This window comes from Pinus tabuliformis, chromosome X, assembly GCF_031772625.1.
Source record: "Pinus tabuliformis cultivar Carrire ecotype Pingquan chromosome X, CPIR1, whole genome shotgun sequence".
Taxonomy (NCBI): Eukaryota; Viridiplantae; Streptophyta; class Pinopsida; order Pinales; family Pinaceae; genus Pinus; species Pinus tabuliformis.
In genome coordinates this window covers 286,751,428-286,883,906 of record NC_142308.1, presented here as the reverse complement: position 1 = coordinate 286,883,906, position 132,479 = coordinate 286,751,428, and the positions used below count along the sequence as shown (strand labels likewise).

General features: G+C 35.7%; 1 protein-coding gene and 1 pseudogene across 1 annotated transcript; both read left to right on the top strand.

Annotated features, from left to right (window-relative positions):
• Positions 1-58,336: 58,336 nt before the first annotated feature.
• On the top strand, positions 58,337-62,656 carry LOC149139522 (glutamate receptor 2.7-like). Its single transcript, XM_089447874.1, has 6 exons — positions 58,337-58,747; positions 59,148-60,493; positions 60,576-60,856; positions 61,233-61,264; positions 61,366-61,772; positions 61,866-62,656. The coding sequence occupies exons 1-6, from the start codon at positions 58,456-58,458 to the stop codon at positions 62,412-62,414; spliced, it is 2,907 nt and encodes a 968-aa protein (XP_089304000.1). The 5' UTR covers positions 58,337-58,455; the 3' UTR covers positions 62,415-62,656.
• Positions 62,657-69,588: 6,932 nt separating this feature from the next.
• On the top strand, positions 69,589-114,478 carry LOC149139521 (chaperonin 60 subunit beta 1, chloroplastic-like; annotated as a pseudogene).
• Positions 114,479-132,479: the final 18,001 nt, after the last annotated feature.

Sequence of the window (132,479 nt, the reverse complement as noted above, 5' to 3'; positions counted from 1 at the left end):
ACTGAAAGAGACAGTTGTGGGGGTCCAAGTGGGATAGGTGGGTGGCCACCAACATCCACCTGGATCACATATAGTCACTTATCTTACCCTTTTTTCCATTCTTTCTTTGAACTTGTTGCCAATCCCTAATTTTGGTCTTCACTGGAACCGAAACCATATCATTAACATATGTCTCTGGGATAAGCTCTTTGTCTGAAATAGAGCTATATGATATGTGGACATGCTTTGTTTCCATTGTGCCATCCTCTTTGTGTACCAAATTTATTTGTTGATCTGTCTCTTGATTTTATTCTCAACCTGTCCCACTTTGTTGTACAATAGTTTTATCATTATTCTCCTATGTACCCCCTTTGTTCACATGATTCTTCACATTTCCTTCGTCTTCTACATCAATTAAAAGTGTATCTGAGAACTGCTATCTCTTTGGCTTGTGCACATTTTTCTTTTTAGTGTTTTTTAGCCTATGGGCAAGAGTTTTGAAGGTGTCTAGTTTGATAACAAAATCGACATCTAAATGTCGTATTCTCATAGTCTAAAGATTGAGACCATTGAAAATTTTGATGTTTCAATATTGTGTGATCCATTAAGCCTTTTCTCAAGTCAATCTATACACATGTTCTAGCGAGGATAAAAATACCTTTCTTTGTTCTTTCCATGTCGCTCTTTTTGAACTTGCCCAAAGTATTCCCAATGCCCTCTAAAACCTTGTGGCGCCATAAAGGAAGAGGGAGGTTTGGGAGTCTTACCCAAACCGGTAGAGTTGTTACAACCATATTTGTTGCATTAAAATTCCCAAAACCATGGAGTAACAAAGAGCCCTGCTCTACCCCAAAACCATGGCCCTCCATTTAATGCAAAATCCACATCCTCCTACGTGATAAATTGTACAAAAATCCCTTTGAGCATAAAAATATGTCATAATTGGGTGTCCAGGTGGAGTAAACCCACTTATGCAAGTATTGTGTCTTGGGCCAAAAGTCATTAAATCTACAAATAATCACCTTTGAATGAAGAACTGAGAATAAAGATTTTTCTTCTGGAATATTTACTTCTAAGGACAAGGTTTCCTCCATTTGGTCAACAATATAGGGACTTGGTATGTTTTGTGTTTGATTTGTTGGGGAAGGAAGCTTCCCCTTCATAGTCTCTTTGAAAAAGGGATATGTTTGTGTTCTTTTCCTAGAGCCTAAAGCTCCATATCCAAAGGTCCCTCCTCTTAGTTGTGTGTTTATGATTACTGTTGAGTTTATGCTAGTATTGTAATATTGGATTTGGTAATATTCATTGCGAACCTTCCCCTCATATAGTATAACTTGGGGATGAATATGAATGCCCCATTTCTTTTCTATCTATTTAAAAAAAATAAAATGGAATCCTGACTTTTGGTCCATACTGAGTATGTTATTCCTTTCAATTTTTTTATGAAAATATGGAAATTTATTACTCCAAATTAGCCCTTTGATGAGGTAGTGTAAACCCTAGGGAGCGTGTCAAGACATGTTGTGGTAAATTATGAAAACCTTTCTCCTAGAATGTAACACCCTTCTCCCCACTTACCCAAGCTTACCGGTCCACTAGGATAAATATGTGATGAAGAGTTACTTGTTGGCATTATGATACATATGTTGTACTTGATGGCAACCCACTCATCTCAGATGATAAATTATAGTGCAGAAAAGTTCACGCACTTTTATGCAGAGAAAATGTTTCACGCACTTTTATGCAGAAAAAGTTTAGAGAAAAGTTCACGCACTTTTATGCAGAGAAAAGTTTATTTCATGTAGATAAAAGTTCACGCACTTTCATGAAGAGAAAAGTTCACGAACTTTCATGGTTGGCTCATGGTATTAGTCCGACAGTTTTTGATGCTATGGTTTTGGTCCGTGGTATTGCATCCAAAAGTGTTGATCTCACGCACTTTCATGGTTGGTTCATGGTATTAGTCCGATAGTTTTTGATCCTATGGTTTTGGTTCGTGGTATTGCATCCAAAAGTGTTGATCTCACGCACTTTCATGGTTGGTTCATGGTATTAGTCCAACAGTTTTTTGATCCTATGGTTTTGGATCGTGGTATTGTGGAAGGCCTAAGACTATATAAGAGGAAGAAGATCATTTGGCAAAGAATCATCGAATGAATTGAATATCTAATAAGTGTTAGATCTGAAATATTTGTGATTGGGTTATGGTGCAGATCTGGATCTGAATGAAGGAGGAACCTTAGCGCATAAAGAAGGATAAGTTCTATTGATGGGTCATAATCTTTATGCTTGAATAATAGTATCTTTGTATGATTTTGATCTGTTATATGAGGCGCATGCTTGATCTATAAATCTGACAATCTGGGTTAATTAGTGTCTGAATATTTGAAAGAAGGAATTATTCTTTATAGATCTGCACGCAGGTTTCAGGTTGTTGAAGTAGCGTATATCTTTAAATTATGATCTAGTTGCCTCTGTCTATTGCTGTAGTATTCTGGGTTCAGAATTTGGTGTGTGGTTACTGTTACTGTGTTCTGGGTACAACTGTCAGAGAAGTGTTTACTTGATTCAGTGCTAATTGGGAAAAGGAGATTGTTTGATGCAGATATACTTGATGATTGATTGATGTTCATGGATCCAGTCTGAAAATTTATGAAAAGTGGTCCTTGAAAGAAAAGAAGTAGGGGGTTGTAACTCCCTTCCAGGAGAGAGAGTTGTAGCTCTCTGCAGGTTGCAGCCTGCGTACTGGTAAAGGACTGCACCAGTACAAAATCATTGTAAAAGAAGTTTCTAATTGAAAGAAGATAGAGACATATTGCAGCAGGTGGTTTTCACCCACATTGGGTTTCCACCTTATATCTGGTGTTCTTTGGTGTGACTATCTGTTTTTCTTGTTCATGCTCATTATTTTATGGTACTGACATACAATAATTCAAAGTATAAATATATTGAAAAAGAATTAGATAATACTGATTCACCCCCCCTCTTAGTATTATTTCCAACAATTGGTATCAGAGCAGGTCCTTCTGAAGGAGCTTGATCGCTTGAAGGAAGACTATCATCATGAGCAACTACGAGAGGGAAGCATCAATCAGGCCACCGATTTTTGATGGGACAAACTTCGTGTATTGGAAGGTAAGAGTTATTGCCTATCTTCAATCTTTGGGTACAGAAGTCTGGGACATCGTAGAAACAGGTATACTTTTCCATCAGCTACTCCTACAGATCCAGCTGAGAAGAAGAAATATGAAACAAATGCAAAGGCAGTCAATACTCTTCTAGGATGTCTATCTCAATCAGAATTTGTGAAAGTTATGCAGTATAAATCCGCAAAAGAAATATGGGACAAGATTGTTCTGAGCTATGAAGGAGATGATCAGGTAAAACGTGCAAAACTTCAAACCCTCAGGATTCAATATGAAAATCTCAAGATGTATAATGATGAAAGTGTGGCTAACTATTTTCTTCGTGTGGATGAGATTGTTAATTGTATGAAAAATTTGGGTGAAGAAATAAAAGAGGCTGTTGTGGTTGAAAAAGTTCTAAGATCTTTGTCACCTAGGTTTGAATCTAAAGTTTCTGCTATAGAAGAAAAGGAGAATCTACAACATCTTAAAATGTCACAACTACATGGAATTCTAACTGCTTATGAAATGAGAAAAGGAGGTCCATCTGACAGGAAAGAAGCTGCCTTCAAGGCTTCAGGTAAAGGAGAGTACTATGAATCAGGACATGGGTCAGAAGAAGAAGAAGAATCAAATTTTGTCAGAAATCTTCAACATGGTGCTGGACGGTTCAGAGGTAAGTTACCCTTCAAATGCTTTGCTTGTGGAAGAGTAGGTCACTATGCTGCCAAATGTCCTCATAAGGATAAGATCGACAAGGGAAAGGAACCTATTAGATGGAACAAGAAACAGAATGCAAATAAGAAAAGCTACTACACTCATGAAGACAGTGATGGTCTATCAAATAGTGATGAAGATGAACGAGGTAATGACTATAAACTTTTAATGGCCTTTGAAGATGATGATTACATGGATGCTATAGATGTGGATAGTTTTTATGAAGAGATTTCTAGACTCAAGACATGTATAGAAGAAAAGAATGTGATCATTGATACTCTACAATTTCAAATTGATGAAAAAGAAAAATTTCTTGAAAAGTTAGAATGTGAAATTGTTGGCCTTAGAAAAGAAATTGAGAAAACAAAGACTATTAATCTTAAGTTTGTCAAAGGATCTGAAACTCTGGATGAGATCATCAATGTACAGCGTTCTCCGCTAAACAAGACAGGTCTGGGGTATAATGGAGAAACATCTCAAGCATCCACCTCAAAGAGTTATCTTGATGCAGCAAGAAGGAATGAGCAAAAGCACAATGGAGATCACCAGGTAAAGCAGGGACGAATTACATCAAGAACTAACAAAGACTACCAGGTAAACCAGGGGCAATCTGTCTTAAGGGTGAACAAAAGCTACAACCAGCCACAGGTAAAATCTTCTCAATTTGCTTCAAGAATGGATGACAATAAGAATTACAATCATTTGGGTGGTAGATTTGATAACCGCAGAAGTTTCTTCAATGGCCAATGTTTCTCTTGCCATAACTTTGGTCACAAAGCAGTTCAATGTGTTGCATATAAAACAATCATGACTAGAGAAGCTCAAAAACAAAGAAGTATGATTGGGATTACAAAAAAGGACCTATAACAACTTTTCGGCTCTTGAAAATGAAATTGAATGTTCTATTTGTAATAACTTCGGTCATGAAGATTCTGAATGCAGGAGCAGATTTCAGCAGACAAAGGAACAAGCCTCAAGCACCAGAACATGGAGAATAAAGGAACCACAAACAGAAAGATGTGGGATAGCCTTTTATGCAGAGGGACAGGAAAATCTATGGTACATCGACAGTGGATGTTCGAAGCATATGACAGGTGATAAAGAAAAACTTGAATCATATTCTGCTTTAGAAAAGGGAAAGAAAGTTTCTTTTGGAAATGATACTCCAGCAGCTATAAAAGGAAAAGGCACAGCTCAGTTAAAAGAAAAGGTCAAAGCTGGAAATGTTTTGTATGTTGATGGCTTGAAGCATAACCTTCTGAGTGTCAGTCAGATGTGCGATCAAGGAACCGAGGTAATATTTCGATCAAATGGATGTAGCGTTCGTGATCTTGATACAGGGAAAACAATGATCAAAGGTAGAAGAACTCCAAATAATCTATACATATTTGAAGAAGGACAACAACAATGCTATTTGAGCAAGGATTATGAACATTGGTTATGGCACCGGAGGTTGGGGCATCTAAGCTTTTCACAAATAAGGAAGGCATGCAAATATCAGGCAGTTCGTGGTCTTCCAGATATCAAAATTCCAGACAACACTATATGCAAATCATGTCAGTTTGGTAAGCAAACCAGAACCAACTTCCCGGAGAAGGAAGGATCAGCCAGCAGGCCTCTTGAACTAGTCCATACAGATGTATGTGGTCCTTTCAGGACGAGGTCACCTCGAGGAGAAGAATACTTGATATTATTCATTGACGATTTCTCCAGGTTTGTTTGGTTAGGACTTTTGAAGCACAAAGACGAAGCATTCGAAAAATTCAAATCCTTCAAAGCCTTGGTTGAAAATGAATCAGGTTACAAAATTAAGTGCCTCAGGTCCGACAGAGGTGGGGAGTTTACCTCAAATGAATTTTTCGATTTCTGTGAAGAACATGGGATAAGAAGGGAATTCTCTACAGCTAGAACTCCTCAGCAAAATGGAGTGGTGGAAAGGATGAACAGAACAGTCCAACAAATGGCCCGTGCTATGCTTGATGAGTCCGGAACTCCCGCAACTTTCTGGGGTGAAGCTGCATATGTTGCGGTTGTTATTCTCAATAAAACAAATGTCCGAGTGAATAGCACTCAAACTCCTCATGAACTCTGGTATGGTGAGACTCCTTCGGTAAAACACTTCAAAATCTTTGGGAGCAAATGCTATATTAAGAATACTGATGAGCAACTTGGCAAACTTGAACCTAGAGCAGATGAAGGCATTCTTCTTGGTTATTCTCCACATAGCAAAGCATATAAGTGCTACAATAAAAGACTTGGAAGAATTGTTGACAGCATTGATGTAGTGGTTGATGAAAAAGGATACATTCCTAGGCAAGTAAATCATGAAAATATCAAAGAAGATGAAGACTACCCTCAAAGACAGAATGATGAAGAAGAAGAACCTCAAGAAGCACCAGAGGAACAGATAAGGGTAGAAGAGAAGACTCCATCCAGGTACGTTCAGAAGAATCATCCAGAATCTCAGATTTTGGGGCAAAAAGAAGCAGGTGTACAAACAAGAAGAACAATTGCAGAAGCTTCAAGCTATTTGGCATTACTCTCATCCACTGAACCACAAAATGTAAAAGAGGCATGCAAAGATGAATGTTGGGTCAAAGCAATGGATGAAGAACTTGAGCAGATCGAAAAGAACAACACTTGGGAGCTGGTTCCTAGACCAAAGGATAAGAATGTTATAGGGACAAAATGGGTCTTCAAAAATAAGTTGAATGAAAATGGGGAAGTAATTAGAAACAAGGCCATACTTGTTTGTAAAGGGTATGCGCAGCAAGAAGGAATAGATTTTGAAGAAACTTTTGCTCCTGTTGCAAGACTTGAGGCCATCCGAATGTTCCTTGCTCTCTCAAGCTTTCAAAAGTTCAAAGTATTTCAAATGGACGTGAAATCAGCCTTTCTGAATGGAGACTTAGAAGAAGAAGTATACATTGAGCAGCCAAATGGTTTCATTCTTGGAAATGATCCAAATCTTGTATGCAGACTGAAAAAGGCTCTCTATGGTCTTAAACAAGCTCCAAGGGCTTGGTACTATCGTTTGGACAAATATCTTCATCAACAAGGTTTTTCAAAAGGATCAGCAGATAGCAATCTTTATATAAAAATTGAAAATGACAAATTGCTAATACTTGTTGTGTATGTAGATGACATTATCTTTGGCAGCAATGAAGAATCTATGAGTCAAAGCTTTGCCTTGGTGATGCAGAAAGAATTCGAAATGTCCTTGCTTGGAGAATTGACATATTTTCTTGGTTTGCAAATCCAACAAAATGAAGGAGGGATCTTCTTGTCTCAAACCAAGTATCTCAAGCAGATTTTGAAGAAATATGGTATGGAAGAAGCAAAACCAGTATGTACACCCATGGTCACAGGATGTAACCTCAGTGCAAATGATGAATCAGTAGCAGTGCATCAACCAACTTACAGATCTATGATTGGAAGTCTACTTTATTTGACAGGTACCCGACCAGACATCATGCATGCAGTGGGAATAGTTGGAAGATTTCAGGCAAATCCAAAGGAAACTCATCTTCAGGCAGTGAAGAGAATCTTCAAATATCTTCAAGGGACTCAAAACTATGGCTTATGGTATCCTAGAGATACAGATCTCACACTTCATGCTTATACAGATGCAGATTGGGCCGGAAGCGTGGATGACAGGAAGAGCACAAGTGGTGGTGCATTCTTTATGGGTTCCCGATTAGTATCTTGGTTCAGCAAGAAACAGAGTTCAATTGCTTTGTCTATAGCTGAAGCAGAATATGTGGCTACTGCATCTTGCTGCACTCAACTCCTTTGGATGATGCAGACCTTGGAAGATTTTCAAATCACTTGTACACCACCTATCTCCATCTTATGTGATAATACAAGTGCAATCAGCATTTCAAAGAACCCAGTCATGCATTCAAAGACCAAGCACATACCAATCAAATATCACTTTCTCCGAGAACAAGTGCTTGAACAAAAGGTCAAGTTGGAGTATGTTCCTTCTAAGGAACAAGTTGCTGATATACTCACCAAACCATTGCCCAGGGAGACCTTTGAATACCTCAGGCAAAAGCTGGGGGTTGTTGATGCATCATCTTGTTGTTGACTCTCTTCTGATTGTTGGTTGTACGCAAGGTTCATCTGGGGTATATGCGTACATTTGCTGAGTTGCGGATTGGTCAAAGATCGAATGGCACAAGTTCAGGGGGAGCATATAATGCATTGTTGGCATTATGGAGGAAGGATAGAAGGAATATTGCTGCAATATGTCTCTATCTCTTTCATGGTCATTTATGGTGATTGTCAGATGCTGCTGCTATCAGTTATTGACATTGCTTATAGTCAGGGGGAGCATGAACATCACACTTCAGTAGAGCAGAGACTTCAGCATGTACTCAGAGGAAGCATGGACAGAGTGGTACACCTTGGCATATACAAAGGGGGAGCTCTTTCAGAGATGTCAGCAGATACTCAGGGGGAGTATGGGCAGCAGAATGTTTCTCTAGGAAAGAGATTATCTTGGTTTGCCCTTTGCCCTTGATGTCAAAGGGGGAGAGTGATTGGTTGTTGTTTCCATCAAGTCCAAAGGGGGAGATTGTTGGCATTATGATACATATGTTGTACTTGATGGCAACCCACTCATCTCAGATGATAAATTATAGTGCAGAAAAGTTCACGCACTTTTATGCAGAGAAAAGTTTATTTCATGTAGAGAAAAGTTCACGCACTTTTATGCAAAGAAACGTTTAGAGAAAAGTTCACGCACTTTTATGCAGAGAAAAGTTTATTTCATGTAGATAAAAGTTCACACACTTTCATGCAGAGAAAAGTTCCTTTCATGAAGAGAAAAGTTCACGCACTTTCATGGTTGGCTCATGGTATTAGTCCGATAGTTTTTGATGCTATGGTTTTGGTCCGTGGTATTGCATCCAAAAGTGTTGATCTCACGCACTTTCATGGTTGGTTCATGGTATTAGTCCGATAGTTTTTGATCCTATGGTTTTGGTTCGTGGTATTGCATCCAAAAGTGTTGATCTCACGCACTTTCATGGTTGGTTCATGGTATTAGTCCAACAGTTTTTTGATCCTATGGTTTTGGACCGTGGTATTGTGGAAGGCCTAAGACTATATAAGAGGAAGAAGATCATTTGGCAAAGAATCATCGAATGAATTGAATATCTAATAAGTGCTAGATCTGAAATATTTGTGATTGGGTTATGGTGCAGATCTGGATCTGAATGAAGGAGGAACCTTAGCGCATAAAGAAGGATAAGTTCTATTGATGGGTCATAATCTTTATGCTTGAATAATAGTATCTTTGTATGATTTTGATCTGTTATATGAGGCACATGCTTGATCTATAAATCTGACAATCTGGGTTAATTAGTGTCTGAATATTTGAAAGAAGGAATTATTCTTTATAGATCTGCACGCAGGTTTCAGGTTGTTGAAGTAGCGTATATCTTTAAATTATGATCTAGTTGCCTCTGTCTATTGCTGCAGTATTCTGGGTTCAGAATTTGGTGTGTGGTTACTGTTACTGTGTTCTGGGTACAGCTGTCAGAGAAGTGTTTACTTGATTCAGTGCTAATTGGGAAAAGGAGATTGTTTGATGCAGATATACTTGATGATTGATTGATGTTCATGGATCCAGTCTGAAAATTTATGAAAAGTGGTCCTTGAAAGAAAAGAAGTAGGGGGTTGTAAATCCCTTCCAGGAGAGAGAGTTGTAGCTCTCTGCAGGTTGCAGCCTGCGTACTGGTAAAGGACTGCACCAGTACAAAATCATTGTAAAAGAGGTTTCTAATTGAAAGAAGATAGAGACATATTGCAGCAGGTGGTTTTCACCCACATTGGGTTTCCACCTTATATCTGGTGTTCTTTGGTGTGACTATCTGTTTTTCTTGTTCATGCTCATTATTTTATGGTACTGACATACAATAATTCAAAGTATAAATATATTGAAAAAGAATTAGATAATACTGATTCACCCCCCCTCTCAGTATTATTTCCAACATTACTATGATATGACTCAACCTCCTAGATCACCTTAAGGACATGGAATCGAAAAAACCAAAACTTTATTGACCTCCTGCAGGTGCTATAGGACCCCCACGAATCAAACAACCACTCATGGTGCCCAACCCTTGAGTTAAATTGTTTTTTAACTAAACTAGATCCCCAGTCGCTCCCATGTCAAGGCCTCCATGCGACTGCAGACTTTTCTAGGTAGTTTTGTGCCAACGACCATGAATTCTGAGCCACTTTTCTAGGGATAGGACTAAGGCCTCTTCCTAGAACTTAATGAAACTCTAAAAAATGATAAATGACACAGGGACAAGGCATTCCATACAAAACTTAGACAAGAACTTGATCTAACAAGGTCTATCCATAACAAACATTCTGTCAAAAACATAATGAACATGTAATGTACAGGTCATAAATACACATCTGAACATAGGGGCTTCATACTTATCTAAGAATCGTCAAGAATGATTGATGCCCTCTCATAATAGTTGCATTATCATCTATTAGGTCATACATTCATTATTCCTTTATTTAGTAGTAAAACCTTGATGAGAGCCATTTAACTAAGATCTATCATAAATCCATGCTTATAAACATCATATAACTAAAAAATTAACAATGATAGAACAATCATAAAAATCACATAATAACCAAGCACATTTTCTCATACAACTCAAGAGGAAAAGAGCTCATATTAACATATGCAAAAGACAACCAAGTTAGGGGCTTCCATGTACAACCGAACCATAGATTGGTTTGAACCAAATCTTTGTTTCAGAACATCACCCTCGTGCCATATTCCAGGCATGAATGTGGGACTCACAACAAAACCAACCATGATTCTGAAGCTTTAATTCACGTCCTTATAGAATCGGTCAAGGATTTATAGGCCCGAAGCAAGCACCGATACAAGTAGGCTTTACTGTATATCCTACCAAGGGATTCTTAGGACCAGACAAGAAACATACACTACCAGGCTTTACCACAATCCCACCATATACTGGTCCAGGGATCACTAGGCCTATACAAGCATGGATGCCTCTGGATCTCTCCACCTAAATCGTGAGAAATTTGTTAGTCTCCACCCTCTACACTTTACCGTATATCCCGCCATTCACTGGTCGAGGATTCCTATGCCCAATGAGGGTATACACAACCAAACTTTACTACAATCCTACCTTTACGGGTCTAGGGATTCCTAGGCCTTGTGATTTTTCCTGAGACCACCCCACTTAGTATCGAAACCATCCAACAATCCATCTCAACCATGTAAGAGAACCCCATGACACCATGACTATCCAGAAATGGCAAGGCAGGGCTGAAAACCACTGTCACACCTAGGAAAACCCTTGCCAATGGCAACAAGAGAACCAAATACACATATGCATGTACCATGCATGCAAAAAATAACAATGAAATCCTACATGAAACTTGATACCTGCAAGTAATCCCGCTGTAGCCACTTGATCCTGCTCTTCCTTGCTTTATCTTTGCTTCCATTTTCTTTCATGTCCTTCATTTGCCTTCCTTCATCCAATGCTAGAGTGCTCTAAGTGTGTGTGCAAGAGTATGAGAGAGAGAGAATAGAAAGAGAGGGAGCTCCAAGCTAAAACTTTCAAAAGGCCACGAACTGATCCTCATAGGCCATTTTATTATTGAGGCCTCTAATTTCTTAATTTTCCTTAATTTCCCTTCAATTTCCTTGTCATGAAAATCTGTGATGGTCTTTCACCTTCCTTTTCTCCTATTTTTCATTATTTCCATAAATAAAATGCTAATTAATGCATGTTTGCCTTTGCCAATTTCCTTAGCCACAATAAACCAAAATGAACACCCACTAGGATGTTTTTCCCACCATTCAGCTTGGAATACATGTCCCATGACCTTGGTCTCATTTTTTCCTTTATTAACTTTATTACATGAAATTTTAACCCAGGGCTGTTACAGACCCCTCCCCCTTAGGGGAACACCATCCTCAGTGTTCTATGACACCTATAAACTAGCAAACTACTGAAAACAAAGCATAATGCCTATTGAGCTTTATAACGAAGCTCATTGCAATATTTACAATGACCACTGGTGAAGATATGAAAATAATACTGTTTACTGGAGCTTTATAACACAACTCATTGCGATATTTACAATAACAACCAAATATACTTATGCACATTTGCTTCGACCATCAAATAGTCATATTGTCTATGGAACTTTATAAATCCAACTCAATACAGTATTTACAATAATATACACATATATACATATGCACATTTTATTTAACCAACAAATAAAAGAATATGATGCCCACATCAGCAACAATGGAATCTAGAGGCTCAGACCTCCACCCTCAAAAGTAGTACCAGGATTCACCTCCTTCCTAGGAAGTCCAGGATCCACTGCCATAGTCAACCCTGCATCCAATGTCTAGCGCTATAATCTTGCGCCACTTATCCTCTCAGTGAACAGTTACCAGATCATTGTTCCAGGGCACAATCCCAATATGCTTCTGGTTCCATTTGACAATGCTAATGAAAAAAATAAATAAATTCCCTGACCTTCCCTTCTCTGCTACATAGTCCCTTGGATGACCTCTCCCTTGGCAAGGTTTCCTCGCATCAAAAGGCCCAAAAACCAAGGCATATCCCTACCTCAAAACCATTAGATCAGTCATAACATGATCATGGAAATCAATGGACACTATTGGGTACTAGTGTCCCACAATGGCCCTGCTCCTGAATGCTTTACCAACATACTGCTGCATGTTCCAATTCCTTTTTCTACTGCTAATTCTTGCGGTCAGTTTCAACCACCCAAACCGAGCATTTCCATGCTTTCTTGTACCAAGCACATAACCACCATTAGATTCAAAAAAATTTGAAATCAATTCAAATCATATCTCGTTGGTTGCTCATTAATAAGTTACGCTTGCAATCCTGTTCACTTCCTGTCACAACAACTCAAACTAGTTGTTGATCAATTCATCATGTATAAACATATCACATTTGGTTAGCTCAAAACGAAACCATCATGAATCACATGAAATCATCATAAATTAGATTCATATATTACATTCATAATTAAAACTGAAATAAAATACTGATACTTATCCTTTAACCGATCCTCGCTTCTGCCTTTGTCCTTTATCCTTTTCATACACACACCGGATTGGTTGCCAAACCTGACAAACACCCAATGCTTCTCTTTCTCTTCAATCACATAAACATACACAATCTACATCACAACACATACATTCACACACGACATATAACACTGCACCATACATACACCTACACCTGGTTTACAGCACAATACATATATGTACACAGAGTACAACACAAAGAATATACATGTCACAATACAACGACTACGTACTACACATAACACAATACCACATGTGCACAACACATGTATGACGTGTACACAATACCATATGTACACAACACCACCTGCAGAAACGTGTACACAAGACCTCATATACACAACACCACCTGCACAATGTGTACACAACACAGCATGTACAACATGTACACAAAACCATATGCACAAAAAACCACATGTATATTTTGAGAGTTTTGATGGTTGCGAAGTTTGTGTTTTATACAAGCGAAGGACAGAACTAAGTTAAGATCACAACAGTGTTTAAGGAAGAATATATCAACTTCTATTCTTTTAATTTTAACCCTAACTTTTTCGAGATTATGAATCACATTCCAACTGTCCCTTCCATACAGGGTACTAATGATAGTTTGTAGATTTCTGTCGGTAGAATTTTGAGAGTTTTGATTAAGATTATCCACAATATCCATTTTTCCAATCTACTTTTCGAGTCTATAACAAGACTCATCCTTAGAATCAATATGCAAAGAAGAGAATGGTGACAAGAAATAAATGTGGGATGGATGCAAGAAAAAGAGGAGAAGAAAAGAGGAGAGCCGACCAACAAATTCAGAAAATGAAGCAAAACCCTAGAAAAGATAAAATCATAAATTAGCATGAACATAATTTTTTATTATTATTATTATTATTATTATTATTATTATTATTATATATATATCAGTAAATTTTATTAATAAGCTTTAATGTTAGTGTATTTAATAATCAATATTATTACATTCATATTTTATTAAGAATATTTATTAATTGATAAAGTTAATAATAATAATACTTTATTATTAATATTGATTACAAAGTATTAGTAATAAATTTTCTTTATTACGAATTAAGTGCTAATTAATAATACCAATAATAAAGCTAAGTATTATTAATTTTATAGTTAATATTAATTATAATTAATAAAATCATAGGGATAATAATTATTAATGAAGGATATACTTCATATTAAAGGAGGCAAAGGGGGATGGGGCATATGAAAAGGAAATTCCATAAGGGTGAACTATGGGAGGAATTAATAGTGATATTAGGTTAGAATGGGGAAATTAGAATGTTTATAGATAGGAGGAAAATAATTAGATCTGGATATGAGATAAAGGCATGATGTGAGCGAGAGGATAAAAAATGAAGAGGTAACCAAATGTGGGGGGAGGGAAGGGGAGGGAAGGGAAGGGAAGTGAATAAATGGTGACAAAAAGGTGTCCATGGAAAGAAAGAGGGGAGAAAAGGATTATTTGTTGGTTGTGCGAGAGAGTAAGGGGATCCAATTTCTTCTTACTTCCAAACCCCCATCCCTATTGAGATTTTGAGGATGGTTAATGATTTGAAGGGCTTCACGAATTTTACGTTTATACTTATGGTTCTCATTAGCGATAACTTTCATGTCTTCTAGGAATATATGGTGACAAGTCTTAGTTGAATGCTACACCGTGCTAAAGATCGAATTCTGCCATTTTTTTTTATGTCTGTTCCATGTTCTTTGAGTCTAATCTTGACGGACCTTCTAGTTTCTCCAATATAACAATTTCCACATGAACATATGACTTTATAAACACATTTTTGTTGGAGTTGATAAGGGCCATCTTTAACTGATATCATCTTATGCCTAATGGTCGACATGGACTTGAAAGAGGTTTCAATACATTTCTTTTTGAGAACCCTATCTAGCTTATCTGTGACCTCCTGAATGTATGGTAGATAAGCCCTTCCGCTAACAACTTGGGAATTTGTTTCAAGTTGTCTATCTTTATTTCTAGATCTAGCTCTTCTAATGTTCTTGATGTCCATATTCTTATATCCGATGTATGAAAAGACCTTTATTAAATATTCAATTTCTTCCTCAGCATGGGTGGAGTTTGATATTTTGAAAGCTCCTGTGAAAAGAGTCTTTAGTACTACCATCTTTTGCACTGGCCGATGGTGTGAGTCAGCATGTAGGTAATTATTAGTGTGTGCTTACTTTTTGAACACCTTATGTCCAAGCGATCCATCTTCATTTCTTATGAGGATAATGTCTAAGAATGGGATATTATTGTTTTCCTCAATCTCCATTGTGAACTTGATATCTTTAGGTATAACGTTTATGTGATCTAGAAATTTACTTAACTCCTTGTCTCCATGAGGCCAATTGACATTAGTGTCATCCACTAACCTAATCTAGAATTTGGGCTTCAATGGGAAAGTGTCAAGAGCTTTCTTTTCAAATTTCTTCATAAAAAGGTTGGCTACTATAGGGGACAACAGAGACCCCATAGCTACTCCAGATGTTTGTTCAAAGAATTCACCTTAGAAGGTGAAGAAAGTGGAACGAAGACATATTTCGACAAGTTTTGCAGTTTTGGGATCAATGACCTCTTTTACAACCTGTACAACTTCCTCTAACAGGATCTCTGTGAAGATTTGAACAACATCAAAACTTAGGATCCAGTTTTTCTTTTTTGATCAATTCTACATACTGGATGGCGTCTTTAATGAATGAGATTGTTTTACCAACTAGAGGGGCCAAGGTGCTAGCAACATATTTTTCCAATTGATATGTGGGTGCCCCAATAGTGTTAACAGTAGGTCTGAGGGGGGCACCGAATTTATGAATTTTTGGGGCTCCGTAAATTCACGTGGTGATTTCACTATCAAGAGAGGAGATTCTTCATTCTTTCGTTTAAGTTTGAGTCCTTGATGGTTTTTTTTAGCAATTTTGGTAATTTTAGAAATAGGGTTATCTTTGAGCCTCTTGTAGCTGCCACTATTATATAGGTGGTATTTCATTTTGGTGGCGTATTCTTCTTTATCCATAACCACAACAGCCCCTCCTTTGTCTTCTTTCAGGATTACAATATTTTCATTATTCCTTAAAATTTTTAGTGCTCTTAATTTCTCATGGTTTAAATTTCTTTTAGGAGGTCTCACTTTTCTTAAGATGACGCCATAATCTTGCTCGCATTTCTCTCTATCTTCATCGCTAAGCACTCGAATCCCATCTTCAAGACTAAATATAATTTCTTCTAGCGGAATCTGATAGGGGGCTATATAAAAGTTGAGTCCTTTATTCAGCACCTCCACTTCCTCCTTTTGCAATTCATATGAAGAAATATTCACCACTTTTTTACCTAAATAGATAAGAGGAGAGTTAGAAATTTGATTAATTATATCAGGTTTTTCTTTATTATTATTACATAAACTACTAAGGGAGGAGCTTGCAACTCTATTACTCACGCTTGTATTTGACTTGGAACAGTTGTAGGGGAGGACAACATTGCTAATTCTAATTATCGAAGGCCCTCGGTTGATGTAGTTTTCATCATTAATCCTGATATGCGCTATCTTGTTTGTTGTCGAATTTGCCTCACATTCTCCAATGATGTATGGTATACTGGTACAGGTTTCTTGTGTACGATTTGTTCACGAACTTTCAACACTGTCACTGTTACCAGGATCCATAGATACGCAGGTCTTACCCACGTTCTGTCTGTCATTGGTTTTGTGATTCCGATGGCTAGCCGAGGTATTCATGATTTCACCTGTATGTTTATCAACCCTATCATTTATCATGCTTGTATTCATGTCATTCCTTTTTCTCCAAGATACTATCGTGCTTGGAATGTTATTCCCAAGTTATATTTTGTTCACTTACACCGCATACAATCTTGACCTCTTCCCACCATAAGGTGGCCTTTCTTTGCAGTTGAAAGATAGCCAGTTGAGCCTTTAGATTGTGATTGTACTCATATAATTGAAAGTATTTATTCATGTTAATTAACCATGATTCGGCTACTTCCTCCAGCTCTCCATCGAAAAGTGGCATTTTAATTTTTTGGAATTCCCCTTGTAATTCCACTCGCTACCTTTTTGATGTGGGGTGCTCTAAAGCATTGTTCGACTTCTCTTCCTGATGTTCTTCCCCTCCTCCTGTTCCTTCAAGTTCCATGTTGTAGCCCTGTTCTTCTGACATTTGGTCCAGCTCAGGGCTAGGAATCGGTTGGTGCTAATTCTACTTATCAAACAAGCTTTTTAAAATCTTCTCCTGCTCCATGGTTAGCCTTGCATTGTCCTGCCGCAGGCGGGCCATATCGTTCTTTAGTTCCTGAACTATTTCTAATATGGTATGATTAGTATTGCGCACCTCTTCTCCTAACTGTATCCATAGCTTAGGATTATTTCCAGGAAATGCAGTAGCTCCTGGGCCAGCCATCTTCCTGTTTGGAAGACTGTTTGTTCATTTCACAACCTGTTATTTCCTGTACTCCAAACAGAAGTGAGTTAACATTAATCAAGAAACATCAGGACATAATAATGATATGATCATATTTGCCAGAGGCCATAGATTTGTAAACCTGGGCTTTGAGACCACATGTCATGTCCCCTTTATTAAATTACCATTTAAATAGATAAATAAAAATATATAAAAAAAACTGGTGGAACCTTAAACTTGGCAATTTAAATTTCTTTCTCAGTAGTTTTTATTCACATGGTATAAGGACAGAGGTCACATTTAGCTGTTATTTCTATCCACTGATATTTTTTACAAATGTTGTAATTGGTTTCTAGGCCTCATTATAGCCCGTGCTTTATGGTATGCTTATCCCTATGCACTGTACTCTACATTTAATATCAAGGCTTGTCCTATATGGTGATCTTAACTACATCCACTACATGTTTATCTCTAGATCGTTCGATTTGGGGTTTAATAATTTCTCCGGCTCTGCCATGGCTTCATGACACGAGCAAGCTGTCCCTCCATAGTTGGATGCCTCGGGATTCCTACGACCATTGACAGTGGAGAGCTCAGTTCTCTGATCCAAAGGCTGGGATCTCTTCGGTAGATTTACTCTTTCTCGGTTGCTGGAAAGTGGTTCATTCGGTCCCTAAGCTCTTGGTGCCTGTTCTTCGTGTAAGGTGGAAACCCTGTCTCAGAGGGTCAGCCATGAATTCTGGGTTGTCTCCTTAAATGGTAAGTTGTCGAGTTTCCTCTAGTAACAAACTCTAAGCTAGAATTTTCTTTAGTTTGTTGCTTTTATCCAACTCCAGAGTTATAAAGACTAATGGTTTACTTTCCTTTTGTTTACAGGGATGGTGGAATCAAGTTTGAGAACCCCCAGCTATCAACCCTTGATGTTTCAACTCATTCTAGCAGTCACTGGCACACTAAAGAATTCCGGGTAAGCTTCGGTTCGAGGTGTTTTGTGTTTTGGGTATATGTAAGGTTTTGCATCCATTAAGTTCTTTGAGCTCCACCTCAATTGAAGTTAAGGGTGTTATCTACCAGGTTACATATTGTTGTTCATAGGGAAGGCACCCCTAATGCCTCATGATATCCCTTCAAGGGCTTCCTTGTGGACTTGCTTCTCAGGTTGCGCCACTCTTTGATTTCTGCAGGACTTCTCGCTCTCTAGACTGTAATATTGTAATGATGTTAATTCTAGCAGATGGCCTTGTAGACTCTTACTGGTAGTTTAACATGTGTTTCTATCTCCTTTCTGAAAGACATGATGTGCAGCCACGGCCATCATAAGCTTTCTGGTTATGCTGTATTGTTTTTTTGAAACTTCCCTTGGGTCGAGGCCCTTAATATCTTTCTGTATATGTTATCTTGTTTTTCTAATAAATTTAATATGGGAGCCGTGGTCATATAAAGGCTCTTTTCGCAGATATGCTATCAATTTAGCTAAGGGTTTCTTGATGTCGTCCCTATTACCTTGATTTATCTATGAAATTTCATTTCGGAATTTATGCATAGGATTGAATTATCTATTAATTAAATTGACATGTATAGTCTCTTCTTGGTCTTGCGAGTACGTTGATGTTATTGAATTATTTAGTGTAGATTTAATGGAAGTATTCGACTATAAGATTATGTGTACCGTTAAGTAGCTAAAATTGTTTCGCTTATCACAATGAGTTCACTATTTTGAAGATTACTCGCTTTACTGCGATTTTGAGTTTACATGTTAAAGAACAGGTTAGGGTTTATTGTTTTATGAGCAGAGTTTCCCTGCTCTTTCTACTATTTGCTTATTAGCGCTTGGCTATAGCTAGTGAATTCATTGGGTTAAGACTTTGTTAGAGTTTTCCACTCTGGGTTTCATTTCTGCTTAAGCCCGGAAGTTTTCTTCAGGCTTTTTGGAGGCATGGCTGCTAGTTAATTCTACAAGAAATACTACCAGGTTAGTCTACACAGTTTTCCTACCGGACCATATTTTCAGTTGATTATTCGAATTAATAATATTCTTACTATCTCTTTTCAGTTAACACATTAACAATACATAAATTCCAGCATAATTTTAGTCATTATAGATCCACCAATAATCCTGTTTCTAACAACAAATAACACTACTAATTCATACTCTAGCCTACTATATCATTTCCAATTTATCTTATCAGGCTAGGGTCATTATTTCCTCGTTTCCATGTTCTATTGTAACACACATATAATTTGCAAAACGCATGTTTGATTCATAACACATGACTAAATTTCAGGCTAGCAGACTGGTTCCAATAGGATTTCCACATACCTGTACTTTCCAAGAAAGATAAATAAGTTTCGAAGTTAAGTTTCACCTTCGTTGTTTGCTGCGTTTTTCCAACCAACCATGAGATTCGTCCATCAGGATCCCATCTCCCCCTGAGCTTGCTCGCAAGACGACTGTCTTCTTCAAGTTTGTCGCACACTGTGTGCATGCTATCTGTTCATCACCAGACTTAGCATTTCTTGCCTTTTACTGTCTGACCTTTTAGCATAGTTTTTACTCCCCTCCCCTCTTTTTCTTTAGAGCATTCCCCAGTTAGGGGAGGTAGTTAGGTTTCTTCAGGAAACTGCCTTTTTCCACTTCTTCCATGAGAAGTTATAAAATCTGTTGTTTCTCAATCACTTTCTAATTTCAGAAAATTAATAATATTACTTTACTAAATAGAAAATAACAATATTGTCCAGTTTTGTTTTCTTACAGTGGTAAATAAAATACTTATAGTTCTTCTGGGGTCATTACACAACAGAAGCAAGAGTTCGCTTCACCAAGATGTCACTATGGGGTGCATGTACACATTCACAGACGACCAAGCTTGGCATCAACTCACCACCTTCACCATCACAAGCTTTTCAAAGAATTGGTCTCACCACAATAGACCGAATGTCAGTGATGTCTTGCATGGCTTTCTCAAGCCATTTTGTCTCACATGATCACATGTGCATTGTAACGTAATGTCGTTTCAAGTGGAAGTTCAAGTGTCAATAGTTGGATGTAATAGTCATAGAGTAGATGAAGAGTCATGAGGGTAGATGAACTGTCACAGAGGGGAATGTCAAGGGTCACGTCACCCTTTGCTATAAATAGAACCTCATAACTCATTGTATAGGATTCTGGTTAGCCAAGCTTCCAATAAGACTATCTTGGAGAGAGCTTGGACAGTATTTTAATGAGCCATGGCTTCTTGACTGTGTAGAGCTAGTACATCTCTTTGGAGGAGCAGGCGGTTGTGGATGTAACATTCCACTATTGGGACTAATGGTTGGACATGGATGTATTGTATGACTGGAGCTTACACTTCTTAATATATCAGAGCCATCACATTTCATGCATATGTTGTATTATATTCTATGCTATCTAGTTTACTCTAAATGATATATGTATTGTTTTCTTACGCATGCATGTGTGGACTATTCTATATAATTATGTATGAATATTTCTAAATTTTTTTGTTATTTTAACCATCACTTTGGATTGCTCGCTAACTTGCTTTCCAGCTTGTGATGCATCTTCACTCGTGTGTTCCCTTCCAAGCTGAATACTATTACAGGTTTCCAAGGGGTGCACTCATCTCAATCCCCATTTATTAGAACCTCTCATGCACCTTCCTTGACTCACTGGAACTGTCACACCCTTTCTACCAACAGAGTTATCTTACTTGACTCTGTGCGAAATTGTGGTCAAGGAACTACCATACGACCCACTGCTGAGACTCCTACACAAAACAGTCTGAGGTATAATTGGGACTTCTTATCGGGGAGATCCCCTTACATGTTGGAAGGTCCAGCACTGTCAACAATACCTTAGATAAAAAAATTGGCATAATTTCTTCCTCATAAGGGGGAGTGATCTGTGTATTTCAACCAAGAAGCATGTTGGTGAAAAGGGGATTATATTCCTTTTGTCATTTACTTCAAAGGGGCATAATATGAAAACATCAAGGGAAGAACAATCAACAAGCTAATAGGGGTAGTCAAGCCCAAGAACATCAGTGTTTACTAGCAAATGTCTGGTATTCTTGCCATCACTGCCAAAGTGGGAGATTTTTTAATGTGTTTTCATTGACGTGAATTAATAATTGATGTCAAGTTATGTAAAATTCATGGGTATATTATTGATCATTCATGATTAAAGTGAAGGTTGTCGTTCATAAATGTATTTAGCTGGATAGCCTAGCTTGGAAAAGATTTTACATTTAGTTATCCTGATCAAATCAATGCTACCATTGATCTACAAAGAGAATAATATATCAATGGAGAAATAAGTTTATACCACCAAACTTCAATTGTCCTAATAATATGAGTACTATTATTGATCTACAAAGCACTTAATCTAATGGCAGAGAAATAAGTGAACTGCCCCACCATCCCCCCCCGCAAAGGTTGGTGTTTAGTAGGAAGGTTGGGGGTGGGGGTGACATATTTGGAGGTAATACAATCCTGCCCATTAAAGATCAACAACTCAAATATATTTTAGGTACCCCTACCTTGAAACCCAAAACCACTGAGGGAGGGCCACAATACCATGGGAGAATTAAAGTGGTTTTTCCATCTACTTAGTCACTTGACACAAAAAAGGGTCCCTAAGACCTAAAAGTAGCTAGATAGATTCACTTGTGGTTGAAGAAACCTGAAACATTTATATGGCATCAAAATTGGCTAGACAAATGGCACAATGAAGTGGCAGTATAGGTGTTGCCAGGTGGTAGAGCGATGATGTGGTGGCCAAAGGAAGTGACATGCAGCACCCTATTCTCATGACATGTGGTAGGTGGATTTTTCCTTTTCATGTTGCCACATGGACCTTTCTGAGTCACATGTGTAGTGATGTGGTATTCACATAGTAGTGACATGGCATGACAAGTGGAAACAATGATGTGGTAGTGACATGGACATGACATGGTAACATTAGAAACCACCATACACCATAGGTTCATGAAACATTGTGGGGGCTCGATTAAACTCATTTGGTGCCATGTTGCGAGGTAGTAAATCACATAGAACAAAAAATTGGATACCCAACCCCCCCACCCCCCCTTTGTTAAAGTTAAAAGAGTTTTTTTTTTTTGGGGGGGGGGGGGGTTCGAAGTGACTTATCCACCATCATATTTGATCGAATCACAGGATCATGGGGCACACATAAAAAAATGAAGAGATATTTAATTGCACATAGGAAAAAATGTGGACCCCCTCTCTTTGTTAACATTCACATAATTGAGGGGGGGGGGGGGGGAGGCGAAGTGAGTTCTCTATCTTCAGATTAATCAAATCAATAGGAGAATTTAGAAGTTGGTAGTTATTAACACTAGGTGTTATAGTTCTAGGGCTAAGAACCCATGGAGCTTCAACACTCTATCTCGGTTTATGGTCTAAGCCCTAGGACTCAATGTGTTAGGTGTCAAAGCACTGGGAGCTAACAAGGAAAATCCAGATGTCGAGAAAATCATTTCAACTAAGTGGACCTTGATACAAATCTATATATAGTGTATTTATATATTGTTGATGTGCTAGTATAATATATGCATTGAACATTTTTTATTGGTTTAATATTGGCCATTTTACTGATTCACCCCCCTCTCTTAGTAAAATCATATTTCTAACAAGATGAATATGTGAATGATACACTTATATTTGATAATGTGAAGAATAAAACAATTTTCACTTGCCTCTTAATTTGGGTTTACCTCTCACCCAGTAGGAATTCAAATAACAACATAATATAAAAAATACATAGCCTCCTATTTCTTTAAATAGCTCTTTAAAAGAAAAAAACTTGTCTACTTGTTGTTTCGTCACTAATGGGTATGAACTACCTAATAGGCCATATAAAGTGGACTCTTTTACATTAAATACTTATCCACTACTATGTAATAGGCCTTATTAAAATAGGATAGCCATATAAAACAATTAATTAGCTCTTAAGTAGCTTAAAAAAAAATATTATAAAACCCTAACACATGCACATTACACCAGTAAAAAAAGAAAAAAAACAAAAAAATCATTACACATGCACATTACACCAGTAAAAAAAAAAAAAAAACAAAAAAATCTTCACAAAATTGATATCTATAATTATGCTCATTAACTTTTGGTTTTACAACCATCTTAACTTTTCAAATCCTAAATAAAATTCATCATATTTCAATAATCTATAATAAATAAATAATAAGGTTTCACTATATCTTTATTTTTTAAATTACAAATAAAACCAAAATCAAATAAATATATAAAGTAACTACAATACTAAAAATAATCTACATCATATCAACGTAAAACAAGCTTGTGATCTCACTCATTATAGATGTGACCCTCCTGAAATATTAGCCCTCATAATTATAAGGAAATGGTGCATTCTCCATTCATTTTTGAAATCCCTTTAACCTTTGAACCTAAAGCCATTTATTTTTAAGTGCCATTGATAGACCTTTTACATTACAATATCTCTTTATTGAGATAGATAATATTTATTTAGATAATATAAATTTTATTAATATTTTGAAATATATTTTTCAGAATTTTAATTTAATTATCAATATTTATTAAATGGATGATAGAGTTTTAACTTATTCTTACTAATATACACAAATAAAATGTTGGAATTTATTTTCAAAGTAGTTGTGCATTTCTTTCCCTCTTAATTGAATTCATTAATTAAAAAAATATCTTATGAATAAATGTCATATGAAATGAGTTATGGTTTTTTTGGCATGTGGTATTGATAAACCATGGAATTAGCCCATGGTATTGTAATCTCATAAAGTGGGGTGAATATCCATAGTTAAAAACCTTGTTACAACTTTTTTTTAAATGTATATATGCTTAGCATATATTTTATTTATTTTTACCATTAATAACAATTATTATTATTGAAAATAAAGTTATAAATTTTTTATTTTTTTAGCAACTTAATATGTGTGATGAAGTAATTATTTTTATTCTTATTATAGATTGATTCCTATCAACATTTATCAACCATTTATTTTATATGGTTTAATGTTGATAAGACCATCCTTGTGTAGGAGCCCTTATGTTTAAGGTGTACATATTTAAAATAATATAACAAAGATTTATAGTTCATTAAATTTCTATCGACCTTTTATATCTTAGGGTCAAGTCCATGTTTAATATATTTTGAAATAATAGAAGGGAAGGTAACCAAATAATAACGAAAAAAATATAATGAAGGAGAGATCATTGTCTTTTCTCCATTAATGCTCTTAGAGCTGCATTTTACAACCTAGTATGAGAACAATGTGTAATTTCTTATGTGCCCAACATGGATGATGAAACTCCCAAATAGGCACAATTCAAGGCCAATCTAACCATCGTGCAACACATTTAACCTTTCTTTTTTCATTTGATGACATACTTTTGAGCTATAATGTTTTCATTAGAAGGGTTTAGAGATAATTGCATATTATGTGCTTAATATTTTTTATTTTGCAAAATATTGAGTAAATTATGAATATCTATTGAATGAGATAATTTAGGGACTTTCTCCCTACCAAAATATGGGCCAATAAATGAATAATATATCATTAAATTATTAGCATATTCTGGAGCTTCACTGATTGAGAAAATATAGGGATGTGTTCCTTACTACAGGAGAAGGCATAAATCAATATTTAATGAATATTCCTACTATTGGGAACCATATCCACTTTTTGAGTCCACTTTTTGAGGGATTTTGGAGGGAAGAGTTACCTTCATTCAAGGAGGATGCTTCCCCATCAATTTGTATAAGTACCAATTCGAATTATCCTCTAGGGATTAGGATTTTTTAGTCTTCTTGTGAAGAAAACTTGTTATTTAGTAGTTCTACTTTCATTTCCAGGAGGATGTACTTGGATTCACTTTAATAATGAAATTTGCTATTATTTTTAGCTTGTAAGGCTTGGCCATCTCAGGAGCCTCAGAACCCTGCTATACAATTCCTTTGTCTTTTTGAATGTACCCTTCACTTGCATTTCTTATTTTTGCACTTAATGTTCATGCTTCATTTGTTGTAGATTATATTGGTTAAATTATTTAAGTTGTTTTGTAGGTATTTTATACATTTAAAAGTATGATCCATCCTTAGAAAAACTCTGCAAAGTCATATTCATCATTGAGCTACTTGCATTGGTTTACTAGATCACAATTTTGGAATTTCTGGAAGTATCATTTAGCAAAACAAAAAATCATATTCATCATTGAGCTACTTGCATTGGTTTACTAGATCACAATTTTGGAATTTCTAGAAGTATCATTTAGCAAAACAAAAATAAATTTATATTGAATTTTAGCATGTGCTAATGAGATTATTTCGATTAGATTCCACTTGGATTGAAGCCTAAAAACATCTAAAGTAATAATAGATTTTACCTCATACAATTTCACTTGATTAGCTTAGGCATTTGGGTACTTAGATCAACTTACTAGATCATTATTATGAACTTTCTAGTTTTTAGTAGTAATTTCTGTTGAATTTTAGCACGTGATAACGAAGCTGTTATGAGTTGATTCCACTTATATTAAATCCTAAAAAAATTGAAATTAATAAAAAAAAATACCTTGTGGTTTTTTCATTTGTTTTCATTTGATTAACGTGGGAATTTGGTGGGTTAACTTGAGAAACATGCATCCTGTAGTAATCTTGTAGCAACATAAAGTTTCTTGTAACAATCCTTTTTTCGAACTCATATTCACTCCAAATTCATGGTAGAAGTAGATTTATAGCCTATGAATGCTATGAGGCCACCTTGTTTGAGATGAGACTTGGTTAAGTCTCCATTTATATTTTACATTGCTTGCTTCTTGAATGTTGATTTATGCAATTAGTTTAGATTTCTTTTTTGCAATTTACTTTAAACAAAATGTGATTTCCTTCTAGCAAGAGTAATATAAGACTTTCCTTTCCTACAAAATAAAATATATTTCCTTTAATTCCATTTCATTTCTAGAAATATATATTAGCTTTGCTTCAATTTCATTGTCCTTTACACTTTTTCAAATAGAATAGATTTCATTTCTAGAAATATATCTTAGCTTTTCTTCATTTCATTGTCCTTTACACTTTTTCAAACAGAATAGATTTCATTTCTATCATTTACATTCTAGCAAAAGTAGAATAGGTTTTATTATTTCTATTTACCTTTTGCAACTTAGGACCGACGACTTTCCTAGATATTTGCTCATTTGAACTTGTCTCATTGCCTTCTTTCACCTATATCAAAGGGAGATATTTGCTCATTTGAACTTGTCTCATTGCCTTCTTTCACCTATATCAAAGGGAGTTAGACAAGGAAGAGTAAGGTGTATGTTACACATAGGGTATCGGCCCTCTTAAATTTGTACTAACCCTAGGTTGATAATTAAAGTTGGTAGTATTTGGAGTTGCAAAATTCTTCTTGCAATACTAAGCCTCATCAATGGATTTGACACATGTCCCCTTTAAAATAAAAATAAAAAATATTCTGTGAATAGAAAAGCAATTTTGGTTATAATAAAAAACAAAAATAAATATGCATGTTTAATTAGGTTTAATAAAAAAAATTCTAAAGCATTAATAATTCCAACCTCATTATGCCCACTCAATTTGTTTTTGATATTGCAACCCAATATGGTAAAAATATTTCACTCACTTAGTCATAAATAAAATATTTCAATGTCTACATGACCTAATATAATTTCATACCAACTTTAAAAGGAAATAAAATTATTAGAGGTAAAAAAAGAGTGTAAGTTGTTTAAACCTTATACTTTTCAAAGCTATTTCATCATAGAATTTAAATAAAGCATTTGAAGATCTATTCTAATTAAATTACATGGATATCAACTTCATATATATCTATATATAAAAATAAAATTTTAAAAGGAAATACTTCAATGTTTTGATGGCGATCCCGAGACAGTTGCGTGGAAAGACTTGCGTGGCAGCTAGTCCGTCCCTGGTTCTTCCCACGCTAGCACACACCGAGGTTTGGTGAGGGTTTATGGCACCTTCAATGCGCATCCAGCCCGGGGTTGGTCTCATTTTGTGTGAGCATGACATCTATGGTATGGCTCGACCTGTGCTCATTTGTATTGTTATTCATTTGAGTTATGCTTCTATTCCTCTATGGCTCATTTGGTTTATCTTTGGAAGAATATGGGTCTCTCTTTCTCGCTATCCTCTTGGTTCTTCTTTGGGTCTGGTCCTTTATCGTTTGCTAGTTATATGAATGTTTTTCGTTGGACCTGGTGGCTGTTGTACACCTAGTTTTCCGTGGAGGTATCAGGTTTGGTTTGTCATTTTGGGTATGCCTTATTTCTATTGTCTATGAATGATTCTTTTACAACTTGCAGGTGATGTTTTCTAACTAGGTTTTGGTTGCATTTCTCAGGCCTTCTACCTATTACTCTCGCCAATGGCTTGGCTACTTATTTGACAAGTAAAAACCCTGTTCCGATTCCATTGTTTTGCCTTCCTGTAGTTTTTATTAATGACCTTGCTCCTGGTGAGTAGGCTGTGGTATCATGGCACTTCAGCTGTTGGTTGCACTCAGGTTAGGGTTTCAACTCGTGGCTCAGTTGTGGAGTTCGGCCTCCCCTTCAGGTATTCGTCGTGGGTCAAGTTGCTTGTTTTTTCTCTGGTGTTTTTGTGTGCTATATAGCTATGCTTCCTCTATGGAAATATTCTTGTCATTGTGCAGGTATCCCTCTCCTCTTTGCTATGGTTGCAAGGTGCTGGCTCTCGGGGATGAAACGTCATGGTCTCTTCCTTGAAGATTTGGGTCCGATGTGCTTAAATCAAGTAGGGTCCTTCCTTGACTACACTATGTGGCTGCATTTTGGTTTTGGGCTATAGTTGTTTAACCCTTGGGGTTTCAGTTTGTTGGTTTGTCGAGACTTGGTTGCCTCCTGTGCAATGAGCCCATCCTGTCGATTTTGTTTTTTGTTCTGGGAATGTGTTTTAGCCTTCTGTTGTTGGTTTTCATGTCTGTTGTTTCGTCTGTGGACTGCTTTGGTCTATCTAGGTTGTGGAAACCCTCCTCAGCCTATCTCGTTTGTATGAAGGACTGTTGGTTATTTTATTAAGGGCTCTATGCCTTGAGGCCTGTGTGGAATCTGGAAGTTCTGTCTTGTACTTCCGTGGACCTGATGAATATATATATATATATATATATATATATATATATATATATATATATATATATATATATATATATATATACTGTAAATTTCTAATTTAAATCAAATAGTATGTATTTGGTAATGTACCTAGATGGTTTGGCTTTGTCGTATTTGATCCTTTCAGTCTCGGTGTGCAGTTTGAATGTTAATCACACAATTAGTTGTTTAATTGCTATGCATAGTAATTTATACTTGTCGCTTCTGAAATAGTGAATACCTGTAAGATTTCTTTAAATTCAAAAAACAATAAAATTATTCATAGTTATGTTTTCTTTCCTTTTTTTTCATCTAGATGGCAGTCACCCCACTTTTGATTTTGGGTTGCCTATTTATGCTTGTTGGCAGCCTCATACTGTTGAGGAACCACCCTCAGTTACATTATAGTTATTTTCCAGTTTCATTTCTAACTTATTTTAAACGAATCCTATTCTAACTACTGTTAAGTTTATAAATAAAAACATTGGCTGTAACGACCTTCATTTAAAAATAAAAATAAAACTAACTAAAAGTGAACTTAATCAAAACAACTTGTCCAGTTGTCACCTCCCTAGTCGGATGCTCCTGCATTAGGCTCCCGAGGTGAATGCATCTCATGGCTCCTGTCCATGAGCTCTTCAATCGAGTACTTGATGCTTTGAATCTGGCATGCATCCAACCAAGAACTGTCCTCAATTAGGCAATCCTTCCATTTGACCAGGTACTATAAGTAGTCTTTCCATCGAGTCCACCTAGCCACCTGAGTATCCAAGATTTGTTTGATCTCTATAGGCTTGGTTGGAGGCATCTGTTTAGCCCATGATTCAGTCTCTCCCTGGGTGTCCCGTGTGTGTTTTGTCGAACTGTCCTCCACATTAGCAATAATGTAAGGGTACAGGTCTGCCACATTGAAGATGGGAGAGATCCCTATACCGGGGGTAGTTGCAGTTCATATGAATTTGCAGAGAACTTTCACAGTATCCTATAGGGTCCTATTTTTTTCAGTTTCAGTTTGTTATATTCGCCTTTAGGAAACCTTTCTTTGCATAGATGTGCCAGTACCAAGTCCCCTACATTGAATTGCACTTCCCGCCCTTTTAAATCTACCTTCTGTTTATAACTTTGGCTATTGTCCTGTAATTTGGATTTCACTTGTTTATGAAGTTCATTGATCACCTTCGTGAATTCTTCATCATTAGCACTCCTTCATTCCAACCGACCCAAATCCCATAACTCATGCACACCATAGGGGTGCATCCCGTATAGGATCTGGAAGGACTTTTTCCCGTACTCCTGTTGGGTGAATCGTTATAAGTGAACTCTGCTTGTGTGAGTACGCGATCCCATTGTCATTAATTTTCACCAACTAGACTACGTAACCTATTCCTAGACTTCGGTTCACCACCTCAGTCTACCCATCAGTCTATGGGTGATAAGCTGCGCAGAAGTTTAGTTTGGTATCTAGCTTTTTCCACAAAGTCCGCAAAAATGACCTGTGAACTTCACGTCCCGATCTGAAACAGTAGACTTCAGAAAGCCATGTAATCTGATAATCTCTGTGAAGAACAAGTGTGCTACATGTGTGGCATTGTTGGTCTTCCTACAGGGAATGAAATGCGCCATCTTGGTGAAGCGATCCACCACCACCATGATTGAATCGAACCCCTTCTATGTTCTTGGAAAACCTAAGACAAAGTCTAAACTGACTGAGTCCCATGGTCTGTCCGGAATAGGCAGGGGTGTATATAATCCTGTATTTTGACTGTGTCCCTTCGCAAGCTGACACATCTTACACCTAGCCACAAATCTTTGTATGTCTCTACGCATTTTCGGCCAATAATAGAAGTGGCTCACTTGATCCAAAGTCTTATCAATGCCAAAATGTACGGCTAAACCCCCACTATGTTTTTCTTGGATTAAGTTTTCCCTCATCGAACATTCCGAAATACACAACTGTCCTCCCCTGAACAACAATCCTTCCTGTATGTTATAGTCTAGCCATGAACTATTGTCTCTCAACAGCAGATTCTGGCAAGCTTCGTACGCTTCCTTAAAGTCTGCATTTGTTTCATATAGATCCTTAAGATGCTCAATTCCTAACACCTGTACTCTTCTTTCCTATAAAATCAAATTTCTCCTGCTTAATGTATCTGCCACTTTGTTGGCTTGACCGTTGATGTGTTTCAATACAAATGTAAAACTTTGGAGGTACTCCACCCACTTCGCATGTTTATGGTTCAGCTTGTGCTGTTGCATAACATACTGCAATGCAGAATTGTTTGAAAACAAAACAAATTCATTTTCCATCAAGTAATGTCTCCAATGTTTCAGTGCTTGGACCATTACATAAAATTCCTTGTCGTAAGACATATACTTCTACCTACTCTCATTCAACTTCTCACTAAAATAGGCCACTAGCTTGTCCTCTTGGCTGAGTACTGCTCCACTGGCTATCCCACTGCCTTCGCAACGAACTTGAAAAGTTTGTTGAAATCTAGCAACCTCAAAATTGGTCTTTTGGTGATCTTCTTTTTCAGCAGCTAAAAACTCTTTTCCGCTGACTTCGTCCAATGAAAAGGTTGATTTTCCTTTTTAACGGTATCCACCATGGGTGCACAAATCCCACTAAAATCTTTTATAAATTTTTGATAAAAACTCATCAACCCATGAAAACTCCGCACTTCAAACAAACTCCTCGGGCATGGCCAACTAGTTATGGCTGCAACATTTTATGGATCCATCTTTAATTCATTTTCCAAAATCACAAATCCTAAATAAATCAATTCTTTCTTAAAAAAGTACACTTATTCAAATTTAACAACAATTTGTTTTGCTACAACTTTTCCAGGACATAACTGACATGTTGGAAATGTTCTTCCTCCATCTTACTGAAAATAAGGATATCATCTAGATATACAATCACGAACTTTCCAATGTATTCCTTCATCATCTCGTTCATCAAGCGCATGAGTGTGTTGGGTGCATTGCTCAGTCCAAATGGCATGAACAACCATTCATACAGGCCTTGATTGGTCTTGAAAGTTGTCTTCCATTTATCCCCTTCACGAACCGAATCTGGTGATACTTGATTTTCAAATCAAACTTCGAAAAATATGCTACTCCACTCAAACAATCCATCATGTTGTCCATCCATGGTAAAGGAAACTTGTACCTAATAGTGAACTTGTTAATTGCTCGAGAATCAATACACATCTGCCACTCACCTCCTTTCTTGGGAGCTAAAACAGTTGGGACCGCACAAGGACTTAAACTCTCCTAAATCAACCCTTTATCCAAAAACTCCTGTACCTGCTTCCTGATCTCTTCATTGTCCTTTGGACTTATCCGGTAAGTAGACTTGTTTGGTAAACTAGCCCCTGGAATGAAATCAATATGGTGACTGATACTACTTTTTGGTGGCAATTTATATGGTAGATCATCCACCACAATGTCACTAAACTCCTGCAGCATATCCTATATCTCCTCAGGTAAGTCAGTAATCTTAGTATGGATTAACACCGCTCTTGGCCTTCGCACAATTGCATATTTTACCTCATCATCTCCAATCTGTCGTAGAAACTCTTTTTCCTCCTAATAGTAATGCTTTTCTTCCACCATTTTCTACTATATCCTCCTCTTTCATGGGTACTAGCGTATGCTTTATCCCATCCTTAGAAAACTTGTAACAGTTTGTCTTCCCATCATGGACAACTTTCCTGTCATACTGCCATGGTCTGCCTAATATTATATGGCACACATCCATCGATATGATATCACAAGTTACTTTATCCTTATACCTACCAATGTGAAACTCCACTTTGCACTACTCATTAGCCAGTAGTTGGTGTCCTTTTCATAACCAAGACACCCTATATGGTGTTCAATGCTTCAATATTTTTAAACCTAGTTTTTCTAACATTTCAGTGGCTACCAGGTTGTCAGTGCTCCTGCTGTCAATAATCAATTTGCAGCATTTCCCATGTGATATACACACAGTTCAGAACATTGCTTTTTGTTGTGTCTGGTCAGCTAACTCTTTAGCCAGTTTCAACAATACCTTGTTTAACACTAAGGCTTCTCCCGTTTCAAGTATGTTCTCCACTTCTTATGGCAGTGCCTCTTCTTCTTCTGGTTGAGAAACATATGCTCCTCTTTGCCCTGCTTGATCACTTTTAGGACATTCAAAAGACCTGTGTCCCCACTTGTGACACTTGTAACACTGATAGGAATTTCCTCTACCTCTGCCATTACCTCTTCCTCGTTGGTAAGGCCTTCCTCCTCTAATGTTACCTTCTTTTTCAGTTGGTCCTATAGTTTTTGAACTGCTGCCCTCTTCATTGTTGTTGACAGTTCTTCCTCTGCCAAAAGACTATCCTCTTCCTCTGCCAGATCCATGTCCTCTTCTGGCATTCTACTTTCTGGCAATCTTTTCTTCTGCCTTCAAAGCACTTTGATAGGCTTCCTTTATGGACTTGGGGTAAATAATACTAATCTCATCTAATATCTCCATCCGTAAGCCATTCACAAACCTTGTTGTCTTATCTAGGGTATCTTCAAGATAACCCGCTTGCAAGTTCACTCTGTAGAATTCTTCCGTATACTCCTTCACAGTCATTACTCTTTGCTTCAGGTTCCGCACATGCCTATAAAAAGAAATCTAATAATATTTGGGTAGAAACTTACTCTTCATCTTGGAAATCATCATGTTCTACTTTTTGATCAACGGTTTATTTGACCTTCTCCTTTCTACCTGCACATTGTCCCACCTTAGTGCTGCATGTCCCTTCAGTTTGGTGGCTGCAAACCTGACCTTCTTATCTTCACTGATTTCTTCACACTTGAAATATTTATCCAGCTCACTAATCCAGTCCAACAATACCTCCATAGATAAATTGCCATCATAATTCAAAAGCTCTAGCTTCGGCTTGCTACTTGCCAACAAAACTGATCTCAATAATTTTATCTCTGGTCCCTCTTCGTCTGACCCATCCGTTGTGGCTGCAACTTCTTCTTCACTGTCATCACCACCTTTTGGATTCCTACACCTCCCTGCTTCCACTGCTGCCAATCGGGCACTTAGGATCCTAATTTATTCTCGCAACCCTTCATCAGATACTCTCCTGATAACTCTACCTCGACCTCTTCTTCCTACTTCCATTTTTTTTCCTTTGAGAAAAGAACTTCCTATGATACCAAAATTTGATGGTGATCCCGAGACGATTGTGTGGCAAGACTTACGTGGCAGCTGGCCCGTCCTTGGTCCTTCTCGCGTTGGAACACACTGAAGTTTGGTGAGGGTTTATGGCACCTTCAATGCGCATCCAGCCCGAGGTTGGTCCCGTTTTGTGTGAGCACGGTGTTTATGGTATGGCTCGACCTAGGCTCATTTGCATTGTTGTTCATTTGAGTTATGTTTCCGTTGCTCCATGGCTCGTCTGGTTCAGCTTTCGAAGAAGATGGGTCTCTGTTGCCCTCTATCCTCTTGGTTCTTATCTAGTTCCAGTCCTCTATCGTTTGCTAGTTATATGAATGTTTTTTGTTGGACCTGGTGGCTGTTGTACACCTGGTTTTCCGTGGAGGTCTCAAGTTTTGGTCGCATTTCATAGGCCCTCTACTTGTTATTCTCGTCAATGGCTTGGCTGCTTATTTGACAGGTAAAAACCCTATTCTAATTCCATTGTTTCGCCTTCTTGTAGTTTTTATTAACGACCTTGCTCCTAGTGAGCAGGTTGTGGTATCATGGCACTTCTACCATTGGTTGCCCTCAGGTTGGGGTTTCAACTTGTGGCTCGGTTGTGGAGTCAGGCCTCCCCTTCAGGTATTCGTCGTGGGTCAAGTTCCTTGTTTTTCTCTGGTTTTGTTGTGTGCTATATAGTTATGCTTCCTCTCTGACAATATTCTTGTCACTATGCAGGTATCCCTCTCCTCTTTGTTGTGGTTGTAAGAGGCTGGCTCTCGGGGATGAAATGTCGTGGTCTCGTCTTTGAAGATTTGGGTTCGATGTGCTTAAATCGGGTAAGGTCCTTCCTTGACTGTGCTCTGTGGTTGCATTTTGGTTTCAGGCTATAGTTGTTTAACCATTGGGGTTTTAGTTTGTTGGTCTATTGATACTTGGTTGCCTCCTATGCAACGAGCCCATCCTGTCGATTTTGTTTTCTGTTCTGGGAATATGTTTCCACCTTCTGCTATTGGTTCTCGTGTCTGTTGTTTCGTCTGTGTACTACTTTGGTCTATCTGGGTTGTGGAAACCCTCCTCGACCTATCTCGTTTGTATGAAGGACTGTTGGTTATTTTTTTGAGGGCTCTGTGTCTTGAGGCCTGTGTGGAATCTGGAAGTTTTGTCATGTACTTCCATGTCTATATATATATATATATATATCTATCTATATGTACTGTAATTTCTAATTTAAATCAAATATTATGTATTTGGTAATGTACTTGGATGGTTTGGCTCTGTCGTATTTGATCCTTTCAGTCTCGGTGTGCAATTTGAATGTTAATCACACAATTTGTTGTTTAATTGCTATGCACAGTAACTTATACTTGTTGCTTCTAAAACAATGAATACCTATAAGCTTTCTTTAAATTCATAAAAAAAATAAAAAAATTAGAGTTATGCTTTCTTTCCTTTTTTTTCATCTAGATGGCAGTTACCACAATTTTGATTCTGTGTTGCCTATTTATGCTTGTTGGTAGCCTCATATTGTTGAGGAACCACCCTCAGTTACATTATAGTTATTTTCCAGTTTCATTCAGTTTCATTTCTAACTTATTTTAAACAAATCCTATTCTAACTACTGTTCAGTTTATAAATAAAAACATTGGTTGTAATAGCCTTTATTTAAAATTAAAAATAAAACTAACTAAAAGTGAACTTAATCAAAACAACTTGTCCAGTTATTGCCTCCCTAGTCGGATGCTCCTGCATCATGTTTTATAAAATAAATCATTCAATGTCCATAGGAAAAAATAATTGAATGTTGATAAATAAAATAAAAAATATAAAGTAATTTATAATAGGAATAATAAAAGGGAGATATGTAATTCATTTAATTCTTGACATCAAATTTAAATGTGATATTTAAAAATATTATTAATAATAGTAAAATTCAATGTGGGTCATTAATATAACATTTTAATATGCAGGATTAAATAATATTGGGCTATACTTAAAAATATATTAATAACAAAAAAAATTATTTTAATGTGGACAATGTAGTATATAGATAAAATGTCTCAATGCGTGTTTTATGTACTATATTTTAACTTGGATTATAAAAGCAATTGAAAAAAATAAGTTTTTTATGGGTAGAGCATTTAAAGTAGTCTCACTATTTTACATTTTGGTTCCTTTTAGGTATAATTTTTTGTCAATATTCCTTGAAATCCAACAAATGTTTTTATTTTACTTACAAGTTTAAGTTATGACCACTATATAGCATTCAAAAATACAATGTAAAAATATAAAGTTATATATTGTATATATAGAGAGGGAGAACCATTACAAATTCATTGGGATCTATCAAGGAATGAGACATATGTAAATTTTTTTTTCAAATTTTGCACTCTAAAAAAAGTTTGCACCTGATGAGATTTGAACACCACACATACTAGATCGATGCTTAAAATGGACATATTTACTTCAAAATGATATTCAAGATCTATTTTAAAGAGATACATAAAGTGGAAATGTGATAAAATAAAAATATAGATTAATTTATTTTGTGACTTCATGAGAAATTCTAACATGAAAATAATTTGTATAAAAAAACCCCACCAATTATTTATCAAACTTTCAAAAACCCAATCAATAAACATCTGTGGTTTCCTTTTTCAAAACTTATTGTTCCTAACCCTTCAACTACATTATAATTATTAGAAGAAGTAGATAGTCTAGAGAATTTGTAAACCTAGCTACTCATTAAAAAATTTTAAAAATGCATTATTTCTTGAACTTGCAATACAAATTATCAATGAAAAAATTCATTGAAATGTTCTTGAAGGAAATAATTATTTCAAATATTTTCAAAGAAAAAAATTATTTGGGGAGTTATCTTGAGGAAGTTAATTATTAAAAATACTCTTCAAGGTATATTTAGTAATACTTGGAGGAAACCATTAAGAAATAATTAAATGAAATAGATATGCATAATCAATCCTCCACATTAATTATTGACAAGATTGTCTTCATTTTTCATTAACAACTAATTACTAATATACAATTACATATATAGATATAAATACAACACAAGGATTACAACATCCACAAACATTACTATCCAAATCTAGACACAAACACAGAAACCACTCAAAGCATACAAACACAAACATACAAACCACTCAAAACATCTAACACATAGACTACATTAAAAAAGAGAATGTTAAGGTCAACTTAGGAAAAGAAAACATAATATAAAGTCACCAAAGAGATTTTAACTATGACCAAACACAAAAATAAAAATAAAACATGATATAAAGTCACAGAGCTTTTAACGGTTGTGAAATGCAAAAACATAAAAACATAACTTTTTAACAATAGGGAAAAGTGCCTACAAGCTTTATGTATAATGGAAATATTCAAATTTATTAACTCACCAACCTTAATGCAAGTCCAACAAAGATTGTATTGACACATCATTGCTTTAAATTCTCAAACATATACATAATAATGATAATAGAAAAATGAGACATTATTGCTGACAACTGGAACCAACATAGATCCATCTAACTCCATATCTATCATTGATATGGGAGGGATCAAATCCTTGATTTTAGACTTTTTTGATCCATACTAATTTTGATAATGTCTTTTGGATTAATCACAATATAAGTTGTTGGTTGATGTTTCAAACCATCTAATGTGTTTCATCCTCAGGACAAAGTTGAGGATGAAGCACATTAGATGGTTTGAAACATCGACCAACAACTTATGATGTGATTAATTGAAAGACATTATCAAAATAGGGATCAAATTCCTCAAGGTGCAACATTTGCTCAAGTGCTACACTCCAAAAAAAAGATTTGCATATCTATAGATTTGATCCCTCTTAGAACATGATAGATGTAGAGTTAGATGGATCTATACTGGTTTATTTGATTTGCCTCCCTTTTATCATTTCACAATGTCTTAAAAATAAATCCAACTTTAAACTCTAAAACATCCACACAAATACATCTAACTAAAAATATTTCATACATAAATAAAGAACAAGAAATTTGAAAAAAAGAGAGTCAATAGAATGATAGTCATATGAACTACAAATATTCCATACATAAATGAAGAACCATAAGTTTGAAAAAAAGAGAGAGACTCAATACAATAATATAGTCATATGGATTGAGCACGTAATCTCTTCTTAAGATTTTTAAGAACATTGTTAATAAAAAAAAAGGTAAAAGGTTAACTGATTACGTTTAAATACATGGTCATATAGATAGATCTTGATCTTGTTCTTGTTCTTATGACATGGTCATATGGATAGATCTGGTTCTTGTTCTTAGAATTAAAAATCTTGTCTATGGGTACAAACTGAATTGATATATCATTTAAGTGGTCACTTAAACATAAAACTAATATTTTTGAGAAATTATATATATATAAATATAATTTTTTATAAAAAATAATAATATTATTATATAATTAAAAAAATACAATAAATGAATTTGATTATATTCAAGCATCCATGCTATGTTTGTTATGAAGAATTCCAAAGATCCCATCATGAACCTGCAAAAACGGTAAGAGGATGTAGATAAGTATAGTTGCAGAATTAATAAATGGTCATGACATAAAAAGGAACATAACGCCTGTGTTAAAGGTGAATATTCACCCTAAACAAAAAAAAATTTAAATAATACCCACCAGACTCGAGCCTTTCGTCTCATGTAATTTCCAAGGAACACTTTGCTTTTCTTGAGGCTAGACAAACCCATGATGTGCTTGGGACTTCCATGGGGTTTTTGAATGCAATAAAAACGAAGCAGAAGTGGGGCTTCCATTTTTAAAATATCTTATAATATTTATTTCTATAAAAATATAACATTATAAATAAAGAATGAATATATGTTTTAAAAGCACTTAAAATATATGTTTTAAAAGTACGTATTTGATAATATTTTAAAAATAAACTAATATATTACATAATTTTAATGTCTCAAAGTTTATTTTTATATTTTTTTTAACCATATTAAAAAATTATATTAAAATTAATTATATTTTTAAAAATAATTAAAATAATTTTTAATTAAATTTTATATTATATACATTTTATAATCTAATATTCAGTGTTGCGTAAACCTTTTTTCAGCCCAAACACTAAAGTTACGTTCGATTTAAACGCAATTTAATTAAAAGGAAAGAACAGAAAAGTTGACTGAACAACTTATCTCACACACATCATTATTCCTTTTCCTTTGCTATCTCATTGAACCAAATTTCAAAAGTTGGGCATATATCATTTATTCCTTTTCCTTTGCTATCAAATCTAACCAAATTTCAAAAGTTGGCATATATCATATATCATTTCTTAAGGCACCTAATATTTACTGTATTATTGATTTATTAATGTGGCATATTGTATTATATCCTAGTTAAATTTAAGTAAATACTAGTTAAATTTAAGTAAATATATTATTTAACAATAAATATATGACTAATTTAAAAAAAAAACGGCCTGGAGTATGCCGTAAAACTGCTTCTGCTTGGCTAAGAGCTCGTCTTCCTCGGACGTAAGGAAACAGGTTAACGGCCCAAGACCCAGAGGCATCTGGCAGGAGTGAAAGCCTGCTCCCTTACGGACCACCAGCGGGTTATTACAGGTGGCGTGGTTTTCCTTGATAACGGTGATGAGTCAAATGACATTCGCGGATAGCAGCCAGAGATGGTTGTCCTCACTGTTGGTTTGACACCTGAGTTTGATAGGTTTTGCCACCTTCGGAAGGAAAAAAAAAAAAAAAAATTTAAAAAAAAAAAAAAAAAAAAGTGGAGGAATCAAAAGTGGTTTCAGGAAAAATAAAAAATAAAAAAAAAATTCAAATTTTTTTGTAGAGAGAGTGTTTAATCAAATTTTTGATGGTAGAAATAGATTCAACACCATCAAAAAAATTTGAGACACCTAAAATCTTGGAGTTTAAAGACTAACTTAAATTTACAAAAATCCCTACTAAATTTTCTCAAAATATGACTAGAATTTCCATGACTTTCATGACAAAAAAACCAATCTCGTTAAACTAAAACATAAATATATACCATTCCACATATTAATGAATTAATAACACTATAAATATTTATTACTATTTCTTAAAATAATAAGAAATAATAAACTGCTTTTAAGTAGATAACTGAAATTTCCCTTTCAAAGCCAACCACATATCGAATAGCCGTACTTCAGCATTAGGAACACTGTTTTAAATCTTTATTGCTATCAAGATTCCCACGTCTCTCTCCAGAGCGGAATTACACATTCTTTTCCACTGTGCCCGTTTTGACCTACTTTCTTTCCAAGATTCCCTTGGGCTTTCTGAGATCGACATGACGGATTAAATTTTCTACCGTGTCACACATTTCATGTGGAACCACACTGCTGACCTCCTGTATTTTCGCCTTTCCCTATTTTTTCGCATTTTCCAGGAATTTCGTTACACGAATTTTATCTAATTGTATCTTTTCTTAACATATTTTTTAATAAAGAAAGTTTATAAGAAACTTGATTCATTCATAATTTTTTCAATTTTTAAATAGATTTGAAATAAAATGGATAAAAAAATTATATGATTTGAATAATTTTCAATTAATTATATAAAAATTAAAATATATTTAATAGTGAATATAATATTGATGATAATTTTAAAGTAGTTAAAGTGAATTTGAGTCAGTGATGAAATTAATCTATGGAGGATTGAGGTTTCAATAACCTATGGTTTTGGTCATGGTATTCTCATATTATGGAATCTACTTAAAGGCATTATAAGTCTATCGTAACTTTTTTTTGGGGCCATTGCAAACACACGTTAAAAAGCAATACGGAGACTATCAAAAACTATGTAAGAATTTGGAGTGGAATTACATAATAAAATGGTTGGCACCCATTTTATACATGGTTTGGATTGGAATTACATAATAAAAGGGGTGGCCTTTTTTAGTGGAGGTAGTTTATATTTACTAAATCACAAAAAATCTTTTCGAGTGAATTTATTTGTGTTTTTGTGTCCCTATTATATATTAATCTTTCTCTCCTATTTCATAACAATTGGAATCAAAGCTTAAATTAGGTAAGTTGGAAAGTGGCTTGGACATTTCTCATATGATGGAGAATAAGTGATGTTGGTAGATCTATCACGTGGATACTCAAATATTCAAAGAAATGCATAGATATGAATATATGAGGTGTACCCAAAAATTCAAAGAAATGCATAGATATGAATATATGAGAAGGTTTACTAGATGAATGTTTTAATATAAGTGGAAGAGGCACATCCCTAGGTGAATAAACCATAAGAGCACAAAATGTTGTTTGACTTACAATGATAATTAGTGGTCACACGTGAATGAGAGAAGATTTACCAATTGGGCATTTTAATAGAAGTGGAAGAGGCACAAACCCAACCCTAAGTGATTACACCATAAGAGCACCAAAAGTAGTTTGGCTTACAATGATGATTAATGGCCACATGCTAATGGGAGACCATGTGGAGAGTAAAAAGAGACGATGTGGAGAGTAAAAATGAGGTTTGAAGGTTGGATCGTGGTGAGAAGAATGCACTGGAGGCATAAAAAAATTGATTTCAAAAGCATGTGTATATGGTGAGATAAAGGTTAGATAGCTACATGGATGAGGGGTTGTAGATGGAGTTGATGGTGGTGGGGCTTGTGAAGGAACTAACATGTTATAGAAGTTAAAAATAATGGAGAAATGGTTATATGGTTGTAACGTATCTCCTTAGTTTAGGATTAGTTCCTATAGTTTAGGAGGTTGTTTACAACTACCTATTTTTCAGTGATGTATTTAATATTGTAATATTCATTTGATGTAATGTAGAGTGAACGAGAGTGAGAGTCTCCTCTTTGTTTGAGTGCAGTCTCCCAGGTGCCGTACACACCTATGAGCTGCAACTCCTTCATTTAATTCAAAGTGTGATTTTTATCTTGGTATCAGAGCTTAGGATAGAGATAGCCTCATTTTTTTTTAGGGATGTATCATTAGTTACATTTCTGTAGTGGTAGGAGTGCATGTAAATGTATTTGTGTGATCAGGTGGAACTGCAGTAACACCTGGAGCGAAGGGTCTCAGATGACTGATCATCTCTGAGCCGGAGAAAAGGTTGAGCAATTGGCGCGGATTTTTTGAAGACAGTCGCGCCAATCCAGAACAAAACAGATTGGCGCTATTTTTTAAAGAACAGACGCGCCAATTGGCGCTGGTTTGGGGCTGATAAGCGCGCCAACAAAATTATAACTAAATTGGCGCGGATCCGTGGCTGTTAAGCGCGCCAATTTCCGTGGACACCGTGAATTTTTCTTTTCTGCAATTGGCGCAGATTTGTAGCTGTTCAAAGCGCCATAGAGCCAACCTCTTTCTCTCTGGAAATCTGCAATTTTTGTTGCAGATCGGAGTTGCCCGGTGGTGGCACGTGGAGATTTATGCTCGGTGGTAGTAGATTTGATTTGCCCGGTGGTGGCGAATTGAGGTTCCTTGATCCGCTCGGATCGGACCTGCCCGATGGTGGCGAATTGGGGTTCCGTGATCTGCTCGGAGGTAGTAGATCGGATCTGCCCGGTTGTGGCGAATCAAAGCTCTGTGATCTGCTCGGTGGTAGCAGATCGGTTTTGCCCGGTGGTGGCACAGTGAAGTCCCTGATCTGTTCAGTGGCAATAGATCGGACTTGCCCGGTGGTGGCACAGTGAAGTTCCTGATCTGTTCAGTGGAAGCAGATCGGACTTGCCCGGTGTTGGCCGATTGGAGTGTTCAGTTGGGCGAAAATGAACAATAGTATAGATTCATACCTATACGAGTCTAGCAAACTCGATGGAACGAATTTCTCCAACTGGAAATTCAAAATGCAAACTTTGCTGGAGAGCATAAATGCATGGGCGATCGTTGAAGGAAATGAGCCGAGATCTGGAACAGCGACTCAAGAACAAGACTGGGATAAAAGAGAAACGAAAGCAAAAGTTATACTGAAGATGTCCGTTAAGGACAATATTATCCCACATATTAGAGATTCCAAGTCAGCCGCTGATCTATGGACAACGAACAAGAATCTATACGAGACTCAGAATACAAATCGTGTTCTGGCACTCAAGGGAAAATTGTTTGCATTGAAGATGGACGAGAATGAGTCCGTTGGGGGATTCATGGCCAGAGTCAAGGATCTGAGAGACAAACTAGGAGCTATTGGAGAAAAGTGTCCGACTCAGATCTAGTTACACTCACATTGAACAGAATGACGGATGAATATCAGACATTCATCACAGGACTGTCAGTGAGGGAGAAAGCCCCTTCATTTGATGAGCTGACAGCGATTCTGCTCTAGGAGGAGGAGTGAAGACAGAATCTGAAAACTCAGAGCAATGACCTAGCTCTGATGGCAAAGAGGCGACAGTACAGAGGAAAGCAACATCAGCACCAGCAACCGCAGCAGCAGCAGCAGAAGGGGGCTAGCTCTTTTCAAAAGAGACCATTCAGAGGTATGACTGATAATTATGTTAAGAGATGTTTTTATTGTGGGAAACCTAGTCATCAGATTAAAGAATGCTATAAGAGGCAGGCAGATGAAAGAAAAGGAAAACAGAGGAAACATCAGGGCTATTTTTCTGGAGAAGAGGAGGACCACAGCCATGATCTTCGACTATTCACAGTCGATTGTGCTCTTTCAGCATCAAAGGGAGATGAGGACGGCATAAGGTATGTCGACTCTGGCACATCCTCACACATGACCGGTAAGAAGGACTGTTTTGAATTTCTTGAAGAATCTCCATGTGGATCAAAAATTTATCTAGGAGATGACAGTGGGTATGAGATCAAAGGATGTGGAGATATTCCTGTGAAGCTACCTAGTGGCGACATTAAACATCTTAAAAATGTATTATATGTTCTAGGAATTAAGAAAAAATTGATCTTTGTCTCAATGATTATAGACCAGGACATGCAGGTGCAATTCTTTAAGAATGGTTGTGTCATTAAGGATAGCCAGATGGAAACAGTTGCAACAGGAGTGCGCATGGGGAATTTGTACAGATTGGATTCGAAGAGTATGCCACGACAAGCAATGGTTGCAGCTGGATCATCAGTCGAAAATCTCTGGCATCAGAGAATTGGACATCTCAATTTGCAAGACCTCATCTTACTTCAGAAGAAAGGTATGGTCAAAGGACTCCCTGTTTTTCATAATGTCAAGCTGGAATGTGATGGATGTGCATTAGGGAAAATGCATAGAGAAGAGTTCCCTTTGCATGTCAATAGAAAGGAAAGAGACATCCTAGAACTAGTGCATACAGATATTTGTGGACCTATGCAAACTAGGTCCTTAGGAGGTGCATATTATTTTCTGTTGTTTACAGATGACTGCACTAGGCTTTCATGGGTGTATTTTTTAAGTAAAAAGAGTCAAGCCTTTCGGTACTTTAAAGAGTTCAAATCTATGATAGAGAACCAAACAGGAAAGAGGATAAATATTCTCCGCTCGGATCAAGGGGGAGAATACAGGTTAGGAGAGTTCATGAACTTCTGCAAGCAGCATGGGATTATGCAGCAATTCACAGTGCCACACACTCCACAGCAGAATGGAGTAGCATAATGCAAGAATAGAACTCTTGTGGAGTGCGCCAGAAGTATGCTTCAAGGTAAAGGTATATCAAATGGTATTTGGGCAGAAGCCATTAATACTGTTGTTTATTTAAAGAATAGGAGTCCTACTAAATATCTAGGCTTCAAAACCCCCTTTGAAGTATTGTTTGGACTCAAACCAGCAGTTAGTCATCTATGAATATTTGGATCTAAAGCTTATGCTCATATACCAAAAGCAGATAGAAAGAAGTTAGACCCCAAAGCCTTGAAATGTATATTTGTAGGATATAGCATAGAGTATAAGGCATACAAGTTATATAATCCTGTGACTCATAAAGTTTTTGCAAGCAGAGATGTTATTTTTCATGAACAGACTGAAGATGGAAAGGAAGACTCTAGAAATGACAGCCACATTCCATTGCTGATAGAGATGAACAGTGACGAAGATGAAGAGCAGGAGCAGGAGCAGAAACAGGAAGAAGTAGCAGCAGATAGTGTAATAAGTGATGATGCAGGCCCGAAAGTGCTGAAACAGATAGAGTTGAGGTAAGTCCTCTACCTAGAAGATCAGGTAGGAAGACTAGACTACCTGAAAGATTGAAAGGCTATGCTTTAATGTCCAAAATTTTAAAGATTGTAGAACCTTCAAATTATGAAGAAGCATGTAAATCAGATGAATGGAGGGTTGCAATGCATGAGGAAATTGAATCAATATATAGAAATCATACTTGGGATTTAGTTGAGTTGCCTGAAGGAAAAACCCCTATAGGTTGTAAGTGGCTGTATAAACCTAAGATAAATGCAGATGGGAGTGTAGAAAAATTCAAAGCTAGACTAGTGGCAAAGGGTTATTCACAGCAAGAAGGCATAGATTTTGATGAGAACTTTGCCCCTGTAGCTAAACTAAATACAATTAGAATGCTAATCTCTTTAGCAGCAAAACATAAATGGAAGCTACACCAGCTAGATGTTAAGTCTGCATTTCTGAATGGAGAATTAAAGGAAGAAATTTATTTAGTACAACCTCCTCGTTTTGTGAAAAAGGGGCAGGAGCATTTAGTGTGTAAATTGCATAAGGCACTTTATGGTTTGAAACAAGCACCCAGGTCATGGTATGAGAAAATTGATTCATTTTTTATACAGCATGGTTTTCATAGGAGCCTCAACGACCCAAACCTGTATACCAAGATAAATAAACAGAGGCAAATCATTTTGATTTCTTTGTATGTGGATGACATGATTATAACAAGAAATGCAAATAATTTGATCAAAGAAATCAAGTAGCAAATGTCATAGGTATTTGAAATGAAAGACCTTGGAGATCTTCATTATTGCCTAGGTTTGGAGGTGTGGAAAGATTCTGGTCAGACTTTTCTAACTCAAGGAAAGTATGCCAGAACCTTGTTGGAAAGATTCAGAATGGAACAGTGTAAAATAGCAGCAACACCATCTCAAGTTAAGCAGTGATGATGGCACAAAACAGGTGGATGCCACTTTGTATAGACAGCTAATGGGAAGTTTGATATATCTCACGACAACTAGACCTGATCTGGCATATTCTGTTAGTGTGATGAGCCAATTTATGTCCAGACCACTTGAAAGTCACTGGATTGCAGCAAAATGTGTGTTGAGGTACCTTAGTGGTACTTGTAATTATGGTATTTTATACACTGATATTTCTGATGTTACTTTAGCAGGTTATTCAGATTCTGATTGGGCAGGTGACCTGGATGATCGTAGATCCATCATAGGTTATGCATTTAGTATTGGATCCGGGGTTATTTCGTGGAGTAGCAAAAAGAAAAGTACTGTAGCATTATCATCATGTGAAGCTGAGTACCAGGCCTTGTGTGCAGCTACATGCGAAGCTATCTGGTTGAGGAGATTGCTTAGTGATGCAGGCAAAGGACAGAAAGAAGCAACTGGCATAAAAACTAACAACCAAAGCACAATAAAGCTTGCATACAATCCAGTTTTCCATAAAAATACTAAACATATTGACACTCAGTTTCATTTTGTTCGAGAAAAGATACAGTCAAAAGAAATATGTGTGGAGTATTGTAATACTTGTGATAATTTATCTGATATTTTTACTAAGCCTCTAGGGCGAGTAAAGTTTGAATTATTTAGAGGGATGTTAGGAGTGCAGAATAACCCTTTCTCCATTAGGGGGGGGAGTTAAAAATAATGGAGAAATGGTTATATGGTTGTAACGTATCTCCTTAGTTTAGGATTAGTTCCTAGAGTTTAGGAGGTTGTTTACAACTACCTATTTTTCACTGATGTATTTAATATTGTAATATTCATTTGATGTAATGTAGAGTGAACGAGAGTGAGAGTCTCCTCTTTGTTTGAGTGCAGTCTCCCAGGTGCCGTACACACCTGTGAGCTGCAACTCCTTCATTTAATTCAAAGTGTGATTTTTATCTATAGAGAGTTGTAGTAGTGCATAAACAACTTAATTCATTTGATCCAACTTGTAAACCGTAGTCATATTCATCCTTTGCATACATAGAAAGGATGGAGGATTAAGTTGTCTAATGAACCACTTGGATTGGTAAGAGGGTGACATGTCCACTAGTATTCTAGCTTGAGGGGGGAATATGATATCTCCATATGTGAGGTGAAAAAGTGTCATAAAAAAGTGGCTGGATACCCATCTCTTCCTTGGATGGTAACTTTTTTATATGTACTTCAACAAATATATTAGTACAAAGTTAATCTCCCAAAGTCAAGTTTAAGCGGGGAGATTGTTAGGGTAATTAGGGTAAACTTGACTTGGGTATAGAGTCAATTTATGGTTGAGGAAGGTTTAATGTTTCAATAACTTAGAGTTTTTCACATAGTATTATTATGTATCCATTATGAATGAATGGTAAAAAACAATATAGAAACTGTGAAAACTGAAAATTTTGACGAAATAACAAAAAGCCCAACCACTATTGAGTGCACAACATAAATTATAATATATATATGTTTGACAGAATAACAAAAAGCCCAACCACTATGGAGTCTTGAGATGACTAACACTCCTAACCAGTGGTTTGAGTAGCTCCCATCCAAAGGCATTTAAGTCATCAAAATCACTTGAGCATCCCTCCCTGTCGTCAAAATCACTTAGCATTTGCTCCCATCCAAAGGCATAACTCCCATCCAAAGGCATTTAAGTCGTCAAAATCACTTGAGCATCCCACGCGGTCGTCAAAATCACTTGAGTATCCCACCCAGCCTACTTGGCATTTGCTCCCATCCAAAGGCATAACTCCCATCCAAAGGCATTTAAGTCTTCAAAATCACTTGAGCATCCCATGCGGTGGTCAAAATCACTTGAGTATCGCACCCAGCGTAAGCCACACCAACCTTTAACATAAATAATTTTTTTCACGAATAACATTGACCAAAAAATGTTATCACTCTACCCATAAACATATTTGTTTCTATTTTCATAATAAATAATATATTATTTTCTTAATCCACGTATAAAATCAAATATCTATTGTTTAATTAGGAGAGATATACACACATTCAAAATATCTTCCCGCAAAAGCACATAGACCAGATTCACCTCCATCATTACAATTAACTTTTAGAGATGCCATACACGATCGAGATATAGAATGGAATATATCTCATTGGATGTGAAATATACGCTCAGATCCGACATATATTCCCGCAAATATTTTGATTTTTGAAAAGGTACAGGTTTCTTATCGCGTTCACATACCTTACTATCTCATAACTTCTATTGCTTTCAACATCGATTTGTGGAGATGTCATGTTCATAACAGTAAATGGATATTCTTTCTGTCAAAAAGTGTTTGGTTTCACATGTAAGACTTTGAACGTTGAAATGGATTTTCTTATCCATTAAGTTTTCCTTTTCGTTGGTAAGATTTTGAACATTTTGTTAATAGAACAAATTAGAAAATTTATTTAACTAAAAATAAATGTTTTCATGGTAATAAATAATTTACAAAATTTATTCATACATAGAATACTAAATTCATTAAATTTAAGTTGATTTTTTTTTTTAAAGAAAAATCATGGAGAAAGGGTTTAGTAGATTTTTATTATCACAATGAAAATATTTATACATTTCACTAGCTTCATTCTTTCTCATCCATACATTTCCTTTTTTACTCACACCCTTATATATACAAATATTTCATTATAATACCATGGGCCCAATACCATGGGTTATGAATGGGCCCAATACCATGGGTTATGAATATCATGGGCATTAACAATTTTGACTTGATATGGTCTCACGTCTAACAATCTCCCACTTGAGACCTTCTAAATGTTTTAGACATTGTTTTCTCTTCTCACTACTAACCCTTTCCTAGGATTCAATTTTCTCAAGTGTGCATTACTCCACCTAGGGTTCTACAAAGTTCTTGTTTATCCCTTGACAAAGTCTTCGTTAACATATTAGCGGATTTGTAGTGTGTATTTTCTGCAATTGTAATAGCTCATCATTTAACATTTGGCTCATCCAATGATATAAGACATCAATTTGTTTTGTCTTAGAATGATATGCTGGGACTTTTTGCTAAATTAATAACACTTTGACTATCAAAATGCAACAAATATTAGTTGGAAATAATTAATTCCTACTTGTCTATGGTTGTAATTGTCTATTTGAGGAGTTTGTTCCTACATAATAGGAATTTAGTTTCTCCTAGTTTAGTGTGTGGTTGAGAGAATCTCTCAACCACACTACAGTACGTCTAAGATAGCATTCCTATCTTGAGACTATTGATTGTATAAATATGTGTGTAATTTCCTCATTCAAAGTGAATAGAATATATTATTGGGTGTCTGTAATTTTATCTTGGTATCGGAGCCCATGAGGGCCTGGCCCCTCTTGGGCTTGGCCCTCCCTGGGCATAAGAAAATAAATCATTTATATTAGATTTAAGATTGTTTGTCCATCGAGTAGCATTGAGCAGCGCCCTTCTATCAGAACGGGCCATAAGCGTGGATTTGAAGGGAAAAATTGCGCTGCTTCATTTGGAGGTTGACCCGTGGAGTTTGATAAGATTCAAGGTGGCGTGGAAGTCGAAATCTGAGTGGATCTGTAGCAGTGGGAGCTCAAGATTCTGCGTGCAGAGTTGCAGAATTGTCGTGGAGGACCATGGTGTTTGAATAGTGCTTTCTCTGATTCCCCAAATTGGGTCTCTGGAGGACAAGACTGTCTTTTAATTCTGCCTGCTCCGCTTCCGCCAGATGGGTTTATGGAGGACCCGATTGTTTGAATTACGGTTGCTCGTAGCTTCTCAACCGCTTGACGGAGTATATATATTGATTTTTTAGAAGGGCTCGTTTGTCGAAGCTCTCAGAGGCGTCTAGTTTCTTGTATTGCGCTTTCTTTATCGCCTTGGCCTCCGAATCTACCAAGGAGCTCGAAGGTGGGTGATCTTTAGTCAGCGCTGGCGCGGGAATCGAAACTGGAGAAGCGGATTCGGGATTGTTGTTAGGCGGACTGGCAGGCAACAAATGTTACCTCACCGCAGCGGGCATGTAAATACATTTCGTCGAGAGCGTTGAACAATACAGTACCATATATGAATGTATATATCGCATGTGCTGTTAGTGAATATATTGTCGCATTATTCGATCTTTAAAAGTGGAACTCTGCCTGCGTGGATCCATCGACCTGCGACGCTAATCCATTTAGTTTTCTAAGAAAGAAGTTCTTGTCATGGAAAGCCGACCGAGATGACTGGGAGTATTCTGAAGAAGAAGAAGAGGAAGAGAAAGGGCTCGCTGATGGTGGTCTTCAGGATAGTACTGACAGTGAGGCCGAGACCGACATGCCTGGATACCCGAGTGGAGATTCAAGGTTGATGAAGGGAAAGAGATCCAAGAGGTCTAGGTATCGAGTCTCATCGGCTGCTCATTTTCAGGGCGCAGAGAATTCTGTTTCTGAAGAAGAAGACATGGCGATCTGTCTGGTCATGCTGGCAAGAGGAGTGAATACTCGAAAGTCAAAGGATGGAGCTGAGGAGTCTGCTAATTCCGGATCAAGGGACATGAAGGAACCAGTGCCAGAGCCTCGATTGGATGCTTTCAAGATTATGAAGAAAAGAAGGATTAAGAGGGCTGAGGACGAGACTGAAGAAGTAGCCAGCGCAAATCAGTTGATGGGAAATCGCGCCGTGAGAGGGTTTCTGTTGCTGAGGAAAGAAACCTACCAGCAGCTGCATTCTTCATTCAAGGAAGAGAACAACTTTGTGGTAGATTTGAAGGAAAAAGCATTGTTGTTTGTGCATACTTGGGTAAATGTTTTTTTGGTGAAGTATTTTTTTGGAATTTAAATTGATATACATATTGAGATTAGCCACTTCAATATGAAGTTATTTTGTTAGAATTGGCTATTCTAACAAATGACAGGTTCATGGAAGTTCCAAGAATTTATTTGACAAAGATGCCCAAGATGTGAACAATGAATAGATGAGGTAAAGCAGCAGCAACAACGGTTATGGTGGACAACAAAGTAGATTTTTGTTTGAGTTAGTGTGGCTTGTGGAATAGACTCCCTAGCATGTTATTGTAATAGTCATTGTATGTACCCAGAAACTCCAAAATGTGGAATCAGATGTAAGATTTTTAAAGGCATCTGAAAGTTCGTGGTGATCTTAAAACCACTTTGTAATGGTTTATGGTCAGCCTGAAACCATCTTTTATCACTTGAAAGTGAGGGTTGGTGGTGAGCCAGAAACCATCTATATGGTCTTTGTGACTGAAGTGCCTTTGTGGCCAGCTTGCCTTTGTGGCTGGAATCGTGGATGTCAATGCGTTGTTTGACAAGTTGAGCGAATCTTTTGCCTTTGTGGCTATGTGTACACAAGAGCTTTGTGCTCAATTGAGCAGGTGGACTGCAGAACACCTGGCTCGGGCTTAGATGATTTTTTCTAAGTAGAAGGGGATTGGCGTGTTTTTCGCGCTGACAGCAGCGCCAGGAAGGCCAACTGGCGCGTCTGTTAGGCCATTAATCGCACCAATGGGCGCGGGTTTTTTGTTCAGGATCGCGCCAATTCACCTTCAAGGGGATCCGCGGGATCAGAGAAGTTGTGGATCTGTCCGAGGGCGGCAGATTGTGTTTTTGGAGGTTTTGTACATGCAATTCGCCTAATGGTGGTGGATTTGACTATCATGACAAGTAGTCATTAAGGGGGGGAGTTGGAAATAATTAATTCCTACTTGTCTATGGTTGTAATTATCTATTTGAGGAGTTTGTTCCTACATAATAGGAATTTAGTTTCTCCTAGTTTAGTGTGTGGTTGAGAGAATCTCTCAACCACACTATAGTACGTCTAAGATAGCATTCCTATCTTGCGACTATTGATTGTATAAATATGTGTGTAATTTCCTCATTCAAAGTGAATAGAATATATTATTGGGTGTCTGTAATTTTATCTATATTTATCTTGTTTTATTCCCAACTCTCATAAAAATGATTGCATCCACAACATCTCTTTGCAAGCTTATGTGACAACAATGTATTTTTCCTCTGTTGTGGAGAGGACCACTACTTTCTGCAATCTGGACATCCAAGATAATGCTGCTCCTTCCAAAGTACATAAATAACTAGTGGTGGATTTTCTAGTATCCACATCTCCAACCATGTTTGCATCTGTGTAACCTTCAAGCACAACATTTGTATTACCAAAACATAAACAATAATTACTAGTACCCTTGAGATACCTCAAAATCCACTTTACTCACTTCACTGCTTGTGAATGTTGTTTGTTTGGATTTGCAAGGAATCTACTCACTACTCCCATTGAATCTACAATATATAGACAAGTACATACCAAGGCATAGATCAAGCTACCAACGACTAAAGCATAAGGAGTTTTACTCATTTCCTCCTTCTTCTTTTCATCACAAGGGCACAAATCAACACTAATTTTGAAGTGTGATGCTAGAGGTGTACCAACTTGTTTGAAATCCCTCATATTGAACCTATATAACAACTTTTCAATATATTTTTCTTGTGACAACCACAAGTTTCTATTACTTCTATCATGTATAACCCTCATGCCCAATATTTGTTATGCTAGACCTAGATCTTTCATTGCAAATTTATTGCTCAAGTCCTTCAACTTATTAATCATATCCAACAACTAGCATATCATCCATATACAACAATAGTATAATCTATCTTTCTTTGTCATACCTCTTGATGTAGAAACAATGATGAACATCTAGTCTTTTGAAGCCATGCTCCAACGTTAATGAATCAAATTTCTTATACCATTGGCAAGGTGCTTGTTTCAGCCCATAAAGGCCCCTTTTCAATCTCTAAACAAGATCTTCTTTACCTTTTACCTTGAATCCAAATGGTTGTTCTATAAAAAATTCTTCCTTAAATTTTGTATGAAGAAAAGTTGTCTTCACATCTAATTGTTCACATTCCAAGTTAGAGCAACAACAAGACCAAGAATAACTCTTATGGAAGACATTTTAACAAGAAGTGAATCTTTTTTTGTGAAGTCAATACCTTATTTTTGTGCAAATCCCTTCATTAGCCTTACATTGTATCTTCTCACCCTCATGTTTAATCTTCTATACCCATTTGTTTTGTAGGGAATTTCTTCCTTTTGGAAGCTTCACTAGCTCCCAAGTTTTATTTTTCAACAAGGAGTCCATTTCTTCCTCCATTGCTTTCTTCCACTTTTCACTACTTTCCACGTCAAAATATTCTTGAAAATAATCAGGCTCACTTTCGTCAGTTAGAAAAATATAATCTGAGGGTGGATACTTTTGTAACTACTTTTGAGGCCTAGTAGACCTGCAAACCAACTATGGTGGTGTGTTTTCCACTTGAATCTCTTGTAATGGCTGCGAAAAGTTTTATTCTTCTCGTTTTCCATCCTATTCTTGAGTTTGTTGCTCGGATTCTTCCAATGGTGGGATATTTTCTTGTTGTTCTATAAACCTGTCAACAATTTTCTTGACCTTTGTTTCACCTACAGACCTTTTATACATCTCAAATTCATTAAATATTACATCCATGCTTCTAACAATTTTCTTATTAATTGGATCCCATAGATAATAACCAAACTCATCATCCACATATCCCAAAAGATGTACTTCCTTGATTTATCATCTAATTTTCTGCTATGCTGTTTGAGAGTATGCATAAGTGCTTGACATCCAAAAAAGAAATAGGTGAGAATAATTTACCTTTTTACCGGTCCAAACTTCTTTAGGAATACCACCATCTAGGATTGTAGAAGGTAAGTGATTGATGAAGTAACAAGTTTTCCTTACTTCTTCTACCCAAAGATGTTTTTCCAATCCGAAATTTGAGAACATACTCCTCATATTCTCCATAATTGTGTGGTTCATCCTTTCTGTAGTACCGTTTTCTTGTGGAGTACCAAGCACAATATTCTCATGTTTAATCCCAAACTTATTGCAATAATTTTTGAATGCATTGAAGCAACACTCCCCACCATTATTTGTTGTAAAACACTTGAGCAATTTATTATTCTCCCTTTCAATAGAAACATGAAAATTTTGAAATATCTCAAACACCTCACCTTTAATTTTCATAGGGTAGGCCCAAACCTTCCTAGATGCACCATCTATGAATGTAACCAAATATGAAGCTCCTCCGTAGACTTAATATTTAGTGACCTAAACACATCAGAGTGTATTAATTATAACAAATTTATTTTCCTTTCATGACCTCCTCTGATAAAATAAACCTTTCTTTTCTTACCACAAATACAATGTTCTGAAAGCTCAAGTTCATAGGATTTCAAACCTGGAAGTAGATTTTTACCAAAAACAACTTTTAACCCCGTTTCACTCATGTGGCCCAAGTTCTTATACAATAAGTCCACCGAGTTTTCCTTTTTGCAACAAGAAGTGTATCTGATATCTTTGTTGTTTCCTTCATTATATGAAAAGTTCCTGTCTTGGATACTTTAGAAAACACCAATGACCCTTTAGTAATTTTCCTGCCACCTTTTCGAAAGGTTGTGGATAAACCTTCATCATTCAATCATCCCATAGCGATCAAACTCTTATGCATCTCTGGGACATGCCTAACATGTTTAAGCAAGATACCTTTTCCATCTTTTGTCTTGATTCAGGCATTTCCCACTCAAACAATATTACAAAAATGATTATTTCCTAATTGTAATTTACCATGATCATCTTCTTCATATGTAACAAAGATATTTTTACATGGGGTCACATGGTGAGATGCTCCAGAGTCAAGTACTCAATCAATGCTATTCTTAGAGATATATAAAAAGCTTCTTCTACTGAAACAATTAATAAAGCATCACTTTCAGAAGTTACAACAATAGTCTCACCTTCCTTTGTGTTGCTAGATTTTTTATTTGTGTTGATTGATTTATGTTCCTTCTGCTCCTTTTGTTCCTTCTGCTCCTTTTGTTCCTTCTTCCAAAACCAACAATCCTTTCTCTTGTGTCCTGCTCTTCCACAATGAAAACAAGTGAGTCTTCTCATTCTTGATTTCGATCTACCTCTTGATTTTGAATGCCCCTATCTACTATGTGTAATTGTCCTTCCACAAACAGCTAAGACTAGAGCTTCTCCTCCTTGGGTTTCCACGATTGATTTGCAACACAACTCTTTGTTCATTAAACTGCTACTGACATCATCAAACTTCAGGGTCCCTATAGGTGTTGAAGTGCTAATAGCTACTATCAAATTTTCCCATCTATCTGGCATAGAGCACAATAATAAGATGACTCTAATCTCTTCATCCAAAATAATTTTGACAAAGGCAAGTTGACTTATTATTATATTAAATTCGTTCAAATGCTCCGCCACTGAAGCACCTTCCTTCATCTTGAGATTGTAGAACTTCTTCATCAAGAAGACTTTGTTCGATGCTATGTTCTTCTCATATAAATCATGTAACATTTTCCATAACCCCTCTGCTGTCTTTTCTCAAGCGAGATTAAAATATACATTCTTTTCCAAATACTGACGAATTGTGGCAATGGTCTTTCTATCCAACTTATTCCATTCTTCATCTATCATTGATGAGGGCTTCTTTACTACTCCCTCAATCAACAAATATTGATCCTTTAAAATCAGTATGTCCTCCATGTGCACCTTCCATAGCGAAATACACCAAACAATTAAATAGATCGACTTAGAAAGACAACACAAAAATTATTTAACGTGAAATTAATTTTTTTAATGCAAATAGCCCATAAAATTTACTCAAACACACAACACCATATTTACCTGCAAAACCCTATTTTGGGGGAAAACCACAAGGGTTTAGTAGTTTTTGATTAACACAATGAAATTATTTATACCATGGGTCATGAATACCATGACACTAACAAATGTGACTTGATTCCCATAAAATTTACTCAAACACACAAAACCATATTTACTCACAAAACCTTATTTTGGGGAAAAACCACAAAGGTGTAGTAGTTTTTTATTAACACAATGAAAATCTTTATACCATGTGTTGTGAATACCATGACACTAACAGATATGACTTGATTTGATCTCATGGCTAACAAAATGATAATAGAAGATATATTTATTTAGAAATTTATATAATCTATTTATTATATTGTTTATTCGTTACATAAATTTAAGACTCAATATTGATATGTTAGGTTTCGAGTATTGGTATTATATATAGATAAAGTTTTCAATATATTTAGAATTTTTTTATTGTAATAGATTAGAGTCGAGTAGAAGTTTCACGTCAAGAATATTGATGAACTGTTTTTCAAGTCAAGAATATTGATTGCTTTCAAACCATAAAATAATAATTTTATTGATGATTAGATTTTCTTTTGTTATAGTTTTTAAAAATAAATCATATGTATGGTTGTTTTTTATATTTTTCTTAACCAATTTAAATTTATATATTTTTAAATTTAATTATGTTTTTTATGTATTTTTATATAAAAGTCATAATAATAATAATAATAATTATTTTTATATAAAATTTATTCTAATTTTGACTATCTTTTTTTACTTTACTTTATTTTTTATATAAAGTATTCGCTTAGATTTTTTTTTATTATAGTTTAAAAAAAAAAATCATGTGTATGGTTATTTTTTATTATTTTTTTTAACCAACCTAAATCCATATTTGTTAGTTTAATTATGTTTTTTATTTTATTTTTATATAAAAATAGAAATAACAATAATAATTATTATTATTATTTTATATAGAATTTATTCCAATTTTGATCATCTTTTTTTACTTTACTCTATTTTCCTTTTCTTTACTTTATTTTTTATGATGATGATGATGGTGGTTAAAGTCCACTGAGACCAAACATTGGTCTATCGGACCTAAAGAAACAAATTATTTATTTTGATTTAAGATTTTATTCCTATGCTCAAAAAGCTTGGAGAGAAGCCTCCTGAGCTCACTATAATTTTGACATTGTAAAACGCTAGGAAGGTCAGTATTGTAACAAAGATTGTGAAACTGAGATCTAATGTGGTTGTATGCGGGGCACTCTAAGAGGAAATGTTTTTCATCCTCGATGTTCCTATTCTCACATATATGGCAGATCCTTTCCATCCATGGCGTTTTAGGAAGTTCCCGACGACCTGTTTCACTATGGAGCTCATGAGAATTCGTTCTAATCTTTTCTATATTAATTTTCTTCTTTGAGCTAGTTAAAATAGAGAGATACTTTTGATTTTCTAGGGTGGGGTTGATGACCTTCTTATAATAACTTAATTTTCTTTTAGCCGCTAAATCTTTCTCACACCACATTTTTTCTTTGAACTTAGAAGTGACAATATCTTTAATGTTATTTATGTTTTGCAATGCATCATTCTAGTTGATCTCCCAATAGTTTAACCAGGCCCTTGTGTCTTTATGCCACCCTCGATTGAGCCTTAGGTGGTTTTGGCTAAAATTTAAAGCTAGCTTAGGAAGTCTATGATCGTCTATGTTATTGAGTTTGTGCTTGTATAGCAGAAGCCTAATCATAGCTAGGCTCTCAATAGGGGAAATACCTGCTTCTATAAGGAGAATAGGATAGGGTGTATTACTTTTAATTTTCAGGTTATAAGTTATAAAACGCTTCTGGATTTGCTCAATCTTTCTCCATGATTCTCTAGAGATGCTGCAACCCCAAACCTCACAGCCATATAAGATAACAGGAGTGACTAAAGTTTCAAAGAGGAACTTCTTTTTATCCCACATTACGAGGTTCGCTGTTTTACAATTATTTTCAAGACCAAAATAAGCTTTCCACCCCCATTAATCCTTTTCTCAATGCTATGGTTCCAGTTGAGCTTGTGATGAATATCAATTCCTAGGTACTTGTAAGAATACACTTCCTCCAAGTTATTATTGTCATACATAAAATTAGCATAAGTGTCCTTCTTGGATTTGATAATCATAACTTTTGTTTTGTTATTAGGGGAGAGGGGGCAACCTTGTTTAACTCTGATGTTATATTTAATATCTTTCAACCCTTTAGTTTGGCAATTACATTTTCATATAACCTTATAACGGCAGCTCTCAACTCGAGAGGAACCTTTAACTCTTAAGATTCAAAACTTATGAATTGATTTATCACATAAAAAAAACCAATATTAAAAATGATAAACTCTGATAGAAGAGCCGTCTTCATCATTTGCATTGTTGTTCTGTGCAAGTCCTTGTGTTAAGTCAAAATACGTTATTTTGATTAAATACCACTCATTATGGAAAGAGCAGCTAAAATTTAGCAATATGCGGTTATCATTTGTATGTTTCGGGATAATGCAGTTTGCTTGTCAACAAACGGATATTGAATAGTATTGTAATTACCATAAATATTAAACAAATCGCCGTCGCAATACGTAATGCGTTTTTTCTGATTACAGCACGATAAAACTTTCTGCAACTGGAATATTTCAGATTGGATGTTCGTCCCACAAACCTATTGATTCATTGGCTTATCAAATCGAGGTCAATGTCAAAGAGAAAATGCATGGAAAAACAAGTCTATTGACCCGAGTGATTTGGATTCCAAAGTCTATGTAAAGCTTGTTTATGTAATGTTAACACACTTCAAGCGCAAGGGAGGGCTGCTGATTATCAGATATGGAAGTGCAAATCAAGAGGGAAGGTCAGGCACTGGTAATTGTGATCATGGTCTGTGTTTTATTCTGCAATACTGCGAACTTCTGTACTGCAGCCCACAGAGACCACAGCGACCGCAAGGTTAAGATAGGCATTGTCTTAAACTACAACACATGGATTGGAAAAGTGGCCAAAACAGCCATAGAAATGGCAGCGGACGACGTTAATAGATACGGCTATCTACTCAACGGCTCTCAGTTGGTGGCTGAATTTCGTGACTCGCGAGGTGATGTGATTAACGGCGCTTCGGCTGGTAATTTACAGTTCTTTGTTTCATCCTCTTTGTAATTTCTATATGAAAATGAGAAAACGACCTTTGTATTTCGTGATATAAAGGAGTCTATTCTTTTATAATGAATGAATTAGCTTGCCAGATACCCACTGAGTTTCCTCTTTCAAATCCCTTCTCTTATATTGAATTAATGAGTTTGCAAGACATCCACTCTTGTAGAGCTTAACTCGCCTGTGTGGGGGAACACTTTAAAACAATGGTTAATTCAAAAGAGATCAGGGAGCAAACTAATTCTCATTTGAAATTCATCGGAGAAATGAATCTGCTGTGTTATTTGGTGAATTATTTTAATTAATTTCTTCTATATCTACCTGCCCAGGAGTTTTATATTAATTATTTACCATGTTTTTCCTATATCCAGCTCTTGATCTGTTAAAAAGAGAAGTGGTAGCAATAATTGGGCCAGAAGCGTGTGGGGTTGCAGAATTCATACTACATCTGGGAGAAAAAGTCCATGTGCCAGTTGTTTCATTTTCTGTTACAAATCCCTTAGTCTCTAACCACAGATTTCCATATTTTGTTCGCATGGCACATAGTGACGCCATACAGATGCATGCCATTGCAGCCCTCGCTCAGGCATATGGCTGGAGAAGAGTTACAGCTGTTTACTCAGATAATGAATTGATCGCTAGTGGTGCAGTGTCCTCATTAAGTGATGCACTTAGGGATGTTGGGTCAGAATTAGAATATAGATCAGTAATATCGCAGACTGCAGACCAGCAAGCCATTGGAGAAGAGCTAAAAAAATTAATGACAATGGAATCAAGAGTCTTCGCCGTTCATATGCACGCTGCTCTTGGTTCAAAGATCTTTATGGAGGCGAAACGATTGGGAATGATGAATAGTGGTTATGTCTGGATAACTACAGACGAATTTACTACTCTTTGGGATGTTCTGTTAAATTCTTCTACCATGGCATCTATGCAAGGTCTCCTAGGTGTCAAAACTTGTATACAGAATTCCAACAAACTCGGAGATTTCACTCGAAGGTGGAAACGTCGATTTAGACTCCAAAACCCTAATGAAGAAAAGGCTGAGCTCAATATCTACGGTTTATTTGCATACGATGCAGTGTGGATGATAGCTCGGGCCGCTGGGAATTTAGGAGACACAAACTTTAATTTCTTGAGGTCCACAAGTTCTCCACCTTTCGATGTTGGAAACACAACAGATTTAACAGATCTCAGGGTTTTTCAGGAAGGGCCACAGTTATTGCAAGTGCTCCTCAACACAGATTTTAGCGGTGTAAGCGGAGTTGTTCAGCTACAACATGGTGAAATTGCAGGTTCTACCTATGAGATAGTGAATGTTGTTGGCAATGGCTACAATGTGGTTGGATATTGGAATGATGAAAACCAACTCTCCAAAGAAATTCCCTCTACTGTACCATCACCATCTGACCAGAATAATAATATCGAAAAACTTGGAACTGTCATTTGGCCCGGTGGATCTACAGAAGTGCCTCGTGGTTGGGAACAACCAACCAGTGGCAAGAGGTTGAAAATTGGAGTTCACATAAAATATGGGTTCACTGAATTTTTCAGGGTCTCATTTGACAGTAGCAGCAAGAAAATTCAAGTCACTGGTTTCTGTAAAGATGTATTTGACGCGGTTGTGAGACGACTAGACTACCCATTACCATATGATATGGTTCCCTACAACCATACAGACTCCTATGATGACCTTGTCTATCAGGTTTATCTGAAGGTAAATTCTATTGTCCGTTGAATTATCAAGAATTTTCTGATCAGCCACAATTGCCAACACTGACTTTGTGTTTGCTTGGCAGAAATTTGATGCTGTTGTGGGAGATGTTACAATTTTAGCAAATCGAACCAAATATGTAGATTTTACACAACCATTCACGGAATCGGGTTTAGTGATGGTAGTTCCTATAAAGGCAGAGGAATCAAATAACGTTTGGGCGTTCCTGCTGCCTTTTACACCAGACATGTGGTGCACAACAGGGGCATTTTTCATATTCACAGGATTTGTAATATGGATATTAGAGCATAGGGTAAATCCCGAGTTCAGAGGAAGACCCAGGCAACAAGTGGTGACTCTTCTCTGGTATATTACTTTCGGTACTCACTATTTTGTTGGATATAATTATTCCTGGTATATTACTTTCGGTACTCACTATTTTGTTGGAGATAATTATTCCCAGCTACAGTTTGTATGCAGTTGATAGTAAATTTAGGATCTGTCAATTACACTAGAGTTTTGATTTGGGAAGTGCCAATTATGTACGTGTAACCTAAAATTAATATCTATTTTTGAACTTATATAATCATGTAGCTTCAAGCAATTGAATCAATACAATTTAATCAGCAGAGTGTGATATTTTGTGGTTTCCTCTCTATCCATCTATTATGTTTTTCTTCTTTCTGTTTTGTGTCTATCCAATAGCCAATCTTTTTAACATTTTCATTCTTTGATGTTCTAGGTTTTCCTTCTCGACGCTGTTTTCAACACACAGTAAGCGATTCTTCTTCGATTTGAAATGATTTGTTTTCTCTTTTCGTTGGAAAATGAAAAAGCGGAGTAATAATGTTTTACCTTGATGTACTGTATTGCAGGGGAGAAGTTAGTTAGCAGTTTGTCTCGATTGGTGCTTGTAATCTGGCTATTTGTAGTTCTGATTTTAACATCCAGCTATACGGCCAGTTTGACGTCTATTCTCACTGTGCAAAAATTGAACCCTACTGTTAAAAATGTTGACTCTATCCGTGCCAGTGGAGAAGCAGTAGGGTATCAGAATGGTTCTTTTGTCGCTGAATACCTGCACAGGGAGTTCGGAATTTCCAAAGGAAAGCTTCGAACTTATGCAACACCAGAGGAAGCTGGGGAGCTTCTTTCAAAAGGGCCAACAAATGGAGGCGTTGCTGCTATTTTCGATGAGATTCCTTACATTCGTATTTTTCTAGCTTCACAGTGCGGATATACAATGGTTGGACCAATCTACAAGACCGGGGGCTTCGGCTTTGTAAGTTTTTTCAAATCCTCAATAATTTGTCTAAACTGCAATGCATTTCACTTCTTCCATGGCTAGTAGCTCACAATGAGTAGTTTTGCGCAGGTCTTTCCTAAGGATTCTCCTCTGGTATCCGATATTTCCAGGGCTGTTCTGTCTCTTTCAGAAGACAAAGAAATGCAAGACATTGAAACCAAGTGGTTAACTAGTTCCGACTGTACAGATTCGGAAACCAAAGTGGATTCCAGTAGGTTAAGCATTGACAGCTTCTGGGGTCTCTACTTGATCACTGGAACGGCCTCTTTGATAACTCTAACAATATTCTTTACCATGCTTTTCTACGATTACAAGAGGGATCCTAATGTAAAAGCTCATAATGATAATGATATGCGTGATCTGTCCGCAGGGACGCCTTTGAAAGGTTTGTCCAGGGCAATGAAATTGTTCATAGAGTATGTTGACCAGAAGGAAGATTCAACATCGGCTCCCAATCCAAAAGTACCAACAAGCCCAACAAACTGTTCATGCTCTACGCCCACTTTTGCAGGTGGCCCTTCCGATATTGGAATGAATACTCTTGTCACCGGCGCTAGTACCTTTTCCAGTACAAGATTCTCCTTCCTGGATAAGGATCATGTGGCCTTCGCAGATTAAAAGGCAACAGATCGCTCTTATTCTTTTAATTGCAGCACGTCTGACATCCCTCCACCAAACACAACACAATAAAGAACATTAAGATGGGCCATGTGGATTCAGTATCGTGCGATATTTCTCGCTTTGTTGGACTGAAAATGGATATTTTTCAGCCACCCGGCGACCATCGAGCGGTCGTTGATGTATTTCTGCGTATGTATTGTTAGGTATTCTGCTGCCAGTAATATGTTACAGTGCTGTTCTCAGTGTATATTGATTTCAAACATTTATATCTATAATAAAATATAAAATATAAAGATAAAGATAAGGATAAGGAGGAGGAGTAAAATGTTTGATTGTAGTGAGTTATTCTTAGACATTCTTCTAAAAGTTCCATTTTGAAAACATAATAGTTTTATTACTTAAGGAGTCTTTAATTTTCACGAGCTTCTCCAAAGTGGTATAAACACATATCTTTATCAAATTTTCATATCTATAAATTGACGGACCTAAACGCTTTTTTCCATGCACATTCATATAGAGTAAAATAAATAATTTTTTAATTTTAATTTTATTTAAAAATTCAAAAAATAATGTAAAGTAATTAATAGTTAAGAGCATGTGTTTTTTTAAAGGTTATATATTCAAAATTAAAAGGGTAAAATATGTATTTTTTTAGGATTTTAGCAGTTAAATTGTTGGGTGGAGATGAGTCCCTTGTTTTACAAACAAATAGGTCTTATATACTAATTTAGTGTTTGACATGGTCTTGACCTTAAAAATAGATAATAATAATAATATTAAATAAAAGATTAACTATATAAAATAGATCTTCATCTTAGACATAATAATGGAACATGACAAAAATTTATCTTGATCAAAATGTTATCCTAAGATTCGAGTTCTTTGAAGAGATTACACAATAAGAAATAATATTTCAAACATATTTTTGTTATAATATTTGAATAATATTCATTATTACATATTTTGTTATATATTATTGTTATTTTTATTTGTTAAGTAAATTTTTAGTGTGTGAATTTAAATTTATTATTATTTTTATTTATTTTTTAAATAATTTTGTTTTTTACTTTTATTTAAACTATGTTTGAAGGTATATCTAAATTCCCTTATTCAAGTTATGTTTGAAGTAACATTTAGAATAAGATTCTTTTATACTAATTAAAATCTATATATTCAGATTTTTGGGTAAATTAAAATACACTTAATACATATATTTTTAATGATATTAAAATGCCTTTCTCACTATTTTATTATCAACTGCTATATGATATATTGCTTAATTTTTAATTGTTCATGAAGCCCTAAATATGAATGCACATGGAAAGGTATTTCCCAACTAATACACTCCCATGTGAGATATCAGAAATTGAAAATTTCTTTCTTTTGAACCATATAATCATCTATCTCCTCTCAATAGGTTCATAAGCCTTTCCTCCTCCATTCGCTTAGAATATTCGTGTAACTAGATTTGTCTCTCTTCTTTCTCTACCCTTTGTAGGTGTCGAAAATGCTACCAATTTGAACAAAATCTTCATTGAAGCCATTAATTCTTTAAATTTGGTTTTCCTAATGAGTTCCTTTTCGTTGATTCAGGATAACATAAACTCTTATCATTCTCATTTCAAGAGAAGTGCTATAATGGAGATAATTTTCCTTGGAGAATGGATTTATATGTCATTACAATAAATGTTGCCATTAATGAGTAGATATATGTTAATGATTATCCATGTTAAATATATCTGAATGAGTACCTATGTCTAGAAGCCTTTACTATACGGAGAAGCCTTGATATTTTCATCTGCTAGGGGTTTCTTCATAGTGGACATCAATTTAGAGGCAGAGATCTCATTCATTATATAGGTCCATCATTTTGGGTTCCTTTAATGAAGCTATGGTTCTTTATGTTTTACGCTTACAAAACATTAATTTATTTATCTTAATAAGGGTTTGGTTAGATAACCCAAATCTTTAATTTAATGGGATCTTTTGAGTAAAATCAATAATAAATTGGGTAATTATCACTTTTTGTTACTTAAAACCTAGGAAAAATACATATTGTTACTGATACAAGGATTTCCTTAGAAAGTAACACAATCATATAAATTAAATGGCTAATAAATGACAATAGGCATCAATCCATAATAGAGATCAAGAAAGTTACCTCATGATACACTCTTTACAATATTAATCATAATAATTAACTAAATTATAACTTCATTTTAAGTTATTATTATTATTATTAATTATAGAAAAAATTAATATATTATTTAAATATATATGCAACTAAACATGTAACAATAAAACAATGTAAATCAACAATAATCAATAAGAGTTGAATTGCATAAACAAAAACTAAGCCAAATTTGACACTTGTGGGCATGCCTTTTTTCTAATTATATTGAAAAGAAAAATGACATAAGTACCTATGAAATGAGTCTCGGCCCTCTATCCATGATACTACTTAAAGTATTCCATGGATATTTCATGGTGGTTACATCACTACCATACACCTAATAAATATTGATAATTAAACTAAAATTCTAGAAGCTCTATTGCAAAATAGACATGCCTGTAGGTTTAATCAATAGTTTTAGAGGACTAATAGAGGATATTTCATTGGAACCCATAGATAAATTATGGAAGAAAAATCTAGATTATAAAATAAATGCTTTTAGCCATAGATCATGCTTCGTAGGGCATGTGACAATATCCTATATTAAATACAACTTAGAACATCATTTTTTATATTCCTAGGAGCCTATTGTGGGTAATGTCAATGTTGATTTGGTTGTAGGCCTTCCTAGTGGTATGGAGCCACTTAACAACACCATTTGATAGAAACTATGACTTCTATGGTGCAGGCCCCAAGAAAGGAAGGCAATGAATCCTCTTTAAGTTATGAGATTATGATGAATAACTCAGGGAAGAGTAAGCATCTAAATATGATATTAGATTTTGTAGGAAATGGTGTGAAAAAGCAATAAAGTGACTATGAAATAATTAGCAAGCGCACTCAATGAATAATTTTAAATCTCAATTTAGGGAGAAATCAAACATAACATATTTGTATCTTTGTCGAGCCGAGAGACTCATTCTACAACCTAGTATGATAGAGATGTGTAAGTATGTCCATCCCTCTTAAAATAAAAATAAAATACACTCTAAATAAAAAATACACTATAATTCTTTTTGTCTTTTACTTTTATATCTAATTAATAAGATAAATGTGTATATTAATAATACATTCTTTGTGTTACAATATTTTTTGATTATATTTATGAAACTTTTAGCTATATCAACTACATTAACAATTTTAGTATAGTTGTATTAATTAAACTTTTATATTATATACCTTTTATACTTTTTATAATTTTTAATATTATGTAAATATTTTTTTCATACCAACTAAATTCAATTTAAAGGCATCTTAATTAATTAAAAAGAAAGAAAAAAACAATGGACTAAACCACTTATCTCACATCACATCATTATTCCTTTTCCTTTGCTAACTTCCCTAACAAAATTTCAAAAGTTCATGTACAGCATACACCATTTCTTAAGGTAGTGATGCTGTTTTTAGTTGGATAACTGTGAGCTCCTTTTCAAAACCAACCACATATCGAATAGGCGTACTTCAGCGAGTTCATGTACAGCATACACCATTTCTTAAGGTAGTGATGCTGTTTTTAGTTGGATAACTGTGAGCTCCTTTTCAAAACCAACCACATATCGAATAGGCGTACTTCAGCGATGGTAACACTGTTTTAATTCCTTATTGCTATCAAGATTCCCAGGTCTCTCTCGAGAACGGAATTACACATTCCTTTCCACTCTGCCCCTTTTGACCTATTTCGTTACCAAGATTCCCTTCGGATTAAATTTTCTACCATGCCTCTTTTCATACATTTTAGGTGGAACCACACCGCTGACACAACTTCCTATATTTTCACCTTTCCCTGTGGCGTTGCAGAACTTAATTCACTCCGCATTTTCCAGGAATTTGGTTACATGATTTTTATGTATTTGTATTTTTTGTTAACGTAATTTTTTAATGCGAGAAGATGTTAAAGGTTTTGGAAAGTTCATACGAAACTTGACTCAACGATTTAAATTCATAATTTTTTGAATTTTTAAATAGATTTGAAATAAAATTGATAAAAAAAGTTATGATTTTGATGTGAATAATTTTTAATTAATTATAATATAGTGAATTTAATATTGACGATAATTTTAGAATATCCGGTGGGAATTTGACTCAGTTATACCATCAATATAGAGATTGTAAAAAAATGTGTACTAGTTTGGAATGGAATTACATAATAAAAAGGGTGACCATTTTTAGTGGAGGTAGTCCATATTCATTAAATTCCATAAAGTTTGTCTCCAATGAATTGATTTGTGTTTTTGTGTCCCTATTATATCTTAATCTTTCTCTCATATTTCATAATAATTGGAATCAAAGATAGTAAGTCAAGTAGGTAAGTTTGGAAAGTGGCTTTGACATTTCTCATACGATGGATAATAAGTGGTGCTGGTAGATCTATCGCTTGGATACCCTAATATGCAAAGAAATGCATAGAAATGAATATATGTGAAGATTTACTAGATGGAAGAGACACATCCCTAGGTGAATAAATCTATAAGAGCACAAAATGTTGTTTGTCTTATAATGAAAATTAATGGCCACACGCTAATGAGAAAAGATTTACCAATTGGATGTTAGAAGTGGAGGACACACAACCCTAAGGGAATAAACCGTAAGGGCACCAAAAGTAGTTTGGCTTAAAATGATGATTAATGGCCACATGCTAATGGGAGACCATGTGGAGAGTAAAAATGAGGTTTGAAGGTTGGATCATGGTGAGAAAAATGCAATGGATCCATACCAAAAATGATTTCAAAAGCATGTGTATATGGTGAGATAAAGGTTAGATAACTACATGGATGAGAGATTGTAGATGGAGTTGATGGTGGTGGGGCTTGCTGAAGGAAACAACATGTTATAGAGAGTTGTAGTAGTTCATGAGCACTCTAAAATATTTGGTCCAACTTGTAAAGTCTAGCCATATTCGTCTTTTGTATACATAGAAAGGATGGAGCATTAATTAAGTTGTCGAATGAACCACTTGAATTGGTAAGAGGGTGGCATGCATAATGGTATGCTATCTTGAAGTTAGTTTGTTGTAAGACCTATTATTATGAAGTTAGGTATGATCAAAGTCGTAGAATAGACCACTTGAATAGCGACTAGGGTGACAAATCCACTAATTTTCTAGCTTGAGTGGAGAATATGATATCTGGACATGTGTGGTAAAAAAGTGTTCTGAAAAAGTGGTTGGATACCCATCTCTTCCTTGGATGGTGACTTTTTTTATATGTACTCTAACGAATATATTCGTACAAGGTTAATCTCCCAAGGTTAAGTTTAAGGGGGGAGATTGTTAGGGTGGTTAGGGTAAACTTGATTTGGGAATAGAGTCAATTTATGGTTGAGGAAGGTTCATGGTTTCAATAAGTTACAATTTTTCCCATATTATTATTTTATATCCATTGTGAACGAATGGTAATAAACAATATGGAAACTATAAAAACCGAAAATTTTGATGGCATGATAAAAGGCCCAACCATTATTGAGTGCACCATGTACATTATAATAGTTTTTTTATATATTTTATTTTTTACTTTTTTTTACTAAGTTATGTGAGTTTTGAGCTGACTAGCATGCCTAACCATTAGGTTGAATAGTTCTTTTCCAATGACATTTAAGTCATCAAAATCAATTGAGCATGGCATCAGGCATATGCCACACCAACCTTTAACATGAATACATTATTCTCAAATAACTTTAACCAAAAAATGTCTTAACAAAAAACACCATCATTACGAAATAAACATCTTTTTTAATTTTTATAATAAATAATATATATATATATATATATATATATATATATATATATAAAATAAACCTATAAAATCATATATATATATATATATATATCAGGGGTTAAATTTGACGGGTGACCCTACTCGTCAATGAATTTTTTTATGACGTTTTTATTTTTAAACTGCCCATCATATGACTTTTAAAATTTATTTGTACAAGTTTCCATAATTGTTTTTGTATATCAACACAATCAACATATGCATATGGAATTGCTACAAATCTTAATTCATGCTTGTGAACAAGCCCTTCCTTATCACAAATTTTTAAAAAACCAAATTTAGAGGCATCTATAAATTTAGATAAATAACATGTGCGTATACGGGTATACTGGTGTCAAATTTACCTAAAATATAAGAACCAGACCCTCTATTATTTTCTGTATAGAGAATTGAAGAGAAAAGAATGGCAGAGAAGGCAAAAATAAGCTTTGAAGACTCACTTATTGTAGGGATATTCTTGCGAATCTCAGCACCAAGAATGTCGAATTCATCCAATCTTTCGCCGAAGGCCGCCTGCTGCAAGACTAAATTTAAATATTCTCAGTGCTTGTAGGAGTAGGTTGGAAAACAACTATGTAACAATTCCGGCTGTATACAGGGTTTGGTGAGGAAAATCCCGAAGGCTACGCCGGCCATGTGGAAACGCCTCCGGCGTAATAAAAAATTGCATTTTATCACATTTTGACATTGACTAATTCCACTTCTCGATCCATGTGGACCACTGGACGACCAGACTTTATGGGCATTATAACCTGCTCATCCCTTACTGAGCCCTAACACATTAGTATCGGATTCACAGACAAATCAGAAAACCCAAATTCTTCAACCCAGGAAACCCTAGCTCAGTTTCGTACACACTGATGAAGCCAAAGCCTGTATTATGTGCATCTAATCCATGTATCCTCCTTTAGAATCGCCAAAATTCGACATCCCAAACCCATTTCATAGGCGTTTTCAGATCTTAAATCACCATATCAGAAATCCAATTTCTGGATTTGGTAGGATTTACAGTACTACAGCAGCAAAAGTAGGACGCTGTATACCGAAGTTGAATCCCTGAGAACATCTGTCATTGAAAAACAGAGCTAGAGGAAAAACAAGGCGACAAAGTTCGGGTCTTCAAGGCTTCCAAACCTTCATAGGCGGCCATTGAGAGGAATTGAAGTTGGCACTGTATTTTGCTTCTAAAGAGCATCAGTTCAGGATCTCCGACGATAGCGGGGTTACTATGAGCAAAGATGCTTTCAGGCAGGCCGTTAACAATACGTTGGAGATGAGAAAGTTTTACATACCCTCCCTCCAGATTTATGGAGGGGTTGCTGGGTTTTCCAGATTTATGGAGGGATCGCTGGGTCGTATGATTATGGGCCCAGATTTATGGAGGGATTGCTGAGTTTTATGATTATGAACCTTAACAATACGTTGGAGAGTAGAAAGTTATACATACCCTCCTTCCAGATTTATGGATGGGTTCCAGATTTATGGAGGGGTTGCTGGGTTTTATGATAATGGCCTGGGTTGTAAACTTGTATGTATCATACAACCCAGCGAGTTATACCTCGGCCAGGTGCAACAGCTACATCATTAATAGCACGGATGACCAGGACTACGGGAGCGATAAATGTCGTCGTTGAGGCTCGAACCGGTCCATTTCAATCCCTTTAAGTTTTAACTTACGCGTGCCAGGTGGATTGGTTAAATATATATATATATATAAATTTATAAAAAAAAAATTTAAAACTTTTAATTTTTAAACCTGCCCGTCAAATTGACGTTTTTAAAAATTAATGGCACGTTGCACATGACGTGGAAATTTGAAATTAAAACGTAATTTACGGGTAAAAAGGTTAAATACGGGTAAACGGGCGTCAAATTTAACCCCTGATATATATATATATTCTCTCGCACAAAATCTCCCACAAGTACATAGTGCAGATTCACTCATCATCATTATATCACTTACAATTAACTTTTAGTTATGCCATACACGATCCATATATAGAATGGAATATAAAATATACGCTCAGACCCGACATATATTCCCACAAATATTTTAATTTTTGAAAAAGTACAAGTTTCTTATCGGGTTCAGTTACCTCACTATCTCATAATTGTTATTGCTTTCGACATCGATCTATGGAGATGTCATGTTCATAACAGTAAATGGATATTTTCTCTCTAAAAGAAGTGTTTGGTTTCACATGCAGTAAGACTTTGAACGTTGAAATGGATCTTTTTATCTATTAAGTTTTCCTTTTCGCATGCAAGATTTTGAACATTCAGCTTAAAAAACAGAGCTCTATTTTGAAAATGATAATGGCAGATATATTTATTTAAGAGTTTATATTATCTATTTATTATATTGTGTATTTGTTACATAAATTTAGGACTCAATATTGTTACGTTAAGTTCCGAGTATTGGTATTATATATGGAAAAAATATTAGAGTTGAGCAGAAATTTCATTGGGCTGTTTTTAAGTCAAAAATATTGGTTGCTTTCGTACCATAAAATAATAGTATTATTCATAATTGAATTTTCCTATATTATACCATAAAATAATAGCATTATTGATAATTGAATTTTCTTATAGTATAGTTCTTTAAGATAAATTATGTGTAGTGTATTATTGCTATGTGTTAATTTTTTGACCAACATAAACCCATATTTATTAGTCTAATTGTGTTTTTATTTTTTTATTTTTATATAAATTTTATTTATTTATTTATTTTTATATAAAATTTATTCCAATTTTAACCACTTTTCCTTACATTCTTTTAAAGTAAATTTTATTTTTTACATAAAGGATTCGCTCAAAGCACATGAGAGTCAAAACTTATGAATTGATTTATTAATTACATAAAAGATTTATAAAAAAACAATATTATAAATGATAAATATTGATAGAAGAGCCGTCTTCATCATTTTCCATTTGCCATGTTGTTTTGTGTAAGTATTTTATCTTGATTGAATACCACCGGGGTTGGAATTTGGATTCTTCTTTACTACGAATTTGGATTTTTCTTTGCTGCTTAAACAATTTTTTGTTTGACATTTTGGAACTTTACCTTGATTGTCAAGAAATGTTATGTTTAAAATTTTACCGTTCAAAAATGATGTTTTGATAATAAATTAACCTTTAAACAATAAAAATTTGATAAAAAAATCTTAATTTGTTTATATATTTATTAGAAGAAAAAAAAACAAAATGACCATAACACACAAATAACTTATTGAATCTTGATGTTTCTCTTTTAAAATATTTGTTTTCATATCAAAATTTCTCAACACCCAAATTAACAATCAAATTAAAATTAATTGTCAAAGATTAAAAATACTTGATTGCAACTCTTGTTCAAAAAAATTATACACTGCCCTTCATGGAAAAGATCATGCAATGGGACCTTTGGCATCTTGTTATAATTTTAAACTTAAAATAAATTAGAAGAATGATTGGTTGATGTTAAATTAAAAACCACTTTGAAGTAAAGAAACTCTACATGATAGAATGATGTTGTGGGTTGACTTAGGTAAATAATTATACTAGCTGACTTTAGACTAAAATATGTCATAAATCACAGTAGAGGTACAAAATATTTATATTATATAATGATTTGTTGTAGATCAAATGTTGTTGATGTCTTTAAAAAATGACAAGTATTGTCTTCACCAAAAGATAAGATAATAGGATATAGATTACATAAGCATGTCATAAGAGCCAACACATTATTGTATTATCATTATTACTTTTGCATATGAGGAAGTAGCACACAAACGATACATTTCTTTTGGTAATTAGGTTGAACCTAGGTTGGGGTCACGTAGTCTATTGGATGGAAGAGCTAACTACCCACTAGTAGGATTATATCATCAAGAATTTGGAACACCCCTTGAGATAGTTTAATTCCCCCAAAAGTGGCTTCCATCTTCACCCCTCCTCATGAGAGACCTAGTGAAAACTAAACCTCACCCAAAACAACCAATCTAATAAAAAACTAAAATTTTATTCCAAACAATAACCCCCTCCCAAACATGATCATGAAGCACAAAATAAAAATTAGATTATTACTTGGGAGAAAAATTCTAGAAGCCCCAAATAAATATGTCTCTTGATATAATTAGAAAAATTAACATTATAGACCAATTCAAATTTTTTATCAAATTCAGAAAAAAGTTTCCACCCATAAAAATTTGAATGTCCATACTTAATAACTTTTTCCATTAACTAGGGCTACTCATATTGGGTTCAATCAAAACACTTACACTTGATCTACATGTCCACTCCTACATGTTGATGCCAATTCTCTTTGCAACACTTATCCTTGACATCAAAATTTCCAACAATAAACACTTCATAATATATTTTAGGATAAAATGATATGTAGTGTCATAAATTAAATGAGTAGTTTAATTAATAGATGAAATAGTTTTTTTTTTTGTTTTTTTTTTGCTTTCAAAATTTCTCAAAATTGATAGGGACTTTTAAGAATTATAAGTTTAAGTTGTTTAATTGGAAAAGTTAGAGTTCCTTAAAAGTTTTATTGGGTGCCGAGTTGATTAACACATTCAAAAGTACATTTTAAACAACAAAAAATAATAATTTTTCTTGAAATTATATAACCAAATTCAAATAAAAAATCATTTCTTCTATTAATTAAATAGATTCTAAATTATATTAATAACCAAGTTTAAATAATTTTGATGTGGTGATGTGGCTACTGTTCACCTTTTGGTTTGAAAAGAAACTTCTAAAAATGACAAAAGTATTAGTATCCATAATACTAATTGTTAAACACACACATGGCTGCAACAACATAGGAAAGATAAAACATGAGAGTACATTTATTATTAACAAAACATATACATTTATAGTACATGGTGTGACCATTGGGTTCCACATCCCAAGGTCTCTTGGAATTCCTTAGTTGATTTGGCTTCCACAGTAACCCATAGAGGGTTAGGTGTCCAAGATTCCCCCCCTTAATCCAAAGGGTTATCTATGAGTCCAAGAAGAGAGCTGTAATACAAAATGTGCAAAAAATGCATGGCAACACTAGGCTGAATGTGCTCTTTGAAATGTTGGTATAAAGGGTGATGGTTTAAGGATGACCACCAACACTAGAACGCTTAGTGCAGTTCCCGGAACTCTTCCAATTCTGGCATGAATCTCAAGTCTTCTGCTAGAGGAAGTGTTCCTGATGTTTTAAAGAGGGAAACCTTCAACCATGAAAGGGAGGTCTCACCCCGCATAAAAGGGAGAACTTCAACCTAAAAAGGGAAGTCTCAACCTGTGATGGTTTAAGGATGACCAACAACTCTGGAATGCTTAATGCAATTCCTAGAACTCTTCCAAGTCTGGCAAGAAGATGAAGTCTTCTGCTAGAGGAAGTGTTCCCAATTCTATTCCTGGAACTCTTCTGAAACTGGCAAGAAGATAAAGTCTTCTGCTAAAGGAAGTGTCCCAAATTACCAACTTAAGGCATGCTCAGGGGCATATTTGTCTCTAGCTACAACTCTGAAACTGGTGTGACAGGTTGTGGCTCACGCTCGCTTGATGTGGCTTTGATGCTTGTAGATGACCGTCATTTCCCCCCCTGTCAGATACAAGGTGAGATGATGGAGAAAACTCAACCGCAAGACTATTCAATACTCTAGAACAATTTCTGACATGTGACTGGAAATCTTCTTGGCTGTTGATGCCCATTGCCAAGAAGCGAACCATCCAAGTTGAATCTTTTTTCTTGCAGGAGGTTTGTTTCTGAAGCATCTGTTTGAAGAATGACTGGTCTTATGACAGTGCTTACATGGATGAAGATCAAAATAGTGATCTTTTAGATGGATAACTTGGTCATAGTGTTGGCATTTCACAATCTATTATGGCTGCTGTGGAAGATGGGCAGAATCTGGAATAGCTGAAGGTGAACTGTCATTAAGAAATCCAACACTCTGAAACTGAATGGGCTTTGATTAGTCTAGAATATGAAAGGACAAGTCCTTCTCATATACAAGACCAATTTTGTGCTTGTTATGGACAAGCTCTTCCCAAGGTCTGATGGTGGGCATGGGAAGTGCAGACTGAACTTTTGCATCTGCATGTAACTTTGCTTCTTTATTGGGCACTGGATCTGAATGAACTTCAACAATATTGACTTAATATTTATGGGAGTCTGTTTCAATCTTCTGAATAGAAACATGTTCAGAATGATGACTCCACTGCTATAATTCTTCCTGCTGTAATTGAGATTCAAGCTGCAAAAATTCAATCTATTCTTGTGCATATTGTAGACATGTCTGAATTTCTGAGAGATAGCCTTTGTTGATTTGGAATGTGTCATCAACAGTAGATTGTATAAGAGTTTTCATGAACTCTAATACTTCAGTAATTGTAGCCATTTTTCTCAACGGGAAATAAAGGCCCAGAAATGCACCACTATAAGCTTGTTTTAGTATGAGTTGAGGTGAAAATGTACCCTAAATAATCACAATGCTCGGAAAAAAATTCTAATATATCTCTGTAAACATGTTAAACACTAGATATCCATCATTCCAAGGTGCATGTATAACCAACATCGATTTTAAAGGCTCAACGTAGCACTCGATCATCAACACAATTCAATAACAATACTATACCAATCCAAAAGACATGATTTCAACGTATAGCCTTCAATGCTATATGTGAAGTGCACCTTCAATGAACATGTAAAGAGTGGAGACACATGAACCATATAACCAGTGCATGAACTACTGTATATTCACGCTATCCAATCATATAATACAAAATATAGGAGGCATATATTCTCTTCACACAAACTCTTTTGTCACAAGTCAGCTTCAATGTACATTCAATGTTCAATGTACATACAACACATACATTCCCATAGATTAAGAACACAAACCAATATATCTCTGCCAAAATGCAAGGATGAATATGGACTAGAACTCTTCCATTATAAAATCCTTCCTTGTGCCATTTACTATCATTATTCTTCTGTGTGATTTGCAACACAAGTGCTTACAATCATGAATGCCATGGAGGCCGTCAAAGTGAAATATGTCCCCGTGCAGCACCATCAATTTATGTTAATCAAAAGAAAATCATGGCTGAGAAATATAAATTACAGAGGATGTAAAATATAGTTTGGAAAGTCGGAGAAGCTATCACAAAGACCGAGTTCAGCCCATTAACTAGTAGAGTTCAGTATCAACTTAAAAAGCCTAGCTAGTAGCAGAAAGCCTAAAAGTCATAATAGAAACGGTTCTGGGGTCGTCCTCTGCAGCAGTAAAACCCCAAACACTCTTATCAAACCTCAGTGGTCTAGAAAGTACCTAGATGTTAGAAACCTTGGTTAGAATGGCTCACGAAGTGCGCTAAGCCTATCGATACCAATGCTGAGTCCAAGAGTGACCTGGTAGGAGAGGCGTTCAAGGCATTCAAGGCAGCATTCAAAGGCAACATTCAAGGCACCGTTCAAAGTAGGGCAATGTGGGAGCGTTCAAGGCATCGTTAAAGGCAAGCAAATAACTCTACTAAGATTTTGTGAATCAATTTCTGGAGTAGAGAAAGACTACCTCTTCATGAAACATTCCCTGGCACATTACTCGATGTCTATCAGAATAGTGTAATGCACACCGACATCATTCGAAGGGTCACTGCCTCTATTCACTACAAAAGATTGCAGGTGGCTACTGTAAAAACTTTAAAAAAGGCCCAAACCTGACGAAATTGAAAATGGAAAAGTAGCTTTGGAATGCATTTCCAATTTTATGGAGTGCAGTCGTCTCGAGTCGGCGTTGCCCATGTATGCTAGTAGATGGGAAGCTATTCAGTGAGTCCATATGCACCAGGTGACAATATTGATTGGGTAGACAGGTTCTGGAGAGAGTACTCAGTTGGTACAGTATCTTTCAGACACGGGGTTTGCCAACAAAGGTTCCTTGGTATGCACACAACCCAGGAAAGTTGCCGCAATGTCTCTACAACAAAGAGTTATAAGAGAATGCAAAGGAGAATCAATGGCTGCTACAGGTGGCAGTAGAAACCGTAACAACAACAATGGATGGCGGAACCCTACCATAGTTAATGATGAAAACCTAATATTCGAAACGAGTTTAGGAGTGTAAGTAGTCTTCGGTTTTGATCAGATGGGCATCCGTGACGACCTCCTTCGAGGTATTTACCAATATGGATTCAAGAAGCCTTCAACCATTCAATAGAGAGCAGTGATGCCTGTCAAAACAGAGATGTTATTGCGCAAGCCTAGTCTGGTATTGGAAAGACCTCCATGATTGCCCTCACCGTTTGTCAGATAATCGACACCTCTATATGAGAGGTTCAAGCTTTAATTGTGTCGCCTACATGAGAACTTGTGACTCAAACAGAGAAAGTGATACTTGCCATAGGAGATTTCATAAATGTTCAAGCTCATGCAGAAGCCTGGAATAATTTGATTGCAATTTTCAAAAGAAGAGGGATGATAAAGAAAGTGAAATTCATTATCTATTTCTCTGCCATAGACACATATCTGCCCAGGTCGAGTGCTAAGTTGATGCTGCTCCTCAAAATCACTATCAATGTAACATTCATGTTGTGTTAGTGCTGAAAAGCTGAATAGAATGACGTTTATTTTTCTTTTTTTTTGGTAGATTACTACAGAGAAACGACTGAGCAAATTCAGAATGGCACGACAGAAATGGAAGAGAGCGATTTTGAATTGGTTTTCAAAACTGTATGCAGCACAGGCCAGCACTATTCAAGGGAATATGAATTGACTCTTCAAATCCTTGGCGAGTAGCAATGGTATTTTATGTCAGCATTAGAGAATATTAATGGTTAGATGTAACTTGGTAGAGTAATTCCTCGGTAGAAACATGATAGGTATAGTTCTAAAATGCATAGAGAGATAGACTTGATTTGCTAAGAAAAATTAAGAGAAACATGTCCAATGATTTGTGGGCAGAGATTGTAGCTAGAATTTAGCTGAGAAAACATCCATGAAATGGAGAAGTGATGGCATAAATGACTTGCACATAAAGGCCATAAAACAAATGACTCAAAGTAATTATGCAGGGTAGGAATACGCCTGCTATGATACCATGTTAAACACACACATGGTAACAACAACATAGGAATGATAAAACATGAAAGTACATTTATTATTAACAAAACATATACGTTTATAGTACATGGTGTGACCGTTGGGTTCCACATCCCAAGGTCTCTTGGACTTCCTTAGTCGATTCGGATTCCACACTAACCCATAGAGGATTAGGTGTCCAACACTAATAATTCATCTTCCTCTGCAAAAGCTTCTAATGGGGTTGAAAAGAAACTTCTAAAAATGACAAAAGTATTAGTATCCATAATACTAATAATTCATCTTCCTCTGCAAAAGATTTTAATGGGGTTGATCACATGGTGAGGATATCCAATGTTTTCTTGGCTTGAACTGTACATCTTTTTCTTTCTTTATGTTATTTCCCACTCATGGAAAAATTCTTCCAAGGAGAAGAATTTATGGATCCTAATTTGGGAGTTTGTAAACTTAAGTTTTCAATATCCGTTTTACTCATATTGTTTACATGTGCCTGATGAAATGCAATATTGATTATCACTTTATTAACATAAGTTCCATTTTGACCTTTGGTGTGAAATCTGAATAGTCTAAGGAAGTCCAAGAGACCTTGGAATACAAAACCAAAGGTCATATGAATGTACTATAAATGTATATCATTTGTTAATGATAGACAATCTCTCGTGCTTATCATTCATCTTTTGTTTCTACCATGTATGTGTTTAACATTGTATCTGAGCAAGGCGTATTCCTACCCTGTGGCCTCTCTGCATTTTGAACATGAGATGATTCATTCCATGAAGATAAATCTCCCACACTTTCCTGTGCCTAGTGTTTATAGTGAAAATGTAGTCTGTTGAAGCCCATTGAATGCACATAACCTTTCTTGCTGGAGCGTGGTGTTGGATGGAGTACGCTTTGCGTTTGATAGAAAATCAAATGACCTTTAAAGTTTGTGTTGCATGGGAGATTGAGATGACCATGGTGAGTGCCATGAGTGAATTAATACTCCTCACTCCGCACCATAATACCTCCTCCGTGTTAGTGAAATTATCAGTGAAATTGTGTTGGCACGTACACTAGGATTGTATAGAGTGACTATGGTTGCCTTGAATCATATTAGTATATACACCATCAAGTTATATGAACGTTTCCTGTGCTACCACATTATAGGATCTATGGACTACGACTTTCTCGTCCATAGGTGACTTACCAAGAAGCTCGAAGCGAAGACCGAAACCCTTAAGTGGACCCGGAAGCTGAACAAGTGGAATTGATATTGTTGGAGGCTGGAAATCCTTCTAGCTCGAGGTCCAGCGAATCAAGTGACAATGCACAGTAACCGTTGGATTAGTTGGATCAATGTACGGGGTTAATGGAAGATGAGCAACGAAGATCTTATCGCAAGAGATTAAGTTAAGAAATGGACGGATCACATCAAGGCACATGTCGATAGAAGGGTGGAAAACGTGTAGAATAATGGAGCAATCTTCATAGGCGGTAAGCAGTGTTTTGCGCACCCTAAAAGCTGTAAATGCTATTCTACAATTTCACGCGATTAACTTGAGGGGTTGATACATAGCACACAATGGAAAGAGAAAACCACTTTTCTTGCGCGCTCTCGACCTGGTATCAGTTGAGCAAGATTTCATGCGAGATTACGCCATCACTGTTGGATTGAGGTAGGAGAAATAAACGATGGGGATTGGTGAGGCTAGTTGGTGCAATTTATTGCATAATAGCCATCAGATTGAGGAATGAGATCTACGACAAAGATTTAATGCGCTAAGGGGAACATTGACATATGTGAAAAGGTTTGTGGAATGGATGAAAGGTAAGGTTTAAGTGTGGTTTATGAAATATTTCTATTATATGGTAATTATAATAGAAATAAGTAGGATTAATGTATTATGGTTTAAGTTGAGTTTTAACCAAAGTCTAAAATCCATGTTATGGTTAATATGCATGGGTAATAAGAATTAATGAAAGATTATGAAGGATTTATAAGGTTCCCCTCAAAGGTTTATAAAGGTCCAGACTTCGGATAGTTAAATCAAACATTTCCACATAGAGTTTATTGAAGGAGCATTAAACCTTTCCTTAAGCGCCTTTATCAAAAGTATTAATTAAGCACGTGGGTGGTATTGATAAGTGGGAAGCTTTATCTCGAGCTGCCTAAAGGCTGGAAATGGTATTCCTAAAATTCACGTGATTAACCTTAGAGGGCAAGACGTAGCACGAGAAAACCACTTTTCTTGCGAGATCTTGACCTGATATCAGTCGTGTAAGATTTCACGCGAGATTGCGCAATAGCCGTTCAATTGGACAGGTCACATCGATGATGGAGATCGTTCGGGTTAGTTGGTGAGCAGACGATGCGATATTCGTTGGATGTGGAGAAGTGAGATCGATGGCACGGATTGAAGTGATTGATAAAAGGAGAAGTCATCGAGGGACCGACAATGATTGGTTAGATAAGCAGGATCCTTAAAATCCACGTACAAAAAATCCAAAGAATTCGAGTGTCATTTTGGATACAAGTATTATAATCATGGTAGATAGTAATGAAAAAATGTTTTACAACTATTGAGTTTGAATCCACATATCTTCGTGCCCATGACTTGTAAACAAGACCGACATTGCTAGTGCTTGAGTAGGAAGCCACCATCGATCTAAGGAGGAGTACCTCTATCTTGAAAATTGAAATCTTGATCGTTGTTGGTCTCTACGAGAGCTTTTCTAACAAATATTGTAACAAAGAATATTTTCAATGAGGCTACTAGTATCTGAAAGCTTCCTATGTTTCTGCGCATGTGGGAAGCTTGCTCCATTAATGAATGGTCGATGAGAGTCATTGAATTTAGAACTATTTAAATTGTTGAATTTGGTCTTATAAATTGCAATCTAAGATATTAAATGTAAGCTGCAGTGAACTTGGCTTGGATTTGATGCATTGAATACATTTGACTGTACCAAGAATCGTGGCAAGTTTTAGAGTGATTGTTAGTTATATTGCCAAATTTGAGTGTATTTTGGCCATTATGCAAAATTATCTTTCTGCATTTTGTTCAACAGGGTACCTTTGGTTATTGTTGAAACCATTTTAGCCATATAATTTGAAAGACTTATGTGATTTGTTCAATGAAAATGACCAGAATTAATGCAATATTGGAGTTCTTGAAAACTCTGATACTATCTACTTTTGATGTAACATTCCAAATCAGCAAAGCCTCTCTTTCAAAAATTTAGACTTTTCTACAATATGCACAAGAATAGATTGCTTTTTTGTAGCCTCAATCTCAACTACATTAGTAAGAATTATAGCAGTGGAGTCATCATTCTGAACATGTTTTTGTTCAAAATATTGAAACAGACTCCCATAAACAGCAAGACAATAATGTTACACTTCATTCAAATCCAGTGCCCAATAAAGCAGCAGAGTTACATGCAGATGCAGAAGTTTAGTTTGCACTTCCCAAGCCCATCATCAGACATTAGGAAGAGATTGTGAGTAACAAGCAAAGAACAGGTATTGGATATGATAAGGAGGTTTCCTTTCATATTCCAGATTACTCAAAGCCCATTTAGTTTCAGAGTGCTGGGTTGCTTCATGATAGTTCACCTCCAGTTGTTCCAGATTCTGCTCCTCTTCCATAGTAACAACAACAGATTGTGAAATGCCAACACTGTGACCGAGTTGGCCATATGAAAGATCACTGTTTTGATCTTCATCCATGTAAGCACTGTCATAAAACTAGTCATTCTTCAAACATATGCTTCAGAAACAAACCTCCTGCAAGAACAAAGATTCATCTTGGATGGATCGCTTCTTCACAATGGGCTTCAACAACCAAGAAGAAATTTCGCTCATACACCAAGATTTGTTCTTGAGTTTTGAATAGTCTTGTAGTTGATTTTTCTTCATCTTCTCACCTTGTATTTGACAGGGGGGAAGTGATGGTCATCTACAAGCTTCAAAGCCACATCAAGCGAGCCCAAGCCACAACCTACCATACCAGATTCAGAGTTGTAGCCAGAGACAAATATGCCTTTGAGCATGCCTTCAGTCAGTGATACCTCTTCAAAGAATTGGGGACACTTCCTCTAGCAGAAGACTTCATCTTCTTGCTAGTTTTGGAAGAATTCCAGGAATTGCATTAAGCATTCTAGAGTTGTTGGTCATCCTTAAACCATCATAGGTTGAGACCTCCCTTTTCCAGTTGAGGTTCTCCCTTTTATGCTGGGTGAGAGCTCCCTTTCATGGTTGAAGGTTTCCCTCTTCAAAACATCAGGATCACTTCCTCTAGCAGAAAACCTGAGCTTCATGCCAAACTTGGAAGAGTTCTGGGAACTGCACTAAGCATTCCAGTGTTGGTGGTCATCCTTAAACCACCTCCCTTATACCAACATTTCAGAGAGCACATTCAGCCTAGTGATGCCATGCAATTTTGCACATTTTTTATTACAGCTCTCTTCTTGGACTCATACATAACCCTTCGGATTAAGGGGGAATGTTGGACACCTAATCCTCCAAGGGTTGGTGTGGAAGCTGAATAGTCTAATGAAGTCCAAGAGATGTTGGAATATGAAACCAAAGGTCATATGAATGTACTATAAATGTATATCATTTGTTAATGATAGACAATCTCTCATGCTTATCATTCATCTTTTGTTTCTGCCATGTATGTGCCTAATAGTGCTTTACATCTGTTTGATGAAATACGATATTGATTATCAATTTATTAACATAAGTTCCATTGTGATCTTTATTAGATAATTTTTGTTTTTTATATACACTTGTTCAAACTCCGACTTAGTATAAAATTTATAAATATTGCTTTAAGTAATAATAACACATATGGGTTAATTGAGGTTGGAAATTGTAGATTTGTGAGTCATCTATCTCATTTGTCCATTCCATTAACATTTATTTGTCATTTTCAACTACTAATATTATATTATAGCTCATGTGTTGCATATAAAACGAAATCGTATAATGTGTTGGCCGGCTAGTGTAGGTTAGTTTCTGACCATTCTATTCTAATCTCTAAGAAATGCATCTAAATTAATCAATCGCAAGAAAATGCCAATGGTTTGTCATTCAAACAAATAGTTTGTCATATGCATATGAATGAATCAATCACAAGAAAATAGTTTGTTATTCAAACAAACTGTAAAGTAAAATAGTTTCCGCAGGTAACACCTTGACAATAGTAGCCCAAATGAAACAAAGCTTGATATAAAGTATTAATAATGTTTTGGGAAAATAATAGTCCATAAAAATGTGTCTCGTAAATTTTAGAGTGCATCTAAGAAGGTTACACCAAATTTTTAAACGTCAAATATAGGCAAAAAAATTCCCATGATCCGTCAAATTCCAACCCTAAATACCACCCATCGGTAAAAAAAAATGCCTATTACCAACCATTATGGTAAAAGAAGGTAAAATTTAGCAATATGCAGTTATCATTTGTATGTTTTTCTTCATTCCCTGATAGGTTAGTTTCAGGTTTTAGGATAATGCCAGTTTACTTGTCAACAAACAGAAATTCAAAACTTAAAAGCATAGTAATTACCCTAAATATTAAACAAGTCATTGTCACAATACGAAATGCGATTTTTCTGATTACAACTGGATAAAATTTTGAGAGCAAGTAGAACGAAAATACCAATGGGAGCACCCTGCTCTTCCATAATGTGTAACGCTACAACTAGAATATTTCAGATTGGATATTCGTCCCGCAAGCCTATTGACTCATTGACTTATCAAATCTAGGTCAATGTCAAAGTGCAAATGCAAGGAAAAACAAGTCTATTGACCCGATTAATATGGATTCCAAAGTCTATATAAAGCTTATTTATGCAATGTTAACACACTTCAAGCTTAAGGGAGGGCTGATTATTAGAATATGGAAATGAAAATACAGAGGGAAGGTCAGGCACTGGAAATTGTGATCACGGTCTGTGTTTTATTCTACAATACCAGGAACTTCTCTACCGCAACCCACAATGACCACATGGTTAAGATAGGTATTGTCTTAAACTACAACACATGGATTGGAAAAGTGGCCAAAACCACCATAGAATGGAAGTGGACGACATTAACAGACACAACTATCTCCTCAGTGGCTCTCAGTTGGTCGTTGAAATTCATGACTTGCGAGGTGATGTGATTAATAGTGCTTCGGCCGGTAATTTACAGTTCTCTGTTTCATCCTCTTCATTTTTTCTATATGAAAATGAGAAAATGACCTCTGTATTTGGTGATATTTTTTCTCAAGTCTTTTATTTTATAATGAATGAATTAGCTGGACAGATATCCACTATGATTTTCCTATTTCAAATCCATTCTCTTATATTCAAGTAATGAGTTTGCAAGACATCTACTCTTATAGAGATTAACTCGCCTGCGTGGGGGAACACTTTATAACACTGGTTAATTCATAAGAGATTAGTACAACAGATCAAGAAGCAAACTAATTTACATTTGAAATTCATCGGAGAAATGAATCTTCTGTTATTTGGTGAGTTATTTTTATTAATTTCTTCTATATCTACCTACGTAGGAGTTTTATATTAATTATTTATCATGTCTTTGGTATATATAGCTTTTGATTTTTTAAAAAGAGAAGTGGTAACAATAATTGGTCCAGAATCATGTGCGGTTGCAGAATTCATATTACATCTGGGAGATATAGTCCATGTGCCAGTAGTTTCATTTCCTGTTACAAATCCCTTAGTCTCTAACCACATATTTTGATATTTTGTTCACATGGAACATAGTGACGCCATACATATGCATGCCATTGCAGCCTTCGCTCAGGCATATGGGTGAAGAAAGAGTTACAAATGTCACTACTACACACAGGACACTTTTAAGACAAAATAAATCTTTTGTCTTAAAAATTCACTTTTTATTTTAGTTATTTTAAATTAAAATTTAATATCAATTGAATTGTGTTAAATATAAAATTTAAGACAAAAACAGTTTGAGACAAAAATATTTTAAGACAAAGTTTTATATTTAAAACAAAAACAATTTGAGACAAATTTATTTTAAGACAACTTTATATTTAAGAGGAAAACAGTTTAAGACAAAAATATTTTAAGATAAAAATTTATATTTAAGACAAAAAGAGTTTGAGACAAAAATATTTTAACAAAAAATTTTATATTTAAGACAAAAACAATTTGATACAAAACTTTATATTTAAGACAAAAACAGTTTGAGACAAAAATATTTTAAGAAAAACCTTTATATTTAAGACAAAAATAGTTTGAGACAAAAATATTTTAAGACAAAACTTTATATTTAAGACAATGGAAATTAAAATTAAATCCATTTAAGACAATTATCAATTAAGACAAAACCATATCAATTTAAGACAATATTATTTAACACATGCAAAATTGACTCTCACAGTGCGCCCTAAGTCTACCTGCTTGTAGGATACTACTCTCTCGCATCTATATTGAGGTTTTTATTTCACTTACCATTCATGTTATCTTATATAAAGACAACGATTTGTTTGACTCTTCGTTTTGTGGGGGTGACCAACTCTGAAGAACACGACATTTTTTCCTGGCAAGATTTCTCAAACATCAATTCCTTTTTTGTCCCTTCGATCTCTGCTAATATGATTAGAGACAACTTGTATGTTATTGCATTCGGGAAGTTTGTACAGAGATTCTATTATCACTAAGTTTATACTTTCAAAAAAGGGTCAAAATGTTTTGAAAATCAGTTAAGAGTTTTATTACAAGAAAAATGGGCTTAAGTGTAAGACCAAGTAAAATTTTGGTGTGAAAAGGTGGCATAAGAGTTAAAAAAACATGTTAAGAAAGTTTTTTATGTCATCCCAATTTTCTTTTACCCAAGCCTTACACCAATAAGATGCCAAAAATAGGCAGCGCTATGAAATATTTTCATAGTGCCTACACGTCGCCCTACAAAATATTTTCATAGCACCCGCAAAATTTTGAAAAAAATAAAGTTTTATAACTATCACTTGGGTCATTTGAAATGCTTTAAAGTTTTTCCTGAAATTTAACATCTGATATGACTTTATGCGATTTTTTGAGGCGGTTTCAAAACATTAAAAGGGATTTGGAGAGGATGGTTAAAACCAAAATTGTGCGCAAATCAATCATTTTCATCAAACCTAGGTGACTGGCTGGTAGCAAACAGTGAAATTACTAATAGATTTTGAGAAACAATGGTAGAGTGTTCATTTTTTCTCAGTTAAACAATGGGAAATTGAGGTCATGTGAGATGATTTTACCTAGATGGAATATGGTTCGAGGTTTGTGATGAAATTTCACCTTTATTTAGAAATATAGGATGGGAGTCGATTTTCCAGTGGTTTCATGGTTACAATCTGAGTTGGTGTTATGATTTTATTCACTATTTTGATGGCAATAGAGCTCAGATAAGAGGAATGGAGTTTGCAGTCATTGAAGATTCAATAGTAGAAGCCACAGGGTTGCCTACTAAGGGTGAGAAGTGGTTCAAGAAATGAATGATGCAGAATGTGGATCTCAACTTCTTCCTTAAAGGATAACATCAGAACCCTAATTGGAGCATGGGAATCCCTCAGAAGATGTTGAAGCCTGAATGGTCTAACGTTTTAAATATTGTGAAACTCTTTTTTACATGTGAAGGTTGGTATTTCGAAATCTACCGTTACCACATGATATTTTTATGTCATTTAGTTGATTTTGGAAAAATGACCTTACCTTATTTCTTACATCAAAGTCTGCTTAAAATGTCCACTAAGGCCATAACCAAACCAGAATTGTTACCTCATGATATATGTCACCATGGCCTGATTAAGATATTGTATATACATGATTTAGATAAACAAATACAAACCATGAGGCAAAGGACATGGAGAAACTTTGCACCCAGAAGACCAGGAAAGGGTAAGGCTAAAACTCATGTTGAAACCCTAGCCCTTGAAACAGAGGTTGAATCTAGTCATGTGCCTGTTGAGAAAGATGTTGTAAAGGAACCAAATATTAAGGTATATCAAAAGAGAACAAGAAGGAAATAGACACAAATGACAGAAAAAGAGGAAGTAAAGCATCAAGCAAAAGAAAGTGAGAAAGGAAAGCAAAGTATGCAAATAGGGGATGAATACATAGAAACAGAGCCTAGGGTTTACCATAGGAAACCCAATACTCATCCTACAAATAAATTAAGACAGATTTTTAAGGTAAAATTTAATCCTAAGCTAAAGGAACTAGGAAGATGCTTCATATGGCAATGTTCAATGGAAATTTTCAAATAAAATAAACCATGCTACTTAAGCCTTTATGGTTTAGTTATTTTCGTATGATTTAAAGCTTCAATATCTTCATTGATCCTAAGGAGGAGGATATGGAGAGAGAACGTGTATTAAAGGCAATGTATGAAGATGTTGCATCAACCTGGATATGCTTTCTTCAGATGCAAATATGATGGACATCAAGGCTAAGGCTAAGGTGGATGATTTGGAGGATATACCACTAAATAATCAATGCACTAGTTGTGGAGTGGAAACCCCCAATTTCAATCTCAGGACGCCACATCTTCTCCAAATGCAAGTATGTATGATTGTATATCAATGTTTAGATTGTTGGGCTTTAAAATTAATCACATGTATGATAAACTAGTTCCATGGATAGTTCATTTCAAGCGAGTGTAATTAAACAAAACTTTGTTGTGGAGAAAATTATCTGGTTAAAACTATTGACATTCACGGTTTCTAATCCAGTTTCAACAAAAAAGTCCTACCCTCTCTGCAGCCATAGCAAATCAATTTGCACTTTTTATCCCTAAACTCCCAGTTTAAATGGCCCATCTTAGCTAGAATGAGTGTGTTTTTAGACCTAGTGAGACTTAGGATTGGTTAATTCTAATTTGAAGTAGCATGTGTTCTTCTATCCTAAAAATTTCCTCTTTTTAAATCAAATTTTTAGTAGTGCCACACTGTTTAAAAGGCTTGCACCCTTGCCTGCACTTGCTCCTACACTAGCATACGCTCCCCTATCGACAACTTGACCCATCTGACCCTACCGCTCTATTCAACCTTAAGTCATTGAAAATAGAGAAATAGGTTTAGTTTTTGAAACAACGATTTTAACAAAAAATACCTTTAATGATTTGAGAAGCATGCACACATAAATACATGTGGGAGTTGTTGAAAATATATCATGCTCCACCCATGTATGACATTTTTGATGTCACCTTTGGGTAGAGCATTGTAATGTTATTGACATTGTTGATGTTTCCTTTGGGAAGATCATTGTAATGTTACTAACATAGGAGAAGCAACCATGTTCTTTGATTTGATTACTAAAGTCTAAGGAGGTGTACATGCTCTACCTCCCTCTTGGACCTATAACATATTATGAGGAAGCACAGGTTATTAACCATAGGCCCACTCAAACTGTTTGAGATTTCTTCTATGAAAAAATGTGAAGATGCCATCAAATAGGAAAAAAAAAGTATGCAAAAAATATACAATATCCCTTCTTCAAGAGTTAAAACAATGCACAAACCTGCAAAATATGTTTCAACATGCAAGACTCTTGCAACTCCTCTGCAGGTTTGGGAGTGTTTGGGAAACAAACCTGCAATAACAACCTACACTGCCCAAGCTTCTCACAAAATGCAAGTGTGTGAAGAAATATTGCAAAACCCCCTTTTTAAGTCGTGTTTTTTTTTTTTTTTTCACACTGTTAATCATGAATGTGTTGTTTTCAATATTTTGGCTGGTTGTTAGAAATAGGTTTAGTTTTTGACACAACGATTTAAAAAAAAAATACCTTTAATGATTTGAGAAGCTGTTGTTGGGAAAAGTATCCATTCGGAATGCCCCTATCCCACTCTAAGGTTTGACAGTGCCTTAGCAACAAACAAGGAAAACTATTTTCGTATTCTTCTTTATGAAATGTAAACGAAGAGGAAGGATGCAACTAACCTGTGTCTTTCGCTAGTTTGTTGATCCAATCGCTCTCCTCTTTTGTTCGCTTCCCGCTGCCTGCTCCCTTACTGGTCCAGCTTCACCAAGTTCCTGCAAGATCACAGAAGAGAGAAACTACACAAAAGACATAGATTTACATTCATAACTAGTTTAGGATCAGATTTAAACTAAACATGCAAATATAACAAAACATCATTGATACACAGCATGTAGGAGAAACTCAAATAGTTTTATTGATATAATAAGAAAGTCCAAGAGGAGATACAACCAAGTGAGTCCCGATCCAGCATCTACCTCCCAGCAAAGGAATCCCTTCCTCTCCTCCAACAAAGCATAAATCACCCAATGCACTAATCTCAATCTCAAACCAACAACAATTCTCTGCAAAGTACAAAATTCCAGCCTCTGGATCTCTGGGATGAGGGATCCATATATAGATGTAAGCAGAGAGGATGAGTCAGCTTATGTTTTGACTTGTGGCTTCTCTCTATCAGTTCTTGCTTCCACTTGGAGGCTGAGAGCCTCTTACTCATCACTGGTCGAATTCATTGAGGCAAGTGTCATTGAGGAAGATTCTGGAAGCTTCCAGTGTCTGTACACCTCGCGGAATGACACTGCCATTTGGCATTTCTCGCTCAGCGCACCCTGGTAGTGCATTTAGGTGCGTTGCAACGCACCTAGCTAGTGTATTGGGGTGCATTGCAACGCAGGCAGCTAGTAGAGCATCTGAATTGATCCTGATTTGACTAGTTCTGAGTGGTTTTTGGTGGGGAACTTCTGGGAGAAGCTGTCATTGGTTGACCTTGTTCCTTTAGGGGCAGGAACAACTCTTTTAGGGACTTTGGATCCCTTGGATTATGGACATTTCATGCTCAATGCTGTAAGGCACAAAAATGTCTATAACAGAAGCATGCACACATAAATATATGTGGGAGTTGTTGAAAATTTTTCATTCTCCACCCATGTATGACATTTTTGATGTCAGCTTTGGGTAGAGCAGTGTAATGTTATTTCGTTTAGGAAGATCATTGTAATGTTACTAACATAGAAGAAGCAACCATGTTCTTTGATTTGATTACTAAAGTCTAAGGAGGTGTACATGCTCTACCTCCCTCTTGGACCTATAATAGATTATGAGTAAGCATAGGGTATTAACCATAGGCCCGCTCAAACCGTTTGAGATTTATTCTAGGAAAAAATGTGAAGATACCATCAAATAGGAAAAAAAAAGTATGCAAAAAATATACAATATCCCTTATTGAAGAGTTAAAACAATGCACAAACCTGCAAATAATGTTTCAACATACAAGACTCTTGCAACTCCTTTGTAGGTTTGGGAGTGTTTGGGAAACGAACCTGCAATGACAACCTACACTGCCCAAGCTTCTCACAAAATGCAACTGTGTGAAGAAATATTGCAAAACCCCCTTTTTAAATCGTGTTTTTTTTTTTTTCACACTGTTAATCATGAATGTGTTGTTTTCAATATTTTGGTTGGTTCTTAAGATGGTTCTATTGTTGGTTTTTGGGATATTTGTCCATACTCCAATATTTCCCACTATAGCCTCTATGCAGCAACATAAACCTTTTTCTCCCCAAGCTTGCACATTGCCTAGCCAAGGTATAATGAGAAACATTGGAGTATGGCCAAATATCCCAAAAACCAACAATAGAACCATCTTAAAAACCAACCACTAAACTCACTGAGCAAGATGAAGAGAACCAAAAAGAAAGAACCTTTCATAATCTCAAAATGCGGTATAATATTAAATTATTAATGGAATTGGTTGGTGGTGCAATAGGTACACTAGAGAGTGAGGTGTCCAACATCCTACTTTTCATCCTTTATGTTATGCCACATTTCACTAATAGTGGTAAATGAGTTAGGTATATGCCACATGTCCTAGCCTATCTCTTCCTTTTTCTCCATACCACTTTTCATATCATAGCCACCCCATTCCAATGGAATCCATTCTCTTGCTTTTATTAGCTCGCCTTTTGAGATTAAATTATTACTATATCCTACAATTTACTCCATATGTAAAAACTTATAATATATGGTGCCTTGCATAAAGTCCTCATGACTTGGCATCTAGGAAAATGTTTATTTGATATGTGATAGTGTAGTCCATGCACAAAACAAGAGGGTACCAAATGGGTATTACAATAGTATTCACCCCTATTTGTACCCTAAGCAAGATAGTACAATTAAAATTAGAAGTTTTTGATGGTAGGTTGGTTTTTGTTAACTCCAATGTATTTTTTGATATCTTGCAGGGAAGAGTCATGAATATAGCTTATGTGGTTGGTTTGACTCGCAATATAGGGCAAGATAATTATAGTGTGGCCAAAGAAGGAGTTATTGGGTTGACTAAGACTATTTGAAATGAACATGCCAGTAGAAATATCATAGTGAATTTCTTAACTTTGTGAATTTCTATGTGCATTAGAATTTAATGAAGAGTTTAGGTTGGAGTTATGAGGTCTTATCATAATTACTAATCCTTTTGTGGGAAACATAAAGGGATTCTTTTAAACTATAGACAAGCCAATGCCATAGCTCCTGGATTTATTGCTTTAGACATGACTACAAAACTTTTAAACTATAGATAAGCCAATTCCATAGCTCCTGGATTTATTGCCTTAGACATGACTACAAAACTTGGTGACAAAATTAAATGAAATGCATCACTTTCACCATATAGTAATCCAAAACATATTGTACTTTTATCATATTTCAAATCACTTTTTATTGTTATCCAATGTTCTACTTCAAGGTCTATGAGAAACTTGGATATGTAGTTGATTGCAAAACTAAAACTTGTCCCAATGATTGTAAGATAAGTCAAACTTCCCACAAGTTTCCTATAAATTGACTCATTTTCTGATTTTGACTCTACTTTAGCTAAAAGTTTCAACTTCTCCATATATGTATGTATTTTTACAATCAAAAATCTTGTATTTGTCTAGTAGACCTTTTTCATGCTTAGCATGTAAAGTAAAAACACATTTGTTACTGTGCCAAACTTCAACATCTAGGCAATGTTATAGGAGGCCTAAATCTGTAATGTCAAAAGTCGAATGTGATTCAGTTTTATCTTGGTAATTGGTCTGGCCTCACTACCTATGATGATAATGTTATCTACATATATCACTAATATATCTATGCACTATCCTCACTTTTAATGTAGAGATTTTAATCAGAAAAGCTTATTCTCAATCTGTTATCCTACAAATGTTGGTCAATTTTGATGTACCAAGATCTTGGTGCTTATTTAGGACCATAAATATCCTTAACCCATATACATACCATATGTTCCTTTCAGGAACATGGAAACCTTGAGGTTGACATAGATAAACCTTTGCCTTCAAAATATCATTGAGGAAGGTGTTAAAATATAATGCTTACATGTGTAATAAGTCACATTAGTGACTTAGGATAAAAAATAGGCCTTTTGGTTATTATTAGCTTTTAGAGTTTTGGGAAAATATCACCTCCCAAACTCAATATAATAGAGGTGAATCTTGTTGTAACTATCTGAATTATTTTGATAATAAAATATTGTGTTTGGCATGTGCATGTACTCTATCTAGAGTTTCATCAGTAAGTGTGGTTCAATTCATTTTATAATATGGGATCAAAGTAGATGAGTATCCTTCCCTAGCTGCCATTTGAAGGTAGATGTCATTGGATTAGAGAGATTCTTAAGAGTTGTAGTGTTCACATTTACAATATTAGGTGTCCTTACATGTATGAGCCATTATCATTTCATACTGGAGAAGAGCCATCAAGGAACATGTGTCAAGGTTCTATGTGGTATTTAAAAATTTGATTATAGGTGTTTCCATTTCATATTATGAAGGATTATGTTTCCACCATATGAAGGTTCCTTGGGAAATTTCTGATTTGATAGTGGAGTGGTCAAACTAGTGTGTATGCTGGCTCAAAGAAGATGGTGATAGGATAAGTGAGTGTTGGAAAAATATCCTAAGTGGAATCTGCACTAGTCTGACTAGTGTTGGGATTCATTTGATATGCTATTTTCTAGCTCAAATTGGTGTATTCTTATCATTCCTCACTTCCTCATCCTCCCAACTACCTTAGTCATATTTCTAACATTTTAGTGAACCAGAGTGTAATGTTGTTGATCTATTGTAGTTTCTATATAGTTGGAGAGCTTGGTTATTGTTGTAGCAAGAATATGATGCTAGGAGGGCTTTGCACCATTCTTATATACCCCCTACAAAGTCTTGATTGTCTTGATCTAATGGTTTTTTGAATCCCCCATCCGTGCTATCATTGTGGGATTTTGAGAGTTACAAGGTCTCCATGAATTTGTGGCTCAGTGAGATCAAAGAGTAATTTTTTAATATATTCCTAGAAGGAATTCAATAGATTAGACTCATTTTCCCTATATTGAATAGCACTAGAAGGGATGCACATCCCTAAGGTATTATTGAGTATAGAAAAATATCTTCCTTGTGTTGTGTGGGCCAATGGAGGAGGGTGTTATGATTTTTTTATGGATGTATAAGGTTCCTAGAGAGTTCTATAATGAATAGATGTTCTAACACAAGAGAAAATGGGCTAAGTTGAGTGAGCTAGAAGCCTATAACTTGAATACATTGCCTTGCTGACCTCATACACTATCATGGATGTGGTAGTTATCTTAGATTCCTATGGTTAGGTGAAAAATTAAGATTATATCATTTTGAAAGACAATTTTCTATATTTTTTTACAAAATCATTATTTAATCATATTTCATGTTATGATATGCATGCGATTATGCTTAAATATAGTGATGGGTATTTGGTTTTCAATTTTATTTTATTTTATTTCATGCTTATTCACTATATTTTAATTATCACATTTACACATATGTTTATTTAATTGTATCTCTCCACAAGAGACCTTCATTGTGGGGATTGTGATGAATGGTATTGAATAATATGCTTTGTAACTACTTGCACAAAAAATAAGGGTTATGGTCATGAATATCATAGTCATAGTGTGATGTGGGAGATAAAATTTTAAAATAAATCAATTTTGGTGTTGTTACATGAGAATTTGAAAACATGCTTCACATCTATTTGTGATCATTGAAAATATTCAATTAATATTTTATTTTTATATTTTGGTCTCTAGGACATAACACTTTTATTTGTGATGAAATAGTGCAGTTTGATGCAGTGAAATTGTGAAATATTGCAGTTTGTAGCAATCCCACCATTTCTTCCTACTACAGTTTGCAGGAGGTTCATGATCCCACCATTTCTTCCCATTGAAGTCTTTTCATCGAGGTTTAAGGAGCTAAGGGTTTGAGTTATAGGTGAATCCAAGGAGGATGTCGGGACTACAACTTGCTCAAGGTTCCTTATCCTTCCTATTCTTCCTATTTAAATTGAAGCCTTTTTAACCCAGTTGAAGAACCTGAGGGGGTTGAATCATATGTGCAAGCAAGGAGGATGAAAGGACAAATGTTAAGGGGACAAGATAATGACTGGGGTTAATTGGTTTTTCCTTTTATTTCAGTTCAGAAGAGGTTTAGGGTTATAATACTTTGTTCAATGACATATTTGCATGCATCAATGGCAGATGGTGGTGGGTTAGCTTGAATGGGCAATAGAATTCTGCTAGAAAAATCAATTGTTAATGCTCAAAAGGGTGGCAAGTTTCTTATAGATAGTGGTCGTTTCTTATAGATAGTGGTCATGGAACGTCACACACACCTATCAGAGCTTTAACCACCATATTGGAGCCTTCCACCAAAAATAACGGTCAAAACACAACCTCTTCCTGCCCTCTAGAAGGAAAATGACGAGATAAAAAGAATAAAGAAAATATAAAACAGAACCCCAATGGGCATTTATTCTTCCTTTACACTACCTTCAATGAGAATGTAAATAAACTATTTGATGGTTATTACAGAAAAAACCATTGTCCCTAAATCGGGTGGCCTCAAGGCACAACACCTTGATTTATCTGATCGGAAAGCTTTGGCCACGATCATGAACAAGTTGAAGACTCAAAATTTTAGACTTTTGACCTTCATCTTCCCTCACAAGGTGAAGAATAATACCAAGGGGGGAGTCTCTGGATCATTTTCTTGTGCTAATAATGGGAGAGTCAAGATTGTAGCTCGGGCTGCTCTAGGTGATATTACGAATAGGTTGGATCAATCATGAAAGGATCCGGAAATTGCATCTAAACAAAGGAAGGGTTAGGGAAATATTATGAAAATGGGTTGTAATCCAAGAAATTAACTTATGGAGGAGAAAAAGTAGAATTATGCATGGGCTATTGAGGGAATCGAGAGGGTTCAGTTTAGCGGTAAAGACATGGAGGCGATGGAGGAAAGAATTGCAGAAGAAGGTATGTGGGTTTTTCAAAGCCATTTTTTTTGTTGTTGGGATGTGTGTGTTTCTAGGTGTTTTATCTTGGGTAGATTTTCCCTCTCCATGTATGCGAAGACTCATATCTCAAATTTGTAATGGGTCCAAGTTTTGCGAGAGGCATTTTTTTTTGACTCGGTTCAAATATCTCTATGACCAATAAACACTCACATTATCACCTTCCCTTGGGAGGTCCTAATGAATTTGAAATCATCACATTATTTTTTCTTACAATTAAATTCACTAACACTGCACTGACTACCAGAATAGCCATTTCTTGTCCCATCCATGTTCTCGTCCCCATTCCCATCTTGACACTACAGTAGTACATGAATAATCAAGTGGAGCGGGCTAACAGTTATTATCCCCAAAATCCTTTGTCCCTATTTCTTATTTCATTCTCATTTCCCTTTCGAGTTCCAATTTCTGATAACATAGCTAGTTGTAAATGACTTGTTGGACAATTCTTGGTATTTTGTGCGTCTTTGGATGTGCACTCAAATTTTCTCTGCTTCTGGGTTGCACGTAGGTTGATAAGTCCCCATAAGTGAAATTCCACCATTCTCACTCACCCATGTGATTTTCTAGACAACCACCTGAAAATTCTGTTGTGTTTAGTGGATATAGGGGTGCCCTGCTAATGCTAAATGTTGTAAGTGAAACTTCTGCAAGCCTTTCTAGAAGAAGGCTGCATTTGATTATTGGCATTTGAATGATTTTGGCCAAATAAATTGCCTTAGTGTCAGAGACTTCCATGACATATGGTGACTTACTAAAGATGATCTCTCTTCCATCTCTACATTTCATGATCTATGTTTCAGCTTCGTATTTCATCATCTTTGCTATTATTTACAGAAACAAGAATTTACCTTACCTAGAAACCAAGGCATAGTCTGGCCATTGATGTTGTCTATAGTACATAATATTTATAACCATGTATTGTAGCAAATATAATAAATTTCCACATTAATGTGATTCTTGGAACCTTACCCTCACCGCATGGGAAGGAAATTGCTAAGTACAAAAACATTAATCAAGCACTTATCCTATTTTTCTTGTGGTAAGGATAAGGCCCCCTATTTTGACCCAGTTCAAATACTTGCTTCAATTAAAAATTATAAACTAAGATTTCAACCACAAAATGAATAAAATCATAGTCTCTTAGTACTAAAGGCTTGGCATTTCAGGGTAGAAACTCTCTTGCTAATCAAAATCAGTACAGGGCCCCAGTTAAATAAAACATATCTCAATATGTCAAATCATAACAAGAGCTTGTATAATATAATCCATATTAAAGAGAACTCACAAGAAGAAAACTTGTAATATGAAAGCTAGTAATACTTCAATAAGAGCATAAGTAAAAAAACCAGCACTGCTTCTATAAGTTGTCTCCTAACCTCCAGCTTGCAGATGCCCTTGTAACTAATTTGATCTACAAAAATTGTTGGCAGTGAGGGATGGCATCAACAACATACTAATGATCCTCCAAATAATTTGATTTTCCTTCCTATTCACACTGCTATATTGCATATATTACCTAAGTAAGTATCACTTATTTGAAGCTGTAAATAACATTCCTTTAGATGGAATTCTTTTCTGTGACTTGTAGTTTTTTTGTTTCTAACCCATCTTGGTTGAAGTACATATCCTTTTCCATATCTCTTGGATTGACTACTTTCTCTCTGCTATGTCGTCTCATGGTTTGCCTTCTGTTTAAAAAATTAAAGGAGATGGGTGAAAAGGCAACAAGAGAAGGCAATTCCCTAGCATTTCTGTCGGATATTGCACCCAACTTCCTCTCCTTTCCAATGTTACCCATGGAGGCAGAAGTGGCAACTACTGTCATAGTACCCATAGCATACACCATCTTCCCTTATTCTGAATAAAGAATTACAATATCTTCATATTACCTAGTATTTCACAAACATGAATGCCAAAGTAACAAAAAGCACCTATAACTAACACACTAAATAACTATTAAGGCTTCTGGAAAAATCTGTAGCATCACAACAGACACAACCTAAGAGAAATTTAGCCACCATCCTCATCTTAAACAAGACAGGTTTCTATACTTGCACTCTTATTTCGCAAAAATAGAGAAAACATGGCTAAATTAATATTATAATAGAAAAATATGAAACCATTTCTGATATTCACCCCAAGGTTTCCAATTGAGCCTGATATGCACCTTAAAGGTTGCCAAGCTATAGTGTAGTCACCAAGCTTGAGGTTGCATACTTTTTAATTTCAATATTTTACCTCTAGTGTCCATGTTTTCAATTGCATCCAATTGGCCATCTAGATTTAATTCACCACTACTATACATAAACAATATTTTATACGCAAGCACCAGATATTGAAATATCTTCCCACCTCACTCAGAATGTAAATAACTCTATATCAAAAAGGTATCACTACTAGAAACTAAAAAATAATTTCCAAGTTACTACATGAAAGGTTCTTACAAATTGACAACAACTTTAAGGAAATTTCATCAGACCATACCAAGAATTTTATGTAAGAAGATATCAAATAAGATGCTGAACCAACAGTTCTGGTGGAACAAAACTAGCTTACATGCTAATGAAAGAGAACTCCCACTTCTGAATCTATGGAGAGAACCCCATCCTAAAATCAAGAACAATGAGAGTCAATAATTGACATAGTTGTGCCAGAAGACCCCTGAGATATCAACAATGGAAATGGAGATTCAAGCAATGTAAGCATCTCTAATCCAAGAGATGTTGGAATGATTAAGGTGGGCATTCAAGAAAACATGAGACTCCAATCCATAAATCATGTTTGTGTCGGTTTGTTTGGATAATGATTAGAATGTGATTTTATAGAAATTTTGTAATAGCATCGAACCCAAATTGTGTGACTTATTCTGTAACTAAGATGAATTTAAAGTAGAAAATAAAATAATTTGTGCATTTACTATTTATTGTGGTAATATTCTCTCTTCAAAATGCCTTTGATTACTGGATAGTGAAAGCTTTGATTTGGTGGATTTAATGTAGCGTTACTGTTGGGTCCCTATAATACTACTGATTACCCATTACTATTGTAGTTGTATCCCTTATTAATATTGTTGCGCCCCTGTTGCCCCCATATTGTTATTATTGTGCCCCATAGAATCCCTCTATTGTTATTTTTGTGGCTTTATATTATTATTGTTACGTCGGCTGGGTTATATTGTGACTCTTTAGACTCCTATATATAGAAAGGAAGTTTCGTCATTTGAATCATCCAATAATTGTTCATTTATGTAATGTAAAGGAGGTTTCCCCCTCGAATAGGTTGAATTCTAAGGCGTTGATCTATCTTTTCTATCTTTTTCTTGAGCTGGTTCTATAACATTTGGTATTAGAGTTTTGGATTCTAGGGTTTCGCTGCTACAAACAGGTCATCGAGGAATTTTCGCTATAACTTTTTGTTTGTGACGTTTCAGAAGCTAAAAAAAAACTCATTTGAGAAGAAATCGTGCTGAATCTCGGGTCCAAATTTTAGACCTTTTCGTGCTATATTTGTGGAGATATGATTTGAGGAAGTTGGTCTTTTTGCAGACTCCTGAATTACATTCCAAACAGGTGACCTGGGGAAAATCGTCATAACTTTCTCTTTGAGAATCGGATTGAAATTTCATAAGAAGGTCCAGAAAGAGGATGGACTGTAGTTTCTTGTATATCTTTTTTAGAGCCAAAGGTCAAAATAGGGACACGTGGCACATCGTACAAGTTCGCTCTACTGAACTAGTCTATAATCAGGTCACTGTGGGATATTTTACATAACTCTTCCTTGGAGAATCCAATTGGGATCAGACTGGTGGCATTGGAAATAGGACACAGAGAGCTACTACAGATTGTAATTTCAGAACTGGATGATCCAAAATTACAAAGATACATCAAAGACAATATCGAGCTCCTACAAAGTGAAAAAAGGTGTGTAGATTTTTTTAAATTTTTGCTTAAGCTTGGTTTGAAAAAATATTTTGAAGGAATTCAAAGGGAATAGTAGAGCATTGTTATTAGTAAATGATGCTCCGAGTAAAGAAAATGCAAACACCTAGTAAGCAACATGAAAGCTCTAGCATGACTCATGAAGAAGAGGAAGAAATGCTACATGATATATCAAAATTACAAGACCAAGTGCAACAAATTTCACTCTCACAAAAGCTAACATAAGCTAAGATAAATGGCATGGAATCTAAGATAAAAGGCGTGGAAGCTAAGATTGATGATTTGAAGATAGATTTGAAGAGAGACATGGCAGATTTGAAGACAGATTTGACAAATTTTCGACAAGAAATACTTACTAATGGTGGAAAGGTAGTAAAGGAAACTCATGATGCGGACAAAAGAAATGTTAATCATGATTTCATAGACTCTAATGTGGGATCAAAGACCCACCATATTCCAAAAATCGATATGAGGAAGTTTGATGGCAAGGATCCCGCAACATGGATATTACAGATGGAGCAATTTTTCGATCTCAATAATGTGCAAAACACACAAAAAGTACGTATTGCAACTTTATATTTGGAGCCAAATCAGTTTGTATGGTATCAATGGCTTTGCTTTTGTAAACAAATTATCACTTAGGCAATTTTTACGGAAGAATTAACAACACATTATGAGGATACAAAAAGCAACACTTTTTCTAGCCAATTGATAAGTATCAAACAAAAGGGTTCAATAATGGAGCACATTGAGGAGTTTCAAAAATTGAACATAAGGGTAAAAAATATTCTAGAGGAGCATAGGATTGATGTGTTCATAGGGACTTTAAAGGATAATATTCAGCATGATGTTCGCCTTTGGGAACTTGATTCATTAGAGAAGGAATTCAGGTTAGCATGAAAAATGGAAAGCAAAATTATGGCAACCAAGAGGCATACCACTCACAACTATAAAGATGGAGGTGTTGTTGCCCCTAGTCTTCCACAACAATTGGAAGAAAAAAGAGAAAAATGGCTTTGTTACAGTTGTGATAGCAAATACACTAAAGGTCATAAGTGTGCTGAGAAGAAATTATTCTACATAGATTGTGAAGAGGAAGAAGAAAAGGAGCAAGAAAGGTCAAAAGAAGAGGATATACTCCAGGAACAAAGCCTAGATAAAGAAGAAATGAATCCGAACATATCTTGTAATGCATTGGCGGGAATTATCACTCCTCAAACCATCAAGATAAAAGGACAAATCAAGAAGAAAAAGGTAATAGTGTTGATTGATTCAGGAAGTACCCGTAATGTTTTTCATTGTAAGGTAGCAAAAGAATTGAATTGCTTCTTATATCCAGCACCAGAGTTTCAAGTGATGGTTGTAAATGGAGGAACAATAAATTGCTCGGGAAAATGCCATAATATCAAGCTATCCATGGGAGAATATGTATTGACTAGCCCAATGCTTTCCATTCCAATGGGAGGTGCTGATGTTGTACTAAGAGTCTAATGGCTACAATCTTTAGGTACAATAGCTTTTAATTTTTAAGAAATTTTCATGAAATTTTATATGGAAGGAAAGGAAGTTGAATTAAGGGGTATTGCAGGGAAACCGGGAAAGATAATCAACTCTAACGGTATGAAAAAGCTTCTAAAAAAAGAACAAAGAGGTGTAATTGCACAATTATGTTCGCTAGATGTTTCCACATTGGAATCATCTATTTCTCTAGATCTCCAAAAAGTCTTGGACAATCATTCCAAGGTATTTGACACTCCCAAAGGTCTCCCACCTATTCGTGATCATGATCATGCTATTCATCTGATTCCAGGAAGTGTTCCTCCAAACATCAGGCCGTATAGATATCCCTATGCCCATAAGAGTGAAATTGAACGTATGGTTGCAGAAATGCTAGAGGCTGGTATAATTCAACCGAGTCAAAGTTCTTTCTCTGCTCCAGTGGTATTGGTGCATAAGAAGGATGGATCTTGGCACATGTGTCCGGATTATAGGGAGCTCAACAAGCTCACTATCAAAGATAAGTTTCCCATTCCTGTCATTGATGAATTACTGGATGAATTGCATGGATCAATTTACTTCACTAAGTTGGATCTCCGTTCAGGATATCATCAAATCAGAATGAAGACTGAAGACATTCAAAAAACAACATTTAGAACTCATGAGGGTCATTATGAATTTTTGGTCATGCCTTTTGGCCTTACCAATGCACCTTCAACATTTCAAGGTTTGATGAATTCCATTTTCAAACAATTCCTTAGAAAATTTATATTAGTATTTTTTGATGATATACTAATCTACAACAAGTCTTGGAAGGATCATGTTGAACATGTTGACAAGGTGCTACAATTATTGGAGGAGAAACAATTATATGCAAAAAGATCCAAATGTTTCTTTGGAGTATAAGAGGTGGAATATCTGGGTCATATTATATGTCATGAAGGAGTTAAGGTAGACCCTAGCAAAATTAAAGCCATTAAGGAATGGAAAATCCCCACATCCATAAATCATCTGCGAGGATTTCTCGGGTTGACAGGGTATTATCACAAGTTTGTTAAGAATTATGGGAGAATAGTAGCACGTCTAACAACACTATTGAATAAAGATGCATTTTCATGGACTCCAGCAACAACAAAGGCCTTCGAACATCTTAAAGAGGCAATGTGCCAAGCATCGGTCTTAGCTACACCAGACTTCAAAAAAACCTTTATTGTAGAATGCGATGCTTCAGGAAATGGAATTGGTGTTGTTTTAATGCAAGATGAAAGACCCATTGCTTTTGAAAGTCGTCCAATCAAGGGAAAGTTTTTACACAAAGCTATTTATGAGAAGGAAATGTTGGCAATACTCCATGCACTTAAGAAATGGCGACCCTACCTAATGGGAAGACACTTCAAGGTAAAAATGGACAATGATTATCCTCTGAAGAGCAACAAAAGTGGGTCACAAAGATGTTGGGTTATGACTTTGAAATCATCTACAAAAAAGGGAAGCAAAATGTGGTGGCAGATGCACTCTCAAGAAAGGATGAGGATGTGGAAGCATTGTTGTGCACCATTTCTATTACCAACCAGACTGGATAAACGAAGCAAGGGAGGAATGGAAGAATGATGAAGAAGTGTGGGCACTTATTCGAAAGTTACAACAAGGTTCGAGTACATCTGATACATTTAGTTGGAAAAATGATTCGTTATGGTGCAAAGATCGCTTATACCTCTGTAAGAATTCCCAGCTAAAACAAAATATTCTTATGGAATTGCACACCTCTCCCTTAGGAGGGCACTCAGGATTTTTAAAAACTTACCACAAGGTTAAGAAGGAATTTTTTTGGGATGGCCTTAAATCAGATATTCAAAAGTTTGTGGCAGAATGTTTGGTTTGCCAGCAAAATAAAGTTGAAACAATTAAGACACCGGGTCTATTGCAACCTTTATCCATTCCAAGCAAACGTTGGGAGGAGATTTCAATGGATTTTATCGCAGGTTTACCCAAGTTTGAGGGAAATAGTGTCATCATGGAGGTAGTTGACAGACTTACCAAGTATGCACACCTTTTTGCATTATCACATCCATTTAAAGCCAGTACAGTTTCTTCTACATTTATGGAAACAATTCAAAAGCTACATGGAAACCCAAAGATTATTGTAAGTGACAGAGATCCCATTTTCACTGGAAATTTTTGGACAGAATTATTTTCTTGTCTTGGTACTCAGTTAGCTCATAGCTCATCTTATCATCCTCAATCTGATGGGCAAACTAGGATAGTAAAAAAATGTTTGGAAGGATATTTGCGTTGCTTTGTATCTGATAAACAGACACAATGGGTCAAATGGTTGCTTCTGGCTGAATGGTGGTATAACACTTCCTTCCATACAGCAACAAAAATGACCCCATTTATGGCACTTTATGGATATCCGCCACCAACCATCACATCATATTTAAGAGAAAATTCTAAGGTTCAAGTAGTGGAACATCACATCGAACATCAACAACAAGTCCTCCAACTCTTAAAGGATAACCTCATGTTGGCACAGAATAGAATGAAACAACAGGCAGATCAACATCGCAGTGAAAGAAGTTTTGATGTAGGTGAATGGGTATTCCTACGGCTACAACCATATAAGCAAATGTCCCTCAAGAAAGCTAAGAAGGATAGCAAATTATCACCAAAGTATTATGGTCTGTACAAGGTGTTTCAAAAGATTGGTACTATGGCATACAAATTGGAGCTTCTTGTAGCTTCTCGATTGCACCCAGTTTTCCATGTTTCATGTTTAAAGAAGGTTATAGGCGACAAGCTCCCAGTTCAAACAATATTGCCAGAACTTGAGGAGGAAGGAAAAATTATATTGGAACCAGAAGCAGTCATAGAAACAAGAACTCAACAACTATGAAATCAATCAATTTCGAAGTATCTTATCAAGTGGAAGAACTTATCCGCTGAAGATTCCACATGGAAGGATGAAAATTTTATACAGAAGCATCCAGAACTACTCAAGCATTGAGGACAACACTTTTTTGAAGGAGAGGGGCATGTTGGGTCCCTATAATACTAGTGATTACCCCATTACTATTGTAGTTGCATCCCTTATTAATATTGTTGTACCCCTGTTGCCCCCATATTGTTATTACTGTGCCCCATAGAATCCCTCTATTGTTATTTTTGTGGCTTTATATTATTATTGCTAGATCGGTTGGGTTATATTGTGACTCTTTAGACTCTTATATATAGAAAGGAGGTTTCGTCATTTGAACCATCCAAGAATTTTTCATTTATGTAATGTAAAGGAGGTTGCCCCCTCGAAGAGGCTGAATTCTAAGGCATTGATCTATCTTTTCTATCATTTTCTTGAGCTGGTTTCATAACATTTACAAAATTGCAGGCACCGGTCTATTTTTGTATTAAGGTTTATTATTCATATTGTGATTTGATTCTCATAATGTTTGTACTTTATATATTGCTGTTTTTTGTACGTTATAGGTTATTGCAACTTGGGGAGTTTGCAACAACATTGACTTTCTTTATTTGTCATACACACGACATGCAGAAGACATTATACAAATAAGAAAAATGACATAAAGCTAAATTCTCTCATGTTCTGAGCTTTGTGTTGTTGCTTCTAGATACTTTGATGGATCTCACATTTAAAAAATTATATTTAAGTTCTTTTTCTGGAGCCAAATTCATAATGTTATTTTATGCCTTTTAGTTTGTAGGCTGATCTGTTTCTATGGTGCCTGTTTTTTCTTATTCTTTGAAAAATTTCAAGTAGATGCATTATATTAAACATCAAATATGAAGGCATTATCACATGTACCTCTAAAATAATTCTGAATTGAAAATGATTTCATGAGGTAAATTTTTTTATTTTGCTGGCTTCATTAGTAAATGATGTTGTAAAATTGTTTATTTTATTTTCGTGACATGTGACTAGCCCCTTATAATTGAATAACCTCAAATAGTGAGTGCTACATCTTCAAAGGATTTTATATTGACAGTTAAGCCATAGATTAACATATTTTATCAAATATATTAGGGAACACTTAGAAATTTGTTTGTCTCAAGCTAACTTTACATTGATATAAAACATGTTTCCTCCTCTTGTCTTCTATAGACCCGTGCTTATCTTAATGGGCCTGGGATTCTTCATCAGACATATATTTTCTAAGATCAGAACTATAGAGGTATATGGTGTATCACTAAATGAAGTCTCCAATTTTTAATCTCTTATTTCCATGTTTAATCCATCTTAGATACAGACATTTCACAAGAAGCAATTTCTTATTTGAATCTTAATATACATACAGCTTACGTTGTAGGGTTTAGAGCACTTTGATGAGATCTTGCGAGAGGCCGATGTTATTGTCATTTCACATGGTCATTTAGGAATATATCTTCCAACAGTGAAGGTAGCCTTCGATATTTGGTGTAAACATTTTTGATATTTCCATTTCCTATTTTTTTTCTCATAGATAAATAAATATTGTTGTCTTTGTAATTTTACTACAAGTATATTTTCGCACTTTTATGGAGATGTCTTATAAATTTGTGCTTTTACTAAATATAAACTTAATGTGTCTCTAAAGTATAAGGTAATAGAAATCAAGATTTATGAACTCGTCGAAGATTCTCTCTTCATAAACTTTATTCATTTGGGATTTTAATTTTTTTGTCAAGGGAGGATCAAATTATTTACAACTTCAAATAAGTGATATTTAAATAGGTAATAGATGCAATATAGCAGTGTGAACAGGTAGGAAAATCAAAATTTTTGGAGGACTATTAGTACGTTGATGATGCCATCCCTCACTGCCAACAGTTTTTGTAGATTAGATTAGTTAAAAGGGCTTCTGCAAGTTGGAAGTTAGGAGACAACTTATAGAAGAAACGATGGTTTTTTTATTTAGGATCTTGTTGAATTATTACCAACTTTCCTATTACAGGTTTTCTGCTTGTGAGTTTTCTTGAATCTAGATTATATTGTACAGGCTCTTCTTATGATTGATTGATTGAGCAATGTTTTATTTAACTGGGGCCCTGTATTGATTTTGATTATAAAGAGAGTTTCTACCCTGAAATTCGAAGCCTTTAGTACTATGAGACTATGAGTTTATTCATGTTATGCTTCAAATCTCAGTTTAGTGTTTCTAATTGAAGCTGGTATTTGATGAGTCAACAACAAAAAAGGTGCAGGTCAGAGAAAAAAAGTCCATCTAAAGGAAGGTTCTTTTCACATAAAACTTTACTGTGGTAGATCTTTCTTTGTCCATATACATTTTGATTTTAATGTGTGGCTTTTATGTAGGTTTTGTATGACTTAATTCCAACATTTTATTGTGCATCTATTGAAAATATTTTCAAATTGTCTTACAGGCAGGTGTCAACAAGCTTGTTGATCTTGTCGGAGTCACCCTTGGATGAAAGGGCATAAATGTTGTTTTGGAGAGCAAGTATGGTTCTCCAAAGATTGTCAATGATGGTGTGACAATAGATAAGGAAGTAAATTGTAGATGTGTGTTGTAATTTTTCTATATTATATATTAGTTTTCCTTTCCTAAATGTCTTACTATCTTATAACTGGGAGGAAAAATTCTCATAGGTCATAGCATATTTCTCTTTTGATGATCTACCTGGTTTATGGAGTAGCCATAGTAGAGTAATGAATCAAGCTTTAACAATTGAAAACAAAGACTTGTGCACCAGATGTTGATGAGTCAAGGTAAATAGTTATTTCCAGTCTAGTTAATGCATTTCAATGTTGTACCCTGCTTCTGAAAGGTTGAATTAGAGGATCCAGTTGAAAATATTTTGGCCAAGTTGGTAAGATAGGATGCAACAAAGACAAATGATTCATATTTTGATTGAACAACCAGATATGTTTTACGCGTGAAAGGTTTAATAACTGAATATGTAAAGGTAATTTATTTGTCCCTAGTACTGGCTTAAGTATTTATTCATTTTTATAGGTCCTTATGGTGGCTGTTGTTTATTTATTTATTTTCTGAATTTTCAATGCTTTAGTAGGATCAAGATAGTATCTGAGTGGGAAAATAGCCTTGTTGAAGATGATATTGTGATTGTGTTTTCAATTAGTATGAGCTAGTTCAAAAAAAACTCAAAAGATAAATCTTGTTGGTATTTTTAAGATTTGTGAATAAGAATCTGAATCATAATCTTGTTCAGGTTATTGTAGCTGGAGGATATCCTATCCAAATTTCTAGGGGCATTGACAAGATAGTAAATGATCTTGCTTTTGAACTCAAAAATTTGTCAAAGGAGGTAAATGCTCACAATTTGAGTCAGTTTTCTCTTTTTGGTCTTGTTCCTTATTGACTTAGTTGATGGTTGAGGCGTACTTTCTTTAGGGGAACAGTTGATCCAAAACTGTCAGCTAGATTTTCTTGAAGACTCTAGGGTATAATGTTGAGGAGTCACTTGTGAAACATCTAGGACAAATGTTATCTATGAGGGAGTGTATATGCTAAAACTTAAGACCATTTAATTGACATTATTCTCCAGGTTTAAGATAGTGAATTAGCAGATGTTGCGACAGTAAGTTCTGGGAATAATAATGAAATAAGAAACATGATAACAGAGGCTATGAGTAAAGTTGGAAGGAAAGGTGTTGTGACACTTGAAGAGGGGAAATGTGTAGAAAAAAATCAATATGTCGTTGAGGGAATGAAATATGATCGTGGATATATTTCTACGTACTTTGTGACAGACAATGAGAAGATATTTGTGGAGTATGAAAATTGCAAGGTAATTAATGTGAATTGAAAGTGTCTTGCTTTCTTTGTTGTGTTTCTGTTTGTGAGTGCTCCTTGTAATGAAAATAGAATGGATATAAATCATTTGTAACATTTTTAGAATAAACTCTAATATGACTGTGGAATTGTTTCCCAATTACGTCCATCTATCATAAATACATGGCACATCCTCCTGGTTCAATTTGGGCCGGTGTTGGTTTTGTATGGAATTTTAAAATTTGTGCCTTATGAAAATTCTGTTATTTCCCAAATTTGTACAATATTGGATTTAGAATATTGATAAGAAAGAAATATGACCACTACTAAGCATGGGAAGAGGGTTTCTAAATTTCTATTTATTTGCACTTGATTTTTAAAATTCATTGATTGGGAATTTGGAGTTTGGAAATGAACTTGCATCTTTATATTTTCTTATAATTTGAAGCTATTATTGGTTGACAAAAATATCACAATTGCAAGAGACTTGATCACAATATTGGAAGAGGCCATCCATGGGGGGTATCCTATCTTGATCATTGCTGAGGACATTGAACAAGAAGCCTTGACTACTCTTGTTGTGAACAAGCTTCGTGGTGCATTAAAGGTTGGCACTTTGAAAGCTCCTGGATTTGGAGAGTGGAAAAGCCAATATTTGGATGACATTGCTATATTTACTGGAGGTATTTTTCAAGTTTAGCTACATTAAGGACTTACATGCACTAAGAGATTAAGTACAAAGCTTGGTGTGTATATAAGCAGTCTTATATCATTTTTCGTGGAAACAATCTTTATTTGGTAATGGGTTTGCTCTACAAGTTCAACTTTTCATGTTAATAGGATAAATTCTCACTGAGTGAGAGGTATTGAGAATAAAATCTCTCCAATGTGTCTATAGTCATGGGTTTCTAATATCTTATGTAGATATTGTTTTGTTTATTCTTTCTCTGTGTAGGCACTGTTATCAGGGACGAAGTTGGATTTGCCCTTGGATAAAGTTGGAAGTAAGGTTTTGGGTACTGTTTCCAAGGTGGTACTTACAAAGGATTCAAAAATGATAGTTGGTGATGGGAGAACTTAGGAAGCTGTTAATAAAAGAGTATCTCAAATTAAAAGCTTGATTGAGGTGTGCTATTTCTCTATAACTTAAAAATAGGTTGCTTTATCTAAATGGAGGCTTGAAATTATTGTCTTGTTTTCTCTGTATAGCCACCATATATTGTAAAGTGGCCATCACCTTGTGGGGAGGGATATCCTCATTAATATCATTCATGATGATGGTATTAATATCAAATTTGACTTGTGAGTTGTCAAGATAGGAGTGTAGAAAGAAACAATTTTGATGCACGGTTTATAATTTGAATATATGTGCCTCTGAAGGAACATGCAACAATAATTACAAACATTAAATTTAAATAACTTAAGGTTGCTTTAATATCAAAATATGTTTGACTTGATAGTTAACTTCCCTATCAACCTATTTTATTAAAGGTTTTCATGAATGATATCATTCTCACTTTCTTTGCAAGTTATAGAACAAGACTATGAAAAAGAAAAATTGAATGAAAGAATTATCAAGATTTCTGGTGGAGTTTTTGTTATCTAGATAAATTTTGGCATGGTTGAATTAATGGTAGCTATTTGTAACAATTCCCTATTATTGGCATTATAGCAATCTAAATCTAGTTAATGGATGTTGGTGACTGCATTTCAATGTGTATTTGTCTAAAGTAAGAATGGATGGTATAGGATAGTGTTCATAATTGTTGATAGGTGGGAGCACAAACAAAGACAGAGTTGAAGGAAAATAGTTTAAGAGTGGAATATTCCTTGAATTCAACAAAGGCATGCATGCAAAATATGCATAATCAATTACGAAATCTAATTCATATTTGCAAAAACATGTTGTGATCTGAAATAAAGGTGAATAATGAGTGTTAATTGAATCCTATCATGCATGGAGCTGCTATTATATCAGAGGGGTATAGGAATTACGTTCTTGCAACTTGGACTTATTTGTAGTGAGGCTTTCAACTGTTGCTATGTGGGATTGGTGTTTGCAACAATTTCAAGCTAAGCATCATGTCCAACAACATAAGGATCTAATTTTCTAGTAATTAACAGTGGTCGGGAGGATGTATTATGTTTCACGTTAGTTTTCCTAGTTAAGCATAGTGTTGGTCTTTGGAATAGATATCACATTCCTATTTATGGTCAAATTATGGTGGAGAGAGGGTCTATTGCCCAAGAATGAGAGATCGCTTGGTTTGATTGATTTAGCTGTTTGGAATTTAGAAGTGTATCCTTACTATGAAATCATTTGGAGGGTAATTCCCTTATAGGGGCTATTACGACATCGATTTTCTTTAGTATAGCATGTTGGCAAGGTATTGATATTCCTTCTTCTTCCCACCTATTCCAGGTCTCTTGTTGTTTATCTTCAAAAGTGTTTGGATGATAGTCAACTTGTTTAGATGGAACATGGATGTGAGTAGAGAAGGTTGTGATTTGGTGAGATGCCTTATTTGGAGTTGGAGGACAGGGTAGTTGTATCTCTTTTGGGCTCATCATATAAGTAGACAAGGCATTTAGTGGTTTGATTTTCTCTTGAGTATAAATTGAGAGAAGGATAATAAAAATAGCTTAAAGATGTTAAGTATAGATGAAACATTATGTAATGTACCCTAGTTTTGGTAGAAAGATCATTGTTTTGGTTTGCATCCTCATGTGATAGCAACCTTCATTCTCTACCCATTCTCTATATTTGACTCCCTATTATCTTTTCTCTATGCTCCTCCTTTATCTAATCTCTATATATTTCTAGAACTTGGAGGCCATTTTCTAACTATCATTGGGTGGTTTGTTGGGAAGTTAGGGCCAATGCAATATTTCATTTTCTTTTTCTTAATTTTATTATCAAATCCAATTATAGTTCAATTAATGGGTGGCTTGAATTGCTTGATTGGCCATTTGAGTCTATGTATCATTTGTTTTGAGGATGTGATTGGCCTCCCAACTGTCAAATTATTTGAAAAATAGCTTTCACTCTACTCACATTTATTTCAATTTGGATACTGGAAGCTTGAGAGAAACTAGTGAGATGGGAGATTATAATTTGAGGAGTCCCCAACATTGCAATGTTTTTTGAAGTAATATTGCTCAATAATGGCACTCCTTTTAGAAGAGTTGATGATTTTTCCATATTATTTTTTGTTTCACTAATATTCCATGAATATTTCAACAATGTTTGTACCTTTGCAATATATATGACTCTTTGCGAGCTTGAGAGGCCCTAGTTACCTTTCGAGGCCAATGAATGATAATGCATACATCCTTTTACTATAGATCCATTTGCTAATATCACTAATTTATAGGTTATTTTGGGTGGATTGGTTCTATTGAGCTATTCTTGATTTATTATACCTTGATTGTGAGATATTGGTTTAATATTCCAAGTTGATATCCACTTTTTGTCACTTTGAGTTAGATCTCCACTACAAATTTTATCTGTGAAATTTGTAATGATAGTTTATGTTGTAAAATTAATAATATATTTTAATATGCTTTTCGATGAGACTTAAAATGTTAAAAAGTATTTTAACAAAGTTGAACCCTAGGGGTACTTAAGAAGGTTTTCCATTGTCTCCTTGGCAACTCTTCCACTTACATTAGGCCAATTCTTTTATAGCACAAGCGGGGAACCCCTAGAAAATATTGCTTTTGATATTAAGCTTTTTCATATACTTCTTTCTCTTAGGATGATCTGTGTTTGAGTCTTGGACTTGCAATCTTTTGTCTCACTTCTTGAGAAAGAAACATAATGTTTTTTCCAATAAAATAATTCTATATAACATAGGTCCTTTCTCATCAATTAACTGAAGAACTTGTTATTTCCCATTGAAGGGCCAAATGTATAACTTTCTATTGAAAATGGCTCAGAAATAGTGATGTAACTTAACTAGGCAAATACACCTCAAAGCTTAATTTATTTTTTTTGTGTGGAAAAACAAGGATGATAATTTGTTGTTGGTGCATGCTTCCATTTGTCTTAGTTGATATAGGACTTCCTTGAAATTCAATTGCCACCTAGCTGGGAGTGGGCCAGCGATTGGCATATTGATAACAAAAGCTCATCTTCTCCTGAAGGTTGGACATATGCAGTTGCTTTTCGGCATCTAAAATGGCCCCCTCCATTTGATCCTGAAGGTCCCATGCTCTTTGTCAGGAGAAGGCGATAGGTATGGACAAGACAACATATATCCAAAGATGGAAGACACTCATTTTCTATAGGGATATTAAGGGCATGAGATGTAACTCCTTTACCTGCAGCATGTTTGGGTCGCTTTGGTCCAAAATATATTTTGAAATTTAAACCATGCAGTTTAAATGGTGTGGATGAATATCTTTGGAGAAATGTATTGAATTACAAAGGAAGACATGACAATACTCCAAAGCATGAGAATATGTCCCATATATATGTTTCTTCGCTCATGGAAACATAGGAACTTGTGTACTCCCCTACAAAAAAGGCTAATACATTAACTCACAAGAATGGTTTATGGTTTTGCTTAAGTGTAAAGGCTAGTGAAATTGGAAAAGATGTTCATTTGGACCCGATAAGGGACTGGAAACTCATGCTTACTGCTCTATTAACTTTAATTAGCTTTCTTCCAGTAACTTCTGAGTTTCCTATTCTCGAAAAGCTTTCTGGAGGTGAGTTGTCTATTCGCTTTAGGGGGGTGGTCATGATCCATATTTAAACATGAATGCAACAAATTACAGAGATAACCATAAATACAGAGATGCAACAAAAAAAATACTCCATTTCATTAATGTAAAATACTGAAATATGCTTACAAACAGAAATGGAAATAAACTAGCTCGGGCGATGGTAGCTTATCTCTCTAGAGAGATGGGACAATTACATGCCTCTAAACTGTGTTACAATGAGGCTCGAAGGCCTATTTATGGTTGAGAAACAATGGAAAACCCTAATCATCGAAAAACCTAACGTTAGGAGATTAAGCGCCAAACTATGGGCCCCATTTGGGTAAATTGGTACGTCAACTTCCCGAGGTCGTAACCTTGGCATACGATCTTCGTTTGACGTGCAAAATACCTTGTTAGTATGAACTATCTGAGGACCACAACTTTTGAGTGGCCAACATGGGTTTATGACCCATGTTGACCCATGTTGGTCCTAGTTTTCCCAAAAAAATTTCGTTTAGGGCCTCAAAATAACTCCAGAAGTTCAAGACTCGAAAAACTGGCAAAAATAGTACATTGTGCTACAATTAAGGAAACTAAAAAACTGAAAGAGACAATTGTGGGGGTCCAAGTGGGATAGGCGGGTGGCCACCAACATCCACCTTGATTAGGTCAAATCTATAGAAACAATTAAGGTTTATTCTATTGATCTTCGGAACCCTCTTTATTTTTCTTTGATTCCACAAGGTGGCTGGCAGCCAATACATGTATGTTTCTATTAACAGATTTTGTATTTTTTTATATTTTAATTCCTCAATTTATAGTGTTTTAGATATTTTTTTCCCTGAGATAAAGTAATGTATTTACGAAGTCATGACTATTTTTGAAGGAGGCTTCTCTAATTTCACATCCTACAAAGGATCTTGCTCAATACCTAACATTGAAGAATTCATACTCTGGCAGGTTAGCTTCTTGTCATATATAGATATTAATATTGTTCTTTCATAATAAAGCTAGTCAAGTAATTGCAAGAAAATGACAGTCAAGTATGTTAACTTTATTTCTCTAAGCACGATGGAGCTAAGATGATTATGGTAGGATAAAAGTAGCATGTTCATACTAACAAGTAATTATGATTTTTCTTAAGAATAAGATGGATGTTGGAATTTATTGAGACCAATACTTATCCAATTGGGTTATGGAGTCAAGACCAATGTAGAATAGGGTTCAAATGTGATGAAGAGGCATGACTAGGCTATTAACACTATGGTCTAGCCAACCACATAGGTTTTTTCAAGTGTAGAAATTAATAGTAGGGCCCTTCCAAAGAACCCTCACAACAATTATGAAATAGAAAAATATAACATGTAACCATGAACAAGGAATGGAATAAGAACAATATCCATTAAATGAACAATGATTACAACATGGAGGGTTACACCTCAACCTTCTCTTCTCAGTGGAGAAAAGTTTCCCTTCATTAAAGATTAGATCAATCATTTGCAAGAGTAATTCAAGCCCTTGTTGGCTTTATGCTTTAACTGAATGCAAAAGAGTGGTCATACAATCAAATATGGATTTATACATTTTTTATCAATCTCAATATAGTTGTCTACTCTAACAATATCATATTTTGACTAAAGGGAGGTCAGTTTTGGGAGTACATGCAACTATTTACTTTTTTATGTCTTTTGCTTCACACATGGCCTAGGTTTCCATGTCATGAAGGAATAGTTTGATGAAACACATCGTTGAAGAAATAAATTTTGATAAAATAGTCAATGTGACTGTCAAATACATTTTATAGAATACATCGTGACTCAAAGAGAAGCCTAGACTCTCCAAGAAGTACAAAAGAGAATTCAAAATATGGTAAGTAATAAAAAAATTAATTTCATAATATGATAATAGACCTTGAGACATAATGGTTTTGGTTTGGGTTAAAGATCTTTTTCTTAGTACTCCCTTATTTTCAAGATTTCAAAAGGAGATATTTGGATTCTTGTAAAGTGGATCCCCAATGCTGGAATCTGAACTATGAATGAAAACAAGTTGTTTAATCAACTACATGCCAATACTTGAACTTTATTGTGTTTCTCAACAATGTCATTTTTGGCTGCTTGAGAAAAAGAAGCAATTGTAAACATATTGTCAACAATGTGCCACTTCAAAAACATAGTTGTCAAGTTCACTGGACATGGAAGACTGTAAAAAATGGGTGAGTAGAAGGAATATAGTGATGCAAATTTTCTCCTAAAAGTTTCAATTCCTAATGGAACTAGGAATGTTGATAAATTTGTAACAACAATCCGACAACGTTTTCCAACATTAGATTATGACATCAACTACTTCGGTGGAATAACTAGGTTGTTTGAAATGAGATAAAATCAATTGGAAATGTTGCAGTTGTAACAATAGTTCCCCTAGACAAGAGAATAATATAATGGCTATATCTATAATTGTCTGTTAGGACCTCATATTGTCCCTTTTTGACCATACATTTTTCCATGATATCATCCTTTTCAACCTATATTTAAAAAGTCCTTGTTAGTGTTTTAACCCAATTATCCCAAAGGTATGCAATGATTCTTCTCATCACTATACGTTTAATTATTTAGCATATAATCACGATATCTTCATAGTTAATTTTTAAATTGTTAAGTTGCTGAACAGTTAAAGAATGATGTGCAGTTCGCGTTGCTGAAACTACATGGAGTTTGCAAGACTAATTTTGCAGTTGCTGAAACAGTAAGAACGACACGCAAATCTCGAAGTTGAAACAGTTGATATTTGCATTTCAAATTTGACATCAATAGAGGAACCAGACTGATCATCGAGGAAGCTATTACACTGGATGTAATGCCCATAATCTAAAGACAATATTACTGTAACAACATTTTGTTGACGGGAAACTGATTTCCCTATTTTTGTATAATGGGTTAAAATAGAATTTATAATGTAAATCTTTTGTAATAGATGTCTCCTCTTTATAAAGAGGAGACATCTACATTAGAGGGGGATGAACAGACTGTGGAAAAGGCTCAGTTGAAGGAACAAGACTAGAATCCTTTTTGTAATATGACATATTGATGGATGAATAAAATTTTGTTCTGAACATCTTTTTCTAGTTCTTGTCTCCTAGGGAATCTTGTGAGAAGGACAGGGCCCACCTTCATCACAAGATTCACCCATTATATTTCTGTAGTGTGTCAAGTGTGTCTTTTATTCATGCCTTGTTAACGAGTACTGTTTGTTGAATATCGTTTATAATACCTTTGCTGAAACTCTGTTTCTTTCTCAATTGATTATTGTATTGTTAATTCATGAGTGTTTCACCAGGGATTAAGTTACAGAGTGAATTGGCAAGCTAGATAATCAGAGGTAGGTGCTGAAGATTCCCGCTCTGGGGATAGGGTCCTGATTCTCTGTTACAGCATAGCCATTGTTTTCCTTTGCAGATTGATTCTTTTCTATTATATGACTCTTTGAATGAAATTAAGCATTCTTTGATAGTTATCTACAATAGAGTGTAATTGCTGTAATATAAAGTGGAGCTTCAGTTTGTTAAAGTGAGGTGTGATTTGTTTCTACTACAACTTTTGTTTCTTTTAGGATTGAGTACATATAGTACGCAGTTGCCTTTGAAATAAAAAGACTTCCCTGGGTTGAAAATTTATGTAGCACTTTGTTTTTTAATTCAATAAGCAATTAGAGTGACCAACATTTTGGCGGTGTTGCCGGGGAAGGCAATCATAGATTTTAAAAGCACTGATGATTTTCTCGTAGATATGCAAGATGCATGAGAGGATGCAAGAAAACTAATACTACACGTGGCAAGGGAAAAGGAAGAGGAGGAAGAAAAACTTTCATCGATGAGATTATTTCAAAAGCTGAGACATCCCAGAGGCTAAGCTCTCGGAGGCCACAAACTCAGCACTCTCTCCAAATGGACTACCACACAGAGGAACTAGTGGGACCTGAAAGGATTGAAGAAACAATAGAACATACTGAGGAACCAGTAGAGGAAATTGAAGAACCAATAGAGGATATTGAAGATGAGGAACCAGTTCAGGACATTGAGAGTCCAATAGAAAATACTGAATACTGGGCAAGTGCATCAGGAAAGCAACCAATGGATGGAAACAATGAAGGAATCTTTGGTGGAGGACGTAGAGGAGAAGGAAGAGGAGAGAATTCCCTCTCCACCTTGGAATTCCCTATTGAGGATCTTCCCAGAGGGACAACTCCTATGAAGAATATCCCACTCTCAGCGCTACCTAACTTCCATGGTTTATCCTCTGAAGACCCTGATGAGTTTCTTTTCGAATTTGATATATTGTGTAGAAGTTATGATTATGTTAATAATGCTCAAAAATTGAAGTTGTTTCCAGCAACATTAAAAGGAAATGCAGTAAGATGGTTTATGAGCTTGGGAGGTCATGTGATCATAACATGGGATCAGATGAAGGAGAAATTTTTGGCCAAATACCAAGACTATTTTCGGACGAGAGAAAAAAGGGAGGAATTATTGAAGATGGTTGAGAAGGAGGATGAAAATCTGGAGGACTTTGTGGAAAGAGTCCAGTATAATCTACAGAGATCTGAGCACCTTGATGTAAGTAAAGATATTCTTAAAACAATATTATTGAAAGGGGTAAGGGATGATGAAATCGTTAACCTCTGCAAGAGGTGTTCAAGAGGAGCTGAAAATAAATCAAAGAGCAGGGATAGTACTTATTCAAGGGTCCAGAAATCAGCCAGTGGAGGAGCAACAAGAGCTGAAATAGGTAATCTACTTGAGGAATTTAAAACTGAAATGTTAAGTTCTTTTGCTTCATAGATTGATACCTTGCAGGTTAAGAAGAAACAAGTAGAGGCAGAAGTCGCTTTGGTGATCTTCTGTCCTAAATGCAGAGAAAAACATCTGCTAAGGGAATGTCAATTGGAGAAGGTACCAATCTGCACCATTTGTGATAAGGACCATGAAACTCAACAATGCCCCTCTTTACCAGGAATAAAAGCAGCGTTGCAACCAACTGAGGAGGAAGCTGAAGCAGTTTATCTGCTGACACAAAGGAGGCAATGGCAACCATGAGGACAAGGTACGTACTCTAGTATGCCATTTAATTGTTGGAATAATTATCCTTCTTTTAATCAAGAAAATTACCCGCCCTTTAACCAAATGAAATACCCACCCTTTAATCAAATGAATTTCCCACCCATGCAGCAAACAAACCCTCCCTTTGTAGACCCTGCAATGTGGACTCCCTGGCTTCTATAGCAACCCTATTTTAACCAATGGAACCCAAACTGGAGAGCTCAAAAAACTCCATTCACAAACCAATTTCCTCAGTTCTAGCAACAACTTTCTCTCCCGTCAGGTACGCCTCCGAATAATCAGACCATGAAGCCTCAGTTGCCTATACAACCGAACCCTAACCCTAATAATAATAAAGCTGTGCAAGTCATCGACATTTAGAACCTGCCTACATCTCCTGTGCAATGTAATGATATTCATTTGCGACCTGGGAGAGTAGTTGAGCCGATTATAGATGATATTACCTCTTCCGACTATGATAAAGAAGAGACAGAAAAAAAATCATCTAATAAGGATGCTGAAACAGTCAAGCCATCCTCTAATAAAATTGCTGAAATAGTAGAGCCACCATTCCCTGAACGTCTAGCTCTTGCTAAGACACTTGAGCCGCCTGCTTTTAATCTTCTAGGGGAACTGCAGAATCTTTACGTTAAAATTCCACTTTTACAAGCACTCAGAGATGTGCCAATCTATGCCATAACTATCAGAGACATTTGCATCAAGAAACCTGGTAGGAAGGCTAAAGATTCCCTTACAGTTCATGTGATGGGTGATCTAGCTGCTTTAATGTCAGGAAAAGTTCCTCCTGTAAAATATGGTGATCCTGGTCACCCTACGGTCACAGTACAAGTCATAAAAACTATTGTTTCACGAGTTCTGGTAGACCTAGGTGCTGCTATAAATATTATGACCCTTGAAACTGCACAATGGTTACAGTTGAAAAATGTAATTAGAGAGACACCAAATATCCTGGAATTAGTTGATCGTTCCACAATCAAACCAGAGGAGGTTATTGAAGACATGATCATCTTAGTTGAATCTTGGAATTACCCAGCTGACTTTGTTTTATTACAGACTAAAGCAAAGTTGGGGGGGCATCCTTTGATTTTGGGGAGACCCTGGCTGGCTACAACAGATGCTTTTATCAGCTGTAGATCAGGTTCAATGACAATTTCTAATGGATGTGAAACTAAGCAGCTTACGTTGTACCCTCATGCTACACCTATGATTAACAATGATGATTCTGTATGGTTAGACTATGAGGATAATGATACTCAACCCATTTTGACCATTGGACAAGCCTTAACTCTTAAAGACACCATAGAAGATGAAGTAATTAGTAATTTTATTTATGAACCTTCCTCAGTTACTTCTGAAACATATAATCAGTTAACTGCAATTCTGGATCCTAAAACACAGGAAAAGCTTAAATCTGAAAATTTACCTCAAACATCAACTGCTATCTCCTCTAAAAGTATAACAATAGAAATTGAACCTGGAAAAACATTGAACATAAACCCCAATTTATCAGATGCTGAAACACAACAGCTAATAAAGTTGCTCCGTGAAAAAAAGGAAGCATTCACATGGGACTACACAGACATGAAGGGGATCTCTCCTGAATTATGTACTCATCGTATCTATATTAAGGAGGGGGCCCGACCAGTCTGTCAACCCTAGCGACGAATGAATCCCAATTTGAGGGAAATTGTTAAGGAAGAACTTCAAAAGTTGCTTAGTGTAGGGTTTATATACCCCATATCTGATAGTGAATGGGTTTCTCCATTGGTAATAGTACCTAAGAAAAATGGGAAATGGAGAGTGTGTGTAGATTATAGAGCCTTAAACAAAGCCACTCAAAAAGATCATTTCCCCTTGCCATTTATTGATCAGGTGTTGGACAGCTTGTCAGGAAAGAAATTATTTTCCCTTTTAGATGGTTTTAGTGGATATAACCAAATCAGAATTGCACCCCAAGATCAAGACAAGACCACTTTTACTAGTCCTTGGGGGACTTTTGCTTATAGAGTTCTCCCATTTGGACTATGTAATGCTCCAACAACGTTTCAAAGAGAAGTGATAGGAATATTTTCTGATATGCTTAATGATTCTTTGAAGATATTTATGGATGATTTCACTCCCTATGGTGTGACTTTTGAATATGCATTACAAAACCTTGAGAAAGTACTTAAACGATGCATATAAGCTAATCTTTGCTTGAGTGCCGAAAAATGTCATATGATGATGAACGAAGGAATTTTACTAGGACACTTCATTTCATTGCTTGGGATTCAAGTGGATCCATCCAAAGTACAGGTAATTCAGACCCTTCCTATTCCTAAAACACAAACTGATGTAAGAAGTTTTTTAGGACATGCTGGATATTACAGAAGATTTATCAATTTTTTTTCTAAAATAGCTTCTCCTTTGTTTGTGTTACTTATGAAAAATGCTGAATTTAAGTGGACTGATGCCTGTCAGAAAGAATTTGATGAACTTAAGCATGAGTTGTCTACAACTCCTATTTTGAGGGGACCTGATTGGGCACTTGCCTTTCATATATCCTCTGATGCTTCGGATATTGCAATTGGAGCTGTCTTGGGACAAGAAGAGAATAATCTTCCTTATACTATCTATTTCATTAGTAATAATATGACCCCTATTGAGCTTAATTATACAGTTACCGAGAAAGAATTTTTAGCAGTTATTTATGCTATTAATAAATTTTGACATTATATTACTAGTTATCCTACTTTTGTTCATACAGACCACTTGGCTATCAAGTATTTAATGAATAAATCTGTTACAAATGCTCGAGTTACCATGTGCTTATTGTTACTACAAGAATTTGATATTAAAATTGTGGATCGACTAGGTAAAGAAAAAGTAGTTGCTGATTTGCTTTCTCAGATAAAAACTGATGATCATACTCCAGTAGATGATTCCTTTCCCGATGAATACTTGTTTGCAGTATCTGCTCACTCACCATGGTATGCAGACATTGCCAATTATCTGGTTGCAGGGAAGCTACCATCACACCTATCACATCGGGAGAAAAGAAAGATCATTCAACAAAGTGCTCAGTATAGCTGGATAAGTGGGTGTCTTTTTCATACAGGACTTGATCAGGAAATCCAAAGATGCATTAGAGAAGATGAGGTTTATGATATATTGAAGGCTTGTCATGATGGCCCTTGTGGTGGGCATTTTGCTGATAAGAGAACAACACATAAAATTCTCAGGATGGGTTATTATTGGCCCTCACTTTTCAAGGATGCAAAGAAATATGTTAGGGCCTGTGATAGTTGTCAGAGAATGGGTCAACCTAATCACAGAGATGAAATGCCACTGAACCCCTAGGTAATACTTGAACCCTTTGAAAGATGGGCTCTAGACTTTGTAGGGCCCATCAATCCTCCATCCAACCAAAGAGTTTATATATTGGTTTGTACAGATTATATGACTAAATGGGTGGAAGCTAAGGAACTTATTAAAGCTAATGAAGAATCTGTTTTAACCTTTTTATTTGAAGAAATCTTCGTTAGATTTGGAGTGCCTAGAGAACTAGTCACAGATGGAGGACCTCCTTTCAATTCTCATGGTTTTAAAGCTATGCTTCAAAAATATCATATCAATCATAAAATGACTACACCTTACCACCCCCAAGCTAATGGTCGGGTGGAAAGTACAAATAAATTCATAGAAGCTATTTTAACAAAAACAGTGAAGGAGAATAGGAAGGATTGGTCTCAAAGACTGCCTGAGGCATTATGGGCTTACAAAACTACCTGGAGAAACACTACAGGTTTTTCACCCTATGAATTGGTTTATGGTAAAAGTGTTGTTTTTCCTGTGGAATTTGAAATCAAAACCTTAAGAACTACTTTAGTTGTTAACCTTGACTTGAATGATGCACAGACAGCTAGGTTGCAGCAGCTGCAGGAATTGGATGAAGAAAGGTTGGATGCCATCCATCAAACAACTATGATTCAGCAGCAAAGAACTAGGTGGCATGATAAAAATATTAAGCATAAGCAGTTCCAAAAAGGTAATTGGGCTTTATTATATGATTCCAGGTTTGAAAATTTTCAAGGGAAACTACGAACAAGGTGGTTAGGACCTTACGAGATAGATACTATTTTTCCAAATGGTACAGTAAGGCTCCTAACAATTGATGATTCTAGAACACCATTGTTAGTGAATGGGTATCGGCTCCGTTTGTACCAACAACCTATTTCTAAAGAGGATTTTAAAACCACTTGTATGGCAGATTCACATTATATCTTTTTGGGGGAGTCTGCTACCCCTCATTGCACCTAATTTTTCTATTATATATTTTTATTAGATTAGATTTCTTAACTAATAATCCCTGTCAAGGGCTGCCATGTTACAATTTATTATTTTGCAGGTCTTAGATTCAGAGGCTGGCTGAAGGAACAATTGCATTGCAAGCAGGATCAGGTTTCAGTTTGGGAAACATTTCCATTCCACTTCAATTCATAATCCATCCCCTCATACTACCCTTCAGCAACATTTTCCTATTTTTCTTTAACAACAACATCTCTTTTTCCCATTGCTGAAACACCAATTTCTCTGTTGCCGAAACATAAATTTTTCCCATTTTCCCCATTGCTGAAACACCAACTTTTCCCTATTTTCCCCGTTGCTGAAACGCTAACTTTTCCCTATTTTCTCCATTGCTGAAATACCAACAAAGCATCAATTTTCCCATTTTTCCATAGTTGAGGCATCAATTCCTCTAAAAAACGACCAATACATATCACTTTTCATTGAGAGAATCAACCATTCATCCTGATAATTGTGTTCCTTCACTATTACCTCCTGTGAATAGAGAAAGCCTTTCATATAAATACCCTCATATCTTACAACCCCTTTTCATAACCATTGGTGATCTATTAACGATGAGATTATACTTTCAGCACAACAATCGAAGGTAAAACGTGAGGTATGCGTGTTTATGTGTAAATATTAAACTATAGTTAATGAGAAGATTATGATATGATTGCCGAAATCACCGTACATTCAAAACTTATCATTTTAGCCGCAGTTGGGGGGGATATCAAAATCTTGCAATCATTACCCGATATGCCAATCACCGTCATTTTTACTACGACCGTGTCTTGTCACCCCGTCTCTGTCTTATTATGTCATAACCTCATTTGCAATATCTTACTTTGTCTTGGCTGCGGGAACTCGGCTCTGTATTGTGCATTTTACTAAACCGGTAACTATGGGAGGTAACGCTATTCGAAATGAACCTGGTTCAACAACTCTATTGGAATTACACCCGGAAGCATATCAAATTTTTTTGCAAACTGGCTGGGTGGACTATTTCCTAAGGCTCCAGGAATTTGATTCTCAGCAAGTCCTAGAATTCGCACGTAATTTAAAGGAAGTTTACTCTACTGTTCAGGGAGTGCGAATTCCAGTAACAGAAGAAGATATAGTGCAGGTTTCAGGATTACCAGCCGATGGCATTCGTTGGTTTAGTTGTAAACACATCATTCTGAATGCACAACAAGATTTTCTTCTACCTGGGAAACGGGTTGAACCTAAAGGTAGGGGTGTTGCATTGCATTCATTACCACCTCCATGGCCAAAGGTTGCAGAGTTTGCCAAGCACTACCTCACCTGCGAAGGACGTTATTAGGTAGTGTACCAGCATGACTTTGTGTTGTTGAATCATTTAAGACATGGTCATTTATTAAATATGCCATACTATCTGCTTGGGTGTCTAAAGAATATGTCACATTATTCCACGAATGCAAAGTACCCACTCCTCTCCCTCACTCACCATCGCCTGGTTCAGCTTCTAATCCAGAGGGGCTTTGCCCTACAGAATCCTCCTCCCCTTAACAACCCACCCCAGGAAGCTGCTGAAGTTCCTCAACCAGCAGCTGAAAACCCCCAGGAAGCTGCTGAAGTTCCTCAACCAGCAGCCGAAAATCCTCAAGAAACTGCCGAAATTTCTCAAGCAGCAGCCGAAACTCCCCAATTAAATGCTGAAAATCCCCAGCCACCTGTGACAATTAGTCCAATTGACCCCTCCATTGCATCAACCCCACCCCATAATTTACCTGAATCATCCACTCCCACTGTCCATATCCCCAGCGATGATTCAGATGACGACATTCCCCTTGCTAAGCTGAAAAGGAAAAGGCAAGAAAAGGCTATGCCCCCATCAAAAAAACGAACAAGGGCCTCAATTAAAGAAGCTATCACTTCTGATGACCCTCCTACTCCAGAGAAGGCTACCCATAAAAGAAAAACCATTGTTTTTCCCGCCTCCTTACCTCGAAGATGAAGGAGGACGTCTTCTGAAGCAGCAACTGAGACTGCCACCCCAAATTCCCCACCCATTATCCTAAAACCCCATACCCCACTAGACCCTGAATCCCTACCTTCCTCACCCTTAGGTACCGCAATGCAAAATGTTCAGGATTTTGTGACATCATTCCTTTCAGAAGACGCAGCTGCTCCATAAGAACCAGCTGCTAATTTATCAAAAGTAGACACCCAAGAAGATGTACAATAGGTAGCTGCCCCACAAGAACCAGCTACTGGCTCAACAGGTGTTACAGAAGAACCACCCGCTGAGGAGCAAACGATAGATGACTTAGATGTAGTTGCCCTATAAGAACCAGCTACTAGTCTAGCAGGTGCTACACAAGAACCACCTACTGATGATCATGATCAGGAAACAGATCAGGACGTAGCAGCTACTGACTCAGCAGGTGTTACACAAGAAACACCTACTGATAAACAGGAAATAGATAATCAACATGTAGCTGTCCCATAAGAACTAGCTACTGGCTCAGCAAGTGTCACACAAGAACTACTTGCTGATGACCATGACCAGAAAACAGACCAGGACTTGGCTGCTACTGACTCAGCAGTAGATACACAAGAACCACCAACTAATGAGAAAAGTGTAGATAACCAGGGTACTGCACAAACTGTAGCTGTTACAGAAGAACCAGCCACTCAGTCGGCTGATATGCAAAGTTTACATGCTCAAGAGGATATAGTTGTTATAGAACTAGCTGATGACCCAACATTTGTCACACAAGAACCGCCTGCTGAGGATGAAAATAATGAAGCTGTCACCGAACAAAGATCCTCCCATCCACTTGAACTAGCTACAAAGACTGCAACTGCTACAGAAGGCCTTGTCACGTTAGCTTCCCTTCAACAAGAAAATGAATTTCTGAAATCTGAGATTGAGGTTTATAAGAAGGAGTTAAGGATGGCAAGGGAAGCTTATGAAAAAGAACTTAATCTGTATACTTTAGCTCAAGTAGCATCTGCAGTTGAGAAAAGTGCGGAAAAGGATCGATACAATGAATACATGTGCAGCCAATGTGGTGATCTCTATTCTCGAGCTGGTCATAAGGTAATCGAAGTCCCATTGCCTGGGTCCACTCCTGTATTTATTCCTGTTATAATTAAAAAGGAACGCCCTGCTGTTACACAAGAACCAGCAGGGCCTTCAAAGATTTCTGAAGAAGAAGTGAAACCGCAAGTATCCAGGCCTACTCTGGTCATTAAAGCTAAAAATACTGCACCAAAGTCTACAAATATGGTGTTTACCCAGACTGAACCTCGGTGTGCAAAGACTGTCTTCACTCAGACCCCAAGCATTTAAGAACTTAGGGATATATGGAAGAAAGAGTATGCCCTGTCATAAGAACAGGCATTACAGGAACATAAATCATTATGGCAGAATCATGTATATAGAAATTGGGAAGTCCTGGAACAGTTCCATGCAAATCATAAGGAAAATAAGGAGTTGAAAACTAGACTGTCTCTTATCTTTGAGTTAGTTCAAAGACTTCTAGCCACCAGGAAACCATCCTTTAACTATTCTGTGTTTCTAGCAGAACGCCTAGCATTCCTCCAAGTAAAAGCAGTCAGAGATGGACGACCTCATGAGGTGTCTACACCCCAGCAGTTTATTGAAACCTTTGCAAAAGCATCAGTCAGTGAACATAATCTATTATGTGAACTCTATCTCCATAATGAAGCCATGCTGGAGGATAGAAAGCTTAATTTGATTCCTGTGGCTGGTGACATTCAGATTAGAGCCTTTGTCTCTTTCATGGCCAATCAGCTCACATGGCAAAACACTTTCCTTTCAGCGACACATAACGAAGAAAATCACCTTCTGTGGATCCGAGTTGAACCACAGAATGCTGTTGTTTTCGTTGCTGAACATCATCGGGTTATAGGAGAACCAGGAATGACTGAGCATATCAGAGAATTACAGGTAGCAGTGTTAAAGGAGTGTCAACAATATGTCAAAACTAAAGGACCTCTTGCCATAAAGGCAAACAATCTATTCTGGGAACATTGCCCTAAGGAGAGAAGGGAATACCATCCCTTTAACCCTCTTAATCTTCACGCAGCAATTTCACGAATACCTAATTACGTTAAATGTGTTCAACAGTGTGGCGAAAAATGGTTGGGTTATCATTTTCATTTCCCGCTTCTCTGGTTACTAGTACAACAATATAAGGCCTACTTCAAGGTGTCCAAAAAGGAGGAGCTTGCAGCATGGCAGAGATTACAGAGTGTCTAGGGCTTCAGAGATTCGGCTGATAGCCCCTTCTATACTTACTGTATAAGTAATTTTCACTGTACATCCTAGTACTCCGACTCGGACTCAGAGTAAATGTTGCATGGGGACATGCAACTGATTCAGTTGGGGGGGATGTTAGGACCTCATATTGTCCCTTTTTGACCATACATTTTGCCATGATATCATCCTTTTCAACCTATATTTAAAAAGTCCTTGTTAGTGTTTTAACCCAATTATCCCAAAGGTATGCAGTGATTCTTCTCATCACTATACGTTTAATTATTTAGCATATAATCACGATATCTTCGTAGTTAATTTTTAAATTGTTAAGTTGTTGAACAATTAAAGAATGAAGTGCAGTTCGCGTTGCTGAAACTGCCTGGAGTTTGCAAGACTATTTTTGCAGTTGCTGAAATAGTAAGAACGACACGCAAGTCTCGAACCTGAAACAGTTGAGATTTGCATTTTAGATTTGCTAGAAACAGAGGAACCAGACTGATCACCAAGGAAGCTGTTACACTAGATGTAACACCCATAATCTAAAGATAGTATTACTGTAACAACATTTTGTTGATGGGAAACTGATTTCCCTATTTTTGTATAATGTAAATCTTTTGTAATAGATGTCTCCTCTTTATAAAGAGGAGACACCTACATTAGAGGGGGATGAACAGACTGTGGAAAAGGCTTAGTTGAAGGAACAAGACTAGAATCCTTTTTGTAATATGACATATTGATGGATGAATAAAATTTTGTTCTGAACATCTTTTTCTAGTTCTTGTCTCCTAGGGGAATCTTGTGAGAAGGACAGGGCCCACCTTCATCACAAGATTCACCCATTATATTTTTGCAGTATGTCAAGCGTTTCTTTTATTCACGCCTTGTTAATGAGTACTATTCGCTGAATATCGTTTATAATACCTTTGCTGAAACTCTGTTTCTTTCTGAATTGATTATTGCATTGTTAATTCATGATTGTTTCACTGGTGATTAAGTTACAGAGTGAATTGGCAAGCTAGATAATTAGAGGCAGGTGCTGAAGATTCCCGCTCTAGGGATAGGGTCCTGATTTCTCTGTTACAGCATAGCCATTGTTTTCCTTTGCAGATTGATTCTTTTCTATTATATGACTCTTTGGATGAAATTAAGCATTCTTTGATAGTTATCTACAATAGAGTGTAATTGCTGTAATACAGAGTGGAGCCTCAGTTTGTTAAAGTGAGGTGTGATTTGTTTGTACTATAACTTTTGTTGCTTTTAAGATTGAGTAGATATAGTACGCAATTGCCTTTGAAATAACAAGACTTCCGTGGGTTGACAAATTATGTAGCACTTTGTTGTTTAAATCAATATACAATTAGAGTGACCAACATTGTCTTGGTTGAAATAGAAGTAATAAAGTGGAATTGTTAATGTTGAATTCTATGGTCACCTATTAGATTTTGTCCATGATTTTATTAGTAACCCAACGTAGAGACTATGCTAGAGGTAATTAGACTCCAAAAAAAGGTAAATCTATAGTTCTTGAGTTCCTTAGTAACTTGTTGTGGGATTGGGAATGTAATTTTCTATCTTTTATTATGGCTAGTGGCAGCTTTTGTTCAGAGTTATTATGAACAATGCTTATATGAGTGAGACTATTTGAAGTTGCTACTTTTGCATGTGTTTAAGTTCATTCTGTTCCTGTCTGTTTATAGTGAAGTAGGAGTAGAAGGATTGGAAACCTTGGATTACCTGGACAACTTACGAAATAAAGAACATTTTACTGAGTAAAGTGATGGAATCATCTTTGAGTTCAAGGTAAGCTAGAGCACATAGGTGAATATCTTTGGAATTTATTGTCATGGTTGTATTTTTGGCATAGCTAATGAAATAGTTGAATCTCTTAATTAAATATGATTTTTTCATGGAGGAAGGTGGACATAATTTGTCTTAGCACCTTGAGAAAAATTGCAATCATTGACCATAAGAAGAAGAGGACATTGTGATTTGTTCTGATTTTAATTATCTTTTGATTTTTCCAATTTCATGTTTTCATCCTTGTACAAAGCTAAAAAAAAGGCCAAAGAAAAGATCTGGGATTCAATTTAGTTATTTTCTAAATTCTCCAAATTCACATCCTTATTCTTGTACCTACAACTTAGATCTTTGTTATTTATGTCAACTTTGATTCAAGGAGCTACTCTTGCACTCCCAATTTATATTACACAAATTGTACCTTTCCACTCATTCTTGGCCACTCCCCATAGGATATCATCATCATCTGCCAGTGCATTGGTCCTTGCACAGTTACAATAAGTAATATTCTTGGAAGATACCATCCACCAGTGCATTTGTTCTTGCACAGTTATGGATGACTGATGAGGAGAGCCTGAATTGTAGTCACCCCACACCTTAACCACAAAGAATATACCTTAGATATTCATTCCTCTATCACAAATATATGCTTCATAACTTCCCTCCTTTGTCACAAATATATGCTTCAGAACTTTTCTCCACTGTCACAAATATATGCCTTAGATCCGAGCCCTATATTTTCACCGGGTTCCACAGAGATATACTACAGAGTTTTGTTGACTTCCATAAAATAAATATCACATTTTAAGGCTATTTTCATAGAGGATATACTTCAGAATCTTCATCCTTCTTTACACAAAAAGATTCATCCTTCTTGTACAAAGACAAACCACATAATTTGGACAAGACCACAAACTTGATTCTACAAAAAATTCAGGTTGAATCATTGCTACCTCAAATCCATAGAACTGAACTTCTCTTTCCTTCCACGAGCTCTTTGATCTTTTTGTTTCACCAAGTTCCTTGCTTCACTAAATTATTCTTGGAATATTTCATACCTTAGACTATTTTTAGCTTAGATTCCCCACGAGTTCCTCAGTTGTTTCTTTCTCACCGAACTCCTCTCCTGGAAATGGAGGAGGCATCACTTTTATATATGTGATTTCAACTTAACATACACGTCTTTTGAGCAGAGAAAACTTGAACACAAGGAGGCCAACATGAACATAATGATAATTCAAATTATTCTCAATAGCCTAGGGAGATAGTAGTTATAAGAATTTAAAGGCATTGGCATCTGATGCTTTTGCTACTTCCTGTGGGACTAATCAACAAGGTGTTCATTTTCTTCCCTTTTTTTATGCCACATATTTTCTATTGAGTAGATGGAGAGGGAAGATCATTAGTTCAACACCATCTCATGTGCTTAGATTTGAGGATTTAGTGGCCATTTTCATTCAACTCACTTCATTCAAAATTTGGTGGGATTCTTTGGCATTGATTATGTCCAAAATTTCATCTCTAGGAACAATGATGATGATGATGTGAAGGAAGAGAAGGAGCTCATGAACCTTGTTTCCAAGAAAGGAGTTGTTGCTAAGCTCAGCTCCAGCTCATGAACCTTGTTTCTAAGAAAGAAGTCGTTGCTAAGCTCAACTCAAGAGACTTGTATTGGGGGATAATGAGGATGGTCATATTGCTACTATTTTTTTATTGATACTCTTGTAGAGCTCCTTTTCCTTTGAAAAAATTCTACAACAAAAGAAATCCTACAACAATTGTTGTACATTAGATCCTCACACAAGAACAATATCATGTATAGAGATCTTACCTTATCATCCCTCAAACATTTCTTAACAAGCTCAAATTCCTAAACAAATTCATGTTGAGCTCCTCGATTTCATGTTCTCTTTTCCCTTTCACAAGTACTAAAGGATGGCCAATATAATGACTCCTTGCTTTGTTCTTGAACATAGCATAGTTGACCCATTGTCATCAATGACAATACCTCAACAATTTCCTCTTGGATATTCCTATTGAAGTTTGTCAACTCTTCCAATTTGTCCCTCTTCAAGGATTTTCCTATATCATCTTCTTCAACATATATACCAAACTTGATGTAATACCATATGGTTATAAATGGTAAAACTATGACCTATCCATTTTATCATCATGGATCCCTTATGGAAATATAATGCATTCTCTCTTCAATTCCAAATTTGATTATCTTATCTTACTCTAAGGTTGATTTCACTATGCACCGTTCTTTTGTTTCTCATGTATAAAACACCATTAAATTTCCATGCTTAAAAGAAGGAAATACATTGAAAGATCACAAAAAACAATATCAAAACTGATTTATTTATAAGTCCAAATTAACTCAACGCATTGTAATTCATATATATTATTGAAATGGAAGCCTTGATGCAGATGCATGCTCTATTCGTTTTTTTGTAGGATGTGGTGTTGAATGCTTTATTTCTCAGAGTTATGGAAAGGATATGGGGCTGTATGGGGAGCATGTGGGTGCTCTTAGAATTGTAAGGACAAGTAACTTCAAAACCACTATGTTTTCAAGGATACATTTTATTTGTAAAAATATTGTATGTCTCAGCTGACAAACTATTTGAACTTGTCATATGCTCAAATATCACCACTCTTGAATATCCAACCCTTAGATTAGTTTCTTGAAGTGAGCATTTATCATTACAATGTATCTAATGCATGAATATTTATCTTTATTACAATTGGACTGTTAAATTGAAAAAAATGAAAGATTGCATTATTAATATATCTTTGGATAATCATTCACCAACAGGAACCCCTTGAGACTGGAGCCACATTTACTTTTATGGATTACAGGAAATTATTACACTACTCAAAGCAGGGCCACCACCTTTACATGCATTAGTTGCCAATCAATGTGATCTGACTGAGGTGTCTATAAATTCATTGACAAAAGCTTGTCAAATATTGTGGTATGTTTCATTTTGCTACAATTCAATCAACCATAATCAACTCTCTTAGCATTACATGTATTTTTCACAGAAGCATAGCCGATGTTTGGGGCATTTTTTATTAATGAGATAGACTTCTATGTGCTTGAGGAAGACTATTGATTTTCATGGTCATTTCCAGGTTCCTAAAGATTAGGGTCTTCATTCTAGTGTTCCTCTTGATTCTGAAGGTTAGTATTGTCTATTTGAAAAGATAAAGATGTTTTGTTTGCCAATACATTTATGTTTTCAATTCATTTCATGATCTCATTGAGTTTTTGCCTCATGGATGTAGGACTTAAGATCTCTTTTAGTTGCACCATTTGGTGTTATTGATGATATTGAAGAATGCCAATTTGCGGCTTGGAATTTACAAGCATTTATGATTGGAATCTAGAGAACCTCTTGTTCTCCATCATCTTGATATTTTGCAATGTTCACACCCTCAGTTGGAAAGGCTTCACCTAATTTGGAACAGTTATAGTGGACCAAGGGAAGTACAAGTTTATCTCTTTACACATGAAGGCATCATGGAATATTTTGGATATGTTTTTGTATAGATGTTGCATGGTAAAGGGGTTGAATTATTATGTGAAATGGGCATTTTAAATCAATGTCCACATGGACTATGTTAGATCTGTTTTTGTACAAATACTTCATTGTAAATGGGTTGAAATTCAGGTTGCAATTATTATGTAAGATGGGAAATTTAAATCAATATCTTGGGTGATTAGAAAAAATTCATTCACCTGCAACATATAGTATGTTGGCAATATGGAAACGAGGTTGTTAGCAGGCTTTGTGGATGATTGATATTATTGGTCTTTTCGTGCTTAGATTCATCCCTCTGCTAATAATATGGAATTGTAGCAATACATTTAATGGACTCCATAAGTTGTGTGGGTCATGTTGCAAGGTGTGACATTCAGGTAACTCCCTTGAGTTATTTTAGTAAGTTAAAAATAGGGTCTACATGATTATAGTTTTTATAAATATTATAGATTAGTATCAAGCATTTTTTAAAAATCAATGCCTATATATGTAATTTCAAAGATTGTCACAACTCTTCACATAATTCTTTAAAGTGTGCTAGCTCAATGGAAGAGCGCCTGCCTTACAAGAAGGAGGTTAGTGGTTCGATTCCACTATGCCCTAACATGAATTAATCAACCATTTTGTAGTTTATTTTTAATTAAATGTTTTTCATATCAATTTATTTCAATGGTGAGATATTTATGGATTCGTTGTTTTATATTGTCTCTAGAGAGACAAAAGTGATCTTTAAATATTTTTTTATTATCTCTAGATAGAAAATAGAGAGTATTAAATACATATCATCTTTAATCCCGAGTGTTGTATCCATAGAGACAAAAATGAAATTATCTCTAGAGAGACAAAAATTGAAATTGCATCCTAAGAGACAATAATGCTTGTGTTATATATTGTCTTTATAAAAACAATTTTTTAGGACAATAATTTTTGAGACACCCGGTTAAAGACAATATTTAAGACAATACACAAGTAAAAATTGTCTCAAATATTGTCTTAAAACCCCCTTTATGTTGTAGTGTGTTTACTCTGATAATGAATTGATCAGTAGTGGTGCAGTGTCGTCATTAAGTGATGCACTTAGGGATGTTGGGTTAGAATTAGAAAATAAATCAATAATATCGCAAACTTCAGACCAGCGAGACTTCAGACCAGCAAGTCATAAGAAAAGAGCTAAACAAATTAATGACAATGGAATCAAGAGTCTTCTTTGTTCTTATGCACTCTGCTCTTGGTTCAAAGATATTTATGGAGGCCAAACGATTGGGAATGATGAATAGTGGTTATGTCTTGATAACTACACATGAATTTACTACTCTTTGGGATGTTCTGTTAAATTCTTCTACCATGGAATCTATGCAAGGTCTCCTAGGTGTCAAAAATTGTATACAGAATTACAACAAAGTTGGAGATTTCACTCGAAGGTGGAAACATCAATTTAGACTCCAAAACCCTAATGACGAAAATGTTGAGCTCAATATCTACAGTTTATTTGCATACGATGCCATGTGGATGATAGCTTGAGCCAATAAGAATTTAGGAAACATAAATTTTAATTTCTTGAAGTCCACAAGTTCCCCACCTTTCGATGTGGGAAACGCAACAGATTTAACTGATCTTAGGGTTTTTCAGGAAGGGCCACAGTTATTGCAAGATATCAAGACATATTTTAGTGGTGTAAGTGGAGTTTTTCAACTACTGTGGGGAAGTAAAACTATAAGTGCAGACACGAATGAATTC

What these genes read in the sequence shown, in the direction of transcription:
- LOC149139522 (XM_089447874.1), top strand. Translation starts at nt 58,456, where the DNA reads ATGGAAGTGCAAATCAAGAGGGAAGGTCAGGCACTGGTAATTGTGATC. An exon ending in TCTATCAGGTTTATCTGAAG is followed by an intron (nt 60,494 to 60,575) that starts GTAAATTCTATT and finishes TTTGCTTGGCAG; the next exon opens with AAATTTGATGCTGTTGTGGG. An exon ending in AGACCGGGGGCTTCGGCTTT is followed by an intron (nt 61,773 to 61,865) that starts GTAAGTTTTTTC and finishes AGTTTTGCGCAG; the next exon opens with GTCTTTCCTAAGGATTCTCC.